The following is a 139,872-nucleotide window of genomic DNA, read 5'->3' as shown; positions in this document are numbered from 1 at the left end:
TGTGAGTCAAGCTCAGGTCATCAGGCTTGGCAACAAGTGCCCTTATATACTGAACCATTTTCAGCCCCTCATTTTCAGAAATATTTGTGTCACGGTCCTCTGCCCAGAAATAGTAACAGCTTGAGGTGGAGACACACAGTTCCCCGTTGTCTAGACTAGAAGTAGCCGGCGTCTTGGTTCTCTTCAGATCTGTGTTCATAAGGCCAACATGAATAAGTCTGTTCCCGACAGAGGACTTGCCCTTCAGCAGAACGGACAGGGGGCAAATTAACTTTTGTAATGACATAGTTACGTGATGTTGCTGGAGGTGCATGCAGATGTACGGGCAGATGTGGGAACTCTCATGTCTGTGCAGGAGGTTGGAGGAGGAAACTGAGTCCAAGACCTACTCACCTCTTAGTAATAGCTACTGCTGGAAATAAAAACAGCCAAACATTTCATGCACACCGTCATCCAGTCCTTACATCAACCTGTATCAATATCCGAAAGCAGATACTGAGGCATGAAACTCCAGGACGAGTCACTAATGCATTCACTAAACTCTACTGAGGATGGCTTTTGTCCTAGGTCAGAAGAGACAGCAGTTACCGGAACTCCAGAGCTTGTCTTTGGAGAGCTGACAAGCTGCATTGAAAGTTGCTTCCCTAGGACTGTGCTAGGCATAGACTTAATGTTTCTCTCCAACCTTCATTCCCAGTTCTATTGGCCATCAGCAGTCATGATGTAGACAGAGTACTGCTCAAAGCCAGGTCCCCTGACAGTTGAAAGGAATCTGGATCAGAAGAGCTGGGGCTGGGTTCTGAGAAGCCAGAGGAGCTGTTTCCCACAGTTCTTGGTGTCCTATGTTCACTGTAGACCCTGAGCTGTTTACCCGTTGTCAATCAGGTAGTAACTGTTCACTGAGTACCTCAGCATCATTGAGCACCCCACATGTGAGCAGCATCCTACATAGACTGAGCAGCAGCCCCTCAGCCCCATACTTGTTACTCTGCTGAAAGATGGGAACCTCTCTGGCCTGCTCATAGCTACATCTGAAACAAGCAGAACCTGACTGTACTGGTTTTTTGTTTGTTTGGTTGGTTGGTTTTGGTTTTGAGACAGCGTCTCTGTCTCTCTCTCTCTCTCTCTATGTAGTCCTGGCTGCCCCTGAACTCAGTATGTAGTCCTGGATGTCCTTGAACTCACAGAGAGTCACCTGCCTCTGCTGACTTCACACACACACACACACCCGCCAATTGTCATATAGAGTAATCTAATGTGCATGTGGGGCACGGTGTGACTTTCCAATATTCCAATTAAGTGGGTGTGCAAAGGGCTTGCCTCACAAACATGAGAACCTGGATTCAAGTCCCCAGAATTCATGGAAGACAGGCATAGGGGTTCCTGTAACCCCAGTGCTCCTGGGGTGACATGGCAGATGCTGGAGATTCCCCAGAAGTTCATAGACAGCTAACCTGGAGTACACAGCAATGAGATCCTGTCACAAGGCAGAAGGCAAAGCAATCCCAAGGTTGTCTGTCTTCACTCCTCCACACACACACCAGGGCACATGCACACACATCAGACACAGACAATGTCAGATCAGAGTGAACCCCATTATCCATTACCTCAGCTGTCATTTCTCTGGGTTGGGAAGAGTCAGAATCTTCTCGGTTCTTTTGAAATCTACAATTAGTAGTCGGTTACAGTTACCGTGCTAAAGAATATTGGGAGGTCTTCCTCCTACCCAGCTACACCACTCTACTCCTAAATACGGATGGTTTGTCCATCGTTCTGCTGACGGATACACAGGGAGTTTGGAGCTGTGCGCCAAGGCAGGCACCATCTTAGAAGTTCAACAGTTGGGGCTGAGGATTTAGCTCAGTGGTAGAGCGCTTACCTAGGAAGCGCAAGGCCCTGGGTTCGGTCCCCAGCTCCGAAAAAAAGAACCAAAAAAAAAAAAAAAAAAAAAAGAAGTTCAACAGTTAAGGAGACGCAGTCTTTGTTCTCATGGCGTGGAAGGACTTAGTGAAGATGAGTTTTAGTGCCTGGATATGATGACAAAAATAAAGCAGGGTGATGGGTCTGTGCCATCTGTGCTGCTTCTGTGTGGAGGTAGGATTGCGATGGGGGAGGGGGCTGGTGGGGATCCAGCTCTTACAGGCTAGGGACAAGCTGGAGAGCTGGTTCAGTGGTTAGAAGCCCATACTGCTCTTGCAGAGGACCTAGATTCGGTTCCCAGCACAACATCCTGTGGCGCACAACATCCTGTGGCGCACAACTTGGAACTCTTTTGGCTTCTGCAGGCACCTGCACTCATGCCTCACACTGCACACACAGATACACAAGCGTTTACATAAGTAAAGATTACTCTTGAAAAAAAGAAAATCTCTTCCTTTTACAGACAAGACAAACCTATGGCTATTAAACTGGGGCTGGCAGAACAGCTCAGCAGAGAGTCACCTATGATTGTCTATCAAGGCTGTAATCTGGGGCTGGCACTGGAGCAGTAGTCTCTACACTGGCCTCCTCCTGCCTTCTCAACACCACTCCTCCCTGCTCACTCTTTGGGCTGTGTACCAAACCTTACCTCCTGAGCCATCTTACCAGCCCTACACGTCCCGCCCTGTTCTTAAACTTCCTTCTTGAAGGGTTACTTACATATGATAAAGTGCACAAATCTTAGGCATACAATTCAGGGAAGCTTTTATGGTTTTCTTTCCTTTTCAACTTAGGGGCTGGAGAAACAGTTCAGCAGCTAAGACCTGTACTGTTACAGGGGACCCCGCACCTGTGTCAGGTGGCCGACAGCCCCTGTAAGCCCAGCCCCAGTGGGGTCCAATACTTGTGAGCACCCATACGTACCCACATGCAGACACATGCACAAACACATAATTTAAAGTAACACGAGTGAGAGTGTCACAGTCCACATGTGGAGGTCAGTGGACAGCATTATTAGTTGTTTTCCCCTAATACCATGTGAGTCCCAGGATAGACAGGGTCATGAGGCGTGGTGGCAGGCACCCTCTCTGCTGAGCATTTGCCAGCACCAGTCCAGTAGCCATAGGTTTGTCTTGTCTGAAACACAAAGCAGTGCTGTGTTTATACTCTCGGGTAAGGCCTTCTTCTCTGCCAGGAAGGCACTCCTGAGTCTGTCTTACGTAGCAGAAGTGTGCTTCTATTACGTACAACTGGTGCACGGCTGTGCTAGTTTTGTCTTCCCGTCAGACATTGGTCTGTGCCCCCACCTCTGTGTGTGTGTGTGTGTGTGTGTGTGTGTGTGTGTGTGTGTGTGTGTGTGTCTGTAGTGAGGGTTGCTTTTAGAGAGTGTTATTTTAGCATGTGTCTGTGTCTTGTCTGCATGTATATATGTGCACTGCATGCATGCCTGGTGCCTACCAAGATCAGAATAGCGTGTCATATTCTGTGGAATTGGAGCGATGGAGCTTTGAGCTACCATGTGGGTGCGGGGAACTGAGCCCAGGTCTTCCGCAAGAACAGCAAGTGCTTTTCCCGGCTAAGCCATCTTTCCAGTCCCATTTTTGGGTTTGGGGTTGTTTTTGACACAGAGTCTCACCATGTAGGCAAGGCAAGTGCTGGGATAACTGGCATATACCAGCCCTGTCCAGCTCAGTTGGGGTTTGTTGTCTGTTTTTAAAATTCACTTTGAGATTATTTACATATAACAAAAAGGTATATGGTATTTTTTTCATTTTATGTGTATGGGTGTTTCGCTTGCGTATGCCTTGTGCAATACACCTGCCTGGTGCCCACAGGGGCCAGGTAGTTGTGAGCTGCCATGTTGGGGTTTAGGAATTGATCCAGGTCCCCTAGAAGAACAGCCAGTGCTCTTAACCACCGTGCCTTCTCTCCAGCCCCATAAAGGTACACCTTTTAAGAACACAGTTCAATGAGGATTTTTGCTTTTTACAGTGCTGGGGTTCAAGCCCAGGACCTTGTATACGCTAAGCAGGCACTGAGGGGACTATGTCTGTTTTGTATATCCTCAGACTAGAGCTGCTTTATGAGAGAGATGTTTTATCTACTCAGATCTGGCCGCTCTACGCCCAATGCTGCAGTTCCCGTCAGTTCAGTGGTAGCCCTGGGGACCTCCCACTGTGATTCACCAGGGACCGCTGTTTCACATGCATTTCTATAGCATCGACAAACTGGATGGCAGACCTCAGCTCTGTTCTGTTGCTGTGCCCTGCAGGTGGTTTTTCCCCATCATTGGTCACATGGGCATCTGCACATCCACAGGAGTCATTCGGGACTTCGCTGGCCCCTATTTTGTTTCGGTGAGTCCCCAGTTTGCCCTGTCCTAGAGGACTCCAGGCCCACAGAGAAGGCTGGCCTGGGCCCATGATGTCGTCCATAGCTCTCAGCCTGGGTCCTAGCCTTCTGCCCCTCTCCAGCGTTTGACCCATTTCCTTCTCTTGCCTCCAGGACAGGCCAGGAGGGCAGTATGGCCAGAGGAATCTTAAGTTACTGGTTCAGCCCTCTGTCCCCGTCCCTGGGTACCAAGACATGGGTAGGGGTTAGAGGCAAGAGTGGAGTCAGACCATCCCGGAACCACATCTCTGGACCTTCAGAAGGTGGGAGCCATTGTTGGGGGAAGGGGAGGCTGATATGGTTCCCATGGTGGGGATTTTAGAGTGCACCAGCTGTGTTCTCAAATCTGCTTCCTGGCGATGGACCAATGCTAGTCGAGGGGCTCTTTCTTTCTAGATGAGTGCATGCCTCTGCCTGTTCTCAGGTGGCTGAGGCTGAAGAGGTGTGACGACATGGCCTCTTTATATTAGTAGTCGTTAGGATCACCCTAACAGGACAGGCCTATTGCTGTGCACTTAATATGTTGACTAGCTAAGCATAATGGTCCGTGCCTCTAATCCCAGGATTGGAAATCTGAGGCAGGAGGAGTGCCAACAGTTCATGGCTAGCCTTTGCTGCATAGTGAGTTCCAGGTCAATGTTGGGTACAGAGTTAGACTCTGTATCACAAAAACAAAACAAAACTAAGCTGGGTGGTGTAGCTCACACCTTTAGTTCCAGCACTCAGGAGGCAGAGACAATGAGTTCAAGACCAACCTGGTCTCCATAGACAGTTCCAGAACAACCAGGACTATACTGAGAGACCGTGTCTCAGTATGTGTAGAGATTACATTTCTGGGGGACAGGGAGTGTTCCATAAGGAGTCTAGGACTCCCCACAGTCCCTCATCAGAGAATTCTGAGGTCCAGCAGCCTCTTACCTGCATTGAAGGTGTTCTGCTCTAGCCTTGTGAGCTACCACTATGGTGCTGAGAGGTCAGAAGGTTGGTGTCACACATGAAGGAAACCTGCCCATGACGAAAGCCCAGACACCGCCCTGAGGACATAAGGAGAGGGCCAGAGCAGCCCCGTGCGTTTATACTGCCTCCTTTCCACAGAGCAGCCGCTGTGACCTACCAATGCCTGCTGTCTGCAGCCCTCCATCCCCTTCTAAGCCACTGCCCTTCAGCCACTGACCTGGGTTGTTAGCAGACTGCATGTAGTTTCTCCACTGACTTCTGCTCTTGTCTCTCAACAGGAAGACAACATGGCCTTTGGAAAGCCTGCCAAGTAAGTGAGTGCCTTTGTACCTAGCCAGGGCTAGGCTCCTCCTGCTCAGAGCAACAGGCCAGGCCCTGTGAGGCACAGCAGGAGCCAGCACCCTGAGTGCCCCGCACCCAGGCACCTAGAGTCAGTTTCTGTCTAGGTCTCATGTTGTAGCCCATTGGGTCTTCTCTAGAAAGGTATGGGTCTTGGGCAATGTCACACAGAAAGCAGCAAAGCTGGTCTTATAGCCAAGTCTGTCTTCCTGTGTAGCCTGGAGTACTTCCTCCCCTGGGGAACACCCCCAAGAAATATCATTTCTCTACATATACTGAGACCTGTCTCTGAGTATAGCCCTGGTTGTTCTGGAACTGTCTGTGGAGACCAGGCTGGCCGTGGGAAGTGGACCATTTAAGGAATAGGAAGGGGCTGCTTGGTGCTCCGTTGCGTCTTTCTGTCTGGAGGGTAGGAAAGCAAGTCAGGCCCCAATGTCACATCAGGGTGACATTCAGGTCTGCATCTGCTGCCAGTCTCATCCCTGTCATCTTGTTTTCTCCTGAGCCCTCCAGGATTGCTCAGCCACTCGTTACTGGGACACACTGTACAGTTTTTGCTTCCACCTATTAAAGCCGTTCCCAGCCTCGGTGCTGCCCTAACACCCTTCCGTCCGCTAGACTCAGGTGTTTCCCGTTCTCATCCATTCAAGTTGCCATGACAAATGCCATTGAGTGAGTGGCTCATCAACAAAAGTGTCACATCTTTACAGACTGGGAGGGCCAAGATGAGGTGCTGGTACATGGCATGCCTCGTGCCAACACAAGAAGAAAGGAACGAGGGGTCTCTTAGGCCTTCTCACCCACAGTGGGAGTTCCTCGGGGGTTAAGGTTTCAACAGAACAGAGAAACAGACATCCAGACCACAACACTCTGCTCTTCTTGCCTGGTTGTTGTCTGCTACTTACCACTTCCTGGGGAGATGTGAACAGACTGTGACCCCAGATTGGACACTGATTGTACCCAAATCAAGCTTTGTGACCCTCCCTGAATTTATAGTTGTTACAACTTACAGACCCCTGGGATCGGGCCTTGAGACTTGTTTCAGGAGTTTCCTGAGCCCTGTGAATTTTCACTTCCTGAGTCTCAGAAGCTCTCCTCTTCCCTCCAAAGAGGGTGTTTCAATTGGGAGGAAGTAGCCACACAACCCTGGTCCTGGACCTGGTTCCCCATCACCCACAGCCTTGGACACCCCGCACAGAGAACATTCATAAAGTTGAAAGCCGCAAAGGGGCTGACCAGTGCCCAGTACATCTCCCCTTTCCCTTCAGGTTCTGGAAATTGGACCCTGGACAGGTATACGCTAGTGGGCCCAACGCGTGGGACACAGCTGTGCACGATGCCTCCGAAGAGTACAAGCACCGCATGGTAGGTGGGAGCTGGGCTCAGAGGGTCCGTGAGCCCCCACCCCAATCCCTACCCTGACCCGGCTGCTCTTGTGTCTGCAGCACAATCTCTGCTGTGACAACTGCCACTCACACGTGGCTTTGGCCCTGAACCTGATGCGTTACAACAACAGCACCAACTGGAACATGGTGACGCTTTGCTTCTTCTGCCTGATTTATGGGAAGTATGTCAGGTAAGCTGACTTCAACCTGCAGGCTCACTCGGATGCTCTCCCTGGATCCTGGAAAGGCTGTCCCTCGAGTCCTTCAGTCAGTGGGGACGGTTGGAACAGAAACTGAGGTTCCAGAGGAACTGAGTCCCTGGTGGAGAGCAGGGTGGCCGTATCAAAGTCCTACCCCACACGGGTTCCAGCTGACGTGTCACTTGGTCACTGCCGGGTTCTGGTCAGCTGCTCCTGGGCTGCAGCTGGCCCTGGGAAAGGACTGTAGTGGTTCTGGCTTCCTGAGAAGCTGTGAGTCTCCTACAGATGCCCAGAGGAGCACAGATCCTCTTGGATAGTGTCACCTCCATGGACGCCTCCCCTGCCTGCTCTGTCAGAGGCAGGCTTCTGGACAGTTGGGCTCACAGTCCGGGGAGACTTTTGAAGGCACAGCCTCGGGACCAGTGAGGATTAAGACATTGTTCCCAGCCCACACTAAGGACTCAGGCTGGGTGAGTTCCCTGTATCCCACAGCGGACCCCAGACAGAACCGTCTCACATGCTGGATGCCGCAGTGCACACTTTTGATCTCAGCGCTTGGGTGGTAGAGGCAGGTAGATTTCTTAGCTGGAGTCTAGCCTGGTCTACAGAGTGAGTTCCAGGGCAGCCTGAAAAGAGAAATCCTGTCTCCAAAACAAAAAACTCCTGAACTGCTTCCTGCGCTCCCACTTTGTTCTCTTTTACATTTGCCTTTGTTTTATGTGCGTTGGTGTTGGCCTGCATACATGGCTATGCGAGTGTCAGATCTTGGAATCACAGTTGTGGGCTTCCCAGGTGGATGCTGGGATTTGAACCCAGTCCCCTGGAAGAATAGTCAGTACTCCCCAGATGCTGAGCCATCTCTCCAGCCAGCCCTTTCCCAACGTTGTTCTTAATTATACTTATCAGGAGCCCCTACGGCTTTAGAGACCCCCAGAAAATAACATAACACAGGCCTGAGGCAGGGCCAGGGTTGAGTTCAGGCCCTGATCAGCTCCTACCCCATGAGTAGCCATGTCTAGTGACTTGACCTTCATTACCGTCTCAGTGGATCCCACCCTCACCTAGAACTTCCTGGTCAGGAGTGCTTGTAGATGCAGTGAGACCCAGCCCACTGGCTTCTTTAAGGACCTCCATAGTATTCATCAGGCCCATCCCCATCCCTTGGGTAAGTTCCAGGAGACCCTAGGAGCCTAAATCCTGTCAGGGTTGTGGAAGGAGGGTTTCTGGGCCCTGCTCACCTGACCCTGACCCTGTGCTCTTCTCCCGTCAGTGTTGGAGCCTTCGTGAAGACCTGGCTGCCCTTCGTCCTTCTCCTGGGCATTATCCTGACCATCAGTCTCGTCTTCAATCTGCGGTGATGGCTTTCAGATGTCTAAGCCCCCGAGGAGGCCCCTTCCACTCACCCCTTTTGGTCTCAATTCTTTCATCCCCACCCTCAGGCAGAGTTGCCTCCTGGGTTGGAGGTAGGGTCAGGACCTGGGACAAAGTGCTAATGTTGGGCACCTGATGGGGCCATTTAGAGCCTCCTTGTCCTCTCCATGAGCCGGAGACCTCACCTGTGTGGCATCCCAGTGCCATCCCGGAAAGGCCTCCCTCCCTCTAGAGCATCTCCTGCCACCATCACTGGGCCACTCTTGCCATGCCCAGGGCACAGTGAGGACAAGAACCCGAGGGGCAAAACAGTGTTCGGAGCTGGATTTGAAGCTGTTTTCTGGCTGGTAGTTGGGTGTGTGTTAGGAGAAGTGCTGCACACCAAGCGACTTGGAACCTTCTCCGCTGGCCTCAGATGGACTGGGAGGGCTGGCTGGGCTCCTCCTGTGTCTGCCAGAGCTGCACGAGCGTGGTGTGTGCCTCATCACCGCCAATAGGCCCTGGCTAGCAAGGGCTGAATGGCACTTACGCCGAGTGGGTCCCCCGTAAACCTGGTAACATGAACCCCACTTGTTTCCAGCCCAGGAGTCCTCATGCCGGGGATAGAAGCCTTTAGGTCCAAAAGGTAACTCATCAGAGCAGCTGGTGCCACTGATTGGCTAGGTCTGCTTCCGATTGCTACAATGGGCCCTGTGCAGCCTGCCTCCCCCTGGTCCACAGGCTCCTTTATAAGGGGCTCCCTGGCAGGAAATAAAGTTTTAAGTCTAAGTGGTGTCTGTCATTTTCTTCTTCTGTGTCCTGATTCTTTTTTTTTCCCCCCCTGGAGCTGAGGACAGAACCCAGGGCCTTGCGCTTGCTAGGCAAGAGCTCTACCACTCAGCTAGATCCCCAACCCCCTGTGTCCTGATTCTTTAAGCTCATAAATCCCTGGGGACTTGGAGCAGAGAAATCTGGCTGCTAACCCCATGCCTGAGTCTTGTAAGTTCTGCCACCGCACAGGCTGTGGGTGCTCCTGCCGTTCCTGGTCTGTGTTCCTAGCTCCCTTCTGGAAGGACCCTTTTCTTCCCTGCTGGGAAAAACTTGGCACTGGGGTTAGGACCATAGACCTAACTTGCTCTGAAGTGACCTCCTTCCTCAGCTAGAGTACACAGTTGGGGTAAACCAAAAGGAATGGCCCTGCCCTTTGGGCGGCCATATTGAACTCTGGGTTGTTTACCCCACAGCCATGTCACTGGTCAGTTCGCTCCTTGATGGCTCCCAGTGTTCCTGTGTGCCTCACCACATAACAGTCTGTCCTGGTCTCTGATCCTTTGCTCCCCACCAAGGTCCAGCTTAAAAGCTGTTCCCAGGACAGCACTTGGCTCTGACAGCCTGTTGTCTAGCATGGCCTTGGGCTCCATCCCCAGCACTGAAATGCTTTCACCGCTCCAGCCCTTGTTATAGAGTGCAGTTACATGACCTCCCAGCAGCCTTGTAAGGTGGTCACCATCAGTCCCATGTGGTGCTGAGGAAAGGAGCACCCGTAGCTCGTAGCTCGGCCTGGGGGAAGCAAGGGCGGCCCAAAAGCCAGCAGAGTCCCACCCTAGAAAGGACACCAGGGCCGGAAGACTAGCAGCATTGGACACCTTCCAGGGGTGCCCAGAGGTGGGAGAAGGGCTGCAGATGCATCCCTGAGAAGGGAGGAGGATGCTGTTTGCCACTCTCCCCAAGGGAGAGACTTGATAGTGCAAGCGGCCACCAGGATGACCACTTCCACAGGGGACACGAGTGGAAAGCACGAGTGGAAATGTGTGTTTCCACTGAACCACCTCCATCCTTACACATGTGTTTTCTAAGAATCTAGAGAGTTCACTCAATGGTGCTGAAAACCTAGGAATGGTTTTTCTTTTCCCTTTTCCTTTTTTTTTGGGGGGGGGGGGGGAGACAGGATTTCTCTGTAGCCCTGGCTGTCCTAGACCTTGCTATATAGACTAGGTTAGCCTTGAATTCAGAGATTTGCCTGCCTCTGTCTCCCGAGTGCTGGGATTAGAGGTCAGTGCCGCCACTACCCAGCCTAAAATGATTTATTAACCAATTTAGATGAGGAAAAGGAAGCTGAAAATGAGACAGACTAAAACAAGTGGGAGTTGGGGGGACAGCTCAGAGGGTGTGAGCCCAGACTGTTCTTCCAGGCCATGGGGAGTCAACAAAGGCTTGGGGCTGAGTAAATGACTCAGCAGTCGAGCAAAAGGTTGGATGCTCTTCCAGAGGTCGCAGGTCCGATTCCCAGCTCCCACAGGGCACCTCATCCCATCTAGAACTCCGGTTCAAGGGATCCAGTGGCCTCTTCTGGCCTCCCTAGGCACCAGGCACACATCTAATGCCCAGTAGGCAAAACACCCATATACAAAATAAACATTTTTAAGCAAACGAGCTCGAGGGCCAACAACATGCATGGCGCAGAGGGTGAGGCACTTAACCACCAAGACTGATAAGCTGAGTTCAGCCCCTAGAACTAAAAGTGGAAGAGAATTGATTCCTGCAAGGTCCTCTGACCTCCATATGCACATCACAGTACGCACACAGATAAAGTGCCAAAAGTTATTTCAAAAACGGGCTGAAGGCTAGGGGGCTGGCGGCGCACACCTTTAATCCCAGCACTTGGGAGGCAAAGGTGGACTCTTGGGTTGGAGGCCAGCCTGATCTACTAAGCAAGTTCCAGGAGAGCCAAGGCTACCCAGAGAAACCCTATCGGGGGCCAGGAGGAGGGTGCTGAACAGATGACTCAGCACCTAAAAGCACCTGTTACTTTTGCAGAGGACTTGGGGTCCCAAACGCCCACATGGTGGCTCGCGATCATCTGTAACTCCAGTTCCAGAGGCTGATGCCTTGGAGGACGCATTCAGTGCCTAAGACCAGCCATAGATGGCTACAGAAGATTATGGTCCCAAAATCCGTGCACTCTAAGACCCAAATCAGGTTCTCCTGAGGAAGACGCGGTACTGAACAGTGAGGGTGTAGGATCCTCAGCTGTCAGTGGAATCCAGGGCAGGTGACAAGTGAGACAAAGAGCTGTCTGTCGGTGAACATGGATGGTCAGAGGGGCCAGAGTGGCTGTGAGCAGTGGTCTATCGGAGAGAGGTCACCCGCTACCACATGCCAGCTGTCCTAGGCACCTATGCCTCTCTCGGGCTTCTACTCCCCAGTTTGCGTGAAAGGAAATTACTGCTCAGATCAGAGGTTGTGAAAGCTGCTCAAGATCACACAGTGCTGGATCTGGGCCCCGTCCAAGGTTGCCTTGTGGCAACTCTACAATCTTTCCGTTACCACAGTTCTTAGAAAAGTTTCTAACTTTGCTTTCAAAGCAATTTTCTATCAACTCCCTGTGGCAGAGTGGGTCTGCTACCCATTCCACAGATGGACCCATCAAGGCCCTGAGCTAGCCCTGAGGGTGAGGTTTGCTTTAATTACTGGGTAAGTCTGGTACATACAGTACAGCTTGGGCCCAACCACGGGGGCCCACAAAACTGGCCTTGGGTTGTCTGACAGCTGCTGTGGGCACACCTAGTGCACTCTGGGGAGCTGCAGTCCAGGCCCGGTTTTGCACCAGGCTCTGCTGAGGTGTCTCCTCCTCCTCCACCACCTCCTCAGGGCTGGGGCAGCAGCTGCTGGGCGAGTCAGCTTTCTCCCCACTGCTTTTGTAGTCTCTGAACTGCCTTCCTGGAGAGCTGGAGTTGCCTTTGAAGTTGTCCTCCCTACTGGACCCTTACAGGTAACACGTCCAGTGGTCTAAGGGACAGGCACTGCCACCTGGTGTCCTGGGCACATTCTGGTACCTCAGGAGTTTGGGGTGGGGGTTGGGGTTGGGGGATGGAAGGTGCAAGCAAGATTATGACTTTGGCCTAGCCAGGTAGATGACACTTTCTATCACTAAAAGGTCTGTGTCTCACAGTGTTAGTCCACAGCAGGGAACACGTGGTGCTTGATCTGCCTCTGAAAGAAATAGAACTTGAGAGATCCTGGCCTTGTAGGCCCATGGCCCAGACCAGACAAACCTGTAAAGCTAAGTCAGGCACAGTTCTTACCAAATGTCCTCCACCTTCACTCACAAACACATCTGGTGGTCCCCGGGGTACTAAAGTACACACCGCAACCGAGCCTAGGCTGGCCGACCACACAGGAAGAAATGCACAACACACCCACAGGACGCTGTCTCCCAGAAAGTCACTGCCCACACCAGCAACGCTCCTGTAAGACACTGTAGTATCGTAAAGCAACACAGCACTCAGGGACAGATGCTTGCAGAAGACATGTCTACTATTACCCCAGGACAACGGGACACAGCGATGCTCAAACACCCCACCACAGAAAAGTCCAAGCTGGCTTGATACCAGCACCTTAAGTACAGTAGTTCAGAGAAAGTCACTGTTAGTAGACAGGTATCCGGCCCAGGGCTATGTAGATAGAGAGATGCAGAAACCCCCGGAGGGACAGCAGGGTTGGAGAGGAAGCTTTCCTGCTTGCTATGCCTGGATACTGACTCAGCTGGGAGGAGACAGAGGCAGGAGACAGACACAAGCCAGGACCTGCCCCTGAGCTGCCCTCCTCTCATTTCAACCCCAGCTGAGAGAGACCAGTGGACCCAGGCCAGGGCCACTACTGAATGCTGGTCCCTTGCCACGTCCACATGCCCCTCTCAGCTGGCCATGTTTTCCTTCCGGAGTGCCTATGGTTCCCGGGCATGAGCTGTTTTGCCAACTGAGGCTTCTAGCCAAGTTTGGAGGTTGGGGAACCCTGGGGTTAGACCCGAGGGGCTCAGAAGCTCTTTTATAACCACAGGGCTGATGGTGGGGAATCTCAGGCAGGTGGCCTCAGTGGAATTGGGTGCTGTGGGAGTTGGGGGGAGGAAGTTGGGGTGAGGGTTGGGGAGGAGGTTGCCTCAAACAGGAAGGCCAAATGGGCCAGTGCTGGGTGGAGGGAAGCAAGGGCAGAGGCAGCCTGGGTAGGGGATAAACAGGAGGAGAAGACTGCAAGCATTCACATGTTTATGCAAGTATATTTTTGCATTTCATTAAGACTCAGGTTATGTTGGGTGTAAAATATCAGCTCTGAGGGGAATGGGCCGTCCTCAGTTCGCAGTAGTTCGCAGCAGGTTAGACAGGTAGTGTGTGAGGAAAGCCAGAGAGATCTGTGAATATGTATGGACTTATTCTTGTAGGTGAGTGGGCATACTGTGTGCAGGTTTAAGAATTACTGTGCACAGCTCTTGGGTACAGGTCTCTGGCCATGTGTGCATAGTCCCTTCATGGTGTGTGTGTGTGTGCATGTGTGTGTGTGTGTGTGCATGTGTGTGTGTGTGCATGTGCATATGTGTGTGCATGTGCATGTGTGTGTGTGCATGTGCATATGTGTGTGCATATGTGTGTGCATGTGTGTGTGTATGTATGTGTGTGCATGCATAGTTTCTTCATGGGAAATGTGTGTGCATGTAACTGTCTTTGTCCAGGTATCAGTGTACCCATATGACCATGCAGTGTTTACTGTCTTGCGATACTCTATAATTCATCCTTAGGAGCATGTGCACATAGATAGATAGATAGATAGATAGATAGATAGATAGATAGATAGATAGATAGATAGATATACAGATACAGATACAGATACAGATACAGATACAGATACAGATACAGATACAGATATAGATATCTCAGAGTGCATCACTTACACCCACCTCACCTTGACCTGGCCTTCCTTCGAATCCCTATTACTTGAGTATACGCGTGAGAGACAACCGGCAGCTGGTTCCAGTGTGTGCTGTGCATTTGAGAGACACTGATCAGTTCTTGGTCTATCTGCAGGAGGCTACATATGCCCAACTGGGGCGCAACCCCAGCTGATGCCCCAGAGAGGCCACCCATCTCAGGAGAGGCTTCGGGCCCTGCCCTCCCTCCCCATGGCACATGGACCAGGACCTGAAGCTGAGGGATTGCTGGACCTCAGCTTCTTGACAGAGGAGGAACAGGAGGCCATCTCTGATGTCCTCAAACGAGATGCCCACCTACGCCAGCTGGAGGAAGGGCGGGTCAGGTGAGACAGGACAGCCATCAGCCAGAAGGAAGGGATCCCGGGTCCTCGGATGCTGACCATTGGGTCTGGTTGGTTTTGTGCTACCCTTTGGTCTCCATTGACCTTGGCTAGCTCAGAGCTCATCACTTCTCTCAAACCTGTAACAAGTCCTTAGCCTTCCTGTCTCTGGGTTTTTCCACTCTGGCTATCACCTTGGGACAGGACACTTTGGTGGACAGATACTGCCTGCCTGTCCTTAAGTACCCTTCTGGACCCTCCCTCAGCTCTTAGAACCCAGTGTCCAAAGCCTTTAACTGTGTCCATAGATCTCCCTGATTGATCCCTGGCTCCCCATTTCCCTATAAGCCCCACCCAGATACACGTAAACCTGCTATACCCACGAGTGTGTTCCCTAATCCCTGAATACTTTTGGCTTTACTTCTTCTCGCCAGCGGCAGAGGACCTCAATAGTGACAAGCAGTGTCTAGGGACAGTGTGTAACCTTGGGCAGGTACTTTGACCTTGAAGCTCCCCTTTCTCCGCTAAAACATAAGCTAAGGGGGCAGAGAGATGGTTCAGTGGGTAAAACGCTCACTGCATGGACTTGAGAAATAGAGTTCAGGGGGTTGGGGATTTGGCTCAGTGGTAGAGCGCTTGCCTAGCAAGTGCAAGGCCCTGGGTTCGGTCCCCAGCTCCGAAAAAAAAAAAAAAAAGAAAGAAAAAAAAGAGAAATAGAGTTCAGATCTCCAGCACCCACATCAATGCCAGGGTGGTAGGGTGACCCACCCGTAATCCCAGCACTTTGACGATGGTGATAGGGGATTGCTGGGGCACACTGGCTAGCTAGACTCACCAAGTCCCTGAGCTCGGGGTTCAAGTGAGAGAGAGACCTTGCCTCAGTATACAGAATGGAGAGAACTAGAGAAAGATGGACACTCTCAGCCTCTGACCTTCACATGCATGTGACCACATACATAGGAACATATAGGTGCTCCATGTAATGTGCAAAATAAAGGATCAGGCATGACCCACGATAACCACTTGATGAATAGCGATTACTACACCTCTCAACCTGGAGAATTCCAATTTATCCTTTAAATAAAAAGTGCCTCTGGGGAGTCTTCCTGGATTCATCCCTACAGAACTCTTACCCCATCACTGTGCTTGTCCATTCTGGATCCTGTCTCCTTAGTAGCTTCAGTGACTCCAGGACAAGGTCAAATGTAATCTGCTGTTGATTCCCTGGTCTCTGGTCCAGAGCAGGTGTCAGGGATGTTGGTTGGGTGAGTCGTGACAGCTGTGTCCTCTATTGTCATCTAGCAAGCTTAGGGCCTCACTGGCAGACCCCTGGCAGCTAAAGATCCTGACAGGGGACTGGTTCCAAGAAGCACGCTCCCAGCGGCATCACCATGCCCATTTTGGTTCTGACCTCGTCCGGGCTTCTATCCGAAGGAAGAAGAGCTCTAAGGGTGAGAGGAGACCTGAGGCAGGGAGGGAACGCCCTGGCACGCCAAGGGTACAGACTGTAAATGGGCAGGACTGGGCCCTGGGTTCGAGTCCTGGCTGCCTCCATACTGAATGTCTGAGTGGCCCTGCCTGTCTGTGGGATCTAAGAGGTGGAAGGGCATCTATCCTGTGGGTCATGGCCAGTCTGGGGCTTCCTGAGAATGCAGGCTCACAGAATCTCTCACCTGAGCCCAGGGGACCAGGCTCTGGGAAGCGATGGTGATGGAGAGGCTGCTGGGGAAGACACCATAGAAGAGGCAGAGCCCAGGTGAGGAGGAAGCTCCTAGAGGAGAGGGGGACTGGCAGTCACCCAGCCTTGAAAACTCTGGCTTCCTCCTTCCAGGGTCTCCATCAAGGTGGCTGCTCCAGAGACACACACTGAGACCCAAGTGAGTACCCAGGGACTGGCTGAGTTACTAGCAAGCACACCATGGTTCCAAATGGGGGTGAATGGACCCCACAACTGGGACCAGGAGACCTGGACAAGTCTCTTCTGTCTCTGGGCTTCTTCTTGACCAACCTGTGGCTTACACCTAGCTTCTAAGAAAATTTGTAATTCCAGGGTTGGGGATTTAGCTCAGTGGTAGAGCGCTTGCCTAGCAAGCGCAAGGCCCTGGGTTCGGTCCCCAGCTCCAAAAAAAAAAAAAAAAGAAAATTTGTAATTCCAGCTCTTAAGAATGAGGATGTAGGGGCTGGAGAGATGGCTCAGTGGTTAAGGACACTGACTGCTCTTCCAGAGGTTCTGAGTTCAAGTCCCAGCAACCACATGGTGGCTCACAATCATCTGTAATGGGATCTGATGCCCTCTTCTGGTGTGTCTGAGGACAGCTATAGTATATGCATATACATAAAATAAATATTTTTAAAAAATGAGGATATAGGGACTGGAGAAATAGCTCATGGATTAAGAGCACTGAGTGCTCTTCCAGAGGCCCTGAGTTCAATTCCCAGCAACCACATGGTGGCTCACAACCACTGTAATGGGATCCAATGCCCTATTTTACTATGTTTGTACTTACATAAGAGAAATAAATCTAGGGGTTGGGGATTTAGCTCAGTGGTAGAGCGCTTGCCTAGGAAGCGCAAGGCCCTGGGTTCGGTCCCCAGCTCCGAAAAAAAGAACCAAAAAATAAAAAAGAGAGAAATAAATCTAAAAGCAAACGAACAAGAACCCCAAAGAATAAGGAAGCATGCAGGACCCTGGTGGTGGGCGCATTTGGGAGGCAGAGACAGGAGGATCTCTGTGAGCTTGAGGCCAGCCTCGAATTTTTAACAACTCTAGAGTTTCAGAAAGCAGGGACTACACAGGGAAACCCTGTCTTGAGAACCAAACAGAAAAGATGTAGCTCAGTTGATGGAGTGCTTGCTTAACACGTGTGATGCTCTGGGTTTGATCCCCAACACTGCATAGACCCAGCATGGGTGAACACCTTTGATCCTGACACTCAGGAGGTAGAAACAGGAGGACCAGGAGTTGATCCTCAGCTACACACGGGGTACAAAGTCAGTTTACTACCAAAAAAAAATTGTGGTTGGACTGAAGCGGGTGAGGCTGAGGCCAGGGACTCATGTTATGGCCCCCACCACCTGAACCTGGGAGTCAGGCAGGCACAGCAGGAGAGACAGGCCTTGGGATACAGGCTTGACTGGTCCTGCAGCTGGTAGCTAGCCCAGCCCTGAGGGCAGCCCTACTCGGACTCGGAGGTAAGCAGGCTGGAGTCTTTGACCTCTGACCTCAGCATAACCCTTGATCCTTTTCTTGTTAACCCCCACTGTGACCTCTCACCTCTGCTTTCTTCAGGAGCCTGATTTCTCCTCACCATATGTACTCACAAAGGTTTCCAGTCAGGAGGAGGAGCCCCAGGACCAGGAAGGTGAGCGGGAGGGTGTGCTGGGGAGCTTAGGCGGTTGAGGGTATCAGAGGCCATTTTTAACGACCCCAACCATCATGCTCACCTTCCTCGTCTTCCTGGGTCCCCCTGGTTGGCCTTCAGGGACAATCTAGGTCACCACTGGGGCCTGAAGCTGACAGGTGATTAGAGTTGGGAACAAGTCCCTCCAGGTTTGCTTAGGGACACATGGGAGAGGGGCTCTCTCAGCAGCTTGTACCCCACTCCAGCCCCTGGCCAAGGGGGTGTGCAGGTGGCAGAAGCGGACCCAGAACTGGATCCTGAGCAGGAGGCGGAGCAGGAGTCGTGGCCAACTCCAGCCCAGGTAGGAGGGAGTAGCCAGTGGCTGTTCTCAAGACCGGGAGCGGATTCCAGACTGAGAGTGTATCTGCTCTGGGAATGGGACCCGTCAGTGAATCACCCCCACCTCCAACTCCTGCACGGTCCAGAGAAGTAGCGGGTGCCCCTGTCGCTTCTCCCCTCTCCAGATCAAGACGACCTCCAAGGTCCTGGAGAATGGAGAAGAGACCCCCGGGCTCGGCCCCTCTCTCGACCGCATGCTCAGCAGCAGTTCCTCTGTGTCGAGCCTCAATTCTTCTACGGTGAAGGACTAGGGAAGGACTGGGAGGGGTACCCAGGCAAATCTCATAGTGGGAAGCTTCCTTGTGGGGACCCTGACCTCCTCTCATCCCGCGCACAGCTCAGTGGCAGCCTGAAGAGCTTGTCGGGGGAGGCGGAGGCGGGCCCGGTGCAGGTGCGCGGCTCTGTGCTCTTCTCCCTGCGGTACGAGCCTGGCACCGGCGAGCTGCGCGTACAAGTGATCCAGTGCCAGGGCCTGGCCGCTGCCCGGCGTCGCCGCTCCGATCCGTGAGTGCCAACCTCAGAGGTGGGCTGCAGGAGGCCGGGGGCTGGGCTGGGGGGCTCCATCACCCAGTCTACCACTTAACTTGCCTTGGCCTTAGTTTCCTCCTCCTCAGAACGGGCGCAACAATATTACTGGGAGGCGTCTTAAGTTGGATGCCGCATGGGATCCGCATGGATGCCGCATGTTCTGGATAGTGACTGGGGAAGACCCCAGAGCTGGATACAGCTCTGGAAGGGCTCTTCCTTACCTCCAGCCTTCACGTCCTTTGCCCAGCTACGTGAAAAGCTACCTCCTCCCGGATAAGCAGAACAAGCGCAAGACATCGGTGAAGAAACGGAATCTGAACCCGATCTTCAACGAGACTCTGCGGGTGAGGGAGGCGTCAAGGGTTTTGCCATCCCTGCAAATGAACGGGGTACCCTTTTCGGTGGGGTGAGTGGCAGCGGCTGTCGGGTTATTTAATTTTCCTAATGGGTCCAGTCCTTGTTCTGTGGGAGGGATGACAAGACGCGCAATCCAAAGCCCAGCAATTTGTGGTAGAGGATGATAGTGAGACCCCAGTTAACGGTGAATCGGGATTCCGTCCGGGAAAAGAGCATGGGGAGACCATCTCCAGTCAACAGGTGAGCCACAGCGACTCCAGGGCCTCCAGGGCAGGCCACTGAAACTCACCTCCTGTCCCCAGCACTCTGTCCAGCAGGCCGATCTCCCAGGACGCGTGCTGAGCCTGTCCGTGTGGCACCGTGAAAGTCTGGGTCGCAACATCTTTCTGGGAGAGGTGGAAGTGCCCCTAGACACGTGGAACTGGGACTCTGAGGCTACCTGGCTCCCCCTGCAGCCTCGGGTAAGGGCTGGTGTGCAGTCACAGATATTCCTTCTTTACACGCCAGACCCAGACCCCTTCGCTTTGCAGAGCCTCACTTGGCCTCGTACTCTTACCATTAGCCCAGGTTCCCCAGCCAGGGCACCTTTTCCTGGGGAAGAGCCATTGGGCTCCTCAGTAGAGGCCCTGTCCCCAACACCTTTCTCATACTTAATCCTGACACACCCACTCCTGGCCTTTTCAGATTCCCACATCTCCAGACGAGCTCCCCAGCCGTGGACTGCTGTCTCTGTCCCTCAAGTATATCCCTGCCGGCTCAGAGGGTAAGTGACTGCCAAGCGAGAGGTCAAGCTGGACTGGTCCTGGGAGGTGGGAAACCTGTTCCGGGAAGGGGTGGTCTGAACTGGAGTATCCCCATAGGAGGAGGGCAGCCTCCAAGTGGGGAGCTACATTTCTGGATAAAGGAAGCTCAGGGCCTCGTACCACTGCGGCCAGGATCCTTGGATACCTACATTCAATGGTGAGAGGCGGCCTAAGATGAGTCACTTGGTCCCTTCTGCTCTGGTCCTCTGACCAACCTGTCTCTCCAACCAAGATCAGTCAGCCTAAGTGGGGCGGAAGTGATCAGCCTGGCAGAGGGTTGGAGTTGGGGGTTGGGACTGTTGCAAGAGGCTCTGGGTTGATCCCTGACAACCTACTTAAACTAGGATCGGAGGCAGGAGCATCAGTTCAAGGTCATGGGATACACAAGACCCTGTCTCAAGATAAAATACAAGTTCAGGGGAGGCATGGTGGCATGCATTTTTAATCCCAGCACTGGGGAGGCAGAGGCAGGTGTGTCTCTCTGAGTTCCAGGCCAGCCTGGTCTACATAGCTAGTTCCAGGTCAGTCAACGCTACACGGTGAGACCTTGTGTAATAACAACAAAATTGGGAGTCAGGGAAACTAAGAGGTTATATACAGTTAGTGTTTCTGTTACTTCGGTGAAACACTATGACCAAAAAGCAGGTTGTGGGGGGAAAGGGCTTGTTTGACTCACATTTCCACACTGTAGTCTATAACTGAAGGAAGTCAGGACAGGAACTCAAATAGGGCAGGAACCTGAAGGCAGGAACTGATGTAGAGCCATAGAGAAGTGCTGCTTACTGGCTTACTCCTCATGGGTTGCTCTTCAAGGCTTGCTTAGCCTTTCTTATAGACTCCAAGATTTCCAGCCCGGGGTGGCCCCACCCACAGTGGACTGGACCCTCCCACATCAATCAGAGGTTAAGGAAACGCTCTAAGGGCTTGCCCATGTGATCTTTTTTTTTTTTCTTTTTTTTTCGGAGCTGGGGACCGAACCCAGGGCCTTGCGCTTGCTAGGCAAGTGCTCTACCGCTGAGCTAAATCCCCAACCCCTGCCCATGTGATCTTATGGAGCCATTTTCTTTGTTGGGACTCCCTCCTCTCAGATGACTCTAGGTCAAGTGGTTCTCAACCCATAGGTTGCAAGTATCAGATTATTAGTACAATTCAGAACAGTAGCAAAATCACAGTTATGAAGTAGCAATAAAATTATTTCACCATCGGGTGTCACCACGCTCTGAGGAGCTATATTAAGGGACCGCAGCGTTAGGGAGGTTGAGGACCACTGCTCCAGTTTGTGTCGAATTGATATAACATTAGCCAGCACAGGCTGCATTCTGTGGAGGCTGTGCACCTACTATGCACTATGATGCAAAGACCGCAAGGGTCCCTCCATGGAACTCTTGGAAGGACAAGCGATGGAGCCTGGCTCTGAGCTTGTGGTTCAATGGTTAGTGCTTGTAGTCGTCTTTTAACGTCCTGGAGACTGACTGCAATGCTTCAAGCACCCTAAGCAAAAAGAAAAGAAAGTTCTACCACTGAGCTACACCCCAGCCCCCCAGTTTTCAAAGTAAGCTTTGCAGAACCTCTAAAAGCGTTTCTGGGTGTTTCTGGTGTTACCTCACCTCCCAGGAGTGAAACGGAGGTAGACCACTCTGATTTCAGACTCGTTCTGGTTTCCATTCTGTTACTGTTTATCAGAGTAATAGTATTTTATTCTGCGGAGTGGTTGAGGCTTTGGAAACTAAAGGGGTGGGCAGGGAATAGTGAAAGTTATTGGGCCAGAAAATAGCAGAATTGAATTTCAGAGACTTCCCTCTGGAATCCTGGGAAGAGTTATCAGTTTCAAGTAAGAAGCCTTAAGAAAAGATTGGTGTAAAGGTACCGGAACACAGAAGGCTAGAGACCTGATCTCAGGCAGGGGCCAGGGAACGTGGACATGACATGTTGCCTGGCTTAGGTGGGGAGTGTTAGGGTGTGGATTGCCAAACCTAGCCCTCGTCTATTGCCCTGTCACAGCTCAGTGCTGCCCGATGACAGTCGGGCCAGCCGCCAACGCACAAGAGTGGTTCGACGAAGTCTCAGCCCTGTGTTCAACCACACCATGGTTTATGATGGCTTTGGGCCTGCTGACCTACGCCAGGCCTGTGCTGAGCTCTCCTTGTGGGATCATGGGGCCCTGGCCAGTCGACAGTTGGGGGGCACGCGTCTCAGCCTTGGTACTGGTGAGCAGAGCAGGCCCTTGAGGGGACCCAAGCTTGGAGACACGGGCTCAGTGGGTGACCCTGGATATGTCATTACCCTTCCCTAAGCTCCATGCATAATCGGGGACCAGAAAGCTGTTCTTGGGACCTGAGGTCTCCAAGGTAACAGTATCCTCCCCTTTGGCTCACCCACATCCAGGCAGTAGTTATGGGCTTCAGGTGCCCTGGATGGACTCCACACCTGAGGAGAAGCAGCTATGGCAGACACTCCTGGAGCAGCCCTGTGAGTGGGTGGATGGCCTTCTGCCCCTCAGAACCAACCTGGTCCCTAGGGCATAGCCTTGTCAAACCCCTCTGTGGATCCCCACCTGAAGCACACCCATCGCCAGAGTCAATAAAGTCTGTTTACAGAGCTGCTGCCTACTCAACTGGGTATGAAGTCTGGGTGGTAAGGCATTAGCTTGAAAGAGCGGGGGGGGGGGGGGATTGGGGATTTAGCTCAGTGGTGGAGCGCTTGCTTAGCAAGCACAAGGCCCTGGGTTCGGTCCCCAACTCCAAAAAAAAAAAAAAAAAAAAAAAGAAAAGAAAAGAAAAGAAACAAAAAAAAGAAAAGAAAGAGCCCAGGGAATGAAAAGGGATCACTCAGGCATGGAGACCTCAAGGGGCTGCTCCGTGGACACTCCCCACCCCCACATACACCCTTCTGAAGTTGCCAAGACAAGTATGGTAGCAAGTGTTCTGTTTAATAGTCTTTGGTCGTATGTAGTGTCTTTTGGGTGCCTCCCTAGTTAGTTCCACCCATTGGGGTTCGTCCTGGGCCCTGCAGTTTGCTCCTAGGTTCTGGGACGGGTGCGTCAAAAGCTGCTTGTGTCTCCTCTGTTCATCCATCCATGTCTGTGTCCCTTGATGTCATCACTCAGCATCCCGGGGTCCAGGGGTGACCGACGTGGCTCCTGCTCGCTGTGCCAAGATGGCTCTCCAAATTCTGCATACCATCCCTCCCCTGGGGACATCAGGGATCAATGTAATTCAGCCAGAAGGCAGCCCCCGCTCTCTCGTTAGGAACCGCTATGCCCAGGAGAACTTGTTCCCCAGTTGTTTTCAGGGAGGAATCAAGGCAGGCCCAGAGGGCAGGGGATGCCCGCATATTGCTAGCGGGTGCTACGTGGTTCACCGCCGGAGGGCCCAAGATGTACCTGATTCTGGTGTAGACGAGGTCATCCTGAGTGGCACAGGTGAGCAGGGTTTGAAGGGTAAAGCTATGGCTCAGGAGCTGGTTGTGAACGGAGAGCCACAGAAACAGGGTAAGACCAAGTTGCGCAGAAATACAACTAGAAATTTGGGTTCTTGCTTCTTTCTAAGAGAATTCCCAGGCAGGTGGCCCCTTTGTGACCCGAGTTTCCCATCCATATAAATGAGAGGTGCGTCCTAAGGGCTCTTCCACTATTGAGCATCTTTGCAACATCAAGCTAATTTGAATAGTTGGAGGACTCCTCAGTCCTCCAGCTGCCTTTGGTTGGGGGCAGGGGGTGGGGTGCTCACCGTTTGGATAGTGGTTGGATCTACACTCAGGTCCTGTAGCCACTGCACCAGTTTCTGGTCCTTTGGGAGAGTGGCTGTCAAAAAGGCAGGTGATGAGAGGGGGGCAAAGGTGTTCTCTGCTCGAGGAGGCCTTATGGTCACCATTTCCCAGTCAAGTCTGCTCACCCGGGGTCTCTGAAGCCAGGGCATACGTCCTGGTCTCTGCGTGCACCCGATGCAGGGCCTGTTGCACGAGGGCCTGGCACTCACGTTCCTTCTCAGCCAGAATGTCCCGAAGCCTGTGGGAAGGTAGAGGGCGGAGAATGGAATGACCTGTGGGTTGAAGCCACTGCAGCTTATCCGGGTGACTCCAGGAGGCTTCACCTGTCAGTCTCAGCTCGCAAGAGACCCAGCTGTATCATCAGGGATGGAGGTTCCTGCTCTGGTGGGAGCTGACTCTGCAGCGGCGGCTGGCTCTCCAGCGGTTTCTGCTGGGACTCCCCTTGACTCCACTCCTCTGACTTCGGTGAGACCGCTTTCTTCTCTGCCTCTACCAATTCGAGTAGATTGAGCTTAAGGTGGGCGTGACGCCTGTTTAGGACCCCAGACGGCCAGAAAGAAGGGAAGGCCGCTAACTACCAATTTCATGTTCGCCACGCCCCCCAGGGCCACACCCCACACACTGGCCAGCTGGCGGGGATCCAACTCCTCCTACCCGCGTCCAGTACGGCCAGCGCCGCCCGGACTGCCCGGCTGAGCAGCGAGTCCAACACGAACATCCAGTGTGGGCGGATCTGGCGTCTGCGGAGGATCTGCTTCACCTGGGGAGGGAAGGAAGGTGCGGTTGACACAGTTGAATCTCAAACAAAGGTGGGGTTCGAGTTGCAAAGCCCTAGAAAGTGTGCTGCAGGCTAAGAGAGAGGTGGGCGGACTTGGGGTCAAGGGTGGGACTGGACATGCGTCTTCCTGGAAGTCACAGAACCCTGGAACACTAAGATCTTGTTCACGACCCGTTATTGCACAGCCCTAACTTTGAGGTAGCTTCCTCACCGCGTCTGGAAAGGCGAAGAGCGGCCCCTTCAAAAGCGCAGGGCTCAGGCTCTGGGCCCGCAGTTGAGCTTGCAGGGCCCGCAGCTCCTGGGCCAGCTGCCGGCGGTTAGGAGTATGGATTTGTGCCCCGAGGCACCGAAGCAGAAGTTCCACATGATTCCTGCTGAGTCGAGAATCCTAAAAAGAGGGGGGCGTCGCATCCGCAGTCAACAGAGATGCTCGCCGTTGGACCATAAATTCTTATCCCAGCTCGACCACCAGGGGGCGCTGGGGCGGGCCGTCCACCTGTTCCTGATCCAGGAGATTCTCTGCTAGTATGGGCACCTCCTGTTCCAGCACTGCAGCCAGCATGGCTCGGCGCTTGCTCTCCTGGTGCAGCAGGCTCAGGCCTGAACTCTCTTCTGGGGACGCGGGTTCCTCGGCAGCGGATTCCTCGGGCACACTGGGCACAATGAGGGGCATCAGGTGGAGGGTGGGCAATGCCATGCAGCCATCCCTGATGCAGGGTTTGAATCTTGGCTCTTTTATGCCTACTTCACGGGGATAATAGGAATTAAGCCCATCTGGGGGTTGGCAGAGTGAATGTCACAGGCATCTAGGAGAGGGCAGCAGGTAATAGATATCGTCCTTGTAAGCCGTCAGGGTGTTTGTGACTCAGAGAGGCCTTTTTCTGGAGGAAATTGAATACAAAGGCAAAACTAGACAAAGAGAACCCACTCCAGGACCCTAGGCGCTCACCGGAGCTGACTGGTGTCCCCATAACTAAGGCAGCGCTTCGGAGGGCTGGGTGGGTGCTGAGAGGGTGCCTGGGGCCTTGGGAATGTCTGAGACTGTGTGGCTGAGTCAGCTGAAGGACTGGAAGTACTGGAAGGGGTGCCTGAGGCAAGAACAAGCTGTTAGTCTGCTCACCTTGCCAACCCCTTTGCCCTTCACTAAGTTGCCTCCCTCCACCCTCATAGCACCTGAGGGCCGGGGAGTGTGCCGAGGAGAGCCAGGGCTGCGGCTCCTCTTCCCTGGTTGCAGGAAGGGGTCTCCCAACAGCTCTTGGGCACTGGCTCGGAGGCGGGGATCTGGCTCAAAAGTTCGGAGGAGGAAGGCTTGGGCCTCAGCTGACAGGGAACTTGGCACTGGTGGATGTACCTTGTACATGCCCACCTGTGGAGGTGGGGCAGATGGGTAAGCCCGCGGTCAGATCAGATGTGCTGGAGGTCCCGTCTGGCTCCGCCCACCCTCCGCAGGCCACACCCCAGAGAGACTCACCTGAAACATGGCAGCCTGCGGGCTCCCTAGTTCGTGAAAGGGCGGCCAACCTGTGGCCATCTCAATCACAGTGCAGCCCAGAGACCAGATGTCAGCCGCCTTTCCATATCCTCGTGGGCCCTGGTCAATGATTTCTGGGGCCATATACTGCAGGGTCCCTAGACCATAAATAGAGACAAGGCCAGCGTTGGCTTCCATTGTCTCCACCATCTGCTGGCCACCCCCACGCATGCTGAGACTATCACCTCAAATAGTGGTCATCACACTCCTCTCTTGAGTGTCACCGTCCACCTAGGCCCCATCACCTGCCAAGCTTCTATTCTTCATGCTAGGCTGTATGCTATTCATCCAACACAGGAACACAGGAGGGTTCCAGGTTGTGCCTGACATTACATCATCCTCCCTTCAAATTCTACCGACCCATTTCACACCCCCAGCACACACGGCCCTGATTCTGTTTTAGATGCTACAGTTGTCTTCGTTTAGTCAGCCAACCTTGGAGTCCAGACCCTTACCAGCGGTCCCTGGATCTAGTCATCTGTCTCCAGCCAGATTCCATTCACCATTAGAACTGTAACTCGGTGGCCAGAAGAAACTCCGTTTCCCAGAAGTCTCCAAGAGCTCAACACCCCCACCCTCCCTTACCTGTGAAAGTCTCCGTGCAGGGTGTGATGCCTGCCAGCCGCTTGGAGGTGCCAAAGTCAGAAATCTTGAGCAGCCCACTGAAGGTGTTGATCAGTACATTGTCCCCCTGATTGAAGGGGACACTGGGATTGAATCCTGCTATGAACCAGACCGCCCCATCCCTGGACCCTAAATCTCCTGAGATTATATCCTGAGTCACCCTCTATGACTGTCTTCTCCCTGACAGCCCAGTATAGGAGCTTGTGTCTGCTCTTCTACTGACATGACTTTTTCTCCTCTGAGGGACCTCTTTGATGGGTCCCCCACCCTTTGCAAAGGTGTGCTCTCTCCCGCCATTACGGCCAGCTTCAGTCTGGTACTGTGTCTCCACACAGCCAGACCAGCCACAGGGCTCACCTTGATGTCTCGGTGAACAATGCGGTTCTCATGCAGGTAGCTAAGTCCTTGCAGGATCTGACGCGTGTAGAAGCTAATAGTACTCTCGTTGTCCTTTAGGGGTCCCCACACTGACCTAAGCAAGGAGGACAGGCTGCCTGGGCAGAGACAATTCCAGTTTATAATTGCCGTCCACTTACTCGACCACATCTCTGTTCAAGGCCCAAGCACACCCACTGTCATGACCCAGACTCCCATCACCAACTGCACCCTGTCAGCTAATTCTAGGTGACACCCACCCACATTGGAGTTCATTTCCCCTTAGGGTTTGCCACCCCTGTCTGGCTCCATTCCCACGCTCCCACACCTCAGGTTTCGCTCCCCTCCCACGCAGGGTTGGTACCTCCAGGCACTTCCTCCATGAAGATCTTGAGGTAGCCGCCCTGGCTGGCTGAGCCCAAATAGCGCACTATATTCTTGTGGCGAAGGCGTTTGTGGAGAGCGATCTCCTCGTGCAGAGGCTGAGAGAATCTGGAGTGTTGAGGAGAGAGCAATGGGCAGATGTGAGCAGAGATAACCTCCCACAGTACCATAAGACCACGCCTCCAGAATCAACACCCTGTCCACAAACCTATCTTATCTGCCCTGCTGTAAGGGCCACCAACCCAAGTCCAGCCACTAAACAGCTATCTTTCCATGTCCACGGCCGCTCAATTCTCACGTGTCCTCAACACACACACACGCGCACACACACACACGCACACGCGCGCACACACACGTAACCTGTCCACAGCCACCCTCCTGAGTCCGCGGACCTGTGTGAACTATCGCACCTCACCTGCTATCTCTCTCTGGGATCTCTTTGATGGCGATTCGTACCCTCGTGTGCCTGTCGCGGCCAGCATACACCACCCCGTACGTGCCTTTGCCCAGCACCAGCCGCTCACCCGTCTCCGAATATTCATAATCAAACTGTAGGACATAGAGCATCCGGTTCGGCAGGGCCCCTCACCCCTCGCTCTCCTCCAAGCCCCAGTCCCACAGCCTCACCTCCAGCACCTCCCTTGTGCCTTCTGCCTCCTCAGTGGGCGCCGAGGAATCTGGATTCATCACCAAGACCTGAATTTGGCTACAGAACCTGAGGAGGGCAAAACAGCTGAAGGGGTAATCTGGCTAGGATCCATCCCCCAAGAGCACCAGTTCCATTTCGTCCCTCTCTTCCCCTCGGTCCCCTGGGCATCCCGGCCCCAACTCAGAAAGGTCAAGCGCACCACCGGCAGCGCTCTACGCTGGGAAAGCACAGCTGGACGTCCTGGGCCGGAGGAAGTGCGTACAGGAAGCAGCAGCGCTGGTCCAGCTTGGAGGCGCTAGGGAAGGAGAGGGGCCAATGAATAGCAGGCTTAGTGGCACAGGGGCTTGCTTTCCGGAAGGTTCTGCCTCTCACCTGATCCCACAGATGGAGGTGACTGGGAAGGTCCAGCTGGAAGGATCATCCTGTGAGAAGAAAGGGACAATTGTGGAGGTGCTGGGACGAGAGAGGATAGGAGAAAGAAATGCAGATCCGTGAGTAAAGGGTCTCGAAGGGAGCTCACCTGAGTCTCTGGCTCCAGCAAGCTTAGGGTCACTGCGCTCATGGGGTCGGCTCCCTGAATCTCAAGTCTGGCAGGCAGCAGAACCTTGTTTATCTCCAGCACCAGTACCTGTACGCAGTAGGGGAGGGATCTGTCATAATGGGCATTCCTTGTCCCTGGGTCCCTGGGTCCCTAGGTCCCACTGGCCTCACCAGGCACTGGTCCTCCTGAGGAGGGGTCGCCTTGAAAGGCTGGCAGGATTGTAGCAAGAAATGGAGCCAAAAGTGAGCTCGCAGCACGGGTCCTCCCGAGGGCTCTGGTGTGGGTCTGAAATGCTGGTACAGTAAGAAGGTCTCCATCACTGACACCAAGTACCTAAATGCACATACAACATTGGCCTCAGGGCCAGCTGGGGCCACCCAGCTGCACGGTGTCAGAATGTGAGCATCAGGCACCATGAGCAGAGCAGAACACTGGCACTGGGTATCATGTGGTGTCGACGTATTGGGGTCATGTCTGGGGGAGGGGTGCCAATGGACCTAGGTGCAGGGGTGAAGAAGGGGCCACCTACCATATGGGGGCATTGAGCTTGTATAGTTGTTCTGCAGCCAGCACCACCTGGATGGGGTCGTTGGCAAGAATCTGGGCTCCCAGGTAGAACCCCACGTCCCAGTAATACTGCATCTTCTCCACACAGCCTTTGCGGGCTAACAGGCAGCCCAGCTTCATGCCTGGGGGGAGGGGCAGCACAGGCTCAATTGAGTGTGGGTGCCAGAGTGAGTATGGCTCCAGTGTGGGTCCCACTGTAGTCCGCACGCATAGAGTGTGGATATGAACGTAGATGTGGGCCAAAAGGTGGGTGTGGCAAGATCTTGGCGGTAAGAGTGGCACAGGGCACATAGATGTTAAGTATGACACCCGGAAGTGGAGGCTTGAGAAGAGGGGCACTCAGAGGCTCCTGACCCCTCAGGCAGGTATGAGGCCTCCAGTGTGGTTAGGCACAGATCAGTCTCAAAGCCCACGAGTCAGCTTTGAGACTTCTTCCCGCCCAGGGCTCCTTCCTTGCCCTCTCCGTAAGTCCCTCTGGACCCAGTGCTGGTACTGTGGGCCTCACCTATCAGCTGGAGCTCCTCAGAGTCGTCAAAGTGTTTCCCAGCTGCAATGAGCAGCACAGCTGCATTGATGCCCGAGTGTAGGCTGGGCTCCACATCAAATGCCTTGCGGTACCTGGGGTCAGATCAGGCAGGGGATACAGGGCTGAACGGATGCCCACAACCCCACCCCTCATCCCCATCGCTAAGCCCTCTACACACGCTTTTGTATGAGTTACCAGTGATAGGCCTGCTCCAGGTGCCCAGTACTTTGGAAGCTGGAGCTGAAGAACATGTCCTTGTAGATACGACCACACATGCAGTACAGGTCTGGAGCCACGGGGCCTTCATGCTTCACCAATGGCAGAAGGACAGCCAGGGCCTTCTCACGGTCCCCAGGCCTGTTCCTCCTAAGGCAGAGGAGCGTGCTCTGAGGACTTACTATTAATGAGCCTCAAATCACACTAACCCTGGGAAGCATTGATCTCTAGCATTAGTGACACCAGGTGGAAGGGATTTCCGGTTGCAAACAACTCAAGGAGTAGTGACCTTGGACAGCTAAGACCCTATCAAGGGGATGCCACCCCCTCTGTCCCCACCAGGCATCATGAGCCCAGACCAACGGAAACCTCTTGACATTAGGACCCAGGTCAGTAAACTCCCTGAGGAGCAGCAGTCCCAGCTCTTGCTCAGCAGGTCACAGAGGCTTCCTGTGACTCTGTCTCCAGCCTTGCCCCACTACCCACCTGTTGAGGGCAAACGTGTAGTGGAAGCAGACATTGTGCTGTTCGGCCACATCACAGGTGGGCAAAGCCTGCAGCGTCTCCACCAGCTCAATGATGGCGGAGTAGTCCTGTGTGAGGGAACACGCATCAGCTCCGTGAGCCCTTGACACAGAAGAAAAATCTTTTTGTGTTCATTTGGTTGGTTTTGTTTTCTGAGACAAGCTAGTCCTAACTGTCCTGGAACTCACTCTGTAAAGCAGGCTGGCCTTGAGCTCTCAGAGATCCTCCTGCCTCTGCCTCCAGAGGGCTGGGATTTAAGACATGTGTGTAACTACTCTCAGTTTGAAGGGAAGTCCTACTACCCACAACCTGAAGACTTTGCGTACCTCCCTCAGGGCCAAGAAGATTCACAGACCACACCTTCGTGGAGAACCCACTATGCACCCCACACTGGGTGTTTCTAACCTCGCCGATGCCCTGTGAGGCAGTGACGACACCATCCCTCAAAAATAAGGAAATGTGGGTCGAAGAGATAAGTAACAGGAGTTAAGAGTGCTGGCTGCTCTTCCAGAGGACTGCAGTTCAGGCCCCAGAACCCACAACAGGAAGCTCACAGCCTCTTTTAACTCCAGCCCCAAAGGATCCAACACTCTCGCCTGTCTTCCACAGGTAACTGTACACACAGTGTACAAACCTCAACTCAGACACACATGCATACACACAATTAAAAAAATAAAATACATCTTTTAAAAAAATACAATAGGGTTGGGGATTTAGCTCAGTGGTAGAGCGTTTGCCTAGGAAGTGCAAGGCTCTGGGTTCGGTCCCCAGCTCCGGAAAAAAAAAATACAATAAAGCCAGATGTGGTGGGACACTCCTTTAGTCCAGCACTCATAGGGCAGAGACAGGTGGCTATGTTAGCCAGCCTAGTCTACATATGGAGTTCCAGGCTAGCCAGGAATGCACAGTGAGACTGACCATGTTTTGGTTTTTTTTTTTTTTAATAAATAAATAGAGGCTCACAATTTACTTAAAGCCACCAGTGAGGCTCAGTCAGGAGCTGAACTTGTATCTGTCTGGCAACCAATGGCTGTCACACAGTGATCGCTCTTTCTCCATCTCCTGCTTAGGTTTACACACAGGATCCCTTGAAGCCTAGGCTGGCCTCAGACTGGCTTGTAAACAGGATGACCTCAAACTCCTGCCCTTCCTGATGCAACCGCTTGAGTGCTGGAGTTATAGCTTATGCCATGGCCTCTCAGAACGCCACACACCTGGACGTCGCGGTATGACAGAAGCAGATTCATGATGATGTCGGGGCTCAACAGCTCTACGCTGTCCAGCCTCCGCTGCAGGCGAGCCAGCTCCTGCCTCAGCTGCTGCCCGCTGAACCGCTCCCGTGCCTTCCGGATATCTTGACGAATGGTCTCCCGGAAGTAGCCGCTGATGCCCAAGACCGAGAGAGAGAGAGAGAGAGAGAGAGAGAGAGAGAGAGAGAGAGAGAGAGAGAGAGAGAGAGAGAGAGAGAGAGATATGAGCCTGTCCCTCAGTCCCAACATACTGCCTCTACCTGGAACCCCCATCCCCTTGAGCTCCATTACCAAGAGTCTGTGGGTGTGGCCTCCAAGAGACGGACAAGCCGGCCCACCAGGGGCGTGAGGAGGGCCTCAGTGCCCACCCCAGCCTGTACTAGCCCATCGGCTATGCCCCTCAGGAGGCCTGCATCGCCACATAAGACCCGGCCAGTGGCTGTCACAACATAAGGAATCAGTGTGTAGCTGCCAACGCAATCCTGGTGGGAAGAAGGGCAGCAATTAGCGGAGGTCACACGCAGGTCAGCACCGGGTTAGAGAGTGACTAGAGATTAGTACCGGCGAGGAAGGAATAGCAAAAAAGAGCCGCACTTCACAAGAGGAGGCTACATGGAACAGAAGGTTGCACTGATGTCAAGGATAAGTGAGGAGGCTAGGAAGGTTAGTGAAGGTCAGAGGTTATAATATCGGTTAGAGGGGTAGATTCTGCTCACCGAGTTCTTCTGGAAAACATCCTCCTGCAGGAGGCAGACAATCAGATACTGGCATTCTGAGAAGGCCTTACCTCAACTCTGCAACTGTCTCCCTGCCCCTGCCCCTGCCCCTGCCCCCGTCCCCATCCCCCGTCCCCTACCCCACCCCTGTCCCCCAGCCAGCTGGCCACTTACACGAAGGGCCTGCAGGTCAGGGAGCTCTGCCTGGGAACAGAGGAGCACATTGTTGGTCATGCTGAAGCTCTCACGCACGCCGAGGTGGTAGAACAAGGAAGGCTGTGCCAGGGAGTTGCTCACCTCCAGCACCACTACGTCTGTGGACACAGAAGTGTAGACCTGAGCGTCGAGCACAGCTCAGAGGTGAAGGAGCCTAGAGGTGCTTGCCTTGCCTGCCCCTGATGCCAAGTTCAGTGCTGCTCTAGAGAGCTTCCCTCCCGATGATGTTTTCACAATACTCGGAATGGTGGTGTTACAGAAGATGCCCAGAGACCCCCATCGCACCGAGAGCCTAGAAGTCCCAGGAAGGAGATAAGTGGTGGTGCTCTGGCTAGGCACTTCCAGGCTATGAGGAGATAGGAACCTTGCAAACAGAAGTCTCTCTCTCTCTCTCTCTCTCTCTCTCTCTCTCATTTTATTTATATGAATGCGTGTGTTGGTGTGAGTGTATGATAGAAGACAGCATTGGGATCCTCTGGAGATAAAGTTATAGGTGGTTATGAGCACCCCATGTGCATGCTGGGAGCAGCAAGTGCTCTTAACCTCTAGGCCATCTCTCCAGCCTTGAAGACCGGCCCTTGAGGGTGATCTGCACCGTCCTGTGTGAAGACAATGTTGTGCTTTTATGTGTGTTTGTGTAGCTTACTATAACCAGCCATCTTTAAGTGGCAGTGTCCACGAGGGAGGGGACTGTATGAGTCATCGGGGATGAGTCCATGACTTTATCTGTGGTCTGATCGGATCAGCCTTCATTTTTAAGCTACAATTTAGCAGATGTCCAGGATACACGGCTCTCTGACTCTGGGATGAACAAATAGGGATGGGGTGGAGCATCCGGGTAGGTGGAAAAGAGAGGAATAGCCACCTTCCGACCTCGCCCCTGGACTCCCTGTCTCTCTTCTAGACCCACCTCTACCCTGTCCATTTTCTTTCCTAGTCTCCTAGTCTCCAAACACAATCCCTCTCTCCAATAATCCAGTCCCGAAGGGTTGCCTCAGCGCTTCCATTTCCGCCCCTTTAGCCCCGTGTGGGATGTAGTAAAGTTAGGACTTATCAACCCCAACCCTGGAGAGATGGCCTCTTGCCATAGACCGAACTTCCGCCTCAGGCCTGATTCACCCTCAAAAGTCCAACGTGAGATCATCCTGAAAAATGAGTTCTCCCGTTTACGCAGAGAACCGCAGCTCTGCCCCTCCCTCAGCCCCGCCTCTCCCCAGCCCCGCCCCTTTAGAGTTCGCCTGCCCCGCCCCACCTGCTTGACACCATGCTCACAGGATACTTAAACTCCTGCTCAGGAGCCAGGCGTGGAGTCCCAAACCCAGTCTCAAGCCCTACCACATCCAGAATCTATTAAATTTCCCTATTGTCACTGTTCCGTCTCAAGTCCGGCTTTAGTTTACCGTAACTCCGTAGACCTGGTACCCACGCCCTCCCGGCCTGGGGTCTTCGAGCTCCGCCCCTTGTCCCGCCCAGGCTCAAGCCCCGCCCCGAGACTCACCCGCGTTGTAGAAGGAGTCTAGCGCAGCGGTGTCGCCTAGCGCCAGCGTCGCAAAGGGCAGGCTGCGCAGTTGCGGGGGTGGCCGCGTGCTCTGGAGCTGAGCACAGGCCTCGCGCAGGCATCGCAGCGGCAGCGGCTCTGCCTCGGTTCCCGACCCGGGCTCCACCCCGGGTCCAGGCTCGCGGGTCAACACGTAGACCACACTGAGAGGCCGGCTCCGCGCGCAGCCCCGACCGGCGACCGCAGGAGACGAGCGGCCCCGGCTCAGCGCCTCCGCCAGAGGGTCCTGCCAGCAGCTGCCCGCCCGTTCTAGAACCCCGGCCCCGGGACACGGCCCCGCCATGCGGGGGCGCTCAAGCGCGGGACGCCGGGCGCGGGAGACCCGGGACAGGGCACGAGGCTGAAGGTGTGGATCCAGCCGGGATCCGGAGATGGGCTGGACGTCCTGTTCCGGAAATCTTAAATCCAGAGAGAAATCTTTGCTTAATCTTTCACGGTCCTTAGAGATCTGCAATCCAGGACTGGGTTCTGGGAATCTGGGGTACCCAGTAATCCTCGGCTCACAGGTCACAGAAGGATCCTGGGAATTCAACCGGCAGCGTGCTACACCCTGACTTCTCAAGGGAGCGCTGGCAGTCACTCTGTCCTGCCCTCACATGTAGGCTGGACCCAGCCCTTTCCCGACTGGGAAAGGCTCCACCCTCGGCCCTGGGGCAATGAAGCTCCCCAGTGGCTCTCCCTCCCTCCTCTCCGGCTAGAACCTCTGACACTGTCCACTTCCGGAACAGCCTGTGCCCCTATTCGGGCCAAACACTGTTGAATACTCACTGCAGGCGCTCGTAGGATGTGTGCCCAGGCCAGGGATAGGAAACAGGACGACCCCGCCCTGCAGGGATCTAGTGAATGAATGGACGCGGAGCAGGGAGGTTGGGGAGGGAGGGAGGTGTCAAAACATTGTGAGTAGTAATAGGTATCACATGTAAACGTTCCTGCTGGTAGAGGTCTGAGCGTTGACAAGCTGCTTTCCTCATAGCGTCACTTACTGGGAAGCCTTGCTGAACTTATCCTCCGTCCACCCAAAAGTTGCCCATGGAACTGAGAAGCACTTCTACTGAAAACTTCCTATCTATTCCTTGAAGGAACTCCAGAAGCCTCGGCTTTTTGGGTTACAAGAGTATCCCAGCTTCGAATCACCAAGGACCTTTAATGTCCTAGTATGAAATAGTGACTAAGTTGGTATAAACCTTAGAGGACCCTGAAACAGACTTTGGGAATCTGAGGTTAGGACCATGTTTCATAATCATTTATTATGGTGGAGCTTGGGGCTTGAGAGACAGCACAGCTGTTAAGAGCATTTGGCATTTGCTGCTCTTCCAAAGGACCCTGGTTTGGTTCCCAGCACTCACATGGTGGCTCATTGCATTGGTAACTGTAGTTCCAGGGGATTCCAGGCACTCTCCTGACCCACATAGGCACCAGGCACATACACGGTGCACATATATGGTTACAGGCAAAATACCTCCACACATGAAATAAAGCTAAAAATGTTTATATAAATAATATGTTAGGGATTTGGACAAATAGACTGTTCAACAAATGGTAGGAAGCCTCTGTTTCACAGCCTTCTTGTCTCGTGGAAGAAAAAAAAATTATATCTTCCTAGGTTTGAGCCAATGGGATAGACAAGAAGCCCATTACAGAGGTTTGGGTGGAAAACACACGAATAGGATTCAGGTGGTGGCATGGGCCTTAAATCCCAGCACTTGGGAGGCAAAGGTAGGTGAATCTCTGTGAGATCAAAGCCAGCCCAGTCTACAGAGAGAATTCCAGAACAGCCAGGGCTGCACAGTGAAACCCTGTCTCACAAAACTAACCGACCAACCAAAGGGCAAGAGAGCTGTCCACAGACACAGCTTGAGCTTGAGGGCCCAGGAGGATTGTCAGTGGGGAAAAAAAAGGAGCATCTTGTGTAATCCCACAGTAAGGGTGACCCACGCCTTTTTTTGAGGCCCAGTGGATGCCATACATGTGGGCAGTGGCCTCAGATGCAACATGATGCCCCTTGAGATTGGTTCAACTGCAGGACCTGTACCACCTGGCACCAGGGACAGTTACTGTGCTGTTGTCCCATCTTGAATAAGGGTCTATCTGCATCGTAGGTGGTAAAAGTCTTCCTGCTGTGGAAGCTGAAATCTTCTGCAGGGAGGAATTGAAGGCACCTTGGCACCCTACAGCATGCCTGACCCCCTTAGAGATATTACCCCCACGCCAACCTCCAATCAGTGATGAGGTGACTATTATCAGGCCCCAACAGCACCGAGGAGCCAGTTTTTGTCGGTTTGTTTGCCTATGGCCATTCAGCTAGTAACAGTGGAAGTGGGACTCAAACTCAGGACTGTTTTGTTCCAAGCCATCCGTCTGACCCATGTCTTATCCCCTCCAAAGTTCCCAGCTTCTCTCCAGTTCCTTTGTCTGCTCTCAGTCCCAGAAAGCAGCCTGGGCAACTGTGCCAGAGAGAGCTGGGAGGAACCTCTTGGGCGTGGTCAGGAAAGGGGGCTCCTCAAAGGCACCCCGCCATAACCACTTCCCCCTTCAGTTATCTCCTGACACTCACAGCTTCTCTGAAAGAGTCTGCCAGTTCCTCTCCTGAAGCAGAGCAGGCAGATGCACAACAAAGCAGCAGATAACAGCCTTACCCCTGCCCTGCTCCCCTACCCACTGCTCATTTTGTATAAGGAAAAACTGAGGCTGTGACTGGGAAAGGACTTGCCCAGAGACCCACAGTAAATACCATCTGCACTCTGAAGCTGTTCCTCCCCACAGCCTAAGTCTTTCCCTCTGCCCCACCCTGTTTCCAGACTGCCATTTCTCAGATAAGGAAACTAGGGCCCACAGACATGTAGAAGTCACCTGAGTTCATTAATGAGTGCTGGGCTGATGATGAGAATAGCCAGCCTCCCTGTTCCCCTGCCCCGGGGTGAAGTGGAAGCTGAAGGGTTCTCTGGAAGATCGGTTGGATGGTGTTTTGCTGGGGCAAACATGTGAAGGAATGTTTTGCTAAAGTGGACACAGGAGAGAGGGTGTTCTGCTAAAGCAAGCACTTGAAAGGACACGTGATGAAGGATTCTTTGCTAACAACACATATGTATTGGTCTGCCTTATACTGCGTAGTTGAGATCCATTTGTCGGGACTCCACAGAAACACCAAAAAACATCTGGGGGTGCAATTTGTTGCTGCTTTTAAAGACTCGAGCTGATTGGATGCAGGAGCTGAGGCAAGGCATTGGAGGTCACGTGATATTTGGAGGGTATAAATAGGACTCCATGGAGTGAGGGAGTCAGAGCTTGGCTTGCTGGCACAGCTAGCTGTGCAATACTTGTGTGTCTCAAGTCTTTGCTGATCCTCACTTCCCTGAGAGAGGCTCGGCTGAGAACTTCTCCTGGTGTGCCTCGGGGTCCTCTTGTTGACGTGTGCCAAGGCTGAGGCCTAGCTGTCTGCTAGGTCAAGTCACTGCTGTTGCTAACCTGACTCTACTGAACTGGACTGCTGGTGTATCTGTGAGGTGTTTGCGAGTGGATCGAGCTGCCGCTGCCTGCTAACCTGTGAAGTGAACCACTGATTTCCAGACAACCCTGACAGGAGTTGTTCCAAAGAACCTTTCTAAACAGGTCCTTTTTTCCGGACCCTTTTGTTTCCACTACCTCTGATGGGTGGTGGGTTACAAAAAAGGTTAAAACATTTTAAAAACACCATTAAAAATAAGAATTTTAAATTTACACCAGGACCCCCCTGTAGGCCACTCACCTCCAGTGCTCTCTAAGAATTTACCCAGCATCTACTCTACCAGGGGTTCTCTTCCCTGGGGAGGCAGAAGGTATCATAATAAACAAAGAAGCTGGAAGAGGAGGCTGGGATGGTAGGGTTTAGGGCTGGCCCAGCCCTCTCTCTGGGAATTTACCCTCCCTAGTAAGCTGGTATAAATTCTCATCCCTACACCAGAATTCAGACTCCTGTCTCCCCAAACCTGCTCTGTAGCAGCCAAGAGTGGAAGAAACCCACAGACCGGTGGAAAGCAGGATACCCACCCGTGTACCTGCTGCCACTCCAAACTGGCCTGGACCAGGGGAAGCCAGGGAAGGGCAGCTGGGGGCTGGGTGGGTGTGAGGGCTGGATGCGACCCTTCCCTTCTCTTTGGACTTGGGGCTTACGGTTCAAATGTGACTCCTCTGAGTGGGTTTAGCCTGTGAATACCAATAAATTCAATTTCTTCATTAACTTGTTGACACTCAACTCATGAAAAAAAATCTCCTAAGCTCCTAGGAAGATTGTGATTAAAAAAAAAAATTGTTCCCTTGCTGGGAGACAGCCAGGCAAAACAACCTGTTTAATTTGCAGGATAAGAATAAGAACCGAGATATTTAAAGCATAGATGTTGCCCCCAGAGGCCTTAGCTGGATTCCTGGCCTTTTTTTTTTTTCCCCATGGAACGAAAGTATATTAACCATAGGAGGGTTTTTTTTTTTTTTTTTCACCACGGAACGAAGATTCCTGGCCTTTTCCGGTTGCCTTTTCTTCCTTTCTTCCTCTCCCAAGCCAAGTAGTCCCCGAGCCCTGGAGTTCCTCTCTCTCTCTCTCTCTCTCTCTCTCTCTCTCTCAAAGAGAGTACACTGTATGTTGCGGTCTTCAGTCACACCAGAAGAGGGCATCGGATCTCATTACAGATGGTTGTGAGCCACCATGTGGTTGCTGGGAATTGAACTCAGGACCTCTGGAAGAGCAGTCAGTGCTCTTAACCACTGAGCCATCTCTCCAGCCCTGGAGTTCCACTCTTAAGCACAGCCTAGCTGTGGTGGCAGACTCTCCAATCCCAGCACTAAGCAGACAGGGGATCTCTATGAGTTGGAGGTCAGCCTGGTAAATAGAGCAAGTTCTGTTCCATCGCTACACAGAGAAGTCTTACGTCTGATGTCGGCAGCGGCGGTGGGAGTGGTGGTGCCTTGCTGCTCTTCCAGCTTCTTTCAGAGGACACATCACGCCTTTGTTTCTACCCGTAAAGTGTCTGCAGCTGATGTGCCTGGACAGTGTTCACAGAGTCTTTAAATATTCCAGATAACGGGCTGGAGAGATGGCTCAGTGGTTAAGAGCACCGACTGCTCTTCCTGAGGTCCTGAGTTCAAATCCCAGCAACCACATGGTGGCTCACAACCATCTGTAATAAGATCAGATGCCCTCTTCTGGTGTGTCTGAAGGCAGCTACAGTGTACTCATATACAATAAAATAAAAAATCTAAAAAAAAAAAATTCCAGATAACACCCCCTCCATGAAGCCTTCTCAGACTTCTGGCCCTGTAGGATTTCAACAAGCACCTGTCAGTGGAGTCTAGTCAGGGATGCCTTGCTTCAGTGGACTCTGGCTCCCCCTAGGGAGACAGAGAGAAGTGACCACTGGGCTTTGCCTGTTGCCTGTACTCCCTGGGGTGTGTCCATGTTGCAAAAGTTCTTGAGACCTGGGAAAGGGGACATGGAGTGAGAAAGGCCCCAGGTTATTTCCCCAAACCCTCTACCCTGATTCTGGAACAAGAGCAGGACCTAGCAGCCCTCTCAGATCCTGAGAGCTACTGAAGAGGCGCGCTATGAAGAGCCATGCCGAGAGGCTTCCATGCCTGGTTCCCTCCCAACACTCCAGTCTGGTATGATTCCAAGTTCCTTGCTCAGGTGGAGGCCTCCTCAGCCTCTTGGCACCAGGGCAGGCATTGCTGATGTCCTGCCCAGAGTAAAAGAACGAGGTGTGGACGCTGAGGTCTGAGTACCCTAAGGGAGGTCCCACGAGCCAGCAGTGTGACAGAACCCACCCTTCTCCGCATTCTTACCTCCTTCCCCCGAGGGCCACAGCCCTAAGTAGCACACAGACCTCGGTCACCCTCTACGTGACCAAAGAGGGCATCAGATCAGATCAGGTCAGGTTGTGAGCCACCATGGAGTTGCTGGGAATTGAACTCAGGACCTCTGGAGGAGCAGCCAGTGCTCTTAACCACTGAGCCACCTCTCCAGCCCAGGGTGTGGTTTGATTATAGAGCATGTGCTTGGCATTCATCAGTCCTTAGTGGCTTTTGTTTTGTTTTGTTTTTAAAGATTTATTTTATTTATTTAATGTATGTGAGTACACAGACACACGGGAAGAGGCATCAGATCTCATTACAGATGCTTGTGAGCCACCATGTGGTTGCTGGGAATTGTACTCAGGACCTCTGGAAGAGCAGTCAGTGCTCTTAACCGCTGAGCCATCTCTCCAGCCCCCATTCCTGAGTTTTAATCCCAGCATTTGCGAATGCACACACATGTGTACATACACATGAACAAGAGAGGAAAAAAAAGAGGCTCTCGTCAGGCATGGCGATGTAAACCTCTGAATCTCTGAGGCCAGCCTGGTTTACCAAGTAAGTTCTAGGCCAGGGCCAGTCATGACTCCGCCGTAGTGAAGCCCTGTCTCAGAAACAAAAGGAAACAAAAACACGAGCTTCAGAGATGAGCCAGGAGTTTGAGGAACCACAGGGCCAGGGCCACAGAACTTGCAGCCAAACCCTGTGCAAAACCCCCCACCCCACACAGAGAAAGAAACACAGTCAGAGAAGTGGCTGCTTGTTTCGTTTTGAGTCCCCTGGAGCTTTGGAAACAGCTGTTAGCATAAGCAAATCCAGGGTGGTCAGGGTGCCTAGAGGCAGTAGGCCTGGTCCAGCTGTGAGAGGGAAGGCCTGGAGCATGGAGGGATAGAGGAGAAGGGGGGAGAATGAGTGATCTCATCCAGCAAACCCTCTGGAGGGCCTGTCCTATGTCAGGCTCAGCGAGAGTGGAGTGGGGACAGCCGAGGGGCAATGAGGTGTCAGGAGAAGCAGAGGCAGAGGCATTCCCTATAGGAATGATGGATCCCTGAGACGGATGCCCTCGGATTCTGCAATTCCACCTCTAGGGATCCGTCTCACCCAAGCCTTTTCTACAGTGGTGCCAAGCTCTACACACAGGCCTGAACACGGCTACTTATGAGTCAATATGGAAATGAGCCTAGCAGCCATTAATGGGATCCGGGCAAACAAATTATGACCATCTGGACACGTCACAGGACGCATCTGATCTGTGAGGAAGCAGGGCCTATGGAACAGCACGGACCCACTTTGTACTATAAAAATGCTAAATGTGTGTTCACAGGCTATAAATCCCCAGGGAAAGGTCTGAAATACACGGGTAGCTGTGGCTATATTCAGGGAGGGACCCGGGGGGGAGGAGTCTTTTCATTTGCTGGGATAGACACCATGACCAGCGCAACTTACAAAAGAAAGCATTTAATTTGGGGGTTCCTGATTCCAGGGGTTGGAGTCCATGTGATCATCATGGCAGGGACCATGGCAGCAGTCACACAGGCATGGCACCGGAGCAGTAGCTGAGCGCTCACCTCTGATCTCTGGTAAGAGACAGAGAGCAAGAGCTAACTGGGAATGGCTTGAGCTTTTGAAACCTCAAAGCCAACCTCCAGAGACACACCTCCTCCAACAAAGGCCACACCTCCTGATCCTTCCCCAACAGTTCCAGTGGCAAACCAAGCATTCAAATGTATGAACCGGTGGGGTCCACTCTCATTCAAACCACATTATTTTGGTTTTTTTTTTTTCTTTTCTTTTCTTTTTTTTTTTTCAGAGCTGGGAACTGAACCCAGGGCCTAGCAAGCACTCTACCACTGAGCTAAATCCCCAACCCCAAAATGTGTAGACTAAGCTGTCCTCGAACTCAGATCCACCTGCCTCTGCCTCTTCAGCACATCGTACAGGCCTGCACCACCAGGACCTGCTGTTATTTTGTTTTGAGACAGGGTTTCTCCATATAGTCTTTGACTGGAATGTTATCTGTAGACCAGGCTGGCCTTGAACTCACAAAGCTCTGCCTGCCTCTGCTTCTGCCTCCTCCTCCGCCTGTGCCTCCCAGTGCTGGGATTAAACAAGGCATACACCACCATTGGCTGACTGTTTGCCTTGTTTTTGGGACACAGTGCCACTCTGCAACTTGAGCCAGTCTTAAAGTCTCAGTAGTCTTCTTCCCCCGGCCTCTTGAGAGCTATGATTATAAGTATGCCCCTCATCTGGCCTTATTTTTAGATTTCTTTTTAAAAAAAAAAGATTTGGGCTGGAGAGATGGCTCAGTGGTTAAGAACCCCGACTGCTCTTCCAGAGGTCCTGAGTTCAATTCCCAGCAACCATATATATGGTGGCTCACAACCATCTGTAAAGAGATCCGATGCCCTCTTCTGGTGTGTCTGAAGACAGCTACAGTGTACTTACACATAATAAATGAATAAATTTAAAAAAAAGATTTATTTTTATGTGTATTGGTGTTCTGTCTGCATGTCTGTGCAAGGGTGTCAGATCCCCTAGAACTGGAGTTACAGACAGTTACGAGCCACAATGTGGGTGCTGGGAAATTGAACCCAGTCCTCTGGAAGAGCAGCTCTTAACCACTGAGCCATTTCTCTAGACCTTACATTTACTTCTCTTTCTTTTTTCTTTCCTTTCCTTCTTTGTTAAAAGATTTCTTTAATGTATATAAGTACATTGTAACTGTCTTCAGATACACAAGAGAGGGCATCAGATCCCATTACAGATGGTTGTGAGCCACAATGTGGTTGCTGGGAATTGAATTCAACACCTCTGGAAGAGCAGTCAGTGTTCTTAACCATTGAGCCACCTCTCTAGCCCCCATTTATTTCTGTGTGTGTGTGTGTGTGTGTGTGTGTGTGTGTGTGTGTGTGTGTGTGCGTGTGCACACGCGCCATATCTTATGTGTGGAGGTCAGAGGGTAACCAAATGTATCCTAATGAAATCAGGTTTTTAGTTGCTGAATCATCTTACTGGCCTCTAATTACTACTACTACTGCTAATACTACTACTACTACAACTACTACTACTACTACTACATTGCTACAACTACTATAACAACTACTACTACAACTACTACTACAACAATTGCTACAACTACTATAACAATTACTACTACTACAACTACTACCACTACTACTACTACTACCACCACTACTACTACAATTGCTACAACTACTATAACAATTACTACTACTACAACTACTACCACTACTACTACTACTACCACCACTACTACTACAATTGCTACAACTACTATAGCAACAACTACTACCAGCACTACTACTACCACTACAACTACTACTACCACCACTACTACTACAACTACTATAACAACTACTACTACAACTACTACCACTACCACTACTACTACCACCACTACTACTACAATTGCTACAACTACTATAACAACTACTACTACTACAACTACTACCACTACTACTACTACCACCACTACTACAACTACTACAACAACTACTACTACTACTACCACTACTACAACTACTACTACTATAACTACTACTACAATTACTACCACTAACACTTCTACTACCACTACTACAACTACCAATACTACTACTACAACTACTATTACTACTATAACTACTACTACAACTACTACCACTAACACTACTACTACCACTACTACTACTACCACTACCACTACTACTACTACTACTACTACTACAACCACTACTACTACCACTACAATTACTACTACTACTACTACTACTACTACTACTACCACCACTACCACTACACCACTACTATTACTACTGTGAATTTACCTACTTATGAGACAAGCTCTCATGTAACCAAGGCAGGACTTGAACTCCCGATGTTCTACCCATACTACAGACTCAGGCAACCACACCCGGCCCCACCTAGCACCGAGGCATGCTATTGGGCATGCTTCTCACTGTGCGTCTCCATCGTGCCATAGTCCACGATGGTGGCTGAAGTTGTCAGTGCAATGGAAACACGTGGACGGATGGAAGCAGGCTGTCCTTCCTCTTCTCTACACCTACAAGCTGCACCTTGGGGCTGGGACTCCTCCCTCCACACTGCCTCATCTGCCTGTGTGATTGACAGCAATGTTCCCAGCTCTGTGGTCATCCAGGATTTTCAATTTGCCAACGTGGCCATGCTTCATTACTGCAGTTAGAAAGCAGATGGTGATTTTAGAGCGCGGCCTCAGAAGGACCTTCAGCCTTGCGGATGACCTTGCGAACGCCAGCCTGGACAGACTTCTGTTCCATCCTTGCAGATTGAAGATGGAGGAAGGAGCCTAACTCAAGCTTTTTTTTTTCCCCTTTGAGATTTGGGGCATGGTGGTACAAGCCTTCAATTCCAGCACTCACGAGGCAGAGGAAGGTCTTTGTGAATTTGAGGCCAGCCTGGTCTACATAGTGAGCTCCAAGCCAGCCAGGACTACACCGAGCGAGCCTGTCTGAAAATAAACAAAAAAAGATTTTTTTCCTGTAATTTAAATTTTTTTTTCTTTTTCTTTTTCTTTTTTTTTTTTTTTTTTTTTTGGAGCTGGGGACCGAACCCAGGGCCTTGCGCTTGTAATTTAAATTTTTTAAACTTTTAATTTACTTACCTTTATTTTAAGTGCATTGGTGTTTTTGCCTGAATGTACGTCTATTTGAAAGTGTCAGATCTTAGAGTTACGGACAGTTGTGAGCTGTCATGTAGTTGCTGGGAATTGAACTCAGGACCTCTGGAAGAGTAGCCAGTGCCCTTAACCACTGAGCCATCTCTCCAGCCCCCTACTTTCTATTTTTATTTATGTGTATATGTGTGTATCTATACGTGAGGACAGGTACCTAAGAAGTTTAAAACAGAGCATTCACTAGAACCAGAGTCACAGGTGGTTTGGACTGTGTGGGTGTCGGGAACCAAACAGGTCCTCTGCAAAAGCAGTGAAAATTCTTTTTTTTTTTTTTTTTCTCGTTCTTTTTTTTCTGGAGCTGGGGACCGAACCCAGGGCCTTGCGCTTCCTAGGCAAGCGCTCTACCACTGAGCTAAATCCCCAACCCAGCAGTGAAAATTCTTAATCACGGAGTCATCGCTGCCACTTGCCTCATTCTTACTGTAAATGTCTAGTGCTTTACTTCCAAACAAAGACATTTGCTGCTTTTAAAGGAAAAGACAGACTTGGAACACTGAGGCAGACATGGGAAAGCAAATGAGCCGAGTGAGCTCAGGCAAGGGCGACGTGACAGGAGGAAGCCAAGGCAAAGGCTTGGAGAAAGAAGGAAACGGGATGCCTGGAAACCGGAGATCCTGAGAGCTATTGAACCGGCAAAGGGGATGCTGGTGCCTGAGCTGATGGAGGGGGGACTTGCACGGACTGTAGCCTTGAGAGCAGCTAGACATGTGGCTGATGATTCCATATGTGGGCGGATAAACCCCAAGGCCAGGTAGCAGCCGGAGGCCCCCTTGGGAGCATGGGATAGGAAGGCAGAGACGGCTGCTCTGGAGAGAAATGGGTCACCTCCACCTGCTCTGAGCTTTTCCACATCTAACCAAGGTGCTGTCCCCACTTTGCAGATAAGGACACTGAGGCTCACAGCTGTGAAATTCCTTGCTTGAGTTGGCACTGGCTGAGTTGCAACCTCCTGGCACAGCTGGGACACAATGTTCTAAATAAGACCCAAATACAGATCTGGCAGCAAGTACAGGGCCAGGACCTCACGTCATCAGTCGGAGAGGTCTTCTGCCTGCTAGAGTCTCAAGAGCCCTGCCCCCACCACCCACCCCCAGCTTTGGGGCAGATGCTTAATTTTAGGGGCAGCAGAAGCTTCCAGAAGGGAATCCTGATGTTCTGCTCACGCTAGAGTCAGGAATCATAGACTCTAACACCAGCCCGGCCTCTCCAGCAACTGAGAGAGTCTATACTCTTCCTCAAAGAGAGGGTCGGAAACACCACCCAGGGCTGGGGAGGTGACTCAGTGGGTAAGAACCATTGCTGTGTAAACATGAGACTCTGAGTTTGAACCTCCAGCACCCATGTAAAAAGCAAGGAATGCCTGAGCTACCCCAGGGCAGGGATGTGCAGACAGAGGCGGGTTCCAGGAGGTACCTGGCCAACCAGCTAGCCGAAATGTCAAGCTTCCCGTTCCGTGAGAGACCGTGCCTCACAGGAGTAAGAGGGAAAACATAAAGGGGACACCTTACATCCCTCGATGGCTCCTGGATGCTCATATGAACCACACGCTGGTACGCTGTCCCCATGCCAAACACTCATATGCTTGCTAGTACATACATACACCACACATGCTACACACACACACACACACACACACACACACACACAAATAAAAATTAACCTGAGAAAAAGAAATGCCAGATGAAATCCCTTTTTTGTTGTGATTCTTTTGATATTTTAAGATGAGGTCTCTTGTAATTTGGGCTAGCCTTGCACTCTGTCGCTTGCTTCCTCACTATAAATGATAACGACCTTGAACTCCTGGCCCTCCTATTTCTACCTACGGAAGGCTGACGTGACAGGTACGCGCCACAGTGCCTGGCTTGAAAATAATTTTTCTTTTGAGGCGGAATCTTATGTAGTCAAGGGTATCCTAGGACTTGCTGTGTACCTGTGGCTGGCCTTGAACTCCTCTTGATCCCGAGTGCTAGACACCCCCCCACACACAACTGACTCCTGAGGCCTAGCTTAAAAATATCTTTAAGAAAAGATTTTAATTTTTAATTATGTGTATGTACGTGTCCAGGTAGACAACACAGGAATGCAGGTGCCTGCAGAGCCCAGAAGTGTGTGATCACCCTGGAGCTGGAGTCATACATGGTTGTAAGCTGTCTAGCATGAGTGTTAGCTATTAAACTGGGGTCCTTTTCCAGAACAGTGAGTGCATGATCTTAACTTCAGAGCCACCTTCCCAATCCCTAAAATATCTTTCTCTTTCTTTTGAAGCTGAGGACCCAACCCAGAGCCTTGAGCTTGCTAGGCAAACGCTCTACCACTGAGCTAAATCCCCAATACCCCTAAACTATCTTTTTAAAATTTAAATAATTTTAATATTTATTTGGGGCTCTGGTGTATCCATGTATGAAGATCAGGGGACAACTTGGAGGAATCAGTTCGGTTCTCTCCTTCCACTATGTGGGTTCTGGGGATTGGACTCAGGTTGTCGGGGTTGCACAGTAAGCCTCTTTACCCACTGGGCCATCTTGCTGCCACCCCCCAACTTGAAACTATCTTAAAGGGGGTGCACAACAATACTAGACAGAAACTTCTCCCTCACCCCATCCAATTCACACACAGCCCAAGACACAGGTCAGACCTCATGGGGTGGAAACGTGTCCTTTATTTGAGGGTAGACCCCAGAGTGGGTTGGTGGGAAGAGGCAGCAGCTTCTGGATGAGTCGTGAGGTGGTTGAAGGAGGCTTTCAGCTGCAGGTGCCAGGCCCAGGAGAGGACATGTCAGTCAGTCATCAGCGCTAAACCTGCTTGATGCCCTGTGCCTACAGGAACCAGAAACTGGTGGCCAAAGTTTGTCCCACCCCCAGTGCCCATAAGGCAACCAAGAGGGTAGCCTCTGAGTCCTCTGTCCTTTCAAGGTGGAGCCAGGACCACTGGGGTCAGATTCTGTGGAAGCCAGACAGAGAGAACACTCAGAGGCGAGGATCCCCGCAACCCACTTTCCAGAGAGCAGGCACAGCTGGAAGAACAAACGCTTTAATGCAGGCTGCACAACTGGTCCCACGGCACACACAGCAGGCACACAGAAGCCTTGCCCAGCCCCTTCCTCAGAGAAAACCACACTGTGCACACGGCCCTAGCTGCTGCCCAGGGCTGCAGCGGGCTGAAGACTGGCCTGGGGCCATCACCTACTGGTTCTCTTCCCTGCTGGCAGCGTGAGGAGACAAAGACACAGAAGGCTCAGCTGGACTCTCAGACACTGAACTCTGAGGGCTGAGACCAGGTCCCACCCAACATCTGGCAGGGGTAACCTCAGATAGAGACAGAAGAGGCATGGCTTCCATGGGGGTGGGAGGATGTTGGAGGGGAGTCACTATCCTTAGGACCACCCCATGGAAGACGGTTGCCAGGCAGGAGGTGTAGGGAATGCAGCCAGCCTCTGCTTTGGGCTGGCCGTGTACTCACAGCGTCTGGTAAGTGCTGTCCTTGGCCTTGAGGAAGCGTAGCACAAAGAAAGCTGTCGCCTGCAGGCTCAGTACCAGCACAATGCCCCCGATAAAGCTGGCTCCATCAAAACCTGGGCTGTGGTCTTCAGGGATGGGGGGACTCCCTGTAGAATGAGGTAGAGTGGAGGTTACCATAGGCCGCCGAGATCCCAGACTCATCCCACAGCTGATGCCTTGAGGCTTTAGCCCTCAAGATGCGGCCTAGGCTACCATGCTCCAAGGTCCAGCTGTGGGGCTGGGGAATTCAGCTAAGTGGTGAAGCCCTTACTTAGTCTAGTGAGGCCTTAGGTTCAATCCCTACAGTAACACACACACACACACACAGAGAGAGAGAGAGAGAGAGAGAGAGAGAGAGAGAGAGAGAGAGAGAGAGAGCGCAGTATTTTTCAGGCCCTTCAATCCCTGCAAGCAGGTAGAAGGGATAGTTGAGGCTGGGGAAGGGGGACCTTGTCCCTGAGTTGTTCCATAACCTTATGTCACACACACCCTCTCTGGGCCTCCTGGTTACATGGCACAAACAGTGACCAAGTGCTCGTGCACCCTCCCTGTCCGTGGCTAGCTCAGTAGACTGGACCTTGAGTTCAGTCACCAGACCCTCTTCCAGCTAAGGGCATCGGGCTTGAAGCACAGGTAAGATGACTTGGTCCTTTGGACTTCTAAGCTTGGAACCTTCACCAAGAAAGCAAGGATCAGGGGAAAGGCCAGCACCCTACTGAGCCAGCTAGTGAAGACTAGACTGTGGGCCAGACCTGGCTGGCTCCCTGCCCTTCCCCTCTGCCCTTCCCCCTTTGTAGGGCAGGGTCACAGCGCTGCAGCCAGTAGTCTAGGCGTCGGTGGTTACCAGATGTACCCATCAATTCTGACCAGGGATTTGATTTCAGGCCCTGGGCCAGGTGCCCAGGGCAGGAAACACTGGGGAGGGAAAGATCATTCTGGGACAATGGACAAGAGGCCCAACTGAGGATAGGTCTCCTCTCCAGAGGACATAGATGGTGCAGGATCTAAGAACAGGAAATGGGAAGGCACTGGCTGAAGCTCAGCTGCAGAGGATGCTGCTGAGGGAAGGGGACAGAAAGGGAAGATGTGAGCTGGGCATGGCAGATCTGGGGCTCAGGCAGAGGGAGCTGAGCCATCAATAATTTATTCCCTAAGATCAGTTTCCGGCTTTAATTAACCAACAGCCTCTTCAGCCATCCTGGCTAAGTTTAGTGACCTCCAGGCCTCAAAGCGGGACTGTGGGGACCTAGAGACAGATGGGGTTCCTTCCCAGCTCTGCTGGGAACCCACTTTGGAGACCTCAGCTTGCAACAGATGATCAATGAGAGCATCTCTTAGCAACTGGAGCTGCACCTCCTCAGCTCCAAGCATGGATCTGGAGGGAGTCACCCTGAGTTCTTAGAACCAATGGGGAGGGAAGCTACCCTTTCCTGACTGCTTTCAATGTGGCTTCACTAACTAGGCCTTCCACAGCCTCATGAGTCCTCAGGGCACTGTGGGGCAAGTCTCTGTCCAACCCATCTTACAAGTGTAAAAACACACTGGGAGGGAACCGAGGCCTGGGGTCATGGGGCATTCGCGTCAGTACCGTGCCTCAAGCTGCTTTTTCCTTCTGCAGCTGTCCTTCCCCCATTCCCTGGGGAAGACCCTACCTGTCGTACTTGTCTTCGGTTCCTCGGTGGAATGATGGTGGGAAGCTGAGGAGACAGGGAGTCCACAATAAAACACCTCTCCTCACTCTAAGGAACCCCAAGCCTGGGCCAGTAGCTGGACCCACTTACTGTTCAGATCACAACCCTGCCCCATACAAGCCTAGTCACCCTGTCTCCTCCCCTAGCTGTGCTGTCTCAACCTACAAGGGCCTGTCTGTCTGTCTGTCTCTAACGCCGCCTGCTTCAGGAAGACCCCTCCATTCCAAAGACCTCACTTCAGATGCCTTGCTTCAGAGGAGTTGCCAGATCCTACAAACTCCCAGGCACACTGGACCAAATTACAGGCTATGATACCAGTCAGGGCACGATACAACTGTTCCTGGACAAGGAGCCAGAAGTTTGTGGGTGCAGTTCACTTCCTGAGAGACATCTCACTCCTCTCCCTTCATGTAGGCTTAACTTACCTGGGCATGACTCTGAGTGGTTATAGACAGAGCAACCCTCCTTGACCACCTCAGTGTGGGCCACACAGTGTCCTGGTGGGGGAAGGAACAGAGAAGAGGTTTGGGGAGAAAGTTGGATGGGGGTGGGGGTGGGGGTGGGGATGCTCGCAGGGAAGGCTCAACTATATACCTGGCTCCTCTGGTCCACATTGTTGCCAGACACAAATGGAGGAGTTGTGGGCTCTGTCCACACAGCGTTCACAGTGTCCCAAGTGTTTGCAGCCCCCATGGGCAGCAGGCCAGATGTTCAGGTGGAGCAGGGCTCCCCGCCCAAAGCCACGAGCTCCTTTACCTGAGAGTGGGGGGGGGGGTTGCGAATGGGAAGAAAGCAGCAGAAAGACAGGCGCCAAGCTACAGTACCTCTCCCAATACAAAGACCGGAACTTCTGCACAGGCCTCGAGCTTCCCCAAGGCCTGGTTACACTAACCGAGCTGCACCGCCAACCTCCAGCCTCTTTCTAAACATATTCCTGCAGTTCTGAGGGGTGACCTCCACACTTACCTAAGCCTCCTAGTTTCCCACCCCTGGAACATATAAATAAGCTCTATGGTCTTAACGCAGCCCTGGAGTGCTGAAGAGGTCGAAAACGTTCCCTCCCACAAGTCTAGATGTGCTGAAACCAGAAGCTAAAGTAAGCTACCGGTTCCACCTGCCAGGCCCCCTGGTCAGACCCTGCTCAGCATTACCAGCTAGAACCAGCTGGGCACACAGGAGGAGGCAACAACAACCGCCGCAGAGTGCAGCACGCAAGGCGCGGGGTCCGGGTGCGGCCATGGGCGCGGGGGCCGGGACTGGGGGTCGGCGGACAGCTGGGGTGGCGCGTCCTTTCTTGACTCTAATCGCCCAGCTAGCCAGAGCCAGACCTGGGCAACGGGGGCGTGGTCAGGCTGGAGCGTGGTTGCCTTGTGGGTGTGGCTAGTGGGTTGGTCCGCTGGGAGGGTCCAGGTAGAGCTTGGCTCTGGGTGGAGCCAGAGAAGAGCGGCCAAGAGGCGTGGCTGTGTTCTGCGATTGAAGGCGGGGCCTGAACAAAGGGGGTGGGTTTATGATTAGTGCCACCTGGTCACTGAGGGCCACCTTCAAGGTGGGAGGACCTCTGTGAGACTAGGCCTTGTCAACATAGCAACTGTGTTTTGGTGAGCTTTTAGGGAATCACTGTACACAGCTCTGGCTGTCCTGTAAACCAGTGCTGGGATTAAAGGTGTATGTCACCACCTAAACGCTACTGATTCACAACCTATGGGCCGTGACCGCTTAGACGAACCGTTATCTCAAAAACTTATTTACATTATGATTCATGACGGTAGCAAAATTACAAAGTAATTTTATGGTTGTGGGGGGGAGGTCACCGAAAGATGAACTGTAATAAAGAGTCCCAAGGTTAGGGAGTTTGAGGACCCATTCTAAGCCCTAGAAACTGTTTTTTATTTAAACACTTATTTATTCGTTTTATGTATGAGTACATAAAACTTGTAGCTGTTTTCAGACACACCAGAAGAGGGCATCAGATCTCATTACAGATGGTTGTGAGCCACCATGTGGGTGCTGGGAAGTAAACTCCGGACCTTTGGAAAAGCAGCCAGTGCTCTTTTTTTTTTTTTTTTTTTTGGTTCTTTTTTTTCGGAGCTGGGGACCGGGCCTTGCGCTTCCTAGGTAAGCGCTCTACCACTGAGCTAAATCCCCAGCCCCGCAGCCAGTGCTCTTAACTGCTGAGCCATCTCTCCAGCCCCTAGGGACTGTTTTTAACCCTGTCTCGGGCTGGAGACAAGTAAGGCCAGGGATGTGGCTCCTTTGGTAGAATGCTTGGCTAGCATGCTTAAAGGCCTGGGCCTGATCCCTAACACTGCATAAACCAGACTCGAAGTTTGTGCGTGCAGTCCCAGCGCTTGGGTGCTAGAAACAGTGGAATCCGAAGTTTAAGGTTGTCCTTTGCGGTTGGGGATTTAGCTCAGCGGTAGAGCGCTTGCCTAGCAGGCACAAGGCCCTGGGTTCGATCCCCAGCTCCGGAAAAAAAAAAAAAAAAAAAAAAAAAAAGAAGATTGTCCTTTGCTACAGAGGGAGTTAGAACCAACCTAGGCTAATGAACCCCCTGCCTTAAAACCCGGGGAAAAGGTGTTAACCTGGCATAGTGGCACATGCCTTTAATCCCAGCACTCCAGAGACAGAGGTAGTCAGATCTCTGTGAGTTTGGGGACAGCCTACAAATATCTAGTCCCAGAGGATCCAGCGGCCACCACCCTCTGGCTTCCACGGACACCAGGCATAAGAGTGGTGCACAGAAATATGTTCGGGTAAAATATCCACTCGTATTCATTAAAAAAAATAATAATAATAAAACTAGAAAGACCACGAAGGAACAGATATCTGTCACCCAGCACTTGGGAGGCTGGGGCAGGAGGGTTGTAGAGTTTAAGCCAACTTGGCTATATCAATGATACCCTTGGCTGGAGGTGTAGCTCAATAGTACAGAACTTGCTTCTCATCCCATGGCCCTGTATGTAACCTCACAGCAACAACAGTAGCCAATCAATCGCTAATCCCCACCTCCACACCAGTCCTGCGGCTGACTCCCTGTAATGATCAGTAACCCGCCCTCCCCCCTTTTTAATTAAAATTTTTAAATTTACTTTGTTTTAGGGATACAAGCGTTAAGTCTGCATTTATGTCTGTGCACCATGTGGTGTCCTCAGAGGCCAGAAGAGGGTATTGGTCCCCTGGAACTCGAGTTATAAAAGGTTAGTTGGGCCTTTAAGCCAAGCACGTGGGAAGAACATAGATCTCTGTAAGTCCGAGGCCAGCCTGGTCTACGTAGAGAATTCCAAGATAGCGACATGGAGAAATCCTGTCTCAAAACAGCAATGAAAAGATCTATAAAGGGGTGTGAGCCTCTGTGTGGCTATTGGGGAATCAATTCTGACCTCCTCAGGAAGGGTAACCACTGCGCCATCTTTCCAGCCCCCAGTAACTCCCTCCTACCATCAAGATGTAAATATATATTCTTTCTTTCTTTTTTTTTTTTTTTTTTTTTTTTTTTGGTTCTTTTTTCCGGAGCTGGGGACCGAACCCAGGGCCTTGCGCTCGCTAGGCAAGCGCTCTACCACTGAGCTAAATCCCCAACCCCGTAAATATATATTCTAACCAGAGCTACTCAGCTAATGTCCACAACTGCCCCCTGGCATGAGCTGTCACCTCCATTCGCAGCTGCTCAGGGGAAGTTACACGTCAGCTGAGACTGGGTGGGGGGAGGGCTGTTTCCGGTGCACCTCCATCTAAGTACTGTGGGGCCTGTATTTCCTGTCCTCCACACAGGAAAGCCCCAGTTTCTGTGCTCCTCACTGCCAAACACCGACCAGGTTGGAGCTCAGTGCTCTGTTTGCACCCCAGCGCTTGCCCCCCAGTTAAAATCTTCAGACTCAGCCGGGCAGTGTTGATATGGGCCTTTAATCGGCATTCAGGAGGCAGAGACAGGTAGATCTCTGAGTTCGAGGCCAGCCTGACCTACAGAACAAGTTCCAGGACTACCTGGGCCACACAAAGAAATACTGTCTCAAAAACAAAACAAAGTCCTCAGACTCAATCAATCCCCCATGTCTCTGGGGCCCTGGCCCAACAGCCCCTCCCTTCACACAGAAGTCCACATCTCCTCCACTTAGCAGCTTGTCCGCTGACTTTCCCCTAGCAAGCAGAACCCTTGGATTCCTGACTCTGGCCTGATCTTGCTTGTTTCCGGTTTTCACTGTCATATCTCACTTCCAAGTTAACAGGTCATCCTTCTGTCTTTTCCCAGGTCTTCATCTGTCTAGCTACGTAATCCTTTGGGCCACCACTGAGAATGACCCTTGGAAACAAAACCACCCCAGGTCCTGTGACCCCGATCAACCCCACCAGTGCCTTCCAGTTCATGGCCCTCCATCACCCACTGAGTCTCTCCTGATGCTTCTGGGCTCAGCCCCTCACTCACTCTTCTGTTTATCAGCCTCCTCTCTGGTCCTCACACCCTTCCCTTCCTGAGGGGGGACTGTCTACTCGCTGTGCCCTGTTCAGGAAACTCAAACTCACCTCGTTCCTTCAGCAAGTGTGACTCATTTCTTAATCTCTCTGCGGAAAAGACCTCCTCTAGTTATTCTCCATGCACGTGCCTGCTCTCCTTCAGAGCCAGCATCCAATGCATAATTAACTGCCCATTTGTTCCCTGGTCTGCATGCTCCCGCAGTGTGTGTGCCTAAGTTCACATGGCGGAGTGTTGTTTAGCAAGCAGGAAGCCTGGGTCTGGTCCCTTCACCAAATAAAACCACATATGGTGAATGTCTGTGACACCAGCACTCTGGAGAGGTGGAGAAGGAAGTTCGAGTTGGAGGTCAGCCCTTGGCTGCTTGAGACCCTGTCACAAAAAAAAAAAAAAAAAAAAAAAAAAAAAAAAAATTTCACCTGGCAGGAACGCCCACGGCCATCTAGTGGTCACATGAGGAACTGCATGTTTGTCGGTAAGAAGCCCCTCTTGGGGAGAGGACGCTGTCTATTTAAATACCCTGTGCTTGACTACAGCTTCACTCTCCAATTCTGCCACTCGCGGTGTGTTTTTGGGAAAGTCCCTTGACTTCTATGAAATGTGGGATCTACCCTGTAACTTTGTAGGGTTGTTGGTGGGAAAAATTGGCATGTGTTGGTGTGGGGTGGGGGTGAGGGTGGCGGGGTGGGGTGGGGTGGGGTGAGGTGGGCATAGGGAGACAGAGACAAGAGGGCCTGAGAAAAGGCTGCACTTCCCCTGGACAGGAAGTCTCAGGAAGGAGAGAGCAGAGGAGAAGAGGTGACCCCAGCCAGACATGGTGGCTCACACCTATAATCTTAGCCGAGGAGGATTCCCGCAAGTCTGAGGCCAGTCTGGGCTACAGGGTGTCTCATCTCTGTCTCTGCCCCTCTGTCTTTGTCTCTGTCTTTGTCTCCCTGTCTGTGTCTCTGTCTCTCTCACACACATACTCTTTGGTGCCTGAGAGAGCACACATGTGAAAATCTATTGCCTTACTCAGCCCGAGTCTCCAAGGGTTCTCAAGTTAGAAATACTCTCACACGCTCCCTCCTTGGCAGTGAGAAGTGACCCTCACCATAAAGAACATGGTGACGTGAAAATAAGGAAATTCACAGCCATCTGCTTACTTCAGTAGTCCTTAAATGTCCTCATTGTAGGATGATAACTGTCACTAGACAGAAATTTGAAGAAAACTAACCCAAATGTCCAAGATCTCTCAGGATGCCATCTTTATATTTAGATTCAGAACCTATTTTGGTGGTGGGATGTTGGGGGGCACCATGGGGGACACAGATTGCTTGGGTGGAGTTTACAATTATTCTGTAAGGAGAAATTAATACAAAAACAGATTGCAGGATATATGGCTTGTATAGACTGGAGATCTCGAGAAAACGGCTGGGGTCAGGGAGTGGGGAGTGAGCGCTGGAGAAACGGCTCCGTAGTTATGAACACTTACTACCCTGCTAAAGGACTCAGCACCCATTTCCGGAAGCTCTCGCTCCAGAACACTAGCGCTGAGGGATTTGATCCCATCTTCTGGCCTGTGTAAGCACGTTCATGGTGCACCCTCAACCTAGAAATGCATAAGTCAACACAATTAAAAAGAAAAATGCTTTTTATATGAGCACACTGTCGCTCTCTTCAGACACACCAGAAGAGGGCATCGGATCCCATTACAGATGGTTGTGAGCCACCATGTGGTTGCTGGGAATTGAACTCAGAACCTCTGGAAGAGCAGTCAGTGTTCTTTTTTTTTTTTTTTTCTGCTTTCTTTTTTTCGGAGCTGGGGACCGAACCCAGGGCCTTGTGCTTGCTAGGCAAGCGCTCTACCGCTGAGCTAAATCCCCGAAATCCTCTGGAAGAGCAGTCAGTGTTCTTAACTGTTGAACCATCTCTCCAGTCCATAGAAATCCTTTTTTAAAAAGGAAATAGCTGGTGGTCGGTGTGGGTGCACACCTTTATTCCCAGCACTCAGGAGGCAGAGGCAGGTGGATCTTTGAGTTCCAGAACAGTCTGGTGTACAGAATGAGTTCCAAGACAACCAGAGAGAAACTTTGTCTTGTGCGCATGCGTGCGCTCGGACACTGACACACACACACACACACACACACACACACACACACACACACACACACACACACACAGCTGTAGGGATGACAGAATGGAGAAGGCCAGTTGGAGGAGTGACAAGCAGGAGCATCTTTAAAGACTTGATCTACAGTGATAAGACAGTTTGTTTTTATTTTGGTCCAGGGTCTCATGTAGTGATGTATTTGGTCCAGGGTCTCATGAAGCAGGATGACCCAAAACTCCTGATCCTTTTTACCTCCCGAATGCTAAGATGATAGTAACCCGATTCCTGCTGACTAGTCCTTACCAGCAGATCAGTGAACTCTAAAACAGCCTGTAATGGCCATTCCTGGTTGTCATCTTGACCATATCTGGAATGAACTACAATCCAGAATTGGAGGGCTCACCTGTGATCCAGCCAGATCTTGAGGCTGGGAGACACAAGTTTCTGACCTGGATCTTGGCATGGAGATCTTGAGGCACAGTGACTATGAAAAGCTTAGGCCCAGGCAAGGTAGTGCACAGCTTTAATCCCAGGAGACTGAGGCAAGGAGATCTGTGAGTTCAAGGTCAGCCTGAGACAAAACAAGTCCCAAATCCAGGCGTGGTGTACACACCTTTAATCTGGGTCACACCTTCTGCCAGAGACCTACATAAGGACGTTGGAAGAAGGAAGATTCTCTCGTCTCCTGCTTGCTCTTACTCGCCAGTGCATCTGTTGGAATCTACTCCCACAGAAGACCAGCTGAAACAACTAGCCTTTTGGAACTGAGCAATTACTAGACTCTTGGACTTCCCGCCCACAGCTGCCCATTGTTGGGTTAGTTGGACTGCAGACTGTAAGTCATCACAATAAATTCCCTCAATATAGAGAGACATTCCATCCGTTCTGTGACGCTAGAGAACCCTGACTAATTCATGGCCACTCAGAAAAGCATGCATCTCTCATCTATGCTTTGATCCCAGCGCCCTAGCACCTTGTTTCTGCTTGTTCTCTGAGACCAGAGCTCTGTTGGGGACTTGACTGAAAATAGGGAGGAGTAGATATCCAAGTCTTGGGGTACTGATGTCCTATGATGCTCTTGCCTTCTCTCTTGGACACATCCCTATCAGGCCTGTCACTTTTTCTGTGTTTCTCTTTCTCTCTCTGGGTTTGTTTAATGTTTAGATATTTATTATTTTATCATTATATGAGTATTTTGGGGTTTTTTTTTTTTGTTTGTTTTTTAAGACAGGGTTTCTCTGTGTAGCCCTGGCTGGCCTGAAACTCACTCTGTAGATCAGGTTGGCCTCAAACTCAAGAGATCTATTTTTTTGTTTGTTTGCTTGTTTAAGATTATATATATATATATATAATGGTTGTGAGCCACCATGTGGTTGCTGGGATTTGAACTCAGCACCTCTGGAAGAGCAGTCAGTGCTCTTAACCACTAAACTATCTCTCCAGCCCAAGAGATCTGTTTGCACCACCACTGCCTGACAAATGTTTTGTTTTATTGTTTTCTAATTCGAGTGAGGTAGCACGTGGGTTCTGGGACTCACCCTTGGGTCCTCTGGAAGAGCAACACATGCTTTTAATTATTGAGCTATCTCTCTGGTCTCACATTCGAGTGTTTCTGTCTTGAGACAGGGCTTCTCTGTGTAGCCCTGGCTGTCCTGGAACTCACTCTGTAGACAAGACTGGCCTCAAACTCACAAGATCTGCCTGTTTCTGCCTCCTGAGTGCTGGGATTAAAGGCACGTACCTCTGCCCGCTCGGTTTTTCTTTTTTTTTTTTTTTTTTTTTTTTCTTTTTTTTTGTTTTGGTTCTTTTTTTCGGAGCTGGGGACCAAACCCAGGGCCTTGCGCTTCCTAGGCAAGCGCTCTACCACTGAGCTAAATCCCCAACCCTCGGTTTTTCTATTTGACCGATCTTGTTACCTTCCATCAGTCAACAGATAATGGTAATTGAATACCAATTACGTATCAGGCACTGTCCCTAGCACAAACCAAACCGAGTCATTATTGTCACATGGGACAGTGACAGGCTTAGTGGGACAGGCTCGGACTCCAAGCAAACAGGAAAAAGAAACCTGGGTGAGCATTTTGTTGTAGGAGTTCTGCACACTGTAGAACATAACCAGGAGAGGAGGGAAGGAGAGGGAGATTAGTTGGTCATCTGTGACAGAGGTCAGGAAGCCCATTTAGGGAAGAAATGGCTAAAAGGAGCATTCTGAAGGAGCCAAGGAGGAGTCCATACACAGATCCTGCAGCAGGAGAGCCTCCTCTAGCCTGGTCCCTCAAAGGCATAGCTTCTTGTGACCATTCTTCATTTTCTTAGTGCCCTCCTGCGTTGTCCTCTACTGACCAGATGTACCATTGACAGCCAATATACAACCCATGCTGATAATGGGCCACATCTCCCCAACGGTTCCCAGCAGGTGAGACATGAAAAAAATAGGCTCGGAGGGCCTGACAGGGCCTCAAAGTCACAGGAAATGGAAGAATTAGGGTTGGAAGCTAGTCTCCTGACCTCTACCATATGAACTCACCATATCCGACCCAAAATGTGCCATTCCCGGGGGTTGGGGATTTGGCTCAGTGGTAGAGCGCTTGCCTAGCAAGCGCAAGGCCCTGGGTTCGGTCCCCAGCTCCAAAAAAAGAACCAAAAAAAAAAAAAAAAGTGCCATTCTCTCCAGCCAGGTTCTGTCATATCTGTGAGGGTATGATGTATTCCCTGTCTCTTGGCCTTCTTTCCTCAGCCTCAGATGGACGCCTGACCCTTAACTCCCATCACCCTCTGAAAATCTCGAACATTCCAGAGAAGATCAAAGGGAGGCAGGACAGGGTTGGTCACTAGGGTTAGATCTGATGGGGCATTTCCCTAAGGATAAAGCTGGCAGAGCTGAGAAAGAGGAAGTTTTCTTCCAGTTCCACCTCCCTTGGGTACCTAAAACTGGGTGCTCATAGAGGCACGGAGCTGCCGAGTCCTGCTTCCAAGTTCTTCCCGGCTCCCTATCTCCTGCTTCGGGGAAGTGACCCCCCCACCAACCCCCGCTTTTCAGATCCTTGAATAAATAATTCAGGTTTTGAAATCTTGCCAGGCGCACCCTCCCGTGCAGCGAGGACGCTATTGGGCCCACATAAGTGACGTCACCCAGCTCCTTATTTCAACCCCAACATCACAGGACTGGTCCTGACAGCAACTTACCTGCTGGGTCGCCCGTCCAGTCAGACTTCCTACCCTGTTCCCTCACTCTGGGGCCCACTCACCAAGTCATTTGATCTTTACTTCAGGACCCCACAGCCCTCATTTAGCTTTGTCACCTCAGTCTTTTAACACTTGACAGGGTCACAGTGACCTCAAGTTCCTTCACCTGAATACTCATCTCCAAAGCCTTGTCACCACTTCTGCCACCCTAGGGTCCCCGAGCTCCATCATGGTGCAGTCATCCTGACAATGCTGTGGCTGCCCTGAGAAGGCCTACACCTCTCTATCGTCAACGTCCCACAGTCGCCATCCTCCAAGATCCTGTCACCACGCTCATATCGTCACAGCCACCCACCTCCCTGCTCCCTCGTGCTCCTGTCACCGTCACCCCAGGGCCCTATCAGAGGCAAAGCCTGTCATCCTCACCGGGGACGCCCATTTCGCTCCATCACCTGTCTTGTGTCAGCTCGTTTCTGCTACCGAAGGTACTCATCACCCCCGCAGACTATCCCAATCCCTTGACCTCTTCCCGCATCTTCTGTGGCCTCTTTTAAGGCTCTCCCACTAGCGTCCCCAAAACCCCCGACCCGCAGAGGGCGCCGCGTCAAGGACAGAGAGAGCCGGCTCCGGAGGGGGCGGGGCCGCGGCCACGGTCACTTTTTATGAATGGGGGAGCGGGCGGCGCGAGGCCTCATTACTATGCCGCGCAGCACGCGCTGCGCTCCAGCGCGCAGCGTCCATTGGTCTGCTGGGCTTCAGACGTCACCAAACCGGTGGCCGGGGGCGGGGCGGGGCGGGGTGACTCACGCCGCGTCTCCCGCGGCCGCGGGGGCTTCTCGGGGTCCGCACACACCTTCCTCTGCCAGAACCTGAGTGGAGGCTCCCCGCGGCCCGGCCGCACCCGGTCCTGAGCCACGGGTGAGTAGTGGGCCCTGCTGCGGGTACCCGGAGTCTGGGAGGACACAGCGTGCAGGGACGCCGGGCCGGCGGAAGGCTGCTTGCGGGTGCTCAGGGTCGGGGGTCGTACCTGGGACTCTGGAGAAGCAGATTCTACATTAGCAGGCAGCTCCCCAAGTGTTCGGGTGCTTGAGTAGTATGATGGGGTGACCCGGCAAAGGGTAAGCATTCCTGCGGGACTTGAGGCCCTGGAGGGACGGGCGGTCATCTGAGGTTGAGAGAGCAGGAGGTGTCTGGGGCGAGCATCTGGGTGTCCGAGTAGCGGGAGGTGTCTTATTTAGGGCTTCAGCTATCCAAGGCAGGAGGCGGAGTCAGGCCCAAGATCTAGGTGTCCGGACAGAAGGAGGGGTCTGACTTAGGAATCATGCTTCCACCAGGGGGTGTCTGCCACGCAGACCCAGTGGTTAGGAAGAAGGGGGGGGTGCCGGGAGGGGGGACGTCTGTCCAGAGTCAGAAGTCTGGTAGAGAGTGTACGGGAAATGAGTTCCCAGGAGTTACCCTAGGAATGTCGAGTGGGGGCTGGCAAGGAGCTGCACCGGGTTTGCCTGGGGGCGGAGCCTGAGGCTGCGAATCGTGAGGGGTCTGGGAGCTTCAGGAACCAAGTCATCATCTCTGATGGGAGGGAGCTGACTGCTCTTTTTCTTGACATGTTTCCCTCCCCTATCACGCTGGTTGGCGTGAGCCTTTTGAGGGAACACCTTGAATCCCATGCTCCCCCCTTCACTTATGGTAAGCTTTGATTCACTTTTTTTTTTTTTTTTTTTTTTGGTTCTTTTTTTCGGAGCTGGGGACCGAACCCACGGCCTTGCGCTTCCTAGGTAAGCGCTCTACCACTGAGCTAAATCCCCAGCCCCAGGGATTTTTTTTTTTTTCTTTTCTCCAAGGGCCTCCTGTCAGATTGCAGGCCTGCCAGGATCTCACAAGGCCTTTCTTCTACAGGTACCATGATGTGGGGTGCAGGAAGATCCATGGCCTGGTTCTCAGCCGGCTCAGGCAGTGTGAATGTGAGCATAGACCCAGCAGAGGAACCTACAGGCCCAGCTACACTGCTGCCCTCTCCCAGGGCCTGGGATGTGGTGCTGTGCATCTCAGGCACCCTGGTGTCCTGCGAGAATGCTCTGGTGGTGGCCATCATTGTGGGCACGCCTGCCTTCCGCGCCCCCATGTTCCTGCTGGTGGGCAGCTTGGCCGTAGCAGACCTGCTGGCAGGCCTGGGCCTGGTCCTGCACTTCGCTGCTGACTTCTGTATTGGCTCACCAGAGATGAGCTTGGTGCTGGTTGGCGTGCTAGCAACGGCCTTTACTGCCAGCATCGGCAGCCTGCTGGCCATCACCGTTGACCGCTACCTTTCCCTGTACAACGCCCTCACCTACTACTCAGAGACAACAGTAACTCGAACCTACGTGATGCTGGCCTTGGTGTGGGTGGGTGCCCTGGGCCTGGGGCTGGTTCCCGTGCTGGCCTGGAACTGCCGGGATGGCCTGACCACGTGCGGCGTAGTCTATCCACTCTCCAAGAACCATCTGGTGGTTCTGGCCATCGTCTTCTTCATGGTGTTTGGCATCATGCTACAGCTCTATGCCCAGATCTGCCGCATTGTTTGCCGCCACGCCCAGCAGATCGCCCTCCAACGACACCTGCTGCCTGCCTCCCACTACGTGGCCACCCGCAAGGGCATCGCCACATTGGCCGTGGTGCTTGGCGCCTTTGCCGCCTGTTGGTTGCCCTTCACTGTCTACTGCCTCCTGGGAGACGCCAACTCTCCTCCTCTCTACACCTACCTTACCCTGCTCCCTGCCACTTACAACTCCATGATCAACCCGGTCATTTACGCCTTCCGCAACCAAGACGTGCAGAAGGTGCTGTGGGCCATCTGCTGCTGCTGTTCTACTTCCAAGATCCCATTCCGGTCCCGGTCCCCTAGTGATGTCTAGTTTGATCCTGGTGGATCTGTGGTTTTGACTACCGTAGAACTTCAGAAGGTTAGGTCCGCCAGGGCTTAGTTCCAACCACCCCTCCCCCACCCAGTCCCACGCCCTTAAGACCCAGCTGGTTCTGGAGTTCTAGGACATTGGGTGTTTTGGGATCTTGTTCAAGATTCCTGCAGGGGCCGAGCCCAGCTGACTGCATGGCTCTAGAATGTTCCAGATGGTCAGGGTCCCACTCAGAAATGTCTCACAGCCCAAAGTGGTTTGCAATTCCAGAATGCTGGGAATTTTACAGTACCATTCCAAGTCCTTGATCTTCCTTCCCAGAAACTTGACCTTGATCATTGTTGCTTTTGACTTTCGAAGCTCCGGAGTCGGAGGTTAATCACTTAGTTGCCTAGATGAGAGAGAAAGATTTATCTATATATATGGACATACAAAGAAGGTATATTTATTGTTTATTTATTTATTTATTTATAAATTATGGGTGGTAAGGGAAAAAGAAAGAGACCCTCACCTAGAAATCTAGTTCATACCAGGGTATCCCCAGCCTCCACGACCCCGTTTCTGACCTCAGTTCCTGGAGTGGGGGATGGAAAAAGAGAAAACACGTATTTTGTTATTTTTGCTTATTTTTTATCAGAGAAATCATAGAAACCAGAGCCTCCTCCCCAGGCCCGCACTGCTCGGGTTTGCAAGGGGAACACACCAGCCTCTGGTTTTTTATTTTTTTAAGAAGCCATCACCTGAGCAACCGAGAATTCCTCTGCGCTGAGGCCCGGCTTCCCTCTGGTGGCCATTTGGGGGAATTGCAACTCGGCGAGGCAGTCGGGATTGTAAAACGCACCCCCCCATCTCCACTCCAGCCTGGCTTTCAGCGCCACAGCCATGGCCTGGGGGCCAGGCCTTACCCTGAGGTGCCCGAGAGGAGGCGGGGCAGAGCCAGTATCCCCCCAGCCCTCTGCCAATTGGGGTATGGCCCCCAGTGCATTCCTGTTCAGTCCCCAACCCTACTCAATAAAAATGGTTTTTTTTTGGTAAATACTTGTGTTTGTGCATATGAATAGTGTGGATGGAGTTGAGCCATGATAGCGGGGACCCGCTAAGGAATCTGGGAAGTCAGTATCCCTTGAACCAAACCCTGGACATCAATTTACAAGAACCTCCCTACCAAGGGACAAGAACCCAGGATACTCCTAGTTTGAAGGTACCCCACAGCCTGTCCATAGTAACCAATTCGGGGCTCAGGCATGCAGAACCTGTTTGTACCATGCAAGTTCCCTTCACAGTAATAGGTTCCTCCCAACAGTGTTTCCTCTGGGCAACATTGTGCTAAGGATGCTGCATGTGCCCTGCCCAGCATGACTGGCACAGACTATATTGTCTCCACCTTAAATGTATGCAAAAACAGCTAGAAATACAAGATAATGTTCAGACCTGGAACATCTGTTTCCAAAATCTGTGTTCAGTCTCCTAGACAATGACTTTTTTTCTTTCCTTCTTTCTTCCTTCCTTCCTTTCTTTCTTTCTTTCTTTCTTTCTTTCTTTCTTTCTATCCTGGGGCTCAGAACCTTCTGGACCTTACCTTATGTCCTTAGGATCAGTGGCCCACATTTGGGATTTATTCACATTTTAGAATACCTCCACATAGCAGTGTTTGGGTTTAGGAAGGGAGGAAGTCTGTGCTCACTGCAAGACAGCATCGGGAAGCTCTGGGCTGGGGTGGTACGTAGCTACAGTCTCTGTGTTGGAGAGGTAGAAGCCAGAGCATCATGGGGACCAGGCCAGCCTCAGCTATGCAATGCCAGCCTAAGGACTCTGGACTCCAAGCCTAGCAACACACAAATAAAGTGAGGGTGGAGAAACAGGGTTATGAGCACTGGCTGCTTCTACAAAGGACCTGGGTTCAGTTCCCACCACCTACATGGCGGCTCCCAACTGCCTGTAACTCCAGTTCCAGGGGATCCAACACTCTACTGGGCCCAGATACACATGCAGACAAAACACCCATTCACATAAATTGGAAAAATAAGCAAGTGTGGCAGTACAGGTCTCTAATCCCAACACTAGGGGAGGGAAGGAAGGAAGGTAAGAAGTTAAAGGCTAGCTTCAGCTCATAGCAACTTTGAGGCCAGCTAGCTAGGTAAGGCTCTCTTCCCCAAAAAAATGCATGCATGCATACATACATACATACATACATACATACATAACGAAGCTCTGACTAGCTCAGCCTAAAGGAACCGAGCCATCTCAGGCTCACTTTACCTTTCTTTTTTTCTTTCTTTCTTCCTTTCTAAGATTTATTTATTTATTTTATGTATATGAGTACACTGTAGCTGTCTTCAGACACACCAGAAGAGGGCATCAGATCCCATTACAGATGGTTGTGAGCCACCATGTGGTTGCTGGGAATTGAACTCAGGACCTCTGGAAGAGCAGTCAGTGCTCCTAACCGCTGAGCCATCTCTCCAGCCCCCTCACTTTACATTTCTACCGTCACACAGCTAGAGAAACTGAGGCCCTGTGATGAGCATCTTGTTCAAACTCAGTGCATCAGGCCTGTGGGACACAGTTCTATCTCCATTTCCCAGGCTCTTTTTTCCTGGAGTTCAAGACCCCTCCCGAACCTTGGCCGCAGGGTCCAACTCCCAGGCACACAATGAGGGATGCCCACTAGCTCTGGCCAAGCCTTGACTGTCCTTTCTCCTCACCTTTTTGGAAAGTCTCTGGGAGAAGCTCTTCACTGGACAAGCTCCTGCTCTCAGCCAAACTGGAAGTCCGACATTTCATACACTAGTGCCATCCCATCGGCAGCAGGGCAAATGCTCCGTGTTTGAAGAAGATGGATGCTGGATGTAGCGGTGTGTCTATTCCCAGCACTGAGGCTGGCCTCAACTACATTGTAAGTTCAAAGCTATCCTGGGCAACATGAGACCGACCCTGTTTCAAAAAACAGACAAACAAAAAACACAGAGAGGTGAGAGAAGGCTTTGAGAATAAGTTGAGCATTGGGATACATACCTGTAAATCCCAAAGTACTATGTAATTCCAGTTCCTGAGGCAGGGGGATTGCAAGTTTGAGGTTTCCCTGAGCTACAGAAGCTAACAGTAACAAGCATCACCGACTCACTGACATTCTTGAAGATAGATTAATGTCTAGTAAGGATCCAGAAAAGGTTTTCAATGATTGCACTTAGGGCAGAGGAGATGACTTAAGCCGTTAAGAGCACACACACTGCTCTTACAAAGGAACTGAGTTCGCTTCTCAGGACTCACATTGGGCAGTGCTCAACTGCCTGAAATTCCAGCTCCATGGGATCCAACGCCCTCTTCTGACCTCCACAGACATCTGTACTCACAGAGGCACATGCCCATACACAGATATGCATACATACATACATACATACATACATACATACATACATACATACATACAATTAAAAACAAAATATTTTAAACTATAAAGTAACAATTATTTTTAAAAAAATCCAACCCTTAAGTGTTAGTGACTGAAACCTTGAGTAAGAATGTAATAGGGAAAGAGAATAGATGAGTAATTTTAAGATGAAAGTAAAACAAGGGCTGGAGAGATGGCTCAGCGGTTAAGAGCACTGACTGCTCTTCCAGAGGTCCTGAGTTCAATTCCCAGCAACCACATGGTGGCTCACGACCATCTGTAATGAGATCCGATGCCCTCTTCTGGTGTTCTGAAGATGGTGACAGTGTACTCATATATGAAATAGATAAATAAATCTTAAACAAAAAAAAAAGGTAAGATAAAAGCCTTCCTGGAGACTGGACTGTAGTTTATTTGGCCTACAAAGAAGCCCCAGGTTCAGTCCCCAGTGTGAGCTCATGCTGGTCATGCCAGTGTGTATCTGGGAAGGGGTACCAAGGCTCTCAGCCACTCTGCCTTTACCAGATTTCTTAGCCCATGCTTGATTCTGCCATCAAACTAAATGGTGTGGAGACACACATCTGTAATTGTATGACAAGGTGGAGATGAGATGGTCACCAGGTCATCTGAGGTTACTTGCAGAGTTTGAGGCCAGCCTGTGCTACGGAAACTACAACAATTTAAAAAGCCAAGACAGGTTGGGGATTTGGCTCAGTGGCAGAGCGCTTGCCTAGGAAGCACAAGGCCCTGGGTTCGGTCCCCAGCTCCGGGGGGAAAAAAAAAAAAAAGCCAAGACAGGGGATTGGGGATTTAGCTCAGTGGTAGAGCGCTTGCCTAGCAAGTGCAAGGCCCTGGGTTCGGTCCCCAGCTCCGGAAAAAAAAGAAAAGAAGAAAAGAAAAAAAAAAAAAAAAGTCAAGACAGGCCTCCCTGAAAGGTCCCATTTATGGTCACTTGAGCTGGGAGCCACATCTACCTCCAAATCTCTTTCTTTACTGGTTTAGGGATTAAATTTGGGGAACGGGTCAAAAAAAAGGTGGCCAGGAATGTGGGGTAGAAAGGCTCCGTGCCCACACTAGCGTGAAGCTGGTTTCTCCAGATTAAACGTCATCCTCAGAAGAGGCACTAGAGAAGCATCTTCCTGTGGAACCCCTTGCATCCCCATGGAGCCTCTCCCCAGGTGGTTTTCTGTTCTAGCTGGGTACAGCCGGGCCCTGTGTGTCCTCATTCTACCGACTGCTGTCCTGTGTCCTGCGTCTGTGCTGGGCCTCAGCTAACGTTCTTGCTCTGTCTTGGGGCCAGTGCAGCGATCTGTGGGATTCAGGAGGGCCTGCAAATGTGGTAGAATAGCAGGGTCCTCCTTTCTTCAGATTTTTTTTTTTCCTCTGCAAAGACAGGCCAGATCCCAGCAATTCTTCCCCAGGGAACCCCTTGTTGGGTCCTGCTGCGCTTAAGAAACAATTTATACAACAAACCTGCCTGCTCTTCCTCTGGAGTCACGGTATGCAGACCAGGGCCCCTGGAAATGGTGCTGTATCCTGTCTCCAACAGAGGGTCCCTGACAGCAGGCCCATGTCCCTTCAAGCTTAAGGCTCATCAGAGTACATTTCTTTGTCTTCTCCTTAGAACTAGAGGCTCCTGAAGACAAGGTCATGACTCTCCTCAGACCAGGAACTCAGAAAGCTGAGCTTCCTCTTAGGCAGAGGGCCTCTAAGAGCCCTTGAGAGCAGGACTGAGTCCCCCCTTCACACTGAGCCTCCTGTCTCCCTCAGTCTTCTCTGGAGCTAGGCCCTTGGCTGCTCAACCTGGTGTGTGTGTGTGTGTGTGTGTGTGTGTGTGTGTGTGTGTGTGTGTGTGTGTGTGTGTGTTCATGCGTCTGTGTGTCTGGAGAGGGTTACTAAGCCTCCCAGACGCTCTGTCTCTGCCAGCTTTCTTTTCTTTTTTCTTTTTTCTGGAGCTGAGGACCGAACCCAGGGCCTTACGCTTGCTAGGCAAGCGCTCTACCACTGAGCTAAATCCCCAACCCCCTCTGCCAGCTTTCTTATCCTCATGCCCGAGCGTACGAGTACCATCTTTCAGGCCAGGAGAGGGTGCCCAGCAGTGGGTTCTCTGAACTGAAGGAAAAGCCAGGGGCTCTCTTTTAGCTGGGCTGAGCCCTGGTCCTTGTGGGAGGTGGGGCAACCCTGAGTGCTGCGCCCCGCAGGGGCCATGACCGCCTCTCCCTTGCAGTAAGTGAGGAGACAGCAGCTATTAATATAAGATGAGTTCACGGGCTCACAGCTTCCGCAGGCTGGAAAACAGGCTCCGGGGGCCGGGGGCTGCAGCAAGCCTCGTCTGTCAGATTCCCTCCTGCAGCCTGGAGCCCGCCCTCCCCAGCTCATTCCACGCCAAGATCTCTGCATACGCAGACACATATCGATGGGCACACATGTGGGAACCAGGCACCTGACTGTTCAGAGGCACATGCAAGCATGCACATATCCCTCCCTCGGTGCATTTGAGCAATTGCACGTTTGTGCAGGCACACTTGATCTGCGCACTAGATACAGCATTGCACACGTGTGTATACAGACTTACCTTTGTATATACATACACTCACACAGGTCTGGATATATTTGTATGAGCAAACACATTTGCACACCACTGCACACTTATAAATACCTGCAGCGTAAATGTAAACAGGTGGCATTCGTAGTGATTGAAACACAATCACATACAGGGTCACATTCAAGGGCTTGAATGTATCTACATGCTACTTCACACACAGCACTCGTGCGCACGCCCGCTTCCTGCTCTTAGTGATCAACAATCACGAATCCATAGGCACACCTCTGGTTCTGCACCAACAAGCCTCTGCTTCCTCTCTGTCCCCTCCCCCAACCTTATGACAGGCAGCTCCTGCTTCTGTCAACCTCAGGACTGCCTTCAGCTTCCCACCCCCTGGGGGTCCCCAGATCCCTGATTAACCCCCTCACTAATTGGCCACCAGCCCCTTGACTTTGCTGCAGGCCTTCTTGGGAGCTGAGAGCAAGGCAGCAAATTGGCTGAGAAGGATAGGTCGAGGGAATTGTGTACATGTTGTGGGGAGGGGGACCCAAGACAGGGATCTGCCTCCAGCCCATCAGGGCACCGAATATAGCAGGGTGGGGGGGGAGTACTGACATCATACTTTCTCACAAGAGCATTCCTATTGGACAGGGACAGCCACGCAAAGCCATTCCTGTACACAATCACATACACACACACACACACACACACAGATGTGCACACATACCACGGGTGTGCATATGTGGGCGGGTTCCACCGGGCTCCCCACAGCAAGGCAGGGGGACCCTTGCATATTCCCAAATGTATTCCGTGCACCTACTGAGCACACACTCAAGCAAAACCTGTTCATTAAGTCAGACATGTAGAAATCTTTATTGAAGATTTATTTGTACTTTACACAGAGTCTCAGGTAATCCAAGCGGGCGTTGGACACAGCCAAGGAAGACACTAAACTTCGGATCCTCTTCTCCGTCTCCCGAGTGCTGGGATTGCAGACGTGCACCACCAAACCTGGTTTTATTATGGTATTAGGGACTGAACGCATATTGATGTATGCCAGGCAGGCGTGTCGGTGCCCTCAGATTCCCTGCAGCAGAATCATGTGATTGTGGCAGGTGCCCAACCTGGGTGCTAGGACTCAAGCTCCCGTTCTCTGCGAGAGCAGCAAGTGCTCTTATCTGCTGAGTCACCCAGCCCACAGACACACAGGGCCTGAGGCTACAGCAAGGCCTGGGGTTCAATCCCCATTTTTAAAAAAAAGGGGGTTGGGGATTTAGCTCAGTGGTAGAGCGCTTGCCAAGCAAGCGCAAGGCCCTGGGTTCGGTCCCCAGCTCCAAAAAAAAAAAAAAGAAAAGAAAAGAAAAAAAAAAAAAAAGGCCAGGCTGTGGTGGCACATTCATTTAATCCCAGCATTCAGGAAGCAGAGGCAGGCAGATTTCTGAATTCGAGGCCAGCCTGGTGTACAGAGCAAGTTCCAGGACAGCCAGGAGTACACAGAGAAACCCTGTCTTTAAGAAAAAAAAAACAAACAAACAAGGGCTGGAGAGATGGCTCAGCGGTTAAGAGCACTGGCTGCTCTTCCAGAGGTCCTGAGTTCAATTCCCAGCAACCACATGGGGGCTCACAACCATCTGTAATGGGATCCGATGCCCTCTTCTGGTGTGTCTAAAGCTACAGTGTCCTCATACATAAAATAAATCTTTAAAAAAAAAAAAGGAAAAAAGAAAAAAAAACAAAAGTCAGGTATTACAAGACAGTGGCTGATAGAATTTTTAACACTTAGGAGGCTGAGGCAAAAGGATCATCAGTAGTTTGGGGTCAGCCTGGTCTACAGAGACCCTGTCTCAAAATACATAAATAAATGAATAAATAAATAAATAGTCACATAAACCCACCAACCCCAGTCACAGATAGTAAACCTGTGTGTAAGCTCACACGCATAAACTAACTCGGGTGAGTGCGCACACGGGCACACACTGGAAGTCCAGGCACACCTCACTCGTGCATGCCATATGTAGATGAACAAGCAAGCAGCCACGGGCTAGGGAGAGGCTCCCTTAGCTCGGCTCATGCCTCTTCGTAAAAGCAAGCCAGAGATTTACCCTGTGCAGTAGGAAGCAATGGAACCCACACAGCTTCCAAGATGCGTTTTCCCAGCCTCCCTGCTGAATGCCCAAGTCTAGAACCTCCTCTGGGCTTCCCCCAAGTCTTCAGATAGCCAAAGGGACCCTGTCAGTGTTTTCTGAAGGGGGAGGGGAAGAAGAGAGCTCCGAGCTTTAGCCGTCAGCTCCAATCTCCTTATCTCTGGACCCAAGCTCTGAAGGTGCTGTGTTCGTTCTCTTGCGAATCAATAAAGGTTTCTATTTCAACATCTGATGTTGTTTGCTGTGTGGTGCTGGGCAAGGTACTAAGCCCTTCTGTGCCTTTCCACATCTGTACAATAGGAATCAAAGGCTGTAGGTGGGCAATCCATTCAAGCTGTCCCCAGAAAGCCACTGAACCCTTTACAGATGTGCTCCACTCAGGTGCACATCTGGGAGTGTTACCTGCTGCAAAGACATTGGAACACCACAGTGGAATGGCTGCACCCAGTATCAGGCTCAAGGCCCTGCCGAAGAGAGGAAGTTCAAGTCCAGACAGAAAGCAGGGAGCTTGGACAGAACGGAAGTCAGCACCTCCACACCTTGTGTGAGTGCGTGCACTTGAGTGTGTGTGTGGTCGCCGTTCCCTAGGGCAGGACGGGTGGCTGCTTGCTGGAATGGGAGGGTATCTGTGTCGCACAGGAGGGCAATTCTACTTTGATTGGTCAGGATGTTCAGGCTGTCTGTATCCTTAAGCCTGAGGAGCCTCCTCTGTTGCCCCCACACCATGGGCCTGGGGGAGGGAGGTCCAGAAATTACTGACTCCATGATGTAGGTGAGAACTGGTTGCCAATCACCCTGAGCAGAGCTTCAGGAAATGGTGCCAGGTTGCCCTGGTGGAAAGGTGGCCAGGAGGGGGCAGTGAGCAACTGGCCGAGGCAGCCAGCCAGCACCATGGCTCAGGAGGACTGTTAGATGTGTTTGCAATTATGCCTGCTCCTGGAGCTGTGTGCTGACTTGTGTCCTTGTTTTGCATAAGAGCAGAGCCCTGTACACAATGTGTACGTGTGTTTTCTGGGCCTGGACTACATGCTACCTATGGAAAATGAGTGTCAATGAACCTGTGAGTGTGGGAACAGGGCAGGGTGGACCTGCGTGGAGCCCATACATAGGGAACTGGTGTTGTTCCCAAGTAGTCAAGGGCACAGGCTCCTTCCGCTCCAAAGGTCAAAGACGGCTGGGGCCTCAAGCTTGCTTGACTTCAAAGACCAGAAATAACGCTCACCTATTGTTGCACCTGTAAAACAGCGCGGGAGGGGAGGAGTAGGTGGGGCAGGTAGGAGCTGAAACCTTAGACACCGCCACTCCTCAACCTGCTGCGGGATGGATTGTTAAGCCGTATAAATGGCACTGCAGACAGGGTTAGGCAACTCAATGCACCTCTCTTCGTCAAACGGGGGACTCGCATACTTAGCATATGCTGCCTCTAGCAGGTAGTGGGCGGGCGCTCCGTAAACGTCCATTTTCCCTAGTTCCAGGAGGCGAAGCAACTTGCACAGGGTCAGGGCTTCCGGGTGGCAGCAGTGGAGACAGCATCCAGGCACAGGCCTCCAGTTTCCCAGAACCACACTCCTTCCCTCCCGTTCCTCCAAGGGCGGCTCCGACACCATTTTGTCTTCTGCCAGGGCGGGCGTCTGGCTGCCTGTCAGTCACCAGCTCTGGCGGCCAAGTGCTGACTAAACACAGGCCGCGCGGGAGGGGAGCGAGGGGTTCTGTGCCCCCTCCTCGGCACCCCACCTCCAGAGATGAGCTCAGAGCGGCTGGCGCAGCACTTGCTGACAATTCAAAACTTCTGCCCCCTCTCCCGGGATGCCCATGGGTGACTCTGTGAACAGCAGGCGTGGTGACCCCGCAGCCCACGGGGTGCCTCAGACCCTACTCCCTGTCTCTCCGGGCCGCCCCACTGTGTCTGCTGGGCCCGGATCTGGGTGTCTGCTCATAAATTACCCCCGGGGACAGTAACCCACAGCAGCTGTGCTCCAAACAACCGTTGCTTCCTGGGTAGGTCATTTTGGGGGGTCAGAATGTAAACCCAGCCCCCTCAGTCTTTCTCAGTCAGGCAAGAGAGGGGGGCTTGGAGCAGCCTAAACCTTTTTCTCGGATTCCATTGTAAACGGTTCTATTTAAGGTAAGCTGCTTGGGTCTGAGGCAGACAAGATGCCGGCCAGATGTTGGGAGGCAGCATCAGCATTCAGTGTGTGCCTCTCCTGCCTGGTGCAAGGAGCTGTGGGCAGCCAGCTCTAGGGCTGTCCTCACAGAAGGGGACCTGTGCCTACAAACTAGCCAGAGGCCTCCTGCCTTTGAAGCCCACCCATGCTGGACCCCTTACAGAGCTCCCCCACCCACCTGTGGCCCTCAGAGTCGCTTATGATCCCTTCTCCCAAGAAACACACACACGCACAGACAGCAGAGGTGACTGACTACAAAGACTTTATCAAATTATTGAAAATGTTGGCATTTAAAGTATTCATGCGCATACATAAGTTACATGGAATCTTCGGGTTGTAGGAGTACAAATACGATGGTACACACTGTGAGCCTGGCAGTGAAGCAAATGAAACCAGACTTAAAACAAAAAAAAATCGGATGTCCTAGTCAGGCATGGCTGAGGCAGAGGGTCAGGAGTTCAAGGCCATCTTCAGCTACATAGTAAGGTCAAGGCCCATGTCATCTACCTGAAACACCATCTCAAAAAAATTTTTGTGTGTGTGTGTATCTTCTTTTACCTGTAGGACAAGGGCAGAGGGGGCACCATGTGGGGTGGCTTCATTCCACTGCTCAGATTTCCCCTTCCAACCTCTGGGAGAAAAGGGCCTGGTATTCCCACTATGTGGAAATCTTGATATGGGAAACACCAAGAACCTACTGGAATATGTCCTTATAAATATATTTATATCAGAGAAAACAAGGCACTTTGGTAACATGATAGCTTTCTCTCCTATGTGTAAATCATTCTAGGCAGAAAATAAAAATTGGTTAGTTCCTCAGGTCAATTAACTGAATAAAGTTAATACAGGAACAGAATTGTCCTCAGCCTTCGCTGAGGCCCCACTAAAGTGAACGAGGCAGGAGGCACAGAAGCACTTCTCTGTGCAACACCTGGTCCCAGGTCGGATGGGCACCAGCCAAGCTCAATGCTTCACCCCCTCCTCCCCACAAAGGCTGACATATCTCCTGAGTTGGAGCGCTTGGTCCTGGCCCAGTGCTTCCCTCCCCAGGCCCTGAGGTCAAGTAAGGGGCTGCAGCAGGAGGCAGTCCTCGTGCAGAGCAGGGACACGGTGGGAATGCTTAAGCAGGGTCACCAAAGCCACAGAGACCTCAATCTGTCCAAGCTGGCGCTATAGAGTCAGAGGATCGGCGCCACGGGAAGAGATTTCACATTAGCCCTGACAAGGCCGCCTCAGCTCTGCAGTGACATTGGCCAGGGTCGTTTCTGAGGGCGCTGCAGCTTCCACTGGAGGCGAGCCGGAGCTTGGGCCAGCTGCTCTGAGCCTCCAAGGGATCCCCCCACCCCCTCCCCTGGAATGAAATCATCTCACAACCAAGGCAAAGCTACAAGTCACTTCTGACACTACCAATTGCAAGCTGGGCCCCTGGGCTACAGGAATGGGGGCAGGCCCCCTGGGCTAGGCAGACTGGGAAGGGAGGTGGCTCCTTGGCTTCAGCGCTTAAGAGTCCTTATGGGCCACTGCTTTATACACTTACAGCCTCAGCCCAGTTTAAATGTCACTAAACTTTGTGTTCCCCATTTACAGGATTCCACAAACACACCCACCTGCGCCGGGTCCTTTATTATTTTAAAGGGCTCTGGGTTTAAAGAAGCATGTTTTAAAAAACATTTTTTTTTTGGTGGGGGATACACATATGCCTAAGTAGAGCCTAGGGGACCTCTCAGCTGACTGGGTCCCCAGCCCCCCAAGCTGAGGAGGCTCTGCAAGGCCGACTGCTACAAAGCGCAGAGCTTGGCTGCATGGATTTTAATGAGAGCGTCAGGCAGAGCTGTGCTGTTGCTCTCCGGGACTTGCAGATCATTACCAAACCAGCTGTAGGATGAGAACACAGCACATAGAAACCCTAGGAGGTCACTGAGCTAATGATCTAATCCTACCTTCCGCAGACAGGGCCCCTCCCCATCTCCTTCCGCCCCCAGTCTTTCCTGGTGGACTCTGTCCATTCCAGAAGCCAGGCCAATACCGCCCCTTCAAGGTCGGAACAGAACCACAGTGAACGGCTCTGGCTCCCCTTTCTCAGAGAGCAGGAGGGGAGTAATTTAGTAAAAACCATTAGGCCCAAACCCTGGCCTGGCCAGGCCCCAGGACTTCTATTTGGAAGGACCACTGCCCTCCCCAGCCTCTCCAGGCCCCTGCTGGGCTGCAGCCAGGGTACCATCAACAGCCATTTTAAGGTTCTGATGAAAGAGCCTTCAGCTTCTAAGGCACAGGGTGGGAAACATGCACAGCATGGAGTTGAGCGCCAAGCCCTGTGCCAGACACTGGATTTGGGGGGACGGGGGTGGGGGATGCGGGGTGGGGGATGCGGACACATGGAGACACAGAGCACTCTGGAGTAGCCACAGCAGGAGGGCCTGCTGGCACCTGTGCTTAGTCCCTACCTCTGAGTTCAGGAAAGGAGGCAGAGGGGAGGTTCTCAGCAAGTGCAGGCGGCAGAGCCTGATTGCACTCTCCTCAAGCCGGAGGGGTTTATGAGGGCTTTGGCAATTACTACCACCATTTGCTGTGCTGGGTAGAGACAGATCCTGTTTCTCTTTGTTTCAGGCTCTGAAGCCAGAGAAGCCGATTTCAGCACAAGAGGCCACACAATAGTTGGGGCAGAAGAGAAGAAACCTTGCTGCTGGCCAGAGCTGCTCAGTTTTTTTCCTGACTAATAGCACCCGTGTATTAGTTCTGGGAAGGGAGGTAAGGGGGGGTCAGCATCGCCATGCACAGTGAGGTAGAGAGGCAGAAGACCTGTGTCTTTCTGCCTTTCAGCCTTCTCCATGGCTGCCAGGCTCCCCCAGGCAGGTACCTGCTGTGGCTGCCAGCCTGAGGGACTGAAGTTCCTTCCTGCAGCTGGCACAGTCTATGCTTAAATCGAGGAAACAAAGGGGGGAGGGAGCTGCAGTGAACTGCACAGGCACCTGCCAAGGCTGGCTGCCCCACAGCTCCTCTCCACTCTGCTTCCCAGCACAGCTCCCGTGCCACACGACTGGCTGGGGACAGAAGGAGAAATAAACGGTTACCAGAGAGGCCGAGTGTTAAAACTGTTCTGCTGAGCTTGGCACGGGCCGTGAACCCTCCAATGCAACCCCTGCATTCGGGAGGCCTGGAGTAGAACAGGGCCAGGCTGCTCTGCCCAGACTCCAGCAGGTGCTCAGTATTTGGTCCCAGGAAACACAGGTGACTTGGAAACAGGAAGCCTGGGCTCTTGTTCTACCACTACCTGTGTGACCTTGAGAGAGTCACTTCTCATCCTGGCCTCGGCATCCTGAGCAGGCAGGACCCAAGGTGCTCCATTCTCTTCCAGTCCTACCGTGCCCCACCTTCAAGTTTTGCTCCTGACGGTCGGCAGAGGCCCAGGTCCCTGTGCGTCAGGGTCGTTTGGTCACGAATATGAGAGGTTAAAACTGGGCTGTGCAGTCTTAAGGCACCTGGGGTGAGCAGGGGCATGCACAGGACATCTAAACACCACACTCACCAAGAGGGAGCATGGGAGGAAGGCCGCAGCCTCAGCCTTCAGCAGGATATCACTTCTGGGCAGAGGAGTGAGACAGTCTTAGGGGCCTGATGCCTTCTGGAACAAAGGCGTCCAGACCGAGCTGAAGTGAAGCGGCCCTACCTGCTGCAGAGGGCGGGGTGTGGGGGAGGGGGTGGCAGTCCACGTGCCAGGGCACTTGGCCTGCTTTATAGTTTCAGGGCACAGAAAAGGGACCAGCTGTGTCCACACAGACTGTGCCCACTGCTGTAAGACCAGGAGGTGGACAGCATTATTTGAAGTAGCTAGATGCAAGAAGGCCATGGGTGAGAATGGTTATCAGGGAAAGGCACTATCTCCAGCTGAAACCCAACCAAAGGGATCTGCTGTAGGGGTTTCCTTCCTGTTAACATAGAACAGTCACTGGAGGGGGAGAGGGATCAGCTCAGCCACGGCCCTCAGGAGCCCACAGCTGGGGACAGGGAAGAAGTGTATGGTAGTTTGAAGGAAGCACTCGGATAGATCTTTGGTTGTTCCAGAGAAGGCTTTGGCCCCTTGCAGTTCTTTGTCCTTTCTTCCTTCCCCACATGAGACTGTTACAGTTTGTATCTGAGAAGGCGGGTGGGGAGAGCAGAAGGAGGAATGTGGGCAAAAGGCAGTTAATCCGACCAGTCATCTTCATCAAATTCAGAGGAGTCGTCTTCTGAGTCGCTGTACTCAACAGCAATTCGCCGGGACAGGATGGTGGCCACATCATTGCCCACCACATCACGCTTCTCTTGCTCCCGCTGCTCTTCAACCCTTCGCAGTTGAAAGCCTGAAGGGAGAGTGGGCAGGGTCAGGAGCACAGCCCTGGCCTCCCGGTCCTCAGGACAGTGTGAGCAGGACGGGATTAGAAAGGACAGAGCAAGATGGACTCCTGCACAAGCCAGAAAAGAGGAAAGGCAGGTCCTACGGAACCAGCATCTCTAAAAGGAAGCCCGCTGGCTGTGGGCATTGTCCTGTTCTCCGCAGGCTTCTGAGGGCAGAGTCCCAGCACAGCCATCAGGCAGGCCAGAGCTCAGACTGCTCAGTCCGGCTACAGTGGGGCTTGGAGATTACCAACAACAAACCACAGCACAGCACAGCACACCCTTGGGCCAAACCTGACCCCAGTGAGAGACAAAGAGGGAGAGGGAGAGGGAGGGGGGGAGGGAGGGGGGAGGGGCTGGTGAAAGAGGGAGGGAGTTGACTGCTAGAAGAGAAGGGAAGGAGAGAAAAGAGAAAAAGACAGGAAGAGGCAGGCAGGGGAGATGAGAGAACCAAGGTGGAGGACAGCAGTGGAGCAGAGGAGTCAGCCGCAGCTGAGTGGCTGAAAATTTGGCCGATGGGCCAGGGACTCAATTTTCATCTGGGGGTCTTTTCCGAAGAAAAGTGTGTGTGTCCTTACTTCTAGGTTGCAGAATTCTAGGGTAGCAGCTTAAAAATAGTTCACACTCAACAATGATAGAAGGAACTCTCAGTATCTTAAGGAGGTCCCGCCCTGACCTGGAGGTCTGACTTCTCAGCTGTCTGGGAAAGCTGTTGTTCCCTCGAAGGGTCAAGGGTCAAGGGTCATCTCAGTTAAAGGGGGTGTGTCCTCAGCAAGACCCCGCCCCACCGTCTCAGTTAAGAGTGTGTCCTCTGACCACTGCTGGACTTACCTTGGCGGATGGCAGAAAGCAGGTCACTACGAGCATCACTCACAGCAGGCAACGAAGACTTGGGCTTGGCGGCATCAGAAACAGGAGGTGGTGGTGGAGCTGCAGGCTGGCCATCAGCACCACCCAAGGGAAGAGGTGGGGGCCCTGGAGGGGGAGGGGGAGGGGGAGGCGGAGGAGCGCCTCCAGATGGTTGGGACAAGGGAGGTGGTGGCATTGGGTAGTCAGCTGCTGGTGGAGGGGGAGGTGGTGGAGGAGCAGCAAAGTCAGGGTGGGGAGGGAAAGAGGGAGGCGAGGGTGGTGGAGGGGTCCCAGGAGACCCGAATCCTACAGATGGCAGTGGAGGCGGCACGCTCATTGGAGGTGGAGGTGGAGGGGCAGGTGGAGGGGCAAAGCCAGGTTTGGGACCTGGCGGGGAGCTCAGAGGAGGAGCTGGGGGTGGATGGCTTGGGCTGACCATGCTGGTTCTCTTGGGTCCAGCCAAGACAGATCCTCTTTGGTTGTCTGCAGGGTAGCTGAAAGGCCAAAGAGACGAGAGTCACCATCATACTCACAGTGCCAAACCTGCCCAGAGGCAGGCTCATCTCTAAGCTCAGGCCCTTCTTAGCGGACTCCCATTCCACTCTGCATCAGACAGATGGAAATGGCCAAAGCAGATCACCAAGGGGAAGAGCAGCATGGTGGGCAGGGGCCTCCAGCAGGACAGGAACACAACTGAGACTGAAGGAGACTACTGAGCGCCCGCCCTGTCAGGAAGACTGGCGGAGACAGCAGTTCAGGTCCCCTTTAATCTTTTTAAGATATGGCTCTTTCCTGAATCCTCCTGGAGTGTCCCATGGGTGACTGTCAGTTTAAACCTCTAGCTAGACATAAATACATGCAAGAAAGGGCTAGATTAAAATTCATCCACTGGATCTGCTTTTCTTTCTTTCTTTTTTTTTTTTCTTTTCTTTTTTTCCGGAGCTGGGGACCGAACCCAGGGCCTTGCACTTGCTAGGCAAGCGCTCTACCACTGAGCTAAATCCCCAACCCCTGGCCTATGAATACTACTGGATTTGGTGGGGAAGGATGTCCATTTGAAGTTGGAGATAGGACCTTATTATGTAGTCCAGGCCGGCCTAGAACACATGACAATCTCCTGCCGTAGCCTCCCAAGTGCTAAAATTATGGGCTTGAATTAACACACCCAGCTTTATTTGTTTGCTTGAGACAGGGTCTTTTTGGCTGGCCTCAACTCACACAAACTGGCCTGCCTCTGCCTTCCGGATGCTGAGATTACAGCAGCACCACTACTTCCAACTCCTGGCTAACTCCTGGCCGAGGTGTGGGAGAGTGAGGCTTACATGAGAGGATGAGAGGTTCTCTGTGTACCTTTGCACCAGCCCTGCACTGACAGCTACTGCTTAGAGAAGCATCTTACTATGCAGAAGTGCTAGAGCGAGCCTTCAATTCCAGTATTCCAGAGACAGAGGCAGGTGGATCTACGTGAGTTTGAGGCCAGCTTCGTCTATCTACATAGAGTTTTCTAGGACAGCCAGGGTTACATAAAAAGACCCAGTCTCAAAAACAAAACAAAACAAAACAAAAAAGAACAAAACAAAAAAAAAAAAAAAGGAGGAAGAAGAGGAAGAAGAGGGGGAAGAACAAGAGGGGGAGGAAGATGAGAAGCAAAAACGGTACCAGCACTAGCAGTAGAAGCAACACCTATTTGGAAATTTTCCACAGACCTTTAAGCCTCTACTACATCTTGACAAGGCATCAGCAAGAAGTGATTTTTGCGGCTGGAGAGATAGCTCAGTGGTTAAGAGCACTGGCTGCTCTTCCACAGGTCCTGAGTTCAAATCCCAGCAACCACATGGTGGCTCACAATCTGTAATGTGTGTCTGAAGACAGCTACAGTGTACTCATATATGTAATGAATATTTCTTGAAGAGGAGGAGGAGGAGGAGATAGAGATTTTGGAGGGAGAAGATTTGGAATTAGTAATTTAAGGGCCAGGAATGAGGAGAGAGAGGAAGAGGCCAGCACCATTTTCAGTCTCCATCCCAAGGCCCTTCAACACACTCAGCCACTAATTAGGCAGTGTCCAGGGGAAAAGAGTACCTCAAAGGCCATAGAGAGGAGAAAGGAACCGAGGGGACAGTGAAGTCTGAACAATTCTCAGACCCCTTCTAGCCATCATGGGCAATCCTTTGTTCACTTCTGCCCAAAACCCCAACAAATACCCAAAAGGACAGATTGGAAGTCACATAGTATTTCCCCTTTCCCTTAGTGTACTGTCCCCCACTCACCTACCCTCATCCCTGGGCGTGGCCTAGCACTTATGTAGTCCAGGCTGGCCTTAAATTTCTTATCCTCCTGCCCCCGAGTGCTAGGATTACTTGTTTGGCCACCACACTTAGCTCATGGGTAAACTGAATGCAGGAGCTGAAGCAGCTGTCTACGAAGTCTCCCCATCATCCCTAACCCCCCTTTATGAAAGCTGATGTGTACCTAATACGGGGTAACAACACCTCTGCCAATACTTCATAAATGATATTCCTATTATCTGCACACTCTTGACGGAAGTCACTTTAATGGTCTTGACCTAGATTTTGAACTCTTACTTTGTTCTCAAGTGTTTTACTACCCAGGATGGATGCACGAGGTTCTACCATTTACCTGAATTCTGCTGGTGGGGGAGGCAAGTTGTCATCAGAGAATGAAGGGGAAGGTGAGGAGGCAGAGTCCGACTGTGGCGGTGGTGGGTAGCTTGTCGCATCCACGTTTTCAACAGAGCCAAAGTTGCCATTCTGGTACACCAAGGCGGGCGAGTATCTGATGAGACATCAATGTCCAAACACACAGAGCTTGAGTGCTCTCTCTTTTCTTATTAAAAGATACCATGTAAGTGCGTTTGACACAAAGATGATTAAGGAGGAGCGAAACAAGAAGATTCCCCATGTGTTTCCTGTTACACCAAAATTATACTTTAGGCTGGGCATGGTAGTATGTGACTCTGGTCTCAGCACCGGGGAAGCAAAGACAGGTGATCTTTAGGACTTTGAGGCCATCCTGGGTTCCATGCCAGCCAGGGTCAGATCGTGGGAGCTTTTCTATTTAAATGCTCTCCTCTCTCCTAAATATCAGGTACAGATAGACTGACTCCCAAACCTTCCTAAAACAGAGAATGAAGCCAAACCTCACAGGTTAGGTACAAACACGTGACTCACAGCCTGAGTTTGAGGAAGACAAACCCCTGAGTGTTAAAGGCTAAGGAGGATTTGACTGCAGAAGCAAGCCTAGGACCAGTACGGGCTGCCATGAAGCAGTCAGTCTACACAGTTTCCCTACCGTGTCCTTTATCACATGAGCAGCTGCCTAAAGCAGGATGCTAGAAGACTGGCAGCGGTGGCATATACCTTTAATCCCAGAACTCAGGAGGCAGAAGCAGGGGGATGGCTGAGTTCAAGGACAATTTGGTCTACAGTGTGAGTTCTAGGACAGCCAGGGCTACACAGAGAAATCCTGTCTTGAAAAAACCAAAGGAAGGGGGTGGGAGGAAGCAGTGTGTTAGAGCTGGCTGCATGGAAACCCATTCCTCGGAGCTTTAGGCCATGGGTGAACTGGCTCTGGATGAACACCAGAACTTCATACACACATGAACACATCAAGCAGGAAGCCTCATACTAGCTTAAGTATACCGGCACCAACTAGCAAAGCCGGCCTGTTCCACCTGCTTTTCCTCTCCTTTCCTTTTCCTGCCACTGCTGCCAGAGCTTATCAAACAGGTCCCAGGCACAGAATTGTGGGGACATAAATAAATCAGATGATATTCTAATGTGAAAAGTCCCCAAACCTGGACACACATCTCTGACAGCTTTACCCACAAGCATGCTCATACAGCCTAGCCACACAGCCAATTCCAAACCTCCAGGAAAGTTGGGGTATGGGGGGTGGAGGGAGGCTAGCTTCTCATCTTCACTACCCAAGCCTCAAAATCAGATAAACACCTTTGACAGTTGGCATTTATGGCTGTAAGAGTCACTAATCCTATGCCACATGCCCATCAAAATAGGATGGGACTGTGGAACAAAATGGTCCCTTACTGGGCAGTGAGATCAATGAAGGCCCCTTTAGCACTGGTTTCTCTGTAGAAAGGTTCATTTCTACTATCTTCCTCATGCTTATGAAACAAACTCCTGAAGCCAGGAAGAACAAGTGTCACACATGTCAAGATTTCCATGGCGGAGTTATTCTAAAGCAAGAACTCTTCCTTTTGTCAGCGCCCAGTATGGACTGGCACACATCTCTGATAGTCAGGTGTAATGAATTTAGAGGAAAAGCCAGGGTGACTCTCACACCAGGCAGTCATGGTGACTTGGCTTTGAATGTCACAGAGGTCAGACATCAGGATAAGCAACACACCAAGCTTTAAAATCATTCTGCCTCTTTAAACCTCCAGTGTGATGTGGTATTGGGGAATGGGTCAGTGTGCCATTCCCTACTTCCTCAGAGAGATATTTGCCTCCATGATGGCCCTGCAGCCTTTCCATACTGACTCTGAGGTCTGCATTCAGTCCTTTGGCCAGCCTCTCCCAACACTGGCTAAAAATTTGTTTTGGTGACCTGCACAGCGTGCTTGTTCTGCCCCTCGTGTGCCCAGGCCTGCTCTTCAGCACAGCCTTCATGTGTGTTCTGGAGGCAAAAGGCTTCCAAGACTACTGTTCTTGCTTTTCCAATCTTTCCTCCAAGACCTTTAGGTCTATTGGTTTCTGGCAGAGTATCAGCATTAGAAACCATGGGCCTTCCCTTTCAGACCAGTCTAGTCCCCACATTTAAATTTCTGAGTCTCTTGACTTATTTAGAAATTTTAATCACCGGATGGATGCTCTTAAGAGAAATCAATTAACAGTGTATTAGCCTAAACCCTGCAGCCAGGTTTCAGAGGGGGCAGGTATCAGGCCACAGCCTTTGTCCTGAGGTTCCCAACCGTTCCAGAGAAGGCTTCAAAGCATCACCTACCCAGAAGGCCCCAGCTTCTCCTTGGACTCCACAAATTCTTGTCCCATTTTCATCTTCTCCCACTCTTCCTTGCGTGTCTTGATTTTACGTGGGTTCACATTCCCTCTGTTTGGATTATCTTTCTTTTCTTTCTAAAATGAAAAGGAACAGAGAAGCCTTTGTAAAACATTTTCCACAGTGCTTCATTAAGACTCTACCCCTCTTCTCGGGCACACACTCCTGAGATGACTTGCCCAGATGGCACACGGTAACAGCAGAACGTACAGAATTACCAGGTTTGCAGTGACCTAGAGGCCATCCAACTCAAACCACCTCCTGGGCAGACGTTTGCTCAGTCTCACACACAAGCACCTCTAATAGGAAACCTTAGCTGCCTCTCTGGGTAACTGCCTCACATCTTTAAGCGGCTCTAATTACTAAGAAGTTAGTAAACAGTTGTTTGTTATTTGCTGTGCCACAAAGGTCAGTCAAGGGATGAAGACTGACAGCTCCTGAGATCTGGGGCAGATAGAAGGAAATGGTTAAAAACAAAACAAAAACCAATGAAGGAAGGATTTTCCAGCTCCTGCAGCCGCACTAGCCTCTGGCACTCTCTTGGGCCTGCTGACAGCCATGCTAATGGGATTGCTGGGTCAAACCTGGCAGGTCACATATCACCAAGAGCCTAAAGAGAAGAATCACAGGAACCAGGCAGTCCTGGCCCCACCCACCCAGTGGTGAAGGGGTTAACCTGGTACTTGTCCCTGAGAAATGAGCTGCAGAGCTGTTGTGAACTGGACCAGGCTAGGGACCAGGCTAGCTGAGCGGCCAGCAGTTAGGTGCAGTTTGCAAGGAAAATAACTGGTGAACAGAAAAAGTCCACTTCTAAAGCTCGGCGCATACACTCAGTTGTCACCACAGTGCCAGGGAGCACGGGTATTCTGGTGTGATTTACATTTCACCTTGGTGGCATTTGGTGTGGACACGTTCTTTTTTTTTTAACCTGGCGTCTGAGCAAGCAGTCCCTTGGAATGACTTCACATCAGGACGGCTTCCTTTTTATCCCCTCTCCGATTGTGCCTGCAGACGTGTAGGACAGAGGCCCCTTTCCCTCACCCTGTGCTTTCTCTTCTCTTTCATGATATCCTTGGTGTCCTGCAGCATCTTCTCCTTCCAAAGATCAAAGAAGTACGAAGGGTTGGTGTAGAATTTGAGCGCCTCTTTTCCGTCGTCCCTGGGGTAGAAATGGAGACAAGTAACTGTCAGTAGAGAGCTGAGCTCCCAACCAAATCCAATATTCCAAACACTAAGGAGTCAGGACACCATTTGAATCAATCGCATGTTTCCACTCCCATACCAGATTCTCAACGGCCCTAATAGTGCCCGCCCCTCTACTCCTCACAAACCTTTGCCAAACCTTCAGTTCCCAGGCAGGAATCTGCATGGTCAGAGCAGGAACAGGCTAGGCGGGCAGGAATTCTGATTATTTCTAATCACCTGCACAGTCACCACAAAGATATCTGGATACTGTGTATTCTAAGGAGACTCCTGCTGCTGGTTGCCCTTCCCTATCCATTCCCCAGGACTCTGTAGAAAGCGCTGAGGTCTTTTCTACCCACTGTGTCTCTGTGTACAGCTGCTCTTCTACACACAGATAAGGAACTAAACACACTGTACTTCTTGCTCCCTTTTAGAGTAGATCAGTGTCCAATATTGCTGTAAGGAGACCCACTGAGCACAAATGGCCAGCTGTTTTAAAACCACAAGATCTATTGGGAAGCAGAGGCAGCCAGATTTCTAAGTTCAAGGCCAGCCTTGGAGAGAGAGAGAGAGAGAGAGAGAGAGAGAGAGAGAGAGAGAGAGAGAGAGAGAGAGAGAGAGAGAGAATGAGTTCACAGCTAGGCCTACACAGAGAAATCCTGTCTCACATAACAAAAAGACCACGAGGTCTTAGTGGGTATGGCAATGCAAGGACGGAGTGAGCTACTAAGAGCTGTTTGCCACACTCTGTGATCCTGACTAGAATCTTCTACTTGGGTATGGGGAAGCTTCCACTGTTCACACAGTGTGTGCTTAGGGGTACGGGATTATTATTCTTCTAAAATAAAAGAACTGGAAGCCAGGAGGGAAGCATCAGATATTCAAGGCCAGCCTACACTATGTACAGAGGATGTGTCACAAAGAGAACTACACAGAAAACATCTAAAAGGCTGGTCTGAAGATAGCATGGTGTATATACAAGTTCTAGGATGGTCAGGACTACACAGAGAGACCCAATCTTAAAAAAAAAAAAAAAAAAAGGGCAAATCAACCAATCAACTAAAACTTTTTTTTTTTTTTGGTTCTTTTTTTTCGGAGCTGGGGATCGTTCGAACCCATCAACTAAAACTTTTGAAAGACAATTCTACTCCTTGCCTTTCAAAACATCAAGGGTACTTCTAGATCAACCATTAATAGGTCCTTTTAAAAAATGCATTAGATTTATTTTATTTTCATTTAATATATGTATATGTGTGTCTCTGTGCACATATATATGTGGGTACCCATAAAAGCCAGAAGGGGGTGTAAGAGCCCCCGAAGCTAGAGTCACTGACAGTTGTGAGTTGCCTTTTTTATAAGTGCTGGGAACTGAACTTGCCAGAGCAGCAAATGTTCTTGTGTTGAACTCTCTCTGCAGACGCTGACAGTAATAATCTTTATATCAACTTTATATCAACTGCATCTTGCTCTGAGTTAGAGACACCACTGCTTGTTTCTGTTAGGCCAAGTCCAGATAACTGAGAGGAGACACTAATTCTGGCAGTGTATGTCTAAAAAACAAAGTCCAGTTTTCAGAGAGATGAAACATCTCAACGTTATCTGTTAATCCTACCCCGCCATACAGACACTGTATCGTCACGTTCAGTACTGTGAGGTATGTCAACCCTTTCTGTCCCATAACACCATCCCCAAACTCAATCAGACTAAAGCATGACAGCCCCGGGGGCAAGCAAGACTTCATATCCTAGGAACGAAGGGCAGAGACTCTTCTAGATCTCTGAGAAGCTACCAAGCTCCTACTTGAGGCTCTCTGGACAGACCAGTGTCCTTGAACTCATAGAGGCACACACACAGCTTTCCAGTACCCATGTCTGACAGACAGCACCATGTCCAGCTACCTGTAACTACTTTTTACCTGTTCCAAAGACATTTATGGATACAAACAAGATACATATTCCCTTTCTACTTCTGGTCAGCTGGTCTGTCCAGGATGATGACATTACCAAATCACAGAGGGGGACCCTAGGTTGTCTTTCAGCCCGCATCCTTCCTTTCCCACGTCCACCCTCACAGGACAGATTGTTGCAGAGGAAACCATCCAGAGGACGTTCATGATGGCACTCACCCGGAAGGACACCAGTACTCCCCACGCCTTGGATGGCCCCTCTGAGCCTAGAGCAGCCAGTATGAGGCTGGTCCCACTAACTTGCCCAAACATCTGGTAATTTACAGTTTTTCTGAGAGAGAATGTGGCTCTGGGAATCTCTGTGCAGGACTGCCTGCTAACACGCCCTCTTGCTTCTGCACTAACTAAACTCCTTGGATGGAGTCCACCAGAGTAAGCTCTGCAGCGCTGACGGCACAGCAGACTGTCGACATGGGAGAGATGCGGCGCGACTTTCCGAGACGGAGCAAGAGGGAGCTCTGTCCTTGTGAGGTAGGCGGGAAGTTCAATACTCTTCTCTCATCTAAGCATTGTCTTTGGAGATTTTAGACAGTGTGGACTTAGATCAGCGTGCGTCTGTGCGCACGCACACCCCCATACACACCATGCACACGCGTGCGCACGCACGCAGGGAGTATAGTTACCTGTAAGGACTTAGATTGTTAAGAGGAGGAGGAGCGTCACAGCTGTTATAGGTTTCCAAGACTGGTACTGGAAGGGAATTTCTGTCAAAAAGCTTCTGGTCTTGGATGGTAGAGCTTCTGAAGGCCTTACGAGTGTTGATTCCTTGCAGTGACACTGAGAGAAGATGGAAGGCATTAGAAAATGGACGACAGGCTATTTGAGCAAACACTGAGTCACACCGTCGGAGACGCCTCAGCTGCTGCCTTTCTTGGCTGCAGCCGTCTGCAGCCAGGTTTTTTTTTTTCCTTCCCCCTCTGGGGAAACCCCACGAGGCTGTCAGCAGCCCAGCCATTTCATGACTGAACAGATGAAGCAACACAAAGGTTTACTATGTGGCCAGATCTTGCAGGCCTCTCCTTAGGTGAAAGGAATCTTCCAAGTACTTTTATGGTAGCAAAATACCATTGAGGGAAAGGCAACTTGAGAACAAGGGAATTGGGGAATGGAAGAAAAGGGATGTGGTGTGTGGTAAAGGTAAAAAGGTTTCTTTACACCAGCGAGGCTTATGTCGCTTCCAAGTAGACATGTATCAGTCTCTCTGATCTCTCCTCTTGCTTTTTAACAAACCAGGGGCAGGATTCTCAGCCGCTGCTCAGCAGAGCCTGCAGCTCTGGTTCAGCCTCCTTACCTTCTTCTTCCTTGGGATCCAGCTGAGTGACTTTAACTTGTACCCGGTCAACCCGCTCAGCAAGGGAGTTCACTCGGGAGGCAAAGGCACTTGCCTGAGTACAAATCTCTCCGAAAATGTCCTCCGCATACTTACCTAGGAAGAGCAAACAGAGCCCAGTGACTAAAGAGTGTACTGTCCACCAAACACATACACATGCTTGTCTTTGGAGAAAGACAGTCCCCATAGCCTGGTCACTCTGTGCATATATAGTCCATAACTAATAGAACCCTTTTGGCAAATTCTGAACAAACATGAGATTCAAAGCGGGTTGAACAAAATCAAAAGGTGCAATGTCAACAAGTTCGTCCCGGAAGAGCAGACAGTATATGCAAACATTTGTCCTTGGCTCTCAGCCCCTCCTGTTCTGTAAGCACCTTATAAAATGGCTCTGGAGAGCAGACTGGGAGTTAAGAGGGACAACTAGGTGTCCATGCTTAATTACTATACACTAAATTACTTCCTCAGTAGAATTTCAAAAGCCCACTGAAAACCAAGAGGCGGGTATCTCTAAGGGGCCTGAACTTCCCCACCCCGCACAGGGATGCCAAGCTTCTAAGGGTGAAAAGGTCGCCTTACGTTCTCTAACCCACAGCTTTCAAAGCCTTGGCCCTAGGTTACAATCCTTCAAATCTACACCCCAGGGAACGAGCGGAAAGCTGAGGTATTCAAGCCCTCCCTGAAAAACAACATGCCACCGGTCTTTTCCACAAAGTCCCACTTTTTAGAACAAGAAAAGTGTTCTGTACTTTCAACCCTGAATGCAAGGAGAATTTGCAGTCAAAGAAACAGCAGTTTGGCAAGCACTGTCATTCTGAGCCACATAGCACTTTTCTGCTAGGAACCGAGGGGTATGAATGGGTAAATCACCACCTCGGTTGTTTACTCACAAAGTGAAGGCAGACATAAATGACTGCCCGACCTGACGATATTTTGAGACCTATTTAAAGTAAGGTCTCATTCTTTTTTTCTTTAGCTTCTAAGCTTAGTACATATTTGAGGAGGAATAGGCTAACCCAGACTGGAAGGCCAAAACCACACCCTCAGGGTAAACTGCAGTTAACTTTTCCAGTGGAACCCAGAGGACAAGTGCATTGTGAACTACTGGTGCATTTAATAAGTCAGTGGAGTTTCTAATTCTGCATACTGCACGGTCCCACACAGCAACAGTGAAGAGGAATTCCTAACTCAAAGGACTCAAGAGAGGCCAACATGCCTGTTCTGTAGGTAGAAGATGGGTGTTTGATACATTCATGACACGGCAGTGGTCCTGCTCCACCAAGTAACAAAAAACTATATTTGGAGACAAAAGCAAAGAAATATGCAGCGTTGTGCATAGAAAATGGGCCAGCCTTAGAAAGACCCAATGTGGTGGCCCATAACTATAATCTTAGCACTTGGGAGGCCAAGAGGATTGCTGTGTGTTCAAGGCCAGCCTGGCCTACACAGTGAGACACTGTCTCAAAACAAAAACAAAAATTCAACTGCTCTGGAAGAAAAGAAAAAAAATACAAGTTAACCCGTCTCTCAGAGAAGACTCAGATTTTCTGTTCCGTAGTAAAAGGGTGTGTGACAGCACAGCATCAGGTAAAACTCATAAAAGACCTCAATATACAAAATCGGTAACTCTTCTTTTCCTTTTTTTTTTTTTTTTTTTGAGACAGGGTCTTGCTGTGGAGCCCGGGCTGGCCCGGAACTTTCTGTGCAGACAGACCTTTGAGACTGTTGAGTTAGAGAACATAAAGCGACCCCCCCAAGAGAAGTTCTGCACCCCCATGTCAGATGGGAGGTTAGCAATACCTTCATCTTGGTTTGAAATTCTACAGAAGTAATTTCCTGTCCACTGTACTAATCATGGACACCTGGTTGCTCCTCTTCGAGCTGCTCTCCAGAGCCACCTTATGAGGGGTCTTTGAGCACAGAGCTCTGTCTGCTTCTGCCTTCCAAGTACTAGTCTAAAGGCCTGTGTCGGGTTTCCTTCCCTTCCCCTTTTGTTGAGTCAGGGTTCCCTGTGTAGCCCTGGCTGTGCCCTGTAGACCGGGATGGAGTAAAGGGTTGCACCAGCACTGCCCGGTCTCCTCTCCCAGTCTTGAAGAGTGGGTGTGGCAGGGGAGGCTTTCCTGGTCAGGTCAGGCCCAGGGCGGCTCAGAATCACACTGTGGAAAATGTAAAGAGCAGTGGACCTCAAGTCAGAAGACTCAGACTGTTAGAGCTCAGATTTTTATTTCTAGACACTGTCTCGCTATGTTCCCCTGGCTGATTTCAAATTCACTTAGTAGACCAGGCTGGCCTCAAACCTGCCATGATCTCATCCTTTTCCTCCTCAGCACTAAGATGACTTCCACATCACTGTACCCAGCGTATGCTTCAGCTGTTGCTATAATGCCGGAGTGCTTCTTAATTTTATTCCTATCTACGTGTATGTACCTTTCTGTATGTTAGTATGCACATGTGCATGTGGTTGCCCACAGAGGACAGATGGGGGTGCAAGATACCTTGGAACTAGAGTTACAGGAACTATAAGCCACCATGCAGGTGTAGGAAACCAAACTCTAATCCAAGAACTACGAGTGTTGGCTGGGCACTGGTGGCACACACCTTTAATCCAAGCACTTGGGAGGCAAAGGTAGGTGGATGAGTTTAAGGCCAGCCTGGTCTACAGAGTGAGTTCCGGGACAACCAGGGCTACACAGAGAAACCCTGTCATGAGAAAACAAGAATTACAAGTGTCCTACTTTGTTTGCTTTCTTGTTTTTGAAACAGAGCGTCTCCATGTAGCTTTGTTTGGCCTATGCTTGAGGGATTCTGGGATACATGTACCACGGATCTGAGTACAACAGGTACTCTTAAAAGATTTATGAGCACACTGCAGCTGTCCTCAGACTCACCACAAGAGGGCGCCGGATCCCACTACAGATGGTTGTGAGCCACATGGCGGCTCTAGGAATTGAACTCAGGACTTCTGGAAGAGCAGTCAGTGAGCCAGCTCTCCAGCCTGAAGCAAATTCTCTTTAACAGCCAAGCCATCTCTGCCATCCTGTGTTGTTGAGAGAATATGTTGTACACTGTATGACTGCACCACTTGTTAAGGCTATGGCCTATGGTTTAGGCAGGAAGCAGAGATGAGACATCCGGAAAGAAAAAGGATTCTGGGGTACAGCTGAGGTAGGAAGATCCAAGGGGATGGATGCCTGGAACCTGAGCTCAGGTGAGCAGCCGCATGGCAAGATGTAGGTTAAAATAATGAAAAAAGCAGTGGGTTATCTTATGATTCTAGTCAGAGAAGAGCCTAGCTATATGGCCACGGTATTTGTGAATATATTTTGAGCCTGAGTCTTATTTCTGGGAGCATGGGACTGGGTCGTAGAGCTAGGACCTAACTTTTACAGTGTACTTAGGTGGTCACAATTTCTCAGACTTATTCTCCCCTGTAAACTGGGGACTGTGATTATGTCCTCCCTATCACACTACTAGACAGATTAAATAAGCTAGCAATCTGGGTTGTAACAGTAAACTTCTTTCTTACATTGCTCAGCCATGGAGACAATTTTTCAGAGTTCAACTATCTAAGCCAGTGTGGAAGCCTCCCGAAACCCTGAGACGCTTAAAGGTTGACATGGTAGGATCACTTGGGCCCATGATTTCTAGTGAAGCCCAGGAATGGCAGCAAGATTAAATACCCCATATTCTAAGCTTAGAGGAGCCTCCCAAACCCAATTCAGCAAAGAACAGCTTCTTGCCTGCAGCACGACAACACCAGCAGTGAAGGACGATGGAAGACTCAGACCTGTTTGTCACACTCACATCCTTAGAAGAACTTTAACTACAACCCCATCCGATTGGACAGGTTCTATTCTTCACATGGAAACAGAAGTATGATACTTCAAAAAGACAAAGTCAGAGTCAGAGACCTACCCTGCTGGGACAGTGCTTGTGTAGCACGTACAAGTCTCCAACACTGCATTGTAATAGTACACGCTGATATTACTACAATTGAGAGATGAGGGTAAGAGGATAAGAAATTCAAGACCACCCTTGGGTTATGGTAGTCTGGTGCCAGCCAGGGCTACTTGAGGCTGTCTCTATGTAAACTAATGAACAATGGCTGCAGAGATGCTCGCAGCGGTTAGAGCCCTGGCGGTTATTCTGGGGGAGCCAGGTTTAATTCCCAGCACCCACATGGCAGATAACAACCATCTAAGATTCTAGTTCCAGAGGACCTGACGTCTTTTGATGGCCTCTATGAGCCCTGCACACACATGGTGCAGACACATGAGGGCAAAACACATATACATATAAAATAAAATTAAAAATTAATTAATAAATTTAAATAATCAAAAGAAATGGAAAGGAAAGGAATATACCTGGTCCAAAGGTGAATTTCACTCATCCAGATTATTACCAAGACAGACCCAATATCTCTCAGGAAATAGTCATTAACAGATACCACATTTTGCCAAAAGATTTCAGATAGTGTTCAGGAGGTTCACCCAACTGCATCTGTTCTTGTTGAAAGCCGAGTGAGAGTCCCAAGCACTGCAGAAGCAGCACCGCCCTCTCCCCAATGCCAGAAATGGAATCAACACCATTTGCTATGGATTCAGGTTGGGCTCCACCCTCCTGGATGGGCACAATATGGGTCCAAAGTGCTAGCTGAGGCTGGGCATGGTGGGGATGGGCATGGCGGTGAATGCCTTGAATCCTAGCCCTTGAGAATCAGGGGCAGGGAAATCTCTGTAAGTTTCAGGCCAGCCTGATCTGTGGGATGCCTGGGGAGAGTGGAAAGGGGAATCTGGGGCATGGCTGAGATGATCGAGATACATGGTTTACATGTATGACATTGTCAAGGAATAAATAAAACACATTCTATTAATTAAATGCAATTTAGTAAAAAGAACACAGATAATTTGTGTTATGGGGCATGCAGTAATAGGTATGTAAATAAGCATGTTCAGGGATAATTATCCCAGAGCTGAAACTGTTAGCTGTAGGAGAGCCAGGGCATCCAACAAGCAGGTGGGGCCCAACGCCCCACACTGGTGGTGGTATAGTAGAGAAGCATTAGAGCACGAGGTCTAGAAGACAGGCGTGGTAGCGTATGTCTTTAATCCCAGACTAGGAGGCAAAGGCAGGGAGTTCCTGCCTGTGGAGGTCACAAGAGAACCTTGAGGGTTGGCTCTCCTACCACGCGGGCTCCAGGGACTGGACTCAGACTGCTAAGCTTGGACGGCCACCCTTACTCTCTGGGTTATCTCAGTGCCCTGTCTCCTCTATTTTAAAGGGATTTTTATTTGAGTATTGTAAAATGGGAAAAAAATGGATTACAGAAGGTAAGCGTGGAAAGAAGATAGGACGTTATGCTAGGCCAAGGAACTTATATTATTCCATAGAATTCTTTAAATGTACTTTTCAAACATTTATTAAGCTAGGCCAGTGGCACACACCTACAATTCTAACTATTTGGAAGGCTGAGACCAAGGTAAGCCAGGGCAACTTAGCAGGACCCTGCCTCCAAATTAAAAAGGTAAGAATAAAAGACGTGTGGATGTAGCTCAGTGGTAGTGGGGTGGGGAGGGAGGAGCAGCAGGAGCAGAAAAACTTGTTTACAAATTAATGAAATCTTTTTAAAACTGTCTAGGTTATCCTTGGCCATACATCTGGATGAAGGGCAACCCAAAGTATAGGAAACCTTGTATCAACGAACAAACAAATCCCAAATTAGAGCCAGGAATGATACTGTAGCATCTAGAAGGCTCATGGCCAGCCTGAGCTACAGATGACACCTGTCTCCTAAAGTTTCAAATTTCAGAATTATATACAGAAAAGGCAAGCTGTCTCTTTTAAGCACACCACTGTTGGTATACAGGACAAATCTAAGCAGACCCTGAAAGAAAGGAAGCCAGAGGGAGGCATGGACCACAGTTTCTCTGAGACTCGCATGGCATTAGCACTCCTGAGCTGAGGCAGATGGGTCACAAATTTGAAGCCAGTCTGAGCTATATAATGAGATCTTATTTTTAAAAAATAAGTTAATTTAGTAACTCAATGTAATTAAAAATATTAAGTAAATGAACAAAGACCTGAACTAGGACACCACTGGCACAATAGAATTGGTGACAGAGCAAATAAACTCTTAGCTAAGTTTAAACATTCACCTTTGAGGCTGGGCATGTGCTTAGCATGCACGAAGCTCTGGGTTTGAGCCTTAGGATAAAATAAGTAAATACAAACAAAGAATAACTCAACTCCTCGAGTCTTACTGGCTGTATCTCTCTTTTTTTTCTTTTCTTTCTTTCTTTTTTTTTTCTTCAGAGCTGGGGATCGAACCCAGGGCCTTGCGCTCGCTAGGCAAGTGCTCTACCACTGAGCCAAATCCCCAACCCCTTCTGGCTGTATCTCTTTAGGAAAGTTATTTTATGTCTCTGAAATAACTCTTCTCTAAAATATTGTTCTTCTGAGAAGTGGGGAACACAACTTCCTAGACAGGTAGAAGTAATTTACAGGGGGCTGGAGAGATGGCTCAGTGGTTAAGAGCACCGACTGCTCTTCCTGAGGTCCTGAGTTCAAATCCCAGCAACCACATGGTGGCTCACAACCATCTGTAATGAGATCTGATGCCCTCTTCTGGTGTGTCTGAAGGCAGCTACAGTGTACTCATACAATAAAATAAAATCTTAAAAAAAAAATAAATTAAAAAAAAAAGTAATTTACAAGATTAAATGAAATTATATCAACAGCTCATTGAAAACTGGCATAAAACAGGCAATCAACAAATGGGTTCCCCTCTCACCCTCTTTCCACTGCCCCTCAAAAGTCAGTGGCCATCTCTCTCCCTCACTTCTATGTCATCCAGCACCCATCACGTAAGATCCATCCAATCCAGGTTTACTGGGTGAATAAAGGGTAAGGTAACGCCCAAATGTGAGGAACTTGTTCTTGGATCAGCTTCAAGATAGAGAGTTTGATTACAATTGGAGAAAGTCCACAATGGCCTCCATTAATGCTGGAAAACACCTCAGAGTGGGCAGGACTCCTGTTTAGTGAGGAGGAACAGCAGCAGCCGCTGTTGGGTGTTCTTTGTCCTGTGGAGAAGGGACTGACTGATTTCTAGCCACTTGGCCTTCTGGGGTGGCAGCAGCAGTGTGCTCTGTAGTCCCCTGCGTCACTCTGCTACAGGTCTGCTGCTGCACCGCCTTCAGTGTCTGTGTGCGACAGGCACTCCAATGCGTTTGTTCTCTGTGATGCCCACCAAGGCTCACTAAGCTCTGGATCAACTGAGACAGGTCCCTCCTAGGTGAAGGCTTAGGAGTCTCAGACTCCATCCATCCATCATCTGGTCACAGAGCTCTGCCTCCCTGGCTCCTACTTTAAAGGTAGGGCCTTCAAAGGAATGCAAGCTTCTGATAGTCCCCTGCCTTCTCTAAGGGCAGGGATGCGACAGGAGGGGTGAGTGTTGGAAATAATTTACACAAGATGCCTTTGCTAGGGGAGGATCACTAACGTGGCATTTCCACAGAGGTGCTTATGGAGCTGGGGTAGCACTGGACAAATGCAGGGGTGGTCCTAACATCTGCCTCTCCCATACCTCAGCTTCAAGGAAACAATGTCAGCCTGATTCAGAATGGAATCCAAACCACATGCAAATAACCCTCCCAAGGTAGTCTCATTAATTTAGCCAATTAAAGAAATTTTACATATATATAAGAATGGCTCCAGCTATGATTTGTGTCACGGTGTGTTCACACTGTGTGTTCACGGTGTGTGCTCATTCTGTGTGCTCACAAAACTTACAAATCTCCCAATACTCCAGAGGCTGCAGAAGTAATGTATACCCTGATCTTGGACCTGGGGGCTTGCAGCACAATTAAATGTGTATCAGGATAGACTCGTCAACCAGAATCTCTCTGAGTACACGCTTACTCTACTTCCCTTTGGGAAGATCATGGGGGGGCGGGTGTTGGTAGACTATTGGCACATGTGAAGCTTCAACAAAGTCAGGCTACATGGAACAGATCCTCTAATTACAGGAGCATTCCTCGACCCAAGACACTGCTCTGTGAACCTCCCACTTCACACACAGAGAATTCTGCTCTGTCACTGCATCTGCAGTTTTTCCTGCAACCCTTCCTGCCATCCTCCCTGCAGATTCCTTTTGAAGCAGGTGGAGGGGAAGGTAGAAGCTAGAGGGTGGTGGTAGATGAAGAGAGGGTAGAGGGAAGAAGAGGAACCAAAAAAGGAGCCCTTCTCAGAGAAGGAACACGGGATATATTTTTGCATTACCTAGGGAAGGCAGATGGGGGAGAAATAGGAACATGGAGGAGAGGGAAACTAAATAAAGAGCACCAACGACCCCTGAGGGCAAAGCACAGGCTCTCCGAGGCACTCACTCAGGCTGCCCAGCTGTCGGATGACATTTGCCAGGGTGATGTTGGTCCTGCATTCCAGCTCGCTTGTATCGCTAGGCAACGTCTGACGGCACAGGTGCCTTGGCTCGATGTTCCTGGTTACTAAGGGCATAGTGGACCTGCTTCAGGCAAGGTTCTCAGTGATGAAAAACAACCTAAAAGGAAAGAAGAGGAAAACAGTGCTCAACCACAGATCCCGGCACACGGGCCATGCGGGGCTCTTCCTTTTCGTTTTTGGTATTGCTCTGATCTGAAACAGTTTTTTAAAAACCCTTACTCCCTTTCCTATCTTCTAGCTCAAGCAGCTAATCTTCTTTTCAAGGTTTACTAAGAAGTCTTGCTATAAGTTTAGAAACTCTGAACTGGTGACATCATGAAGGCAGCACGGAACCTTAAAGCAGCAATTACTACTCTAACTAGTAAGAACCCTCCAGGCAAGGAGGTGTGATCAGATATCGCAGCCACAGGTATCCGCATAGAATCCACACCAATAGAAATCAGATTCTAGGTCACCAGCTACAAGGTTCCAAAACAAAGAATGACCTCTGTAGCAGGGAGTGCAACCCAGCTGGTCTGGCACTGGCCTAGCAGACACAAGATGTAGGTCTGACGCCCCGCCCCTAACATGTCATAAACTAGACATGGTGATACACACCTGTAATCCCAGCATTTGGAGGACAGAGGAAGCAGGAGAATGAGAAGTTTACAACCATTCTCAGCTAAGCGGTGGAAGGTCAGACTATATGAGCAGATTTGTCTTTGTCTGAGAATCTCCACAATGAAGTCAGCTGCCAACAGGGATCCCACAGCTAAGTCTCTGGCTATGACTTCTCTCTCTAGGTCTTGCTGGATGGGTGACTGCTAATGTACAGCTAAATACTGGCTGCCAGGATCTAGTAACACTACCAAAGTTTAGTCTGTAAATTGACAGAATGAAGGGAAATCAGGGGAAAATTTACATGCTCAATATGTCAAACAGAATGCTAAGCCAACTGTGCTTTAAGCTTCCCTGGCCCTCTCCTACACCAGTGCTCCTCCACTGCAGTCTACACACCTGGGCTGAAGGCTGGGAGCCACAGCAGGTCGTACCTCAACAGATGTGCGGGCACCTCCTACTGCTGCTTTTTGTCCTGGTGGCTGAGCCACCCCACACACACCAGCACCTCAAGCTTACGTGGAGCTATCATTTTAGGGTTAGATTACCAAATTCCCATGTTACTGGTTTAGGAGAAGCCCTCTTTCCCCCAGACTCTTTGTGTAGTCCTGGTTGTCCTAGAACTCACTCTGTAGACTAGGCTGGCCTTGAACTCAAGAGATCTGACAACCTCCACCTCTCTAGTGCTGGGATTAAAGGTGTATGCCACCACCACCAAACACTGGGAGAAGGTTTTATTCTCAACAAGGTGGGTATGACTAGAACAGTCAAGTCATAGTAGACATGTCTTGCTTTTGTATGTTAGAAAAACATGAAATCTAAAATGTCTTAACAGCCTTTGTGCTACTTTACATCAAATGAAAAGTCACAGAAGCAACTACAGAAACTCAACTACAGATTCCAAGAGGAAGAGGAGGGGGTGGGGGGAGGAGGAGAAAAGAGGAAGAAGAGGAAGAGAGGAGGAAGAGAAGGAAGGAGGAAGAGAAAAGAAGAGGAGGAAGAGAAAGAGGAGGAGGAAGAGAAAGAGGAGAAGGAAGAGAAAGAGGAGGAGGAAGAATAACCTGTCATCATCATCATCATCATCATCATCATCATCATCATCATCAAGTTTACTCACATCAAATCCTAAAACACCAGCTTATCACTGGACAAGTTGTCTACAAATACAAAATACTTACGACAAACGAATCACTAGAGAGATGAAAAGCAAACCAACTGTTTCACAGGCCCAACTCACACACACAGAGAGGCAGTGGAGCCTTAGGGACAGGCGGCTCCTTGGGTTCCTTGTTATGGAGATTCTGATCTGCTACAAGTAAAAATAAAACAGGAAGCCAGCAGCCTGGGGAACAAGATTTCCTGTCACCAAGAGCAACAGCATAGGAACTAAAAGAACCAGCTGTTTGCTTCTAACTTTGAACCTCCCTAACGGTCACTGTGAGGCAGCTGTGCCTATCTTTGGGGTGCAGAGGTGTTTCCTAAATACTTGTCCACTGTCTTAGGAAGTGACTTCTCTGCTAAGATCTTCTTTAGACCTGACAGACTTTTCACACAAGCTCCGGACTTTCCAGTTTAACCCTTCTACTTAAAGCAAACAGTAGGGGCTGGGGATTTAGCTCAGTGGTAGAGCGCTTACCTAGGAAGCACAGGGCCCTGGGTTCGGTCCCCAGCTCCGAAAAAAAAAAAAAAAAAAAAAAGCAAACAGTACGAGAGGTACTAGGATGCACACCTACACTTAACACGTGGTGATTAGTGAATCTAGAACACGGGGAAAAGGATCCAGGAAAGGAAAGAAGGCAGGAGGTTAAAAGCAGAATGTCGGGCAGTTAGATGGCTAACCATGCTGCCGAGCCTGATAACCTGAGTTCAGTCCACAGGCCTCTGAGGCTGAGTACTACTGCTCTTGCAGAGAACTGGGTGTGGTCCTCAGCACTTACATGGTGGCTCACATCTGTAACTCCAGTTTCTGATGCCTTTTGCTGGCCTCCACGTGCACCAGGCATATGGGAACTACATATACATGTATATAGGCAAAACACACATATAAGCAAGTTGTCCTCTGACACCTTCATGCATGCGCTGTGGCATGTGTGTGCAATATATGTGTGTGTGAATGCAAAACAATAATACATGTAAAACGAATCTTTTTAAAACAAGACAGAGAGAATGAGAAAAAAGTTAATAGCCACCAAGACAAAATGATCAGAAAAACAGATATGCTACTTGTAAAAAGATTTTGTTGTTGTTTTGTTTTGACCAAGTGTGACAGCCCATGCCTTTAATCTCAGCACTTGGGAGGCAAGGCAGATAGTCAGTTTCTGTGTGTGTTGGCGGCCAGCCTGGTCTACATAGCAAGTTCCAAGACAGCCAAGGCTAGATAGAGAAACCCTGTTTCAACACAAACAAAGAACATTTCTGGGGCTGGAGAGAAGGCTCAGAAGTTAAGAGCATGAGTTGCTCTTCCAGACACAGGTTCCAGTCCCAGCGCCCACCTAGTGGTTCACGCCCATCTGTACCGCTAGTTCCAGGGGATCTTCCAGCCTCTGAGGGCTGTACTCACACAGTGCACAGACACACATGCAGGTAAACACCCACATAAAGATAAAGGTAGGGGCTGGGGATTTAGCTCAGTGGTAGAGCGCTTACCTAGGAAGCGCAAGGCCCTGGGTTCGGTCCCCAGCTCCAAAAAAAAGAACCAAAAAAAAAAAAAAAAAAAAAAAAAAAAGATAAAGGTAAAATAAATATGGGGAGAGAAGGAGATTTTTTCAAAGGCACCAAAAGGAGACAAGACACCCGTCCTGGTATATGAAGTACCTGTACCAAGTACTCATTTGCTTTTAGGTAACCAAAGACTGGATGTCCTCTGTGGGAGAAGTGTGAAATTATAATAGCCTGAGACACACTTGTAATCTGACAAAAGAAAAAGTCCTACATTTGAATGATGATAAACCTAGAAATGGCAAACAGACTTCAGCCTTTAGACTCTCCATGTCATTTCTTTTTTTTAAACATTACTTATTTAATGTACATGAGTCCATTGTAGCTGTCCACAGACACACCAGAAGAGGGCATCGGATCCCAATACAGATGGTTGTGAGCCACCATGTGGTTGCTGGGATTTGAACTCGGGACCTCTGGAAGAGCAGTCAGTGCTCTTAACCGCTGAGCCATCTCTCCAGCCCCTCCATGTCATTTCTAACTGTAGAAAATACATGGTTTTTGAAGTTAGGACATATGTGAGTTGGTCTCTTGACTCTGATACCTCATAATTGTTATCTTTAAATTTTTCCTACAGACACTGAAAAGTATATCCAAAATTCCCTCTACAGAGCTTAAATGGGATAGTTATTTGTAGTTCCACAGGTCGTAGGCAAATCTTCTTGTTGAATAAATTCTATTCATTGATAAATATTTAAAAACACTTTAAACTATGGACATATTACATAGTTGAATGCAACATTCACATAAAAAGTTTAAAGATGGAACCCTAGGCTTCAATGAATGTGATGGGTTTTCCCCTGAAGTTGCCCCAGCTATGTGCTCAGACCTGAAATACAACCGTCTCTCCTCCAGTCTCTACTGTGCTCCTCATCTGAACCACAGAACAAAGGAAATGATTAGAGTGGCTGTCTCCTCAATTCTCTTCCGGACTGTACACAGGAGCGCCACTGTGGATGCCTGGAGAAGTTAGTCTCTCTCACAACAGGTGCCCGTTCACAACAGGCTCTCATCCTCTCGTGGGACTCTAGTTAAGATGGTTCCTCCAACAGTGACGTACTGCTTTATGGGAAACTCAGAGAACAGTGGGTGCTGATGAACCACTGAAGCAAAGGTTCTAATTTACATTTTAGACAAATCATTCGTGTAAGGACTGAGACCCACAATATCCCAGCTAGCACTGCCTGAGAGTCCAGAGGCTGCAGAAGTGAGCCTAGCCCATCACCCTAGCTGTTTTTCCCATCCTGGTCTATACGCTACAGCCACAAAGTGGTAACGTGGTGGATGCTCCTTTAGTAAAAAGTGCCATTAAACCCTAAATGCTAGTGCTGGAGGGAAAATATAAACAAAGTAAGGAGAACCAAAAAGAGTTAAGAAAAAGAAGTTATGAAGGCTAAGGGTAGAGCTTGGAGGTGAAGTACTTGGCCAGTGTGCACTAGGGCCTGGGTTTGATCCCCAATATCATTTTAAAAAAAGTTTAAAATTCTAAATACAGAAAAAGAAGTGGAATGCCTTGTTTTTAATAGAATCAGTGAATGTCCTTTCCAGCCATGTTAGTTTTCTATTGGGGAGGGTGTGATGTAAGGAAGTGTGTGGGTGTACACACAGCTAAAGGAGGGCAGGGGGGTCTTCTATTATATCCACCTTGTTCTCTTGAGACAGTCTCTCCCTGAACTGAGACTTGCTGCGGTGGCCAGACTGGCTGGTCCGGGAGCATCCTAGGATTCCCGTCTCTGCCCTACAATGCTGGGTTTCATGCATGCACGACCATGCCTGGCTTTTTTACAAGGATGCTGGAGATCTGAACCTGGGTGCTTATGTCAGCCTAGCAGGAACCCTCCAGCCCTCTCTCCAGCCCCTAGTCACATATTACTTCTGACTAGGAAGATTGCATAACATAACAATGTTTGCCAACCTCAGGACTTGAGAAGGTCTTATCTTGAGAGTGTTACATAGAAAATGAGTTAGAAGTGTCAAAAACGTAAAAGTTACAGAAGTAAATTTCAATTTGTCTTTATAACTAGCGCAGCTCTATAGCAGAATGCACTCTCTTTAGATAAATCATGAGTCTCCCAGCTGTGGATGAGCAGTTGTCAGGCAAGCTGAGGGAGGAATTCCTCCTAAAATACGAGAAGGTACTGGGAGAGGATAGGATCAAACGAGTACAAAACTGGGCTAGAAAGATGGCCAGAGGTTAAGAGTATGCACTGTTCTTGTACTGGGATCTAAATTCAGTTCCTGGCATCCACACAAGGCAGTCTGGATGCCGATGCCATGATGGGATTCACATGTTGATGTGAGGCTGGAGGACAGGGTCTTTCAGAGCCCTCAGATGAGGAGCTTCAAGTGTGCACACTACAGTTTACAGGGAGTGTTTACATGCCACATTGGCTCAGGGAAAAGCCCAACTTTTGATTTCTGAACTTCCACAATCCTGGTGCCAACACCATGGGGTAGTTATGGGGTGACTGGTGAGGTGGTGAGGTTAGGGTGGAGGAATGTTGCATGTGAGAAGCAGCAGCAGCAGCAGCAGCAGGTCCCTACGCCACACTCTGCAGTCCTGTTCATTGCCCGTAGCAGCACTGATAGTCACTTTGAGCTGTTGATAATGAACAAGCAATGCTACCCTGATAACGGCTGCAGATCTCTGTGTCACATTCAGAAGGCAAGTGTGCGGGAGCCACGGCCGTAAGCATTGCAGGGAAAGGTTTCTCAAGGCAGTTCCTCTCTAAACAGCAGAAGGGGACGGGACATGTGGGGACACTGGGTCTGGGTAACTACAGCTTCTGCTTTCACTTCAGCTTTCCTCACTGCCCAGTTAACAGAGCTTTGAAAGGGGCAAACCAGTTCACTTTGTAGTTTCCTCTTGCAAAAGGCTTTGCTTAAAATTGTGCATTTCATCAGATTTAATGTTTTAGTAGCTGAGTTCAGACACAGGCCTATAATGCAGAAGGCAGAGGTAAGAATCCAAGGTCATCCTTGGCTACCTAAGACCCTGTCTCCATACCCACTTCCCTCCAGAAACCAATGTCCACTGAAAAGCCACCTGACTTCAAGCAACACAGTCACCAGCACAGTCCAGACTGGACAGTAAGATATTTAAAGTGCAAAAGTGCAACAGGGGGCAGGAGAGGTGGCTTTGTGGTTGAGAGCATTTGCTGCTCTTCCAAAGGACCTGAGTTTGACACCCAGCACCCACATGAGGATTCACACCTGTGTATAACTGTGAGACTGTGTGCATGGCGCACACGCACGCACACACACACCGACTTCTCCCTTTCTCTCAAAAAGCACAACTGTTGAATACAGCAGTCTCCATACTGTGAGGTGAGGACAAGGAAGAAAACTTCCTCAAAGGCTAAGGCACACCCCCCACTTCCTGCACACACAGGGTGGGGCTGAGCTGACAAATTTAGTCACTCTTTCCAAACACAAGGCATTACTGACAAATCAGGCTGGGTGACTGAAACAATGTCCAACAGAGACGGCAGGATAGAAACGTTCCGCGGTGGACAGAGAAAGCACGTTTATGAAAACCAAGCAAGAGAACTTAGGATCTAAGACCAAGAGAAATCTCCAACTTGATAAAGGAATGTCCTTTGGCCTAAATGCAGTCAACATAAAGAAGCTTCCTGTTTTAATTCGGCCCTCAGACACCTAGGAAACAGGATTTCTAAATTGTAGTAGTATACTCCGTGTGCACACTGTATGACCAGGAGCCATTCATACTTGCTAATTCCCCACGTTCTCCTATTCTTTGGAGGCGAGCCCACCTCTCATCCTTACCTTATTACTCTTTGAGCCTGAGTCACTGCTTTGCTCTTAAAATCAAGATTGGGGGATTATCTCCTTCTAGAAATTTCCCCCAATAAGTCACCAAAATTAGGCTCATTTTCAGGAGAGCAGGATCCACCTGGTTTCCCAAAAGATAATGCATTTATATTGTGAGTTAGAAACCTGGATCCTAATTCTTAATCTAATGATGACTGGAAATTGGGAATAAAATTTTAGTCTGTTTGGTTAGTTTAACTGTAAAAAAAAAAAAAAGATTCTCAGGAGATGCTATATGGAACCAAGACTCGTATTCTCAGCTCTGGAAAAAACATTTAGTTCTCTCATTCCTTTTATTTTTTTTATTTTTTAATTGAAAAAAAGATTTAATCATAGAGTATTTCTTGTATCTCTATTTTGTCCCAGTTCCTTTTCACAAAGTCACTTGTACATCAAAAGATGTAGAATATTGTCACTAATGATTTTCAGTTACAAACAGAAAGTTTACATTTCTAGTCTAACGTTAATTTCCAATAATATTTATATTGACAAAATGGTATGGTGTGAAATGCTTAAAGCTGCCCATCACCTAAATCAGCACCTTTTTGTCTGTTTTGGTTTTGAGCCAGGGTTTCGCTATGGAACTCATGGCTGGCCTGAACTCTCAGAGATCCATCTGCCTCTGTCCTGAGTGACTGGAGTAAAGTTATATGCAGCCACACCGGGCCCTAAGTTCCTAAGTTAGCCTTAATTAAATAAATATATAATGAATAGTTTCCCTCATCAACAGAAGAGTCTTTTTCCTAACGTTTGTGGAGACCAGATTCCTTTCAGCTGTCACCATCAATTAAACATTAAATTACACAAGAACCCCATCCATGCTCAGAACACTGTTTTAGAAAGAGGGCACGAGTCCCCAGCTCCAAAAAAAAGAACCAAAAAAAGAAAAAAAAAAAAAAAAAAAAAAAGAAAGAGGGCACGAGCCAGTGGAGGCAGGAAGTGGTATGGAATGCTAATTTCCAGGAATGACCTGTCTGTGCTCGTTTGGGTCTCACACCAGCAGGGGCTGGAGCCCCACAACTACTATCTGCACTGGCGGCTGAAGCCTCACACACTCCCACGTGTGCCATGACACGCGCACACACCCCCACCCACCCAAATAAATGTTTACAAAAGTATTTTTGGAGACAAGGTCTCTCTCTACATAGTCTTGGCTGGCCTGGGACTCACTATGCATACCAGGCTGGGCTGGAACTCAGATTCTCCTGCCTCTGCCTTCTGAGTGCTGGAATTAAAGGTATGTGTACCATCATGCCAGGGGAAAATAAACGTTTAAGACATTAAAGTAGTAGAAGGACTAACTAGAAATAGGGAGGCAGGGCTGGAGAGATGGCTCAGTGGTTAAGAGCACCCGACTAAGGGGTTGGGGATTTAGCTCAGTGGTAGAGCGCTTGCCTAGGAAGCACAAGGTCCTGGGTTCGGTCCCCAGCTCCGAAAAAAAAAAAAAAAAAGAGCACCCGACTACTCTTCCAGAGGTCCTGAGTTCAATTCCCAGCAACCACATGGTGGCTCACAACCATCTGTAATGAGATCTGATGCCCTCTTCTGGTGTGTCTGAAGAGAGTGATAGTGTACTCACATACATAAAATAAATAAATTTAAAAAAAAAATAGGGAGGCAATCAATCAAGTGTGAAAGAAATAAGAAAGGGGAAAGGGAAGGGAATATGATCAAGACACTTTACACGCATGTATGGAAGGGAATACAGTCAAGATACATTACAGGTATGCATGACAATGCCCTGACTCAGGGCTGGAGACAGAGCATGAGGACCTGAGTTCTCCAACAACTACAAAACAAGCTCGGTAGGGCAAAGAGCGCTCAACCTCACAATGGGGAGATAGTGGCAGATGGTCTCGAACTCCTAATCTACCTCTGCCTCCCAGAATCCAGGATTACAAGCACGTGCCACCACGTCTGGTTTATGTGGTGCTGGAGACTGACACCCCCCCCCCCCAGCTTCATGCTTACCAAGCAGGCGTTCCGCTGACTCCCTGACAGCCCCAGTCCACAGCTGGCTTTCATACAAGGCTTATCCCATTTTCCTTCCCTACTTTGGGTACAGCTAGTATGGTAGGTACTAAGATCCTTGGCTCATAGTAGAAGTAAGTATGGTATGGGGGTCAAACTCCCTCTTCACAGGGACTGAAGCGCCTTCTGAGATTAGACACAGAGGTGTGTGAAACAGAGGGAGGAGTTCATTAGGGCTGAACTGCCCATCAGCCACGGAATCTCACTCATCTGATCGACTGTCTAACCACTCACTTTAATCTCTGTGTGTCTCGCTCCTGTTCCAAGCTTCTCTATACAGTAACTGCTCCCTCTCTGGAAACGAACAGCCAAAAAAGTAACTGACTTCACACAACTGAGAAAGGCCACGGAGCAGAAGGCTGCAGCACAACAACAAAAAAGGAAATTCAGCAAAACGTTCTGCTGACAGCTCAGGGCACTACACAAACACACCGTGCGGCCATGGAACAAGCAGATGCAGCAGTCTGGAGATGTGACTGTACACCAGGAGAGAGGGAAGAGACCTAGCAATCACAGCTACCGCTGAGCAACAGGGAGCAGAATTATGGAGCAAACTGCCATGCAAGTCCATATCAACGATTCTATTCTGCCAGCCTGCAACAAGAATTCATTCCTGAAAAACTGTCACATACTCATCTGTCACACACAGCCAAGCCACCAGCAACTGACTAAGAGTCAGCAAAGGGCAGCTGTACATCTACTTCCCCTCACAAGGTCTAGTCATCACTCAAAGCATGGGGATTAGAGGAGAGCATCCTGAGCAGATGAAATGCATAAATACATAAATGCCGTTGGTTTACTTTGAAGTATCCAAACCTAACAAGCACCAGGGCGAAGCTGCAAGAACATGAACCTTAGGACACAGATGGGAGGTCCAGCTACCACCACCACATTTTACCTTTGATATTCTGGCCAGTTGGTCTAACCTCTCGGTCTGTTTCCCAACCTGATAAATTAACGATTCCTATTCTGTAAGATTATTATGAAGAAAAATAAAACACAGATATACAATGTATGATGCCGGGTTGGGGAGACAGCTCAGACCCCAGCATTCATGTAGAAGCCGGGTGTGGCAGCACAACCTGCATCCCAGTGATAGGAACGCAAAGACAGGAGGATCCCTGGGGCTAACTGGCCAGCCAGTCTAACCTAATGGGAGGCTCTGAGCAAACAGAGATCATGTCTCAAAGGAGAAGGGCAGGATTCTTAAGCTTGTCCTTTGGGCTCTACTTGCACAAAAGTACAGGTGTACCTCCCCATATGAATACATGCACACATGCATGAAACACACACACACACACACACACACACACACACACACACACTTAAAATAGTCAGGTAGGGTGGCACATTGGCCTTTGATCCTCACACTCAGGAGCCAAGTGCAGGCAGATCTCTGAGTTTTCAGCTAGCCTGATCTACACAGAGAATTGCAGAACTATACAGAGACCCTATTTCAGAAAAAGGCAGAGTGTGTAACATAGAATAGATCACTGAAATGCTAACAGCAGTAAAAGGGGTACAGTGGTAATAGAGAAAGGGTTAACTTCTGTGGCTGAGGGGATGGCTCAGTGGATAAGTACACTTAATGTTCTTGCAAAGGACCAAAGTTTGATTCCCAGCTCTCCAACTCGGCAGCTCACATCTGTCTTTAACTCCAGCTCCAACGTACCCAACAATATTTTCTGTGAGGGCGCCTGTGCTCACATAATTAATGAAGACAGACCAACAATATGGCTCATTGGGTAATGACTCTTGCCACCAAGTCTAACAACCTGGATTTAATGCCTGAAATCACAAAGAAGGAGATACCCAAGTTCTATAAGTTATCCTGACTTCCACTTGTGTGCCCAAACACATAGATAATAATGAACAAACAAATGTAAAAACCTTAAGGGACTAAAAACAGAGGAAGCTGGGAGGAAGGACCCAGTAGTGTGCTCCTGAAGGTACAGCACATAGGAGGCTGAGGGAAGAAGGTCCCAGATTCAAGGCCAGTCTGAACTACATAGCAAATCCCTGTCGCAAAATCAAAAACAGAGGGAATACATTACACAACAGCTTCGGATTTCATTACGGAAATATAGAATAAATTATGGACACTATCCAAAGGTCACTATTTCAGTAGACTTATACTATATACTTCAAAAAATCTGAGACTTACAAAATGCATCATGAGTCAACAAACAATAAAATGTGCCCCAAAGTACACATCTGAGAACGAATGAAATATGGGGCTAGAAAGATAGTTGCTGTCCAGAGAATCCAGGTTCAGCTCAACACCCATGTAAAAAGACTCATAACCACTTGTAAATTCTACATCCGTGGAATTCTACACCCTCTTCTGGCCACAGGCTCAGACGCACATATAGGACACACACATATAAATACATACAGATACACTTTTTTTTTTTTTTTTGGTTCTTTTTTTTGGAGCTGGGGACCGAACCCAGGGCCTTGCGCTTCCTAGGTAAGCGCTCTACCACTGAGCTAAATCCCCAGCCCCACAGATACACTTTTAAAAGACTTAAATACCTGTGTTTTGTTTTTGAGATGGGGTTTCAACTCTATAACCCTGGCTATCCTTGAACCCATTTGTGGGATGATGTCACAGGTGAGGCAGGCACAAGATAGGAGGCCTGTCATTGGACGAGAAGGAAGGATGGGAGGGAGAAAAGTTTGAAGGAAGAGGATGTTGTGGTTTGCCCTTAAGTTTTCTCTATTTTGATGCGAATTCCACTGCCTCAAGGACAGCTGCCTAGTCACATACTCAGAACTCAGGTGACTTCACCAGAACCACCTCCCCATTGAATCTGTAAATACAGGTGAGGGGCAGGTACAGGATAGAAGGAGGCCTATCATTGGAGGAGAAGGAAGGATGGGCGGGAGAGAAGTTTGAAGGAAGAGGAGGAGACTAGGAGAGAAAGGAGGAGACTGGAGAGAGGAGAGGGTGAGAAGCCATGGCAGGTGATGTTAAGATTCTGCTCTGTGTATTTACAGGTTGTTATTAATGTTCTCAAGGGATGGATGGTACCGGGCTTTGTATGTTTAAGTGGGCAATTATATCTTATCAATTGGATCTAAGATTACTGTGTTGTGTGTTCTTTTATGTGAGGGTTTGAGTGTAGGAAAGTGTGCAGCTGGGATGTGTTTCCGCCAAGATATCTAGCACATATCTTGGGGCACTGAGGTGCTGGACCAAGCGGGGTAAAAGACAACTATACTTTATTATTTTTATATTTATACAACAAGAGGAGACTGGAACGGAAAGAAAGGAGAGACGGGAGGGACAGGGAGAGAAGCTGTGGCAGGACAATATGGCGGGTGATGTTAAGATGCCATGCTGTACCTTTATAGGTTGCTACACATGTTTTTTTTTAATTATTTATTTATTATTTATTATTATAAGTACACCGTAGCTGTCTTCAGGTTACAAATGTTTTTAAGGGATAGATGTGTACAGGGCTTTGTATGTTTAGGGGGGCAATTATATCTTATCAATTGGGCCAAAGGTTATTGTGTTGTGTGTTCTTTCATGTAGCAATTTAAGTGTAAGAAAGTGTGCGGCGGCTGGGATGTGAGTTTCTGGCATGGAAGTCTGCCTTGGGAACTAGATAGATAGAGAGATTGCTGCCAGGCTCAGAGAGAGGCCTTCGGCAGTGTGATATGGGATGGAGCAAAGCGGGTGAGATGCTTTGCTGACTGAGAATTAAGATATCCAGCAGATATCTTGGGGCACCTCAGTGCTGGACCTAGAGCAGGAAAAAGATAACCATATTTTTTTTAATATTTTTATATTTTTACAACACCCATTCTGTAGAACAGGCTGGTTTCAAACTCACAGAGATCCTCCTGCCTCTGCCTCCTGAGTGCTGTGATTAAAGGCGTGTGCCACCATCATGGTTCTGAGTCTATTTCTACTGATTTTTTATTCTAACTCTTCTGTTATAGATGGTATCTTCTTGACTGTTATATAATTTTTTAAATTAGTGTTCTAGCCTCAAACTCAGATCTGCCTGACTCTGCTTCCTAAATGCTCAGATCAAAGCCCGTGCCACCACAGCCTGCTGAGCATTCTTATGATGAATACTTCAGTTAGTATATAGGCCAAGATGTGTCACACGTCTGTATCACTGTGCCCTGCTCACCTTTGCCACTCATGCCTCCCAGGATAGACCGGGAGGGGTTTTTTTTGTTTTGTTTTGGTTTTGTTTTTGTTTTTTTGATTATTTTGGTTTTGGACAGGGTGTCACTATTTAGCCCTGGCTGGCCTAGAATTCAGATTTGCCCAGCTCTATCTTCCAACCCCAGTGCAAGGATTGAAGGACTAATCACCATACCATCTCAGATAGACAGCTCTTTTTTTTTTTTTTTTTTTTTTGGTTCTTTTTTTTCGGAGCTGGGGATTGAACCCAGGGCCTTGCGCTTCCTAGGCAAGTGCTCTACCACTGAGCTAAATCCCCAACCCCAGATAGACAGCTCTTAATGCTGGGATTTATAGTTACAGCATCATACCCAACCCAGACAGCTTTTAATCTCAGGTCCAGAGTCAGCTGCTTGGTTTACCCTATAATCCTAGTGTGGAGAGCTGTTCTGGAGCTTTCAGCCAGCCTGGGCTAAAAACAGAATAAAAAGAAGCCTAGGCCCGTTGGGAGGTGGTGGTGCACATCTTTAATCCCGGCATTTGGGAGGCAGAGGCAGGTGGATCTCTCTGAGTTCAAGGCCAGCCTGGTCTACAGAGGGAATTCCAGGACAGCCAGGAATACAGAGAAACCATGTCTTAAAAAACAAACACAAGGGCTGGAGAGATGGCTCAGCGGTTAAGAGCACTGACTGCCCTTCCAGAGGTCATGAGTTCAATTCCCAGCAACCACATGGTGGCTCACAACCATCTGTAAAGAGATCCGATGCCCTCTTCTGGTGTGTCTGAAGACAGCTACAGTGTACTTATATATAATAAATGAATAAATCTTAAAAAAACAAACACAAAAATTTTAGACATGAAGGTCCATCTATGTTCGAAGTTCACATTTTTCCCCTAACACACTAACTCATCACAAAATGTATACAACAAACAAATATGCTCAAATTTCCCACCTCAGGAAAAGAGCCTCAAACTCAGACTAGGTTTCTCTCCCTTAAAATCAAACTGCATGCTAGCTCAGGGGAGCTTCCTGAGAGACAGCCTAGAATGGAAGCGTGTTAATGAGAACAACACACTGCGTGCAGGGCTCCCGCTCGCGCGCTCTCTCTCTCTCTCTCTCTCTCTCTCTCTCTAAAATATATTTATTATATATGAGTACTCTGTCGCTGTCCTCAGACACACCAGAAGAGGGCATCGGATCCCATTACAGATGGCTGTGAGCCACCATGTGGTTGCTGGGAATTGAACTCAGGACCTCTGGAAGAGCAGTCAGTGCTCTTAACCACTGAGCCATCTCTCCAGCCCCACATCTCTCTCTTTAAATAACATAAACACTGGCTCACTTAAAGTGCCAGCCTCAAATGACAGGCTTAGACGCTACCGAGTTAAAAAAAAAAAACCAAACCCCTGCAGTTTCCGGATAGCTGGACACTCAGGTCGCGATGCGTTTCGATGCGTTTCGTTGCGAATTATCTCCAGGGTCCCAGAGAATCCCTTTTAGCTTCGGTCTCTGCTCACTGCTCAATGTGTCACATCGTTTCACCAGGGACTTCTTTAAAAAGCATCTAATCCCTCACCTTTTTTTTTTAATACAATAAATCAAATCATATTCCTATGGGTAATTCCTAAACAACATAAGTATTATTTTAAAATAAAATTCTTGCAACTTTTTTCTAAAAACATAGTTGTTCTCACCCAAGTCAAGAAAGTAATGTCAGAAATATGTTTTCCCTGATCTTTTATGGGGCTACTGAAAAGATGTCTTTTTAAATTACTAAATGTAAACAGCTCATTAACTATAACCCAATTACTCTGATTGTACAAAGGGAGTAATCGCAGTAGGTACGTGTACTCTCGCCTAGTGCATTCAATATATTAAATTAATCTTTTCGGCATTAATATTTTAAATTAACCTTTGACTTTGGAATGGGCTGGAGAGATGGCTCAGCGCTTAAGAGCACCCGACTGCTCTTCCAGAGGTCATGAGTTCAGTTCCCAGCAACCACATGGTGGCTCACAACCATCTGTAAAGAGATCTGATGCCCTCTTCTGGTGTATCTGAAGACAGCTACAGTGTACTTATATATAATAAATAAATAAATCTTAAAAAAAAAAAAAAAATGTCTCTTTTTTAAACATATGCATGTGTGTAAAGCTGTACTTTACTGGGTTTTTGTTGAAATTTTTTTTTCTTTTTTCTTTTTTTCGGAGCTGGGGACCGAACCCAGGGCCTTGCGCTTGCTAGGCAAGCGCTCTACCACTGAGCTAAATCCCCAACCCCTTTGTTGAAGTTTTAACCACAAACATTTTTGGCAGGAATAGTTTATTCCTTCGGAAGGCCTAATTATATCCTACCTAGCCAAACTTAACAGGTATTCCCTATCTGCCATAAATTACATCAAAGGTCTATATAAAATTCCAGTGCTTAAGTGGGACAAAAAGCCAAAAGATAAATTTGGTAGCATTCCAATCCACAGAAATGTCAATCTTTTGCAAAGACAATCCAATACAAAATCTGTTAGCAGACTGTAATGGTCCAGTGCTCTACATTCCTGCTTCCTAAGTTCTACTCTGTTCTCACCAACCAGCCTCCTGGGACACCCCCAGGCGCTCTCTTAATTGTCTGGGCTCTGGCCCCTCAAGTTTGCCATGGCCACATTTTCTCCGTAGCCACCTGGCTCTCTGGCTTTTTCTTTTCCAGTTAAGCAGCAGTAAATAAACTGTAAAGCTAAGTATGGAACTGCTCTGAAAATCAACTAGAACAGAGAGGGAAGAGGATCATGCAGAAAAAGAAATGAACCAGTTTGATCTTGGGTCAAATACATGCACTTAGAAAGCTGGGGTGGGAGGGGTTGGGGATTTGGCTCAGTGGTAGAGCACTTGCCTAGGAAGCGCAAGGTCCTGGGTTCGATCCCCAGCCCTGGGGGGGGGGGGGGAAGAACGCTGGGGTGGGATGATCAGGAGTTATGGCCAGCTTGAGGTATGAGAGCATATTTTTAAAAGTTTGACGGTTGCTGAGATGGCCAGTAGGTAAAGATGGCTTGCCACCAAACCTGATAACCTGACTCCCAATGGTGGAAGAACGAACTCTTTTTTACAGTTTTCTGTGTATATCGCCTTCACGTATATGTGTACACCGTGTGTACACCATGTATATGCCTGGTGCCTGCAGAGTCCAGAAGAGAGCCTCAGATCTGATGCAACAGTAATGAAGTTGTGAGCCACTATTTGGGTGATAGGAATGGAACCCAAGTCCTCCAAGGGAGCAGCAAGTGCTGTGAGTGGATGAGCCATCTCTCCAGCCCTGAATAGTGACTTGCAAATTGTCCTCTGACCTCTATACATGGACTCTGCTCAATCACTATAAAAGACTCTTAACAGTTACTAAACGTCAGTAGGTAGAATGGGGCCTTGAAACCTGATGACGACAGCGTCCCAGAGAACAGCATCATTAAAAGAAATTTCACAGATAAAAGGGGCATCAGCAGCTAAAAACTAAGCCCTATTCAAAACTTCAATGACTTAAGTTTCATCTTGATAACACTGATATTTCTGTCCAAAATATATCTTATTAGGCAGCTCTTGAAAGTTAAAAAGGTGTCTTTAAATGCCTGCTGACCTAAAATTGCCATGTTCCATACTCTAAAGGGATTGATTCTGTGCAGGACAATAAGATGCCAGGTTCTGCTCAATGGAGATGAGAACACTATTTGCTGAACCTATTCTGCACCTGTTCAAGTAAAATAAGACTGCACATCCCTAAGGGAGGATGGTATTTATGTGGGCTCTCCCTATGACCTCTTGGCAGAAAATGTAAGAAAGTCCTTTTCTGAGGCTAAGGGGCGGGCCCAGAACTTTCAACTACCCATTCAAGCAGGGTTACAATTCCCCTCCTCCATAATTAAGTTCCCTTTTCACTCTGCATGCATGCATGAGTTGCTGTGACACTGACATGGGGCCCTGACATTAGCCTTTCAAGGTCATTTAAGTCTTTCTGAGCAGCCCTAAAAGGTTTAAGTACCATCCATTCTACAATGCCTGAATGTAGGATTTGACACAGTTCTCAGAGTAAATCATGCAAAAATTAAGAGGGCTCCAAATACATGAATCATACAATGAACAAATCAAAGAAAAAACATGGTAAAGCTCAGCTACTGAAGATACAACAAGTAGGCTAGTGAGATGGTTCATGACTTTTATCCTAGCATTTGGAAGGCTCAGACTAGAGAGGTCACTGCGAGTTCAAGGCTAGCCTGGTCTATTTAGCAAGTTCTAGGCAACCAGGGTTATAGAGTGAGACCCTGTTGTCATCTAATACAGGGAGAATGAACTTATTACTAATACCGTAGGTTTTATCTGGGAAAGCAGAAAAGATTACTCACAATGCAGCTGCTTTCCATGGCTCAGGCCTCATATCCTGTTTCTGCCTCATACAAATTCCCCTTGTGTAGCCCCACAGACCTTCCCACTGGTTACCCAATACACCATGTTCTCCATTCTTGTGCTTAAGTCTGACACCTTCCACACAATTCCCACCAACTTCTATAGTCTTCTGAGATTAAGCACAAGTGAAGCATCTCCTTAGGCCTTGCCAAGAAGACTGATGCTCTCTCCCCATGTCCTTCTAGTTCTCTCCCTTTTATCTTAGAACTAGAGATTAAACTTAGGCCCTTACGAGCACATGGCGAACACTTTGCCTGCCCCAGAGCTATTTCCCCCTTTTAACACAGGGTCTTGCTAAGTAGTCTAGTCTGAACTTCATCTTCAGCCCATACAGGCCTTGAACTTTGACTCTTCCAGCCTCAGCTTTCTGAGTAACTCTGATTACAGGTTTGTCCTGCCAGGCTTAGATCCACCTTGGTTCTCTAAGTTCCTTATCGCTTGTCCTCAGCAGACCATCACAATGGTCACTGGGTTACAATCCCTGCCTTTCTTACTCGCTGTTCTGATAACCCTGAGAGGTTCTCTGAGACCAGCAACATTACTCATCCTTAGTCTTAGCACCTGCCACCATATTAGGAAGCAGGAGAATGAGCAGAAGTTGAAGAGCAAATGAATGAGGCTCTTGGGCCTCAACTCCCAAAAAGATATGGATGTGGATAATGTCTGGACTTCTGCTCCTATAACTCTCTGAGGGAAGAGAGCCAATCTTCATAACCCAAAGCAGAGTCTTTTAGGTTTTGTTCTTTAGGACAACTTCTCTCCCTATAGCCCTGGCTGTACTAAAACTGTAGACCAGGGGTTGGGGATTTAGCTCAGTGGTAGAACGCTTGCCTAGCAAGCGCAAGACCCTGGGTTCGGTCCCCAGCTCCGAAAAAAAAAAAAAGAAAAGAAAAAAACAAAACAAAACTGTAGACCAGGCTGGCCTCCAACTCAAGAGATCCCCCTGCTTCTGCCTCCTGAGTGCTGGGATTAAAGGCCTGCACCACCACACCCAGCATATTTTAGGTTTTTTGTGAGGTTTTTATGTTGTTGGGAAAGCATCTCCTGTAACCTAGGGCTAACTTTGAATTTGCTACACAGCCAAAGATGGCTTTGAACTCTTAATCCTTTTGCTTCTACATCCCATTTATGTGGTGATGGAGATCAAACCCAGCAACTTCCAGAATACTAGGCAAGCAGTCTACCAAACGAGCTGAAAGCCCAGCACTAACCTCTATTAAGTTTACAGCGGCCGCCCGGAATTGCGATGCGCACCTTCAATCCTGGCATTTTTGAGGCAGAGCCAGGTGGACCTCTGTGAGTTCAAAATAGCCTGGTCCACAGAGTGAGTTCCAGAAGCATCAGGGCAATATAAAGACCCTGCCTCAAACAAAACAAAAAATTCCAACAGCTTACCATCTCATGAGACAGTCATGAGATGCCAAAGATGTGATGTAGTGCCCAATCTGGGACATAGTGGGAAAATTAGTTGAAAATTAGAAACCAGCTAGGCTTCTAAAAGTGATAAATATACTTTAATCCCAGCACTCAAAAAGCAAAAGTTTATGGATCTCTGAGTTCAAGGCCAGCTTGGTCTTCACAGTGAGGTCTAGGACAGCCAGAACTACACAAAGAAACCCTGTCTTACACACATTCTCCAACCCCAAGGCAACCAACACGATCGGTCTGCCACTTCCACTTTATCCATGCTTCTCAGAGCCCTTACTAACATGACAAACACATGATAGTGCTGTCATCAGGCAAGGGAGGAAAAGCTTCCATAAGGCCAGGGAAGACCAGAAAGAAGGGGGTATGACATGAGAGCTAGCACATGCCTAAGCATCAGGGAAATCCAGAACACTTTAAACTCTCCAGGCACTTGGTGTAAAATATTTATAAAAACCAAACCCTCCCTCCTTCCCACCCTCCCTCCTTCCCTCCCTCCCTCCCTTCCTTCCCTCCTCACAGTACTTTCCCCTGCCTGCCCTTCCAGTCTCACATCACTTCCTTCACTATCACTTTGCTCCCTCTCTCCTCCCTCCATAGAGACAAAGCTGGCCGGCACACAAACAACAAATATACAATCCATGACGACAGCACTAAGTCGTCTGCCATTTGTGTATTCTCTCACTGACTTGTGGTTTTGAGACAGGAACTATAACGTCCCTCTGGCTGTCCTGGACTCAGTAACGAGACCAAGCTGGCCTTCATCCCAGAGATCCACCTGCCTCAAATGCTGGGAATAAAGGTCTGCACCACCACACCCACAATAAACTACAAATTCTTGATCCTTCCAGCTCGGCCTTAAAATTCTGACACTATGGGATGGAAAAGGGAGGGAAGGTATCTTTAATTTCAGGTGGACAGAGCAGCAAGTGCAGAAGCGATGTTCCAGGAACAGCAAACAGCTTGGAGGGCTGAAGTCCATGAAGTAATGAGGGATGAGCCTAATAAGCCGGACAGAAACAGAGACACAAGGGCCGTGCATAGGAGGCTAGAGCACTTAGAGTGTGCTGAAGGCTACTGGGAGCTATGCAAAATTGAGGGCAGAAAGTAACATGATCAGATTTGCATTTAGAGAGCTCTCTTTGGCAGCAGTGTGGAGAATGTTCTACAGGAAGGGTAAAAGACAAGGCAGCACTTCTAATTGATTGAAAGAGTCTACGGAACAGGAAGGGAGAACCGCAAGAGATGATGACAAAGGGCTCCACACTCTGTAGCAAGAAAGGCAGCTTCTGTGGCTGATGAGCGTCTTCCTTTAACATTTAAATTACATTGCCCTGCGTAGTAATTTTTAGGTGTGCTTTTTGTTTGCTTGCTTGTTTCTTGAGATAATACAGTCTCACACTAAACCAGGCTGATTTCAGACCCTCAGTGTATCAGAGGATGACCTGAATTCCTTATCCTCTTGCCTCCAAAGTACTAAGGTTATAGGCCGGTGCCATGATGCCCGTGCTTTTTCTGCAGTGCTGGGAATCACACCCAGGTCCTTCTGTATACCATGGAAGCACTCTACCCTAGCGATTCAACTACAACCAGTCCCAGGCACGTCTTTATATTCTGAAAAACTTGCTTTATGTTGAAAGCAAAACCAGGAAGAATATTACACTGTCAGTAGTTACAGCTCTTCCTAATAATTTGTAATCATTTACTGCTATAAATTTTTCTCACACTGTAACTCCATCGCTGTGGCTTTGGTATCTTCTATTGGCCTGCATACATGTGTATATACATACAAAAGAAACAGACACGCATACATTAAAAAAGAAAAAGGCAGGCCAGAGGGATGGCTCAGCAGGTAAAAACACTGGTTGCACAAAATGAGTTCAATCCTCAGAATCCACAATGGAAAAACTGAAGTTACTCAATCCTTTTCCCTCTCCCATACACAAGTGAATTTTTTTTTTTAATTTTTATGTTTTATTTTTTAGTGTTTTGAGACAGCGTCTCAGTATACAAACCAGGTTGGCCTCAAACTCACAAAGATGCACTTGTCACTGCCTCCCAAGTCACCGCCTCCAATTGAATACATTTTTGTTATTGTTTTGAGACAGGATTTTTCTGTGTTGCCATGGCCACCCTCAAACTCTGAGACCTGCATGCTTCTGCCTCCTGTACTACCTGGCTTGAATTGAAGTGGAAACTTAAGAGTTCTTTGGAAACTGGGTTAGATGGCATTTCTCTGGGGCAAACACATGAAGGAGTGTTTTCCAGAAGTGGACACAGGTGAAAGACTAAGACAGAGTAACAGACATTAGGTGAGAGGATGTTCTGTTAAAACAAACACAGGAGAGGACAAGTGATAAAGACTTTTTGTTAACAACACACATGTTTTGGTCTGCCCTATATCGTATAGTTAAACTATATTTGTTGGGACTCCATAGAGAGAAACACCAAAAAAACTTTTGGTGGTGTGTTGTAGTTTCTTGTCACTTTCTTACACTCAGGCTGATTGACAGACGGATGTCAGATGAGACAAATGTATGCACTGAGGCAAGACACATACTGAGACAAGACCCATGGAAGACATATGATGTTTGTAGGGTATAAACATGGACAGTGATGGAGGCGGAGCTTACAGAGCTAGCTGTGCAACTCCTGTGGGTCTTTGCTGATCTTCACTTCACTGAGAGAACCACAGTCAAGAACTTCTCCTGGTGGTCCTTGTCACTCCTGCTGACTCCCAAGGCTATTATTCCTGGTAGGTCATCACCTCTACTGCTGAAGTGTTTGGGAGTGAATGGAGCTGCTGCTGCTGCTAACCTATGAACTGAACTGCCAATTTCCAGACAATACAGACATGGGAGTTCCTCTAAAAAACTTTTCTCAACAGATCCACTTCCCCCGTATCTTTTCTTTCCCACTACCTCTGGTGGTAGTGGGCTAAAAGGAGGTTAAAGCATTTAAGAGTCATCATTAATATTAATTGAATGTTTTTTAATTAAAATTTTAAATAGTGGGATTGGGGATTTAGCTCAGTGGTAGAGCGCTTGCCTAGCAAGCACAAGGCCCTAGGTTCTGTCCTCAGCTCTAGGGGTAGGGGTGGGGGTGGGGGGGAACGACACCAAAAATAGCCCCTCAGAGACCAGACAGAGGAGAATTAGTAGTTAAAGGCTGGCCTGGATTACATAATAAGACCCTGGTTTTGTTCTTGTTTTGTTTATAAATCAACAGGCAATGTTGGCAGGAGGAAGGAGAGTCTCTGAGCTTGAGGCTAGCCTAGTCTACAATCATTTCCAGAACAACCAAGGCTACAGAGAATCCTTGTCTGGAAACAAAACAAGACAAAACAAAGCAAGACAAGCAAATAAGGGAAAAGCTGGTTCTGGTGGCATACACTTTTAATCTCAGAACTCAGAAGCAGAGGTAGGCAGGTCTCTAAGTTTGAGGCAAACTGTCTACAAAGAACTCCAGGCCAGTCAGAGCTACACAGTTAGACCCTGTCTCACAAAACCAGTCAGGGGACAATGAGATGTCTCAGTGGGTTCAAATGCACTAAATGCCAAGCCTGATGACCTTCAATTCACAGTAGAAGGAGAGAAATAACCCCTCCAAGCTGTCCTCTGACCTCTGTTTACACAGACACACAAATCTTACAGATAAATCTTGCCCTAGGAAAATCACCCTAGTGATCATTGTATCTCCCCTGCTAGGTAAAGGATATATATTCGTGTGTGTAAATAGAGGGGCTGGAGAAATGGCTGACTGGCTAAAAGGCACACAACACTTACACACAGGCAGTTGTATTCATGTGTATATTCTCACACAGACACTTATATACATAATTAAAAATCTTAAAAATTATTAAATCTGGGCTGGAGAGATGGCTCAGCGGTTAGAGCACTGACTGCTCTTCCAGAGGTCATGAGTTCAATTCCCAGCAACCACATGGTGGCTCGCAACCGTCTGTAATGGGATCTGATGCCCTCTTCTGGTGTGTCTGAAGACAGCAACAGTGTACTCACACACATCAAATAAATAAATTTTTAAAAATTATTAAATCTATGGTATAAAGAACCATGATATACAGTAATCAGTGTTTCTAACCCTGTATGCCCCTTCCAAATCTACCTTTTCCCTTTCCCCTAGGACAACAATCGTCCTGAAGTGTAACTGTACTATTTCCTCGTTTTCCTTTATGGCTTTATCATTCTCTGAACATTACTCATTTTACATTCTTGAACTTCAAGTATCTCTAATCTTTTTTTTTTTTTTTCCCGGAGCTGGGGACCGAACCCAGGGCCTTGCGCTTGCTAGGCAAGTGCTCTACCACTGAGCTAAATCCCCAACCCTCTAATCTTTTTCATTATTATAGTTTGGTACCTTTTTCTTTTTAATTTTTTAAAGTCTTTATTTTATTATATATATGCAAATACACTGTTGCTCTCTTCAGACACACCAGAAGAGGGCTTCGGATCCCATTACAGATGGTTGTGAGCCACCATGTGGTTGCTGGGATTTGAACTCAGGATCTCTAGAAGAGCACTCAGTGCTCTTAACCGCTGAGCCATCTCTCCAGCTCCAAGTATCTCTAATCTTAATGTATATATTCCTCTCTTCTTTTTTCTTTCCTTTCCTTTTCTTTTCCTTGCGACATGGACTCATACAGCTCAGACCGGCCTTTCTGCAGTCAACAATAACCTTGAACTTTAGGTCTTCCTGTCTCTCTGAGAGTTGGATTACAGGTGTGCACAAGACATCGGTTTGTGTGGTAGTGGGGATCAGACGCAGAGCTTCCTGCATGCTAAGTCACGACCCTAGTCCTGAATGGACACATTCTTTAGTAAATTTTCATTCTAGAATTTTTTGGGAGATAATGCTCTGAAACTGTAATTTATTTTACTAATATATAGTATCCTATTACATGAACATACCGTGATTTACTTATCCAATCTCAAAATACTGTACAGCTTTTTTCCCATTTTTATTAGTTTACTGCCAATATTATTGTTGCTATGGACACTTCTGTAAATATGTCCTGATTCACTTGTATAGTCTAAGAATTCTTTAAGGAGGGGCTGGCAATATGGGCCAGCAAGTAAAGTTAGCTGCAGCTAAGACACCTACTTAATGAGCTGCATTCAATCTCCAGGACCCACACGGTAAAGGAAGAAAACCTACTCCTGCAAGTCATCCTCTGACCTCCAGACACACATTGTGGGATGTTAAAAAAAAAAAGCCGGACAGTGGTGGTGCACACCTGAATCCCAGTAGTTGGGAGGCAGAGGCAGGTGGATCTCTGTGCAGCCAGGGCTACAAAGAGAAACACCGTTTGGAAAAACCTAAAAGGTTAAAAAAAAAAAAAAAAAAAAAAAAGGAAGAGGAAGAGAAGTAGTAGTAATAGTAATCAGTTGTTTTGGTAAAATTTTTTGTTTTTAATTTTTTGCAAATATGATGAACCAACATTTCCACGGTTTTAATCTATACTTTCCTAGTTACTATGAGGCTTGATATCCCCTTTTTTTCAATAAATGACTTTTTACTTTTTCCCAAACGCTGAGATCAAGCAAGCACGTCTGAAAAGCTGGAAGGTTATGGAAAGTGACAATATGGGGCGGCTGCCTCCCAATAATTAACCAGAAAACTGGTCTTCTCCAACCACAGGTAACACCACATGACCAAATCTAAGCCAAATTAAAACCCAACAAGAGTGCAAGCTGGAAATGTTTACCTGAGATGGTCAGGATATTAAAGAACTGAGACAGAGACAGGGAACGATCCCAATTATTAGGCAGATATGTGATATGTGCTATGTGTGTAAGGCAGGCGGGAAGAGCAGAAGCTGAGGGACGTTCGCAACTACACAGGTTTAGAAGCCACCCTGCGCTATACCAGACCCTATCTCAAAACACCAAAGCCAGCCAATCGTGGTGACACATGCCTTTAATCCCAATTCAGAAGGCAAGGCCAGGCAGATTTTTGTGAGTTCAAAGCTAGCCTCTTCTGCATTTGGAGTTTCAGGCCAGCTAGGTCACTGTCTTTAAAAAACAAAAACAAAAACTGGGTCTGGAGAGATGGCTCAGCAGTTTCCCAGCGCCCCCATGGCAGCTCACAGCCATCTGTAACTCCAGGTTGGAATTACAGGTAATTGGATATCCTCGTCTGGCCTCCTCCGGTACCAGATGCCCATGCATACATGCAGGCAAACATTCATACGCATTAAATAATAATTATTTTTATTACAGTATACTTTGTACTAGAGTAATTTGAAAACTTGTTTGGTGATTGGCCAAAAAATACTATTCCTCTCTTAGTGAGAGTCAACATCTAATAGAATTCCCTTCAGCAGAGCGCTATTGCAATAACTATGATTAGAACAGCAATGGGCACTCCAAGGCTGACAGATCAATGGGACAGGACACATACCTTGGATCCCACACTGCCATAACCCTTCCCAACAAACATTAACACAGCCCTGTGACCATACAATGATTATTTCCAAACATCTGTAAGATGACAATAGTATTAGTTCTCTGTTACCCAGCTCCATTCCTTGTAGAAATCATGTTAATAAAGATGTTTTGGGACTTATGGTTTTAAATGTCAATATTTTAAAAAAACAGGACAAGTATTACAAAAATTCCTGCTAGTATTTTTCAGACATGGAGGAAACAGAGTTTGACAAAGAATATTTCCCAAGTGGTCTGGTACGCAGTAAACAAATTAACAAAATCAAGAAAAGAAAATATGAAATATATCAGGTAAAGGCGACTTCTATTAGCAAGAGAAAAACAAAAGCATCTACTGTATTAGTAAGTATCTATGGCAAATAAAGTTCAATTATAATTAAAAATCAATATACCCTGTCACATATTAAACCTAAATTTGCCAACAGGTAGGTATCCTTTTAGGGTATTCATCCTGGTTTACATCAATGCTTTCAGTAGGGCTACTAATAGTATTCTCTATTACTTTCTTAAAAAAATTTAGATTTTTGAGTATGAGTGTTTTATATGTATGTACTATATGTGTACCATATGCATATCTGGTGCCTGAGGAGGTCAGCAGACATTTTATAGAAGGCTGTGAGCCACCATATGGGCTGGGAAACAAACTCAGGTCCTCTGGGAGAGCAGCCAGTCCTCTTAGGTGCTAAGCCATCTCTCCAGCTCGCTTCTCTCTGGCTCTTAAAAGTGAACCAAGGGGCTGGGGATTTAGCTCAGTGGTAGAGCGCTTACCTAGGAAGCGCAAGGCCCTGGGTTCGGTCCCCAGCTCCGAAAAAAAGAAAAAAAAAAAAGAAAAAGAAAAAAAAAGTGAACCAAAGGCTGGAAAAGTGGCTCAGCAGCTAAGAAAACTGCTTGCTCTTCCAGAGGACCTGGGTTCGATTCCCAGCACCCACATGGTGGCTCATAACCGTCTTGAATAAGATCCAATGTCCTCTTCTGATGTATCTGAAAAGAGCAGCAACGTACTCACATACATAAAATTAATAAATAAAGCTAAATAAATAAATAATCTATAAACTATTGAATCTATAGTTTGGAATCTATAGTACTAGAGAGAAATATGAAGGTCCAAGGTTGGACGTGTCCAGAATTGTGGGATATAGCCTCCATGTAGATAAAAATAAGATAATGTAGTAATGGGAAAATAGTCTATAATTAGCAGAGATGAGCTCTAAAGCTAGCTGTTGAACACAGGAAAGGGTTTTAAAGTCCCTCGGTTCTACCCTGAACACAGCCAGAAAAAGCCAGGAAAATGCTGAATGTTATTATGGAAGCCCAGGAAACCGAGGACGCATTATTGTCCCTTGTACAAACCACAGTGTCTGTACCTAGAATAGAATGTGCAGTTGTGGTCGCCACACAGAAAAGGTAAAATAGAAACTGTCTGGGAAGATAACTGAGAAGAACAAAGGACAGAGGTGCTTCTGCAGAAAGGCAGAATTTTAAAAATACAGACGGACACATCTCCAAGCATCTTTAATATGAAGCAAAGTGGTCAAATGGAAGACATTTCTACAGCAAATCTTTAAAAAGTTACAAAACAGAGGTCAAGAAACAATGTTTTCACTTCATTATCATTGCTGTTTAAAACCTAAGGAGTGTTTGAGGTACAGTCCTCCAGGCCTCCCAGGGCTGGCCCTGAATCTACAATGCTCTGGCTTTAGGCTTCTGAATGCTGGGATTGGCAGGACACAAGCGTGAACCACCATGCTTGGTTGTGCAAAACTTTCAAATTCTGTTATAGTAGGCTTAGGAGTACAACCACAGGACAATCAAATTTTTTTAAATTCTTTTCCTTCTCTTCTTTCCTCTCCCCCTCTCTTTCTCTTTGCATTTCTGTCTGAAGCAGGCTGTCATCCATGCAGTCTAAGTTAGTCTTGAACTCACCATGGAGCCAAAGTGCCTGGCTTTGGCTCTTATCCATGATCATCTGAAGGACTATATGAGAAGAGAAAATTTCTAATATGAAGTGTTCCTATTTAGTAGCCCCTGCTTTTACTAGACCCAATAAAAAGTAAGTTTACTTCCCAATCCTGAATTTAAAACAATTAAACTCACTGCTGAAGTGGGGAATGTAGAATATAAGAAAAATAAAATCCAAAGGCAACAAAAATTAACAGGTTACATTTCCAAACAAATTCCTATGAGAAATCATGAATTTTAGGCAACACAGCCTTAATTGTTTAAAGGAGCATTTCATTCCTCCCCACCAAGCCCTAGAACAGCAGTTCTCAACCTGTGGATAGAAAGACCTTTTCTCAGGTTGCCAAAGACCATTGGAAAACAAAGATTACATTATAACTCTTAACAGTAGCAAAATTACAGTTATGAAGTAGCAACAAAAATAATTCCATGCCTGCTCCCTGAAAATTCTTATGCATACCAGCTTTTGTTGTCTGAAAAAGACACAGTTAGGGTGACAGGGGTTGGGCAGAGGTCGGCAGGTCTTCCGTTACCTGGCTGTAGAGAAGAAAGGACAAGGAGAGAAGAGAAGCTGCCATGAGAGGAGATGAGCATGCAGCCAGCCAGTAACAAGGGACATATGGCTGGGACATAAGTTAGCATAGCTGCAAAATCTGCCCAATCTAGGCTTACAGCTTGTAAGTAACATACCTGGATTCTGTGCCTTTTATATGGGCTAGCTAGAATTTATAATCCTCTTTACAGGTCGCAGCATTAAGACGGTTGAGGACCACTGCCCTAGAGGAGAAATCATCCCTTTGCACCAAAATGGTACCAAGGAAAACTAAGGACATTTCTGCCATCCCCACCCTCATCCCAAAGGCAAAGACAGTAAATACAGAGAAGAAATGACTGAAAGACACTGAATGCCACGCCCTCAGCTGGACATCCCCCACTTCTGGCAGGCCACCACAACGCGGTTCCAAATAACATCAGAAGAGCACACGCAGGAGAAAACTGACCACTCACTATTAAGTCCACTCTGACCACAAAGTCTGAGAGAAGCAGACAGAAGAGAATAACATGGGGCTGGGGATTTAGCTCAGTGGTAGAGCGCTTGCCTAGCAAGCGCAAGGCCCTGGGTTTGGTCCCCAGCTCCGAAAAAAAAAACAGAAAAAGGGAAGAAGAAAAAAAAAAAAGAGAGAGAATAACACACTCTGTTCACAGATGTCAAGGTTGACAAGACCAGACCAAGTAGGCTGCAAAGAAACTGAATGTCACTGGAACAGCCATGATTAACAACCTGCAGGTCTGGGGGAAGGAAGGTACAGTCAATGAATTCCTGACCATAGTGCTTTGGATGGTGCCACCAAAACTGAGACCGTCTAATCTGCTAATTCTAACTATACTTTTTGTATCAAAAACAACAACAACAACAACAACAACAAAAGTGTAATTCTAGAATAGACAGATGATGTGCCAGAAGGAAAATGCCATTCTCTAATTTATGCTAACAACTGTTACTGAGCACTGGACAAAGGAGTGGCATCATTTAATGCTCCAAATATTTCTCTGAAATATACTCTACATTTTACAGATAAGCAAACAGGCTAAGAGAAGAAGCTGCAAGAAACTACATACAAATCTCAGAGAATTTGGGGGGAGGGGATCTCATTCTATAGCCCAGGCAGGCCTGTGTGTCCTCTGTGTTAGAACCTTAGCCCTGACCTATTGGACCTGGCTCAGTATCTACATTCGTTATGCTGTTGCTGTTCTGCGCTTTGTGTTTTGAGATAGGGCCTCACTCTGTAGCCCAGGCTGACCTAGAACTCACTCCAAAACCAGGCTGGCCTCAAACTCAGAGACCCACCTGTTTGAGCATTGGATTAAAGATGTGCACCACCACACCTGGCTTCAGAATTTAAATTCTTAGTCATATAGCAATACTACCTCCTACCATCTGGCAAAAACACCAAGAAATAGATATGTAAAATGAGGTGGGTAGTCTCAGGGTATGACATACACCTGCAATTCCAGCACTTGGCAGGTAGAGGCTGGAGGATCAGAAATTTCAAGGACATCTTTTGCTACACTGTGAGTATAAGGTCAGGATGGGCTACATAAAACTCTAAAAATCTAAAAGTCTCAAAATCTAAAAATAAAGAACCAGCATAGTGGAGCACACCTTTAATCCCAGCAGAGCCAAAGCCAGTCAGAGCCAGCTGAAGCTCAGCTTGGTCTACAAAATAAGACTGTCTCAAAACCAAAAACAAATGATGATGATAATAGATAATAGTACATCAGCTGGGAGCCAGGCATGGTGGGACATGCTAATAACCTCAGCTACCTAGACAGGAAAATGAGAATCCAAAACCACCCTGAGCTACACACTGAGCTTCAGGACAGCACAGGCAGCTTAACCTGACCCTGTCTCAAACAAAACAAAACCATACAAACTGAGCTCATTCCTGCAATAGAAGATGGAGGTGAAAGGACCAAAATCGTAGGCCATCCTCAGCTACATAATGAGTTCTAAGCCAGCCTGGGATACATGAGACCCAATCTCCAAAAAGAACAGGAGGTGGGGAGGGGGTTATTTCAGTCTAAACTTTGCTATTCATGAGCAGAGTGACTTTTTAGTTCTTTTTTTTTTTTTTTTTTTTCCCCCGGAGCTGGGGACCGAACCCAGGGCCTTGCGCTTCCTAGGCAAGCGCTCTACCACTGAGCTAAATCCCCAACCCTTCAGAGTGACTTTTTAAAAGTTCATTGCAGGGCTGGAGAGATGGCTCAGCAGTTAAGAGCACCCGACTGCTCTTCCAGAGGTCCTGAGTTCAATTCCCAGCAACCACATGGTGGCTCACAACCATCTGTAAAGAGATCCGATGCCCTCTTCTGGTGTGTCTGAAGACAGCTACAGTGTACTTATATATAATAAATAAATAAATCTTTAAAAAAAAAAAAGTTCATTGCAGGGGTTGGGGATTTAGCTCAGTGGTAGAGCGCTTGCCTAACAAGCGCAAGGCCCTGGGTTCGGTCCCCAGCTCCGAAAAAATGAAAAGAAAAAAAAAAAAAAAAAAGTACATTGCAGGGACTGGAGAGATGGCTCAGTGTTTAAGAGCTGACTGCTCTTCCAGAGGACTTGGGTTCAATTCCCAGCAACCACATGACAGCTCACAACTGTCTATAACTAGACATGCAAGCAAGCAAAACATCAATGTACATAAATTAAAAATAAAATTTTTAGGGCTGGAGAGACGGCTCAGTGGTTAAGAGCACCGACTGCTCTTCCTGAGGTCCTGAGTTCAAATCCCAGCAACCACATGGTGGCTCACAACCATCTGTAATGGGATCTGATGCCCTCTTCTGGTGTGTCTGAAGACAGCTACAGTGTACTCATATACAATAAATAAAATCTTAAAAAAATAAAATAAAATAAAATTTTTAAAGGTTTGTTTCTGAACTGATATAATTTATTCATAAAATATTAAAAGTAGCTACTAACAGTTTATCTCAAATGATGGAGATTGATCATACCAGAATATATTGGGAGCTCAGAGCACTGCAAATTATCACCCATGAACCTGAGGCAGCCTGCAAGCTAGAGAGGGACAAAGTCGGTCTTCCACTTATCAAAATCCAATTTTGATTTTAGGAATCTACAATTCCTAATGTAAATGGAAGAGTATACCAATAAGTATGAAGCAAGATTTTCTACACAGTTAAACAATTTCTCAAGATCTGTTTTGAAGTTAGGTCTGATGGTACAGGCCTTAATCCCAATGCCCTGGAAAGCTGAGGCACAGCTGAGACAAGTGCAAGGTCCTGTGAGTGAGGCCTAGTGAGACCCTATTTCAAAATGGAAAAGCAAAACGGAGGGCTGAGGATGTAGTTTAGTCGTGAAGCTCTCCCCTAGCATGAATGAGGCTCCAGGTCAATCCAAGCACCAAGAAAGGGGTTGGGGGAAGAAGAGGGGGAAGAAGAAAAAGAGGCAGAGGAGTAAGAGGAGGAAACTGTTTTTTGATACTTGCTAGAACAATGGCATCTTGGGAGAAGAGGGGGTGATTCTAAATACTTGAGAGCCAAAGAACTGTTCTTGTTATTCCACTGTGTCGACCACAGAGTTTAAAGTAGTGTAAGCTATAAGATATGTGTGTAATAAATAATAGGTGTGCATACACTCAAACTGAAACTAAAATGGACCATAACTCTGAAAATGCCATCTATATCCTAAAAATAAGAAACTTAATTTTATTCAACTGGAATTAATCTTACAACTAGAGAGTCCACTTCAGGTTTCCTACATTTCACCAGAGAAGGAATACCAGAGCTCGACATCAAACATCATAAGCAAAGCTTAGCAGCCTTTCTCATCAATTTCAAGCTGTTTATTTTTAGGTTTCTAGAAATCCTGATGCGAAGCAGATTTGTTCTAAGATACGTACGTCTGTATCTGAACAGCATTCCCTCTGTACAATCCTTGTTTCTATTCTTCTCTTTTCTAATTCAATTCTGTTTGGTTTCTAAGTTAAGAAGTGTGTTTCATTTGCATAAATGGTAACTATTCTGAGATACTATTCATGACTATACATTTGAATTCTCTAGAGTACCATTCATAACTTCAAATGAAACAGGAAAAAAACATTCATTCAACTTTACCTTAATGGTGACTAAGATATATGTGATGCTAATGGTATGCTACCGTAGGCAACGAGTCCACCCGACAGCCGCAGGAGAGCTACGGAAGCGGCCTAACACACAATCATAATCGCACTTAAGACATCAGATTTTTGGGGGTGATTTTGCTGTTACTCAACTTTATGGTTTTTTTACGATTTTTAAATTTTATATTCACATGTATGAATGAATCTGTATGTACGAATACCAAGACACCAGAAGGTATCGGATTCTCTGGAGCTAGCACGACAGGCAGTGTAAGCCCCATGTGTGGATGATGGGAATTGAACTGGGGTCCTCGGGAAGAGCAACAGGCACTCCATTTCCAAGCCACCTCTCCTTCTCTGAACTGCATATTTCTTAAACACAACTTTATAGATGACAGTGTCAGCTGCAAGTCATGCAAAGTAAACATATGTAAGCTACTGGCAAGCATGTATGACTAGTGTGCAGCTTTCCAGTGTATTATCTCCCACGTGCAGGCTAATGGGCATCATCAGGTAAATGTGCTTCTACCAAGGCCAACCCAACAAACCTGAGTTCTATCCCCAGAGCCTACACAGTAGAAGAGAACAGAATCCTGAAAGTTGTCCTATGGTCTCCATATATGCACTGTAGCACACACATGCCCACACCACAAAAATAAAAAATGTAAAAGACAGGCTGGAGAGAAGATTCAGTGGTTGAGAGCACTGACTATTCTTCCAGAGGTCCTGAGTTCAAATCCCAGCAAACACATGGTGGCTCACAACCATCTGTGATGGGATCTGATGCCCTCTTCTGGTGTGTCTGAAGACAGCTATAGTGTATTTATTATATATAAAAATAAATAAATCTTTAAAAAAAAACTGGCTTAGTGTCAGGCAGTGGTGGTGTATGTATGCCTTTAATCCCATTACTCAGGAGACAGAGTTTGAGGCTACTCTGGTCTATAGAGACAGCTCCAGGGAATAAATATATATTCTATTTCTTAGAATTGGAGTAACGGGGGCTGGGGATTTAGCTCAGTGGTAGAGCGCTTACCTAGGAAGCACAAGGCCCTGGGTTCGGTCCCCAGCTCCGAAAAAAAGAACCAAAAAAAAAAAAAAAAAAAAAAAAAAAAAGAATTGGAGTAACGGCTCAGCAGTCTAGAACACCTGCTGCTCTCACGGAGGATGCAGTGCCCACATGGTAGCTCACGATTACCTGTAACTCGAGGTCCAGGTGACCTAATACCCTCTTCTGACATCCATGGGCACCAGCACACACATACTATAGTCAAAACAGGAAATAAATAAATCTTTTTGCTGTTGTTGTTTTTGATTTTTCTAGACAGGGTTTTTCTGTGTTGCCCGGGCTCTCCTCGAACTCTCTCTGTAGACCAGACTGGCCTCAAACTCTGAGGTGCTCCTGCCTCTGCCTCCCAAGGGCTGGGATTAAAGGCGTGTGCTATCATCAACCAGCAATAATTTTTTAATTTAGATGACATGTATTTGTGTAGAGGTCAGAGCACAACTTGCAGGAGTTAGTTCTCTCACATGAGAGTCCTATGGTTAGTTGTAATTGTCAACTTAACACAATGCAGAATCATCACAGAAGAACATGTCAGCAAGACTGTCTAGACTAGGACAACCTGTAGGCATGTCTGTAAGACCTGATACCTTAACTGATGTGGAAAGACTCCCTGGCTTTGAGTCCTAGACCTAGAAAGAGAAGTGCACTAAGCAACAGAAGCGTGCATGCATTTGCCACTCTGTCTGCTCTTGACTGAGGATGTGATTAGTTACTTCAAAGTCCTGCCTCAATGGATTATGAGCTAGAATTGTGAGCAAAATGTAAGCCCTTTCTTTCTCCCCTAAGTCACCTTGTCAGGGTATTTCATTACAGCAACAGACAGGAAGCATTTTCATTCAGAGACTGAACTCAGGTCTTCGGGTATGGTAGCAAGAGGCTTTACCCTGGAGACCTTAAGCCTGTGTTTTAGAGTTCTAAAGTATCTAAACAAGGACAGCAAATGATAGACCTGAGCCAGAAAACTCAAACTTCAGTTAAGAAGACTCCTAACCGGTTCTAGCAGGTTTTAAAAGGCAATTCTAGTTGATCTTTAGGACTGAAGCTTTCTGAGTCTTTCATTCATGGAAGTAAAAGTCTGCTGGCTCCGTACTCCACCTAATCTTAATCAGTGATAAGAAATTGAATTTACATAGATCTGCATAAATAATTCAGCTCTCCGTACTGCTCCAATATATTTTAACTTAATAAAATAAAATCTGAACAGAATAAAAATCATGTGGCTATTTTAAAGTTGTCATCTCCTGATTTCCCTCAATTTCTCTTCTCATCCAAAGACAGGGACCTATAACCAGAAAGGAGGAACAGAAGCCAGGCATCCATCTCAGAACGTCTGCACCCACTTCCCTCTGCAGGCCATCAAGCCACTCTGCTAACTCAGTGGTTTTCAACTGGGCCATTCCGGCTCTCCAGTGTCTGTGTAACAATGTCTAGAGATATTTCTGGGTGTCACATTTGGGGTGGGGGGAAGGGGTATCACATCACTACTGGCAGTGGATAGCAAACTGGAGGCTGTTTAAAGCTGTTTAAATTTCTAATCTGACCATGAAATGGAATTGAGAGAAACCCACACAAATGAAGTAAGAGAAGGCAGACACAGTGGCATAAGATGTCAAGAGGCTGAGGCAGGAGGACCAGGAATTCAAGACTGTCCTGGGCTAAAGAGTGAGATCCTATCTCAAAAACAAAACCAACACCCCCGCCCCCCCTACCCCACGAATAAAACAGATTAGCCCTTATTAAGTTTATACGTTATGTTATACGCTAACCATACAAAAATGAATAACAAAGCTGGGTAGTGGTGCCACATGTCTATAACCCCAGCACTTGTGAGGCAGAGGCAGGCGGACCCCTGTGCATTTGAGGCCAGCCTGGTCTACACAATGCCAGAGCTATGTAGTGAGACCCTGAACGGAAAAAATAAAAAATTAAAAGGCTGGGGATGTGGCTCAGTGGTGTGGCACTTGCCCAGCACATATGAGATTGGTCCTGGGTTCATTTTCCATTAAAAAGAGAGAGAGAATAACATTGAGTCCTGTCCTTAAAAAGTACACAGGGGGTTGGGGATTTAGCTCAGTGGTAGAGCACTTGCCTAGCAAGCACAAGGCCATGGGTTCGGTCCCCAGCTCCGAAAAAAAAAGTACACAGTAAGCCAGGGGTGATGGCACACACCTTTGATCACAGCACTTGGGAGACACATGCAATAGAATCTCTCTGAGTTCCAGGATACCCAGGGCTACAGGAAAAAAAGAGGAGGAAGAGGAGAAGAGAAAGAGGAGGAAGAATAAGAGGAGGAAGAGGAGGAGAAAGAGCAGGAGGAGAAGCTGCAGCAGCTCACAGTCAGAGAAAACAATTTTATAACTTGTCCGACTTGGGGAGGAAATAATAATATAATTACATCATGTCCCCCTTCCTTCCCTCCTTCCAAACCTTCCAATATACCCACTCCTGCTTTCTTCCCTTTTGAAGGCCTTTCCCCCTTTTTGTGTGTATATGTGTATCAGTGTGTGTTCAATCAGCGGTACTTGGCTGGATATGTTTTCACTTAGTGTTGGATAACCAAGGTACGCTCTTCCCTGGTCTCAGGATTCAGTAGTTTTTGTAGTCTAAGCTTTGAGTCTGATTAATGTGGCTTAACAAAGGAGGGATGGAAGGTAGTCAACGACCATTTCCTAAAGCAGAAAAAGGCTTCTGAGATCGGCTTTAAAGGATACGCAAAGCACCCAATGTCATAGCCTTCTTCCCAAAGGAGCCATTCAGTTCTCTAGTCAATCAAAAGCGATGGACCATCAACTCTTTCTCATGTCATGCTGGAGAGCCAGTCAAACTACAACTTCCTCCTATGTTTTTTAATTTTATTTTTATTATTTTTAACTATGTATATGTGTGTATTTGTATGTGGGTATGTACACATGAATGCAGGTGCCCACAGAGACCAGAGATCTCAGTCTCCTGGAGCTGGCTTCGATCCACCTGATGTGTTGTTGGGAGTTAAACTCAGTTCCTCTGGAAGAATAATTAACGCATGCTCTTAACCACTGAGCCATCTCTCCAGCCCCTCAACCTACAACTCTCAATGTCTTCTGTTCGCATCACTGGTGCACGGGAGTCTGTCTCCTTTACCCAAAGTATGCATTTCTACCTATCCCAAATGATCACTTGTCACGCCACTGAACCTCAGTAAGGCTAATAAAAATAACCTTCAGCTGGCCAGGGATGGTGGTCCACGTCTGTAATCCCAGCACTCAAAATCTAGTCAACGGGCAAATGATTTTATTTTATTTTATTTATTTATTTTTTTTTTTTGGAGACAGGGTCTCTCTGGCTCCTAGAACTTACTTTGTAGACCAGGCTGCCCCCAAACTCACAGAGATCCATCTGCCTCTGCCTCCCAGGTACTGGGATTAAAAGTGTCTGTCATATCTGCCTGGCCTGAATCCTCTTTTAACATACTTAACTCATGTTACTGCCAAAATAAAACTCACCAAAAAAAATATCATTGAGCAGTTACAATGTGATATGTCAGCAATATATTCATAGGTTTATCAGGTAAAAATTTCACAACCTAACAACTTTGAGTTCAACCCCTGGATACCAAATGAAAGGAGAGAACTGGGGGTTGGGGATTTAGCTCAGTGGTAAAGCGCTTGCCTAGCAAGCGCAAGGCCCTGGGCTCGGTCCCCAGCTCCGGAAAAAAGAAAAAAAAAGAAAAAGAAAAAAAAAAAAGAAAGGAGAGAACTGACCCCCAAAGTAGTCCTCTGACCTCCACACACCTTCTGTGGCACACACACACACACACACACACACACACACACACACACACACACACACACACGAGAAATAATGTATTTACCTTTGTTTTATATGGATTGGTGTTTTGCATGCATTCATGTCTATGTGAAGGTGACAGATCTTGGAGTTACAGTTGTGAGCTACCATGTAGTGCTGGTATTTGAACCCAGGTCCTCTGGAAGAGCAGTCAGTGCCCTCAACCATTGAGCTAGAGAGATAAACAGTTCTTCCTGGTTAAGTATTGACATCAGAGCTCCTGTGCCACTTAATAAGCACATTTTTCATGGACAATTCTGATAGGACCAGTTTGAAGCTCTGGTCTTTAGGAATTCCAAACACAAAAGAAATATAAGCCACAGTTCCCTGGCTTGAGTTTTTGTTGATGTTTGTCACAGACATGATTGCTTTGTGTAGACCTTGCTGTTCCAGGGCTCATTCTGTAGACCAGGCTGGCCTCAAACTCACCCCTGGCCTCCCCCCCCCAAGTGCTGAGATTATTTACCCAGAATCACAAGGGTATCTTTGAATGTCACATACTAGTTCACCACTCTACAATTATTTTCAACAGTATCAGCGCCTATGAAATGGAAGAAAATGGGCAGTTCCTATTCCCTAGTCCAATCCCACAACTACTCCACCTCTAGCTGCCAATCCACCATTCCACAACCTCTCTACACCCCTGTCAAAGTGCTATTAACAGACACTATGGAGCCATTCAAATGGGAGGATGAACTGAATGAAGGCTTCAAACACAGTGGCCCCATAGTCTGTGGAACAAAATTCTTAAAATCTATGTTGCCCCGGGGTTTCTTACAAAGAGAAGAAACCTTTCAATGTCAAACAATGAACTTCATTCTATAGCAGAGGTATGTCAGAAGATCTAAGAGTACATATGGGATGAACGAAGATGTAGCTTAATTGGTGGAGTTTGGCCTAGCATGCATTGAGGTCCTGGCTTCCATCCCTAACCCCACAAAAACTGGGTATAATGGCACAAGCCTGTTGGGAGATGGTTTTGTGCACTATGTTAAGGGTGTCTGTACTATTCAAATGCGGATCTCTGTACCCCAGAAAGTTAAGGACTGCCCAGCTTAGGCCTGTAGCTTGTTAATAAAAACACCAGGTCTCTGGAGCTTTGGTTGAGAGCTAGCAGGGGCTAGAGCGATGTAGAAACACCTAGTGGTTATTTGGGGAAAAGAGGGACCTAGAAAACCCACCAAGAATTACTTTTATGGGGCTGGGGATTTAGCTCAGTGGTAGAGCGCTTACCTAGGAAGCGCAAGGCCCTGGGTTCGGTCCCCAGCTCCGAAAAAAAGAACCAAAAAATAAATAAATAAATAAATAAATAAGAATTACTTTTACACAAGCTTCTAAACCCAGAACTTGAGGTGGAAGTAGAAGGATCAAGAGTTCAAGGTCAGGCTGGAGAGATGGCTCAGCGGTTAAGAGCACTGACTGCTCTTCCAGAGGTCCTGAGTTCAATTCCCAGCAACCACATGGTGACTTACAACCATCTATAATGAGATCTGATGCCCTCTTCTGGTGTGTCTGAAGGCAGCTACAGTGCACTCAAAATAAATAAATAAGTCTTTAAAAAAAAAAAAAAGAGTTCAAGGTTGGGGGCTGAAGAAATAGCTCAGCAGTTAGGAGCACTAGATGTTCCTCTAGCGGACCTAGGCTCAGTTCTCAGCACCCGCGTGGCAGCTCACAACTGTTTGCAGCCCCAGTTCCAGGGGATCCACGGCACCAGGCACGTCCATGATGCACACATATACGCATATAGGCAAAACACCCACACACTAAAATAAGTCCTTTTTTAAAAGATTTATTTATTTATTTTATGTATATGAGTTCTATAGCTGTCCTCAGATACACCAGAAGAGGGCATCTGATCCCATTACAGATGGTTGTGAGCCACCATGTGGTTGCTGGGAATTGAACTCAGGACGTCTGGAGAGCAGTCAGTGCTCCTAACTGCTGAGCCATCTCCACAGCCCCCAAATAATTCTTTTTAAAACAAAGAGTTCAAACTCATCCTCCAGCTACATAGCTAATTCCAGGCAAGCCTGTGCTACAAGAGACCTTGTCTCAAAACACCAAGAAAAATAGAAAGAAAAGAAAAACTTTGACCCAGATTCCATCTATTAGCGATTATCCTGCGTTACACCAAGCATCACCCTGAAGGAACATCAGCTCTAGAATTCTGCAAACATAAATCTTTGAGTGTACAGAAAAGGTACTGCTTTTCTCAATAGCTACAGAAAATAAAGCAGAAAAAAAAACCCCACAAATTATTATTTATAAACAGGAGGAGGGCAGAGAGGACAGGTGATGTAACTCAGCTGTAAAATGTGTCTGCTTAGCAGAAACAATGGAGTTCCACTGGCAACACCACAAAGAGAAAAGGTGGGGGGGGGGTAATTTTACTTTATCAAAAACAAGTACAGAGAGAGTATTAAAATGCATACTTTGGTACCTAAGAGAAAACGCCCACTGTCTACATTTTAATTAAAGTAAAAGTTTTACATCACAGAAAAAAAGTTTTCTACATAACACTATTTTTCAGTCACTGAAACCAACTTTGCTATACACAGTATTTACTGTTTGAGTGTATTGCGTGTATGCGTGTGCAGCGTGCCTGCTGTCAGACGAAATCAGATCCTCGGGAACTAGAGTCACACACATTCGCACAAAGATATACACACATGCAGACTATTAAAAACAAAATGCTAGAGAGATGGCTCAGCAGGCAAGAGCACTTGTTGTTCTGTCTGAGAACCGAAGTTACCATGGGGGTCATATGATTCACAACCATTCAAAAGAGAAACCTTAAATGTCAAAAACCGAGTAGGGTGTGCTAATGCTTGCTGCCTGTAATCCCAACATTCGAGAGTCTGACGCAGGAAAACACCGGGGACAAGGCAAGCCTGAGTTACATAGGAAAGCCCAGACTCAACATAAATAAATAAATAAATAAACAAACAAACAAACAAACAGCAACATTAAAAAGAAATTAACAACATAGTTATAAATAAATGGGCAAACATATTTTTCAAGTGATGGTGGCTTTGCACCCTCTAGTAGCAAAGTCAGATTATGTTAAAACCCAGAGTTCAATCGCATTAAAACTCAAAGTCTGGGAGGGATGAGGGGAACAGTGAACCAACAGTGAGGACTCAATGAAATGTCCCTTAATTGCTCATCGTGGAGGATTTAAGACCTAAAGTTACTTCACTCTAGATTCTAAAATCTAGAAAAGCATTCTCAATGTCCAGCCAATTCAACGGCCTTTTTCTGGGCAAGCAGAGCCTTCCACATGGCCCGGGACAGTCCTTACAGCTCCCTGACAGGAAGCAGGCTTTAGAAGTCCTTTCCTTCCTTCCTCCTTTAGCTGCTGCTTTTCTGGTTTTAGAATTTCAAACAAAGAAAATACATATTGGCTGCACAGCTAAGAAACGCCCTCTTTCTCTGCAACTTCCTCCTCGGATTTTCCTCCCTAACACTGACATATGAGAACAATACCCACAGCTGGACCTGCTATTTTGATTAACCCAAAGTTCTTGGGGTTTGGAAAACTTAAGGGCTAAGGTACCCAGCCTACTCCTACTCAAAGTCCACCACCTTCACTCATCTACAAGATAAGCAAAGTACAAAGAAAGAAATGCTAACACGGGCAGGCTATTGAAACTTTCACCCCAAGGAACCCAAAGAAATTATACTAGCAGACGGGTAAATTTCCCCTCCGAATAAAACGTAGCTTTCTTACAGAGGAGAGAAAGACACCCTGATGACGACACCCTGAGCCAAAACTCAAATTGCTGACCTTTCTTCAGCAGGACACCTGGCCGGGACTCAAACTGAATCCTCTGCTGCTCTGACACACTTCAAAGTGACTTTTAACACTTAGAAATGGCCCTTTCTAAGTCACAGAGCGAGAAAAGGAGATGGACTTATAATCAATAATCCTGAGCTCAAGACCTGGCCTGTCTCCACACCAAAGATCTCTGGGCTAGACCCCTCCCTCCATTTATGACAAAGCAAACTTTTATTAAGAGAACAGTGACTTATCCCTGCCCCGGTGCTTCCCAGAGGAAACACCCTCACGTTAGTAAGCGCCACACAGTACTGTGTCACCCTGAGCAAAGTTACTTCCCTGAAAAAGACTGGGCTTCCTCACCTGCAAACTTACAAGGACAGCTGTATACCTAAGGTTTGGCACATAGTAGGACAACCATTAACATTTCCCTTGGCTTTCTTCCTCTTCAGGGCTGGACTTAAAAATGCCAAGAGTTATCCCAAAGGCTCCAAGAATTTCCTCATCATCTCTGAATCTATGAACGGCTGTATAAAATTTTCTCATCTCAAAGGACCAAAGGACTTGGCCCTACCCCCTCACGTTCTGGTTAGCACCCAGGCTTTGGTACAAGTGGCCCATAAACCAAGGCTCCTCTCTCTTTAGGGCCCATTCTGGGCACACGTGCACACGCTCACACATTATATAGTGTCCTACTCCCAGCTTAGCAGCCAGGGTCCTCGAAAAGCTCTTCAATTACTTTATGGTCCAAATATGGAAACTGAGGCTCAGCCTGGAGAAGAACTTGTCCAAGAGCTCGGGGAGCTGCTGGGACCCAATTCACATCCTTCACATCCTTCGGTGAAGTCTTTTTTTACAAATGGTAAACTGAGGCCCAAAGACGGAAGTGATTTGCTCAAGAGCACACAGTGGGTTGGTGGCAGGGCCACAGGTCGTCACACTTTCGCCGACCCTCCCTAGTCTCCAAAGGGCAGTCTGGGTCACCATCACCCCCGAGGTGTCGCCACAGAGCTGACAGCCCGATTGCCCCTAAGAGCGGCAGTCAGAGCAGACACAGGACGCCCTGGGACCCTGCAGGGGCGGCCGGGCAGGCGCTCGCGTCTCAAGCGGGGCGCGCCCAGGGGGACTTGTTGCTCACCTGACTTCGCGCAGTCGCCCTCAACGACATGAAGGGCTGGGCAGCCGGTCCCTGTCCCCACGGAGTACGCTCCAGCCCACCGCTTTGCGGGCTGCTACACAGCCGGACGCCCCCCTCAGCGCGCTACGCCCCCAACCGCACTCCACCGGCCTGAGTCCGCCATTACACGATTTCCCCGCCCCGGGACGCAGCCACACCCCGCCAACCGTTCTGATTGGCTCCCTGTCCCACCGGCCCTGGTCTTCCACCTATCCCATTGGTCTGAATCCAATGCCAATTAAATAAGTACGCAAAAGACGTATTCAAAGGTAGTGTCCCGGGAACTCCACCCGAGCGACTTCCGCAATCGGAGTAAACAGAGGCGAGGGCAAACCAAGTGAAGTGGAGATGGGAATAAAGGTAAATCGACGCCCAAGTTAGAGTACAAAAATAATCAGCTTAGTAAATGAAAGACCTCGTCTAACATGTGTTGAAAGACAAATTATTTTTATTAGAATCCAGGCATCCAGTATTTTTTATGTAAGGAACAGGCCGAGCCTATGAACTTTATGTGGACACCCCTCAAGTTGTAGATAGTTCTGTCCCTTCACGCTGTGTCCTAAGCAGAACCGAAAGTCGGGTGGGGGAGAGTGAGTCATAGGCTTCAGCTCACCCCGACTGATAGGTCTTTGAGTGAAGCTTGCATCCTGAGTTTGGGAACTAATTCTGAGAGGCCACTGTCGGGTGAGCCAAACACCTGTCACTTTGCTCTGCAACTTCAAACCACTTCTGCCTACCTAGTTCTCACTTTGTTCTACAAAATAAAGTAGGTGCAGTAGATCTCCCAGTCCATGAAGGTGAGAAGTATGAGAATACACGCCCAAGTGGCTTATTGAATGCAAAATGCTGTAGCTGAGTGACAATGTGACAAATCCAGTTTAGCACCTTTAATATACCAGAGCCATCTCTATAGAGCAGGTATTAGCCTCTTACGGAAGAATAGATCTTAGGCAGGCTCTGTTACGGACACGTCTGCCGCGCTCTTGGCACTGTACTACTAAACTTACTTTTAGAAAGGGTGCACGGTGTGAGGGAGTCAGGTGGGGGACACGACACGACACGGCTCAGTCAGTAAAGTACTACTTTGAAAGCATGAGGACCTGAGTTGGAGAACTCAGATTCGAAACAAAACAGGCCGACTGTAATACTAGAGCTGGGGAGGCAGAGACAGGAAGAGCTCTAGAGCTCACAGGCCCAGCCAGCCTAGTCTGCTCCTGCAGTCCAGGCCAATGAGAGAGCCTGTTACAAAAGCCAAGGTAGAGGGGTTGGGGATTTAGCTCAGTGGTAGAGCGCTTGCCTAGGAAGCGCAAGGCCCTGGATTCGGTCCCCAGCTCCGAAAAAAAGAACCAAAAAAAAAAGCCAAGGTAGAAGTTGCCTGAAGAACAGTACCTGAGGTGATTCTCTGGCTGGCACAGGTTAAACCCTCACCTACAGCATGCACACTGGCCTGCACCCTCACACGCAACATGCACACACACACACACACACACACACACACACACACACACACACACACACACACACACACAACACCCTGAGTACATGATAAAATTTCCCCACAATTGGAAATGACCACAGAACTCAAACCTACCCCACTTAGCATCTGTTCCTGTATTTCTTACTCTGTGACATCTTGTCACCTGAAAATAGGTTTTTCTCATCCGGTTAGCAGGCTAGGATGG

The 139,872-nt window shown here is 48.7% G+C and overlaps 6 protein-coding genes across 26 annotated transcripts in view; 3 read left to right on the top strand and 3 right to left on the bottom strand.

Moving 5' to 3' along the window:
* The window catches only part of Tmem222 (transmembrane protein 222), a 13,286-nt gene extending 3,955 nt beyond the window's left edge, over positions 1-9,331 (top strand). Inside the window, exons 2-6 of one of the 2 annotated variants that reach the window (NM_001113780.1) lie at positions 4,193-4,277; positions 5,547-5,578; positions 6,876-6,972; positions 7,053-7,183; positions 8,463-9,331. In NM_001113780.1, the coding sequence (NP_001107252.1) occupies positions 4,193-4,277; positions 5,547-5,578; positions 6,876-6,972; positions 7,053-7,183; positions 8,463-8,550 (433 nt within the window). In that variant the 3' untranslated portion in view covers positions 8,551-9,331. Of the gene's footprint in view, positions 1-4,192; positions 4,278-4,425; positions 4,575-5,546; positions 5,579-6,875; positions 6,973-7,052; positions 7,184-8,462 lie in introns of those variants that run through there. The other variant, XM_039109776.2, reaches the window with a different exon arrangement.
* A 2,905-nt stretch (positions 9,332-12,236) lies between these two features.
* Sytl1 (synaptotagmin-like 1) lies at positions 12,237-22,652 on the top strand. 3 transcript variants are annotated; one of them, NM_001399037.1, is made up of 15 exons: positions 12,237-12,314; positions 14,401-14,629; positions 15,929-16,077; positions 16,310-16,382; positions 16,458-16,503; positions 17,916-17,988; positions 18,234-18,328; positions 18,492-18,605; positions 18,704-18,870; positions 19,142-19,238; positions 19,554-19,712; positions 19,936-20,014; positions 20,112-20,211; positions 22,056-22,261; positions 22,440-22,652. In NM_001399037.1, exons 2-15 carry the CDS (start codon positions 14,439-14,441, stop codon positions 22,577-22,579), a joined length of 1,689 nt encoding a protein of 562 aa, NP_001385966.1. In that variant the 5' UTR covers positions 12,237-12,314; positions 14,401-14,438; the 3' UTR covers positions 22,580-22,652. The 3 variants fall into 3 exon arrangements, with proteins under 3 accessions (NP_001385966.1, NP_001020822.1, XP_038965341.1); XM_039109413.2 differs by lacking the exon at positions 12,237-12,314 and adding an exon at positions 13,273-13,591; NM_001025651.1 differs by having other exon boundaries at positions 12,255-12,314; positions 22,056-22,652.
* A 311-nt stretch (positions 22,653-22,963) lies between these two features.
* Positions 22,964-35,048, bottom strand: Map3k6 (mitogen-activated protein kinase kinase kinase 6). 6 transcript variants are annotated; one of them, NM_001107909.1, is made up of 29 exons: positions 34,219-34,832; positions 32,679-32,818; positions 32,505-32,528; positions 32,080-32,270; positions 31,753-31,921; positions 30,500-30,606; positions 29,993-30,163; positions 29,777-29,889; positions 29,234-29,393; positions 28,875-29,037; positions 28,684-28,791; positions 28,536-28,585; positions 28,363-28,458; positions 28,142-28,229; positions 27,930-28,063; positions 27,495-27,622; positions 27,113-27,249; positions 26,717-26,822; positions 26,072-26,229; positions 25,774-25,966; positions 25,550-25,688; positions 25,097-25,253; positions 24,812-24,988; positions 24,477-24,582; positions 24,146-24,311; positions 23,948-24,060; positions 23,783-23,856; positions 23,437-23,513; positions 22,964-23,243 (listed from the first exon to the last, which is right to left on the bottom strand). In NM_001107909.1, exons 1-29 carry the CDS (start codon positions 34,559-34,561, stop codon positions 23,153-23,155), a joined length of 3,879 nt encoding a protein of 1,292 aa, NP_001101379.1. In that variant the 5' UTR covers positions 34,562-34,832; the 3' UTR covers positions 22,964-23,152. The 6 variants fall into 6 exon arrangements, with proteins under 6 accessions (NP_001101379.1, XP_006239081.1, XP_008762359.1 ...); XM_006239019.5 differs by having other exon boundaries at positions 22,965-23,513; positions 34,219-35,047; XM_008764137.4 differs by lacking the exon at positions 32,505-32,528 and having other exon boundaries at positions 22,965-23,243; positions 34,219-35,030.
* A 12,406-nt stretch (positions 35,049-47,454) lies between these two features.
* Positions 47,455-60,415, bottom strand: Cd164l2 (CD164 molecule like 2). Of its 9 annotated transcripts, none has more exons than XM_039109094.2 (7): positions 60,179-60,376; positions 51,155-51,489; positions 50,598-50,759; positions 50,429-50,500; positions 49,965-50,009; positions 48,275-48,419; positions 47,455-47,755 (listed from the first exon to the last, which is right to left on the bottom strand). In XM_039109094.2, exons 2-7 carry the CDS (start codon positions 51,240-51,242, stop codon positions 47,749-47,751), a joined length of 519 nt encoding a protein of 172 aa, XP_038965022.1. In that variant the 5' UTR covers positions 51,243-51,489; positions 60,179-60,376; the 3' UTR covers positions 47,455-47,748. The 9 variants fall into 9 exon arrangements, with proteins under 9 accessions (XP_038965022.1, XP_038965024.1, XP_063143096.1 ...); XM_039109096.2 differs by having other exon boundaries at positions 60,205-60,376; XM_063287026.1 differs by lacking the exon at positions 60,179-60,376 and adding an exon at positions 59,919-60,095 and having other exon boundaries at positions 47,455-47,560.
* A 135-nt stretch (positions 60,416-60,550) lies between these two features.
* Positions 60,551-63,671, top strand: Gpr3 (G protein-coupled receptor 3). The gene is made up of 2 exons (NM_153727.2): positions 60,551-60,670; positions 61,649-63,671. Exon 2 carries the CDS (start codon positions 61,654-61,656, stop codon positions 62,641-62,643), a length of 990 nt encoding a protein of 329 aa, NP_714949.2. The 5' UTR covers positions 60,551-60,670; positions 61,649-61,653; the 3' UTR covers positions 62,644-63,671.
* Positions 63,672-73,133: 9,462 nt separating this feature from the next.
* Positions 73,134-138,344, bottom strand: Wasf2 (WASP family member 2). Of its 5 annotated transcripts, none has more exons than NM_001394051.1 (9): positions 138,152-138,344; positions 96,017-96,189; positions 87,591-87,725; positions 86,923-87,076; positions 84,190-84,307; positions 83,095-83,225; positions 80,752-80,907; positions 78,094-78,605; positions 73,134-77,228 (listed from the first exon to the last, which is right to left on the bottom strand). In NM_001394051.1, the coding sequence occupies exons 2-9, from the start codon at positions 96,144-96,146 to the stop codon at positions 77,071-77,073; spliced, it is 1,494 nt and encodes a 497-aa protein (NP_001380980.1). In that variant the 5' UTR covers positions 96,147-96,189; positions 138,152-138,344; the 3' UTR covers positions 73,134-77,070. The 5 variants fall into 5 exon arrangements, with proteins under 5 accessions (NP_001380980.1, XP_038965710.1, XP_038965711.1 ...); XM_039109782.2 differs by lacking the exon at positions 138,152-138,344 and adding an exon at positions 113,796-115,681; XM_039109783.2 differs by lacking the exon at positions 138,152-138,344 and adding an exon at positions 114,089-115,681.
* Positions 138,345-139,872: the final 1,528 nt, after the last annotated feature.

This window comes from Rattus norvegicus, chromosome 5, assembly GCF_036323735.1.
Source record: "Rattus norvegicus strain BN/NHsdMcwi chromosome 5, GRCr8, whole genome shotgun sequence".
NCBI classification, from domain to species: domain Eukaryota; kingdom Metazoa; phylum Chordata; class Mammalia; order Rodentia; family Muridae; genus Rattus; species Rattus norvegicus.
The sequence above is the reverse complement of the archived record's forward strand: the minus strand, read 5'-3'. Positions and strand labels throughout refer to the sequence as shown.

Excerpts from the sequence above, each read along its gene's own strand:
- Sytl1 (NM_001399037.1), top strand. The coding sequence starts at position 14,439 with ATGCCCCAGAGAGGCCACCCATCTCAGGAGAGGCTTCGGGCCCTGCCC. Across the intron at positions 18,329-18,491 it reads CGTGGCCAACTCCAGCCCAG|ATCAAGACGACCTCCAAGGT; the intron begins GTAGGAGGGAGT and ends TCCCCTCTCCAG. Across the intron at positions 18,871-19,141 it reads CGGCGTCGCCGCTCCGATCC|CTACGTGAAAAGCTACCTCC; the intron begins GTGAGTGCCAAC and ends TCCTTTGCCCAG.
- Map3k6 (XM_006239019.5), bottom strand. The coding sequence starts at position 34,561 with ATGGCGGGGCCGTGTCCCGGGGCCGGGGTTCTAGAACGGGCGGGCAGC. Across the intron at positions 32,819-34,218 it reads AGACTCCTTCTACAACGCGG|ACGTAGTGGTGCTGGAGGTG; the intron begins GTGAGTCTCGGG and ends CTGTGTCCACAG. Across the intron at positions 23,514-23,782 it reads ATCCAACCACTATCCAAACG|CTCCTGAGCCATAGCTTTAC; the intron begins GTGAGCACCCCA and ends GTTCACAACCAG.
- Cd164l2 (XM_039109094.2), bottom strand. The coding sequence starts at position 51,242 with ATGGCCGCACCCGGACCCCGCGCCTTGCGTGCTGCACTCTGCGGCGGT. Across the intron at positions 50,501-50,597 it reads ATGTGGACCAGAGGAGCCAG|GACACTGTGTGGCCCACACT; the intron begins GTATATAGTTGA and ends TTCCCCCACCAG. Across the intron at positions 48,420-49,964 it reads ACCGAAGACAAGTACGACAG|GGAGTCCCCCCATCCCTGAA; the intron begins GTAGGGTCTTCC and ends CTCATTCTACAG.
- Gpr3 (NM_153727.2), top strand. The coding sequence starts at position 61,654 with ATGATGTGGGGTGCAGGAAGATCCATGGCCTGGTTCTCAGCCGGCTCA.
- Wasf2 (NM_001394051.1), bottom strand. The coding sequence starts at position 96,146 with ATGCCCTTAGTAACCAGGAACATCGAGCCAAGGCACCTGTGCCGTCAG. Across the intron at positions 80,908-83,094 it reads GAGAAGCTGGGGCCTTCTGG|ATACTCGCCCGCCTTGGTGT; the intron begins GTAGGTGATGCT and ends ATGTCTCATCAG. Across the intron at positions 78,606-80,751 it reads CCCCCACCAGCAGAATTCAG|CTACCCTGCAGACAACCAAA; the intron begins GTAAATGGTAGA and ends TTGGCCTTTCAG.